This window comes from Tripterygium wilfordii, chromosome 9 (genome assembly GCF_013401445.1).
Source record: "Tripterygium wilfordii isolate XIE 37 chromosome 9, ASM1340144v1, whole genome shotgun sequence".
NCBI lineage: Eukaryota > Viridiplantae > Streptophyta > Magnoliopsida > Celastrales > Celastraceae > Tripterygium > Tripterygium wilfordii.
This window is the reverse complement of record NC_052240.1, coordinates 6,085,387-6,229,565: the sequence shown is the minus strand read 5'-3', so window position 1 is coordinate 6,229,565 and position 144,179 is coordinate 6,085,387. Positions and strand designations below refer to the sequence as shown.

At 37.0% G+C, this 144,179-nt stretch overlaps 6 protein-coding genes and 2 pseudogenes across 21 annotated transcripts; 3 read left to right on the top strand and 5 right to left on the bottom strand.

The window, feature by feature from the left end:
• The first annotated feature begins 6,344 nt into the window (after positions 1-6,344).
• Positions 6,345-6,826, top strand: LOC120005968 (non-specific lipid-transfer protein A-like). Its single transcript, XM_038855846.1, has 2 exons — positions 6,345-6,675; positions 6,792-6,826. Exons 1-2 carry the CDS (start codon positions 6,345-6,347, stop codon positions 6,824-6,826), a joined length of 366 nt encoding a protein of 121 aa, XP_038711774.1.
• A 5,018-nt stretch (positions 6,827-11,844) lies between these two features.
• On the top strand, positions 11,845-12,286 carry LOC120005967 (annotated as a pseudogene).
• Positions 12,287-41,677: 29,391 nt separating this feature from the next.
• On the bottom strand, positions 41,678-70,111 carry LOC120005833 (DNA topoisomerase 3-beta). Of its 3 annotated transcripts, XM_038855681.1 has the most exons (18): positions 70,003-70,111; positions 69,632-69,749; positions 69,103-69,193; positions 67,465-67,547; positions 67,319-67,375; positions 65,464-65,567; positions 57,636-57,729; positions 56,933-57,032; positions 54,748-54,991; positions 53,332-53,494; positions 53,132-53,251; positions 52,148-52,227; positions 49,328-49,606; positions 46,853-47,021; positions 45,375-45,503; positions 45,042-45,254; positions 44,200-44,379; positions 41,678-42,496 (listed from the first exon to the last, which is right to left on the bottom strand). In XM_038855681.1, the coding sequence occupies exons 4-18, from the start codon at positions 67,486-67,488 to the stop codon at positions 41,861-41,863; spliced, it is 2,592 nt and encodes an 863-aa protein (XP_038711609.1). In that variant the 5' UTR covers positions 67,489-67,547; positions 69,103-69,193; positions 69,632-69,749; positions 70,003-70,111; the 3' UTR covers positions 41,678-41,860. The 3 variants fall into 3 exon arrangements, with proteins under 3 accessions (XP_038711609.1, XP_038711608.1, XP_038711610.1); XM_038855680.1 differs by lacking the exon at positions 69,103-69,193; XM_038855682.1 differs by lacking the exons at positions 67,465-67,547; positions 69,103-69,193; positions 69,632-69,749; positions 70,003-70,111 and having other exon boundaries at positions 57,636-57,724; positions 67,319-67,339.
• A 6,499-nt stretch (positions 70,112-76,610) lies between these two features.
• LOC120005966 lies at positions 76,611-77,362 on the bottom strand (annotated as a pseudogene).
• Positions 77,363-83,265: 5,903 nt separating this feature from the next.
• Positions 83,266-90,040, bottom strand: LOC120005641 (pentatricopeptide repeat-containing protein At5g43790). 12 transcript variants are annotated; one of them, XR_005469863.1, is made up of 6 exons: positions 89,659-90,040; positions 88,948-89,118; positions 86,176-86,404; positions 84,210-84,347; positions 83,783-83,874; positions 83,266-83,692 (listed from the first exon to the last, which is right to left on the bottom strand). XR_005469863.1 is itself a non-coding variant. In XM_038855401.1 (2 exons), exon 2 carries the CDS (start codon positions 88,818-88,820, stop codon positions 87,039-87,041), a length of 1,782 nt encoding a protein of 593 aa, XP_038711329.1. In that variant the 5' UTR covers positions 88,821-89,118; positions 89,659-90,040; the 3' UTR covers positions 86,840-87,038. The 12 variants fall into 12 exon arrangements, 1 of the variants encoding a protein (XP_038711329.1); XR_005469868.1 differs by having other exon boundaries at positions 83,266-83,649; XR_005469867.1 differs by having other exon boundaries at positions 83,783-83,866.
• A 3,041-nt stretch (positions 90,041-93,081) lies between these two features.
• On the top strand, positions 93,082-93,627 carry LOC120005965. Its single transcript, XM_038855844.1, has 2 exons — positions 93,082-93,251; positions 93,354-93,627. The coding sequence occupies exons 1-2, from the start codon at positions 93,082-93,084 to the stop codon at positions 93,625-93,627; spliced, it is 444 nt and encodes a 147-aa protein (XP_038711772.1).
• A 12,713-nt stretch (positions 93,628-106,340) lies between these two features.
• On the bottom strand, positions 106,341-108,159 carry LOC120004983. Of its 2 annotated transcripts, XR_005469693.1 has the most exons (3): positions 107,979-108,159; positions 106,913-107,330; positions 106,342-106,846 (listed from the first exon to the last, which is right to left on the bottom strand). XR_005469693.1 is itself a non-coding variant. In XM_038854393.1 (2 exons), exons 1-2 carry the CDS (start codon positions 108,069-108,071, stop codon positions 106,490-106,492), a joined length of 450 nt encoding a protein of 149 aa, XP_038710321.1. In that variant the 5' UTR covers positions 108,072-108,159; the 3' UTR covers positions 106,341-106,489. The 2 variants fall into 2 exon arrangements, 1 of the variants encoding a protein (XP_038710321.1); XM_038854393.1 differs by lacking the exon at positions 106,913-107,330 and having other exon boundaries at positions 106,341-106,846.
• A 644-nt stretch (positions 108,160-108,803) lies between these two features.
• Positions 108,804-122,432, bottom strand: LOC120005757 (15-cis-phytoene desaturase, chloroplastic/chromoplastic-like). 2 transcript variants are annotated; one of them, XM_038855572.1, is made up of 15 exons: positions 122,294-122,432; positions 121,880-122,086; positions 121,588-121,720; positions 120,516-120,604; positions 118,559-118,616; positions 118,175-118,330; positions 115,340-115,488; positions 114,383-114,502; positions 112,907-113,120; positions 112,692-112,794; positions 111,740-111,787; positions 111,062-111,107; positions 110,157-110,344; positions 109,453-109,615; positions 108,804-109,269 (listed from the first exon to the last, which is right to left on the bottom strand). In XM_038855572.1, exons 2-15 carry the CDS (start codon positions 122,024-122,026, stop codon positions 109,210-109,212), a joined length of 1,674 nt encoding a protein of 557 aa, XP_038711500.1. In that variant the 5' UTR covers positions 122,027-122,086; positions 122,294-122,432; the 3' UTR covers positions 108,804-109,209. The 2 variants fall into 2 exon arrangements, with proteins under 2 accessions (XP_038711500.1, XP_038711499.1); XM_038855571.1 differs by having other exon boundaries at positions 121,880-122,411.
• Positions 122,433-144,179: the final 21,747 nt, after the last annotated feature.

Below are 144,179 nucleotides of genomic sequence, written 5' to 3'. Positions count from 1 at the left end.
TAATATAAATGCAATTGAATCTCGTGAATTTGTGAAACTAATGGAAAGATTTTGAACATGTTGTTTTCAAAATGTCCGGATTCCCATGTAAATCATCTACTTTTAAATCTCAATTTGCTTATGAGCGAGCAAAAGCTAAATGTGGGGGTTTTCATAGGTAGAGAATTTACATACAATTATACTCCCTTTTACATTGGTTTTTATCTCCTTGTATGAGATTCAGCTACAATACTGCCTAAGTTATTGCAATTGTTTGAATTTCAAGACTTAAGATCAAATTGCAGTGGAAGGGGGAAAGAATGTTGAATGTAAAGTCAATCAATCGATTGGCTAGTGAGCCGATCAAGCAGCCAACATCAAGGTACCTACGTTGTGTTGGCCGATCGATCACTCCTACAACCGATTGATTGGCCGACATCAGAATGTTCACTCAATTTTCAAGAACTTAGTCATTCGAGCACTACACAAAGGGAGATCAAGCAGCTTAGAAGGATGAGCATCAATCAAGACCAGGGAGCCAACCAATTGACCACCCCATGAAGGAGACCAAGCGGCTAAAAGAGCTGAGAGAGAAGTTTTCCATTAGAAGATCAATTAGCTCCTCAGCCAATCGATCGGTTTTGCCCATATCTGATTTTAACCTAACGTTGTTTCGCAAAATTGACTCCCAAATCTTGTGGGTCCAAGCCAAAATGACAATAAATATTACAGGAAATGACCTAGACTATTTGGGGGTACAAAAGGAGCTTACTAGGGTTTTAGGAAGGGTTATATTTTGATCTATTGACTTGATACAAGGGGAGGTAGCCACCAAGAGCATTGAGGAGGAAGAAGGAGATTTCCTTGGGGTTTTTGGGAGTTTTCTTCTCCTTTTCTCTGTATTTGTGAGTTTCTATTCCATTGATATCATATATTTAAATGACAAACTAATCCTCTAACTAGAATTCTAATGGAAAGAGATATCTAGAGTTGCCTCTTTACCATATACAACATAGGGTGCATGGATCATAGAAATATAGGTGAATGACCTATGAAATCGCTATATGATTATCCACTGCTCTTAATGGGTTTTTGACACTTGAACTTGAATGTTAGGAATAACAGTGATTAGTAATAATACTACTTTCGATGTAACCAGGAACGGAGCATTGAATGAAAAAGAGGAATTGATTATCAATAATTGAATAGAAATTAAGGGTTAGCAAAACAATGGAGTTCGGATAGGTGACAGCGAAATCAAGTACCCTAATGCCTTTTATCATTTGATTCATATCCGTCTTTAGTTTTTGATACTCTAAGATCTAATTTGCTTGTTTCATGTTATTTAACTTTCAAACCGCAACTTAATCGATTCTCCAAATAGCGTAGAACTTAATCATATTCGGTATTCAATTTGTTGTAATTCAATCCTCGAATACGATACTCGACTCATCATTTTATTACTTATTTGACTTGTGCACTTTCAAGTATGACACAATAGTGTCCCATTGAATGTGGAATAGATAGCTATACAATAGTAATGTGGAATAGTGTCCCATTGAATGTGGAATAGTGTCCCATTGAGCTTGGAGAAGAAGTTGGTTCACAAGGGGGTTTTCTCTCTCCTATTTTATCTTGGTTTTATGATTGATTTCTATTACTTGATGATGTATCTTGACTTTATGAGTGGCTAGATTTCTTTACTAGGGTCTTAATGTATCCAAACCTTGAAGATTCTGATGGATCGTACTTAACACAAGAGGGGGGTGAATTGTGTCCCCAAATTCCGATAGGAATCTCTTTTTAAAATTTAAAAGGAAATCAATGTCAATTAACAATTAGCACACAAATTTGGACTCTAATGATTATCTTAATCAATATTCATTTCAATGCAAGATGTGATACAATATGGTGAATGATCAATTATCAAATAATCAAGGAATTGCAAAAACAGATTTTTTTAAACAACACACTGCGCACAGATTTTACAACTCAAATTTCACCTAGCAAATCAAGTCAGAATTCAATGAAATTTGGTATGCCGTATCACAACACCCTAATGAATACTATATCAAAAATTCAGATTAAAATTCAAAGTTTAGCTATGTGAACAGTGCACGGACAGACTAGTGGTTCAGAAAATTCTGCAATCAAAACACTTAATCAATCAACAAGCAAGCAATGCAATCAAGAAAGTCCACACAGTAATTTATAGTAGTTCGGAGACTCTTCTCCTACATCTACTACCTAGGTTCACCAACCTAGGATTTTTCAACCTCCACTAAGGATGTGGTTTTCTCAAGAGCTCCACAAAACTCACAAGGGTTTTTAGGTCACCCTTAAAACTGAAGATTTCAAGATAATCTTCAAACTTTACAACCAAGGGTTTCAAGCACTCCCTTAAACTCAACCTCAACAAGGTTTTTACCCAATGAAGGGACTTTTACAAGTGTTCGGTATAAATGGTTCACTCAAGGTTTGCACTAAGCAAATGGGGTTGAGGAACACTCAAGAATCACAATATCACCTCACGGGTTGGATAGAAAATGAAGAATAATGAGGATTTTCGAATCTGAAAATAAGAAGCCAAATGAGAAGCACTCCCTCTTTGCAAAAGCAAAATAGTGAGGAAGCCTTTAGAGTGGCTTGGGTAGAAGCTTGGATTCAATGGCACAAACTAGCTTGGAAGCTTTGAGAACAAGAATTTCTTCAATGTAATTTTGGCTTCTCCAAGTTGGAATGAGGAAGAACCCCTCTTTATAATTTACCAAGCTCTTGTGATTTCCACCATTGGATCTTTTTCTATCTTCAAATCTCGACCTTCAATTACATGTGCAAATCTTGGCCATTGAATGAATAGATCATTAAATCTTGACCTTACAATATGTAGCCGTTGCACTTGCATTATTTTCCAAGTCTAGCTTTCCAAGATTTGAGTTGTCATGTGCACTTGCAGCCATCTTTGACAATTTGATCAAACTTGCACCAAATCTTGACCTTGGTATCTCCAACAATTTTGTCATCTTTGACCATTTGATCAAACTTACACCAAATCTTGGCCTTGGTATCTCCAATGATTTCCTACAAAATGTGTAGCAACTTGCAACCATCTTTGACTCCAAAAATCAAGTAAGATCTTCTTTTAAGTCAAAAATTGCAAGCAAGAATATGGTCTTATGCACAACCATTGGATTCACCTTTTAAATGGTCATCTTAACCCTTCAAGTCTTGTTGTAATCTGATCCATTCATAATTCAAAACAATTCAATCTCGGCCATAGATTAGTGTACCGTTGGAGCTTGTAGTCTTCAAGAATATCTTCATAATCTAAGTCTTGTCTAGTTGCAAAATATACTTTCTCATCTCTTACAAATTTCAACCATTGCATTTGTCCTTTAGCTTCATCAATTTTCTTCTCACAAAAATCTTATCATTGACCTCAATAAAGGAAGCATGTGCAAGATCTTGTTTGATGAAGATAAGAGATCCTTCACATGACCAAACATGTCCCTCCAATCTTATACAGCCCTAAGGCTAGTTCCAATCATCAATCAAAATGCCTTAGTGGAAGGTTGATGAACATAGGTTTTTCTTGGTTTTCTAGAGATCCAAGCTCATACTTGAAAACCGGACTTCAATTCACCTGAGCATACTGAACTCTGAGTCATATGAGACCACAATGATGATTAACCTACAAGGAAATAGGAGGTAGAACTCCTCAATTGTATGTAAGCTCAAAGAGCTTCATATGGAGCGCATAGGTTAATTACATTAGAAAAACAACCCAGAAAATTCATATTACTGCATGATAAATCATTTTATATGTATTATAATGTCCATGTAAAATTTCATAACAATCGGAAATCGTTTGGTCACTCAACCAAGCAATTTGATCACTAATAGTGAAACCGATAAATTCTAAATGTAAATTCAAAGTCATTTTGCAAACTCAGTGTAAATGACCTTTTCTCTTGAACTTTACTAAATCAAATATGTTCATAGTGATGAAACTAAGATGCACACGAAATTTCATTTAAATCGGAGTTCATTTGGTTCACTACGTTCACAAAGAACACATATGCACAAAATTAGGTAAAACCTAGTTTTGGCGGAATTTAAGCATATGACCAAATATATATGTGATGCACTTAATTTCTCATGATTATAGTCCTAGAACATATATTAAACCTTCATGTGCATGTGGTTCAAGTTTCAAGTAATTTGGACCTAAGTAAGATAAATTATGATCATTAGAAGATTAATACCCTGACTTAGTCCATGTATATTTATTTTCAAAACTTAATTTCCAGCACTATCTCAAAAAATATATAGATACCAAATTCACATAGAGATATGCATAAGCCTTCATTTGTATATGCACAATTAAGATATTAAACAATTAACCAAATAACCATTCAAGTATGCTCACACACATTTTAGTGTACAATCATACACAATCATCAAAAACACAATGTTGACTAGACACTAAGTCTTGGTCCAACAATCTCTTCATATTCCATTCGTATAAATATTCAAAAGTAAGAATCATCATAAACCAATATCTTTCTCAAGAAAACTTCAAGGATGGATACTCCTAACTCTCCACCTGTAAAAAAGTCTAGAACTGATGAAGGTTCTACTTCTAAAGAAGAAGAAGGTGGAGGTGATCCCAGAATCAACCTCTCCCCTATAAGGGAAGACGTATACGAGGACGATCCTCAGAAAACCATCGAATCTCTACAAGAAGCTTTGATGGAAACCAAAAGGAGACTTAAAAAAGCAACCGACAAAGTTCAAGACTACAAAAGGCAACTTATGGTTTCAAGGTATGCCATACAAGGTGTTCGATATATGTCATGGGGCAGACAAGCAAGTACTCATGACCCAGATAAATTGCACGAAGCAATCACTGAGATCACAGTACAACTTGGATCTGTTGCAGATGGAATAGACAGTGTTCTTTATACCCTAGAATAAAATCTTTGTCCAACAGATTCAATAAACTTGGTTTCCTTATTTCTTGATTTCTCTCTCTTATTGATTGTCTATGGGTGTGCTTAATGCTTTTGGATGCTTGATCATCATCTAGATGATTTGTTGCCTAGATTGAAATTGGAAGGAGATTTCTAAGGTTGTCCTCAAGCCATAGATGACATACAGTGTATGAACCATAGAAATATAGGGGCATGACCTATACAATCACTAAATAGTTAATCCACAAAACTTAATGGGTCTTTGTCTTTTGAATCCTATTGTTAGACATAATAGAGATTAGAGATAAAGATACTTCCGATGTGACCAGACATGGAGCATTGGAAATTGTAAAAAATCCCACGATGGCACAAACCCAAGCCTAGACTCCCCACCATCTCAGCCGTTTGGGCCGTGGCAGTTCCCAGCCCCTCCATTAGGAAAAGGCTGGACAAAGGTTTGAAGACTTGGGCAAGCTTATAAGCTAGACACCAAGCCCCTTAACAACCGTTGTGGGATATAAATCCTAACACTCCCCCGCACTCATGGACTGAGTATCAAAGCCCAAGGCCCAACGAGTGAACTTCTTATCGAGGACGAGCGCACACCTGCTCCGATACCATGTAGAAAATCCCACGATGGCACAAACCCAAGCCCAGCCTCCCCACCATCTCAGCTCTTTGGGCCGTGACAGTTCCCAGCCCCTCCATTAGGAAAAGGCTGGACAAAGGTTTGAAGACTTGGGCAAGCTTATAAGCTAGACACCAAGCCCCTCAACAACCGATGTGGGATATAAATACTAACAGAATTAGGGATTAAGGGACTAAGAGAGTTGAATTGGATAGGTGATGTGAAATTAAGTACCCTAGTACTTTCCATCTTTGATTACTTTTGTGTTTGATTTGTCTTTTGTTCTTTGTTTTAGTTTAGTTAAAAATAAAATCAACCACTCATCATTTTCATCCAATTTACATAATTGTTGCTTGTTTGACATTGATTTCTATTGTCAATACATCCTCGTGGGAACGATAATTTACTCATCATTTTATTACTTATGCGATTTATGTGCTTGTAATTAAATCAATATCACAAACGATAAGGTTAGTTTTCGCCTGTGCAACAACGACGAATGCTTGAAATAATTGCTGACTGGAGTACTTTCATCATCTACCACCTTGTCTTCTTTGATGTTCAAGACAAACAAGGTGACGCGTTAAGGCATATAGAAGAAGCCACAACACTCTAACTTCCATGACACATAACTTCAAAGGTTGTTAGTAACAGAAAAGACTATATAAACATAGAAGCCTCTCTAAAAATCACATCACAAGCAGAAGCTAAGGAAGATAGATATATTCCCACAACTAGGTTAAAGCCTTAACAGGAAAACAAAAATGAAGGGAGCTGCAGTTATCTTAGTTGTGGTAGCCATGGTTTATTCCATGGCCAAGCCAGGAGAGGCAGTGCCGAGTTGTGGGCAAGTGGAGTCATCTTTGGGTGCTTGCATGCAATACCTCATTTCAGGCAGCAATCTCACACCAGCATGTTGTGAAGGTGTCAAGAATTTGAAGGCAATCACTCCAACAACTGCGGATAGACAAACGGCCTGCAACTGCCTCAAACAAGCTGCCGCTAAATTCCCAAATATAAACCAAGATGCAGCCTCTTCTCTTCCTCAAAAATGCGGTGTTGACACAAGCGTTCCCATCTCCAAAACCACCGATTGTACCAAGTAAGTTCTTTTCTTCTTTTTCATTCTTCCTTATTTGGAACTTTTGGACTACTTTTTGTGATGAACATTGTTAATTAACTCGTGTTTTTTATTGCTTGCCATGGTGCAGGGTTAACTGAGAAGGAATTTGAGGACATGCAATGAATAAAGCGCAAGGGAATTTTGGGTTCTTGCGATAATATTTATCGTCACTTTCATAAAAGAAAGCCTTTGTTGTGATGTTATCAGAGATATTATGTAGACCAAGTGGGTGATATATACACCAAGTTGCACTATAATTTCAATTATGTTGTTATGCAAAGGTTGCAATTGTGTAGATCTCTCGCGGTCTTTCTCATTTTTTCAATAACATTTTTTTCTCATAGTTCAAAACTCCACATATGATCATATGTTCAGATACTTGGTATGATCCTTTATTAAAATATCACATGGCTTACAGAAATTTAAAGAAAGAATGTCAAACGAGAGCGTCATGACATAATCAATGGATAACTTCGGAATTATGAAGAATCTATGTGGTCCACTTCCAAATACTTGGAACTAATTGTGTTAGACCGAACTTACCCCCAATAGTACTTAATTATACAAACTTAAAGACGAGACTATTTTTGTTATGGGACGGGGACTCAAGTTGAACGATGAGATTAATGTGACCGTGTGTTTTGGATGAGTTAGTGTTGGTTATCTTCTGCTCTGGACAGGAGATCTCACAATTTTAGTTGTTGAGAACATGAGTATTGTGGCTGTAGATGATGAATTTGTAGGTGTGCCAGGACTTGCTGTTAGCCCAAAGGATTTGATAGGATTTTTACACCGAGTCTGACCTCTGTACCAAATGGACTACGTGCAGTTAGAGAACACAAGACTGTTGCTTTGAGGTAAAATTCATGTACTGTCAATTTAGAAAAAAACAAGAAACAGAAAACTATCACCGGAATGAAATGACTTCTATTGAACAGAAATGAAAAACAACACATTGTTGGAATGCATCAAGAATTTCATTGAAAATGATACATCTTGGGATGTAGGCGTGCTTTACAACCTAAAAGAAAGACAGCCACAGAAATTTTAGAAAAGAAAAGACAAATCTAAAACTAGTTGGCCGGAGCCATGCTAAGTAAAAAAAGATGAGTGGTCGGACTCATGCCAAGAAAACAATAAATGATTGAAGATGCTGGGTCTGTGTTTGATGCGGGATGTCTGTAAACTTTTCTTCTTTCTTCTTTTATAGTGTCAAGTAATGTCTCTTCTCCTTCTTCTTTGGTACTTACTCCACGAATTTTGTCACAAGGATCGTGGCAAAACTGCTTTGAGATTGCTTGCTTGAATGGCTTAGTTAATGGTCTTCAACTGCAACTCTCTCCTGAAAATAGGGATCATGATAATCTCTCTATGGTCATGCATCTTCCTCAATGAGGATGTGGACGATTCAAATCAATGTAAAATCCCAAAATTGATAAGATCTATCGATCTTACCTTACAATCTTACCCGATCTTACCCATTTTACGATCTTACCGATTTTATCGATCTTAACCTTAATGAACTTATAGAGTCATGTGCTTATGGGTTGTGGTCTACTAATCATGTACTTATGTTTCTAATCCTAGTTTTTGTTGAAAAATTGGTTCTAATCTATCAACATGATATAATCATGCACAATTATTGTGCTTGCTTTTCATAGTTTTCTGGAGGTATTAAAAAATTTAAATTTTATGAAATATTAACATGTCTATAAATAAATAATAATCACATTTTTGAATTTTTATTATCTATAAACTATAGTATATTATATCATGTTAATTATTTATTTAGAAATAAGTAATTATATTATTTTATGTTTATTTTTTAAATTTTATAAAGTCTTACGATTTTACGATTCGATTTTGCATGCCTTCCACCGATCTTATGTAAGATCGCGATTTTGACAACCTTCGTGGTAGCCTCCATCTTGTGGGTCTTCAGGCTTCATGCTTGAATATGTGGAAACATGTCTAAAAGCAGCCATTCTGTTGCTGCTTCTACACAAAATATCGTGTAAAAATGTGTTCTTTGATGTGTAGGACAAATGTGACTTGGGCTTCATGGCGTCATGTTTCAGCTAGAAACAAGTTTGAGAGAAATCAGGAACATTCAGCTAATAGATTCCTGTTTCTCATGGACTTTCTTTGAGATAATATGGTTGAAACCTCAGTCATTGCTCTACAAACCACTTTTGAAAAGAATAATCCTTTAAGACCAAAATTCCCTGATTGTAGGCTTTTGGACACTGAATCTCGAACAATCCTGATTTCTTGGAATTACCTCCTAGATTTCCAAACAACACCCAATCAAAAACCGACAAAACGAAGAACTGTTTGTGTAAAAATGATCCTGCCTCTACCATGTGTCACTAGGCGATTGGCTATCCTTTGCAAACTGTGGGGCCCATTTTGACATGTGTCAACTGTCATGTGGAGGTCAATTTTAGTGTAAACAGTTAGTCATTAAAATCAAATAAAAAATAAACTTGCTAAGCATAGAAATGTTTTGATAAGTACACCACTATACATGAATCTATAACTATATATGGTCCAAGCTTTTAAAAATATTTTACTTGATTCTTTGACAATTGTGCATGCCTTAGGCATATTTTTCCATAAAATCAGTTGAAATGTATGTCTCGCGTACGTTATGAGGGGTAATGTAACTCTTGGTTACAAAAAGAGTTGACAAGCTCCAACTCGGTCATTGGATTTGCATACGTTTTAACTTGAGAACTCAATTGAAAATTGTTTCAATATGCACATTCGAATAAATTTTCGTCTTTTTAGGCAGTTAGAATGTTTATGTGACATTAAAAAATTTTAAAAAAAAGTGTGGCATTAAAAATAAAAAAAGGAAGTATCATTTTCTCTCAAGACTCACTTTCTCTCTCTTGCTCTCTCAACCTCCCTCTTCTCCATGCTGTCTCTTCCTCTCCTTCATCATAAAGGTGTGAAGCGTTTTCTAGAGCCGTTCTACACAACAAGAAAATAGGTCTTTTGTAGTAGAATTTATTCAATTGAGAAAAAATTTGTTAAATTTCCTTCGCAATAGAGCCAAAAAATTTATAATAGTTTGTGACGAAAATTTTGCAACAACTTCCCGCCAAAATCTTTGATAGTATTTGCAACGGACTTGCTTCGAAAAGAAATCTATTGCTAAATAAGCGATGAACATGTAATTCTTGGATCAGAGACACGTCGTCTGCGCCATTCATCTTCCTCTAGCGGACGATCTGGATCGCATTCTCAATATTTTCAGCAAGAGATAGAGGAGCACATGGCATGGAAGAACTTCGAGTTATGGGATTAGTTTGCAAAATTAGAACGGCTTGTGCAGCATCAGTAGGATACAATCACTACCTTCCAGTAACAGTTGCAATAACAAGAGCAGACGATGTAGGATGTGGGCTTTGTGTGTCGGCACATGTGTACAGCTGCTGAGGGGGCATAGCATGTGGCACAGGAGGCATGTCCACTATCCCACATCAAACAATGCTTGAGGGGAAGTGTAAAATATAATAGGTCAAACTCTCAAACTAGTAACAACCGGTTTTCTTTGCAGTGGTGGCACCAAATCCCATAAAAACTTCGTAGTTAAACGTGTTTCAACGAGAGCAATATTGGGATGGGTGACCTCCTGGGAAGACAAAGGCGTAAAGGTCAGTTGGGTCCAAAGCGGACAAAGTGTTACTAGACTTGGAGGGGCGGGCTGTTACACAGTATCTCTTTGCTCGGTTGGGGGTGCAACCCTTCGCTGATAATGTCGATGATGACCGGAAGGATGCTAAGCATTCTTCTTATGAAAATTAGATTGTGGAGTTGTTTAATTTGTATGGTATTAATTTGATAAACACTTTGAACACAATTTATAAAATTTAATTTTATTGCAAATATTTTTGTAGGTATTTATAATACAATTATCTTAATTAAATTAAGTTATTGATAGTTATATTAAATATAAAAAAAATTATTAAAAAATAAATTAGTGACGAAAAATATTCCATCGCTAAATCACAAAATATATAATTTTTTAAATAACTAATTAGTTAGCACTGAAATTTCCATCACTAATTTGCATGGTAATCAATGATGGATATATGATGGATTATCTCTCATCTGTCAAATTTTTTTTAAAAAAACTTTATTAATTTTCATGTCACTATATGATGGTCCACACCAACAAGAAAATCAATTGTTATTGACTTTTTATGTCACATTGACAGTTTAATTGCTCAAAAAGTCAAAACTTTATCCTAATGTGCATATTGAAACAAATTTCAACTTTGCATTTTCAAGTTTGAATGTTTAAAAATTCGATGATGGAATTGGATTTGGTCAACTCTTTTAGTGACCAAATGTTACATTACCCCTCGTTATGAGTATTAGTATCCGAATCCAAACATTTTATTTAGAAATTGTTCAAGTTTCAATCCTTTTCAATACATATCAAATTCACAGGACTTGTGAAAATGCCTTTTGTTTTGTTAGTGGTGGCAAAATTATGACCAATCAAATTTGTCGGCCTCTAATAAACCAAGGTTGGATATCAGTTGTGAGATTCCTTACCAGTCCCTCAACATCATATAATCCTTATTATAAAAATAAAATAAATTTTAACCTATTTCATCATTAAGACAAACGAAGTTGCATATTCAAGAACAGAAAGAGTCAAAACACTCTTTTAACTTCCAATACTCACCACATCAGAAGTTGTTAATAACTAAAAACACTACAAAAAAAACGCAAGTCATTGAAGCCTATCCAAGTCTCAAAAGACACAAGCATCTGAACTGAAAGAAACTGATTGTGATGGGTCTTATGCATCTGAATTGAACTAACAGAAAAACTAATAGTGACCCAACAATAATTTTTGAATTGCAAATGATAAGGTTAGTTTTGGCAGTGCAAGAACGACGAATGCTTGACATAATTGCTGATTGAAGTACTTTCATCCACCACCTTATCTTCTTTGATGTTCGGGACAAACGAAGTGACGCATTAAGGCATATAGAAGAAGCCAAAAAACACTATATAAACATAGAAAGCCTCTCCGATCCAACAATCACATCACAAGCAGAAGCTAAGGAAGCTAGATATATTCCCACAAATAGCTTAAAAGCCTTAATAGGAAAACAAAAATGAAGGGAGCTGTAGTTATCTTAGTTGTGGTAGCCATGGTTCATTTCGTGGCCAAACCAGGAGAGGCAGTGCCGAGTTGTGGGCAAGTAGAGTCATCTTTGGGTGCTTGCATGCAATACCTCATTTCAGGCAGCAATCTCACGTACACCAGCTTGTTGTGAAGGTCTCAAGAATTTGAAGGCAATCACTCCAACAACTGCAGATAGGCAAACGGCCTGCAACTGCCTCAAACAAGCTGCCGCCAAATTCCCAAATATAAACCAAGATGCAGCCTCTTCTCTTCCTCAAAAATGCGGCGTTGACACAAGCATTCCCATCTCCAAAAACACTGACTGTACCAAGTAAGTTCATTTCTTCTTTTTCATTCTTCCTTATTTGGAACTTTTGGCTAATTAATTTGTGTTTTTTATTGCTTGCCTCGATCGGTGCAGGATTAACTGAGAAGGAATTTGAAGACATGCAATGAATAAAGCTCAAGCGATTTTTGGGTTCTTGCGATAATCTTTATCGTCCATCACTTTTCATAAAACAAAGGTTTTGTTGTGATGTCATCAGAGACATTATATGGTAATTTGGTGATATATACACCAAGTTGTACTATGATTTCAATAATATTAATTGTTATGCAAAGGTTGCAATTGTGTTGGTCTCTCTCATTTTTTCCTAAATACAACCTACAGAAGAAGTGACAATGCACCTAAAAATACAACCCACATTTTTTCCTCATAGTTCAAGACTCCGCATATGATCTTATGTTCAGATACTTGGTATGATCCTTTATTTATTTTCACTAAAATATCACATGGCCGGCTTACCGAATTTTAAAGAAAGAATGTCAAGAGAAGAAGAATGTAACAAGAACACCTATATATAGTTCCAATAAATAGCTTATGAATGAAGACACAAAGATCCCTAGAAGGTTAATGTAGTAAACAAAATCCCCCTCCATATAATGACCTCAGTTGTACATTTTGTAAAATTTATAAATTAGCTTACCCCTTTTCTCTGACACTCCAAAACCACTTCATCCTATCAGGAAATGCCATAGAGCCCTAATTTATATATTTTGCTCATTATTCATAATCATTTCATCCTTGCTAGCTGTTGGGTGAGCTCAAATACTCATCACCATAGACAGAATTAAATAGTTTCACAAAATATTTCAAACTATCCATAGCAGTGTTTTCTACAATTCTTACATACTTGTCCATGAAATCTGTAGTAACTCCAGAAGTAAATATCCTTAGCATTGCAGTTATCTATTGAAAAGAAACCACCCCAGCCTACCTACTGAATTTCTTTTTAGTTGAAAATATGGTTTATATATTTCTATTGCGGCTTGAATGGGGAGAAATAGAGCTCGATTCATGCAAAATCTTCTTTGAAACATATAATCATCACTATAGTGGATTACGGTCAATGATTGAACGTTGTTGATGAGAATCGATACATGACGTTGATCATTCTTTACGCTCGAATTGTTTTCTTTCATGTTCTAAAAATAAGAAATCTTCAAAATCATCCTCAAAGGACGAGTTTGAGAATGAATCATAATAATTTTTTTGTATAACTTGAAAAAAGAATTCATTGCGTAAATCAAAAATAATGAATAACAGTTGAGAGAGGAGGAAACAAAATTGAAGATCTCTTGGGTGTTGAAAATATAATCGTTTGTGTAAACATTTGGACTCAATTGAAAAAAATATCTATATATCTTGTGATAAATATATATTTTAATATTTTCTATCTTTATTTTATATTATAATTTTCTTAAAAATAATTTTGACAAAAATATATTTATTCATGTATAATATAATCAGTAAAATTAAACAGAAAAAATATTAAAAGTGATTGGAAAAATGAATATTTTAGTTTATAGAACACAGTTTAGACAGGCTGATTTGGAGTGATGTTGGATTGTAATTATTTAAAACCATAAAATGACACATTTTATTGTATTTTAGAGAATATGTTAACAAGAGCTGGAAGAAGTTGCTCCTACTATTTTGTTAGGTGAAGGACGAAAAATGTCACACTTTAATAGTTTGGAGACATATAGTTGAAGTTATTCAAAGTTTACTGCATAAGAATTCTCCAATATGCCACATAGGAGCATGACTTTTCTGATCACTTTCTCACTTTAAGGACGAAATAAATAATTTCCCATAAATGAGACATGAAATTAGGGAAAAAAAATTACACGCGTAAATGAAACCACGAAGATTTACATTTTGCGCTTCCATAAATGGTCTCATAAATGAAAAGGACTATGTGAAAGAGTCCTATGGTTTTGAAGACACAAAATTCTAACCATGTGTGTAAAATCCCAGATTGATAGGGGTCTGTTGGAATTAAATTTTAAATTTGTGTGTGATTGAGAATTTGAAAAAAAGGGTTCTAATGTGAAAAAGGGGGTTAAATAAACCCTAACTATTTCTCTTTTTGGATTACAAAAGAAAAAAATAAAATGACTTTATTTTTTCTCTCGCTCTCTCCCCTGCACGCGACCACTACTACCATCAAAGGATCCTCGCCTTCTGTTGATGTCAGCGGCCACCACCCACCCAAAAATGAAGCTCGGACCTTCACCAACACTACCCGACCAGAAGTCCTGCCTGCACCCTTAAATGGTAAAGACTTATCTCCTTATCAATCGATTTTTTTTATTAGTTCCTTATGAATTGATAAAGACGTAATTTTACTCCTAATAATGATATCATTTAGGGATATACCACTAGTCTCAGAGAACTGTAAAGATTGTTACTGCCTGCTTTATTTTTCTTACTCTCTTAGATAAATCAGACTTGTTTGTGCTTGACCAATTTCCATGTGTTTTTTTTTTTGTTTTATTTGTATTTGAGTAAGAAGAATCGCTACTCTACCTATATTATGTATGGTTGCTTTCCTTGAAAATTCAAAAATAGACATTGGTTTCTTGAACGGAAAACAATTTTCCTGGACAAAGACAAAGGCATTACTACCTTATTGTTATAGTGGCAGGGCTCCCCTGCCATTGCAATTGTGTTAATGTGTATGTATTATTTGTTTTTTGGAATCTCAGAGTCTTAATGCTAACTCAACAAACACTTATCAGCCAAAAGATATGTCCCTTTGGCTACTACACATCTTTATACTGAAATTGACAGGGGGTAATCGACAATAAATCTATAGGGAACACATGCACGACTGCTGTGTATGCCTAACCTGCCAATGTAAAGCTGATAATGGGCCCTTTTGGGTACGCGTTTCATGCCGTCAAAACGCAAAATTTTGCGTTGGAACCCTCCGTTTTGGTGTTTCACCTGTTTGGATACTTGTTCCGTCAAAATGGAACCAACAAATTCTCGTTCACAGTCGAAGCACCTAAGAGCTACTTCGAGGATTACTGGAGTTTTAAAAAACATTGGCGGATCGATTTTTGATGACAAATTGGTTTTAATTTTGTTTTGATTCTTATTTCTGCTTTATTTTCATTTATCTCGAAGCATCGATTTTTTATGTTATTGACAAATTGATTTATTTTTTTTGAGAAAATTGACAAATTGATTTTAATTCTTAGAATTATTGATATTATTATTATTAATTATAAAAATAATTCAACAGTTGTAAGAATTGGGAATGAAAATAATTCAACAGTTATTATTAATATCATTTATCTCGAAACATGTCAAACGTTTTTTGTTAGCAGAACTCATCTCATAGCACCATGTAAGTACCCGAGTGTGAGACAGTTGGGTTGGGGGAATACTGACGAAAGATAATTGACGATACATTGATAGGGAGAACTGAAAGCAAACTCGCTTAGTTTCAGGCTGTAGTAATAAGCTCATAAAAATTGAAACCCAAGCCCCAATGCAACTAAACCATAGAAAATATCCAAAAAATAAGGAAATTAAAAGATTTGGAAATAAAACCTTAAAAAGATAAAATGTAGCACATTTTTAGGGTTTTGCAAAAAGGAATGAAAATACAAAAAGGGTGAGTTTCTTAGGGTTTCTAAAGAGATAAGAAATAGGGTTTGGGGGGCTTTTTGATAAAAAGAGAAAAATAGGGTTTTAGTCTCATAATATAAAAGGAAGAAGAGGGAGTCTCATGGAGAAAAAAAAAGAGGAGACACAAAAAAAGAGAGGCAGCCACACGAAATACAGAGGAGAAACAAAGGGATTTTTGGATAGGAGCAAAGAAGGAAGCGGCCACACAAACAACAGAAAAGGAGAGAAAGAAAGTTGGAGAGAAAGGGCAAGGCGCTCGTTCAATAAAGAAGGTTGGTTGGTTGAGTAGGTACTACCTACACATTTGACTTGCTTTCCCTTTTAGTCTTCTGGTTATGCTTTAGTTTATTGCGTGGTTTAGGCATATCATGTTTGGACTTTTCTTAAGGATTATCTTGTGGCTTCATTTTTGATACAGTTTCCTAGGCTTTTAGATCGGTTTCATTTGAACTTTTTTATGTGTTATGGCATGGCTCTTGTTGTAGTAAGAGATGAGGTCGGTGATGGTGAAGGTGATATTTTGTGTGCTCACTCTACAATGAAGTGTTTATACACAGAAATATATACATGCTGGGTTTTATCTGTTCTTTTGACCTTTCTATAATTTTCAGTTTGTTTTATGTTTTTGTTATTCAATTACGTATGTATATTTGACCCCTATGTTGGGTAATTTATTTCATTCATATTGGCATGTATAATTTGGACATTTGTTATTCGGATTATATTTATTTGTATGAAATACGAATGTGTAAGTTTAAATTGAGTGTGGGCCATTTCAATTAACGAAATCATAAGTTGGTTTTCTTTATTGGATTTGTCATAAGTTGGCAATAATAAATTAAAGTGATAAGTGACATTTTCTCAATAGATCATTTGTACCATAAGTTGATATTTAAAATTAAACTTACCAAAAGTTGTTAGTGTATTTTCATTAAACCTACCAAAAGTTGGTAGTGTAGTTTCGTTAAGCGTACCAAAAGTTGGTAGTATATTTTTAAAAAAAAAACTATCAAAAGTTGATAGTATTATTCCAAACATTTTTTCAAAACTATCATAAGTTGATAGTATTTTTCATACAAACTTTTTATTAAAACAATTATATCTTGCAAAGAGCAAGTTTCCATGAACCAAAATTGGTGGCGACTCTAATCTTTTTTCATCCTCCATCGCCGGTCCGCGTCATGACCCTAGTTGCGACAACTGGCGACTCTGCTGGGGACACCAGGTTTTTTTTAAACCTAAGAGGGTCAATCCCATATGATTAATTGATTGGCTATGGTTACTTCTTTTTATATGGTTAATTGTTTGTTTCCTTTATATGTTAAAGATGTTGATCTATTTTGTTGTGACAATTTTTTGTCATCTCATACACTCACACTGTAATATCCTGGTCTAATTTTACACTATTCATAGTATCTTCTCGTGGTGGTTGAGGTGGAGGGAACCTCTGTGTTGGTGAACCAGTATTTGAAGGAGTAAAAATTAAATTGTGATAAAATTATAAAAATATTTTTAATAAATGGGGAATTTTAAAGGAAAATTTTTAAAGTAAGAATTACTTAAATCGGATTTAAATTTGATTTGTTATGAATTTTTGAAGTTAATTATAACAATTTAGTTAGGGGCGTTTTTGACAGATGGGTGTTTTGATAAGTCAAAGATATTATAAAAGAAAAATTAAAATGAAAAAAAACTTACGCATTTTTTTTTCCTGTTCTTCCTCTTCTCTCGCGTGTATTTGTTCTTTACTATTCATTTTCCGAGTCCGATGACGGTGAGCGACACCACCGGTATCAAAAGAAGCGTATTGACGAGACGAGTATAACCCAACTTGAATCACGTCGATCGGAGTTGTGGTTAGGGAGATATCGGAGTTTGAAGTTCCGATTTCCTCGGATTTCTTTTGGTCGATCCGGCCGATTCCGGCAACGGTTTGGTTTGTTTCAGGTACCTATGAGTTCATCTCATCGAGTTCTTTAATTTGATATAAGATTTGGCAGGTTTGGGTGGTCGGATCGCCGGCGATGGGGTTAAATGGGTTTCCGGCGAGTTGACCGAGTCAGGCCGAGTTGAGTCGGTTGACCGGCGAGTTGACTCGGTTGACCGGTGAGTTGACTCGGCTGGGTACTATTTGACCCGGCCGGGTACTATTTGACCCGGTTCGGTACTATTTGACCCGGTTACTATTTGACTATTGACTTTGACTCGGTTACTATTTATACGTTGACTTTGACCAGTACTATTTGGCCGTTGACCATAGTTGACCGACCGTATTTTTACAGTATTTACATATATCGTGTTTTTCGGTGTAGACGGTGGTCACGGTTGAGATTCGGAGCGGGTTAACTTTTGGAGTTAGGGGTTGTCTGGGACGTGTGCTTGGTTTTAGCACTCTGATTTCCAGGTAGGGGTTTCCTTACTCTTGCATGTGACTTTAGAGTTCCGGTTTACGGACTCTGGTGATATTATGGTTTTGTCGGTTTCCGAGGGTGGAAATACGACCTATTTTGCATGTTGATTTATATTCCCTGTTATATATATCACTGTTGGTATGTTTTCTGAGAGTGAGGTGATTGGAGGTGTTGGATGTGGATGTGGATATTGATGTGGATGTGGATGTGGATTGTGGGCCCATATAGGCGCCCAAATGATCAGATATGGATTTCTGATGGATGATATATATACATATACAGACCGGATATATACCGGTGGACCGTCTGAGATGGGGTGCATCACAGGGGACGCCCTCTGGTGTAGGCTATGCTATCGGAATACCCGATCCTCATCCAGTTTCGGTGTGGACCTGGATTGGGAGACACCCTACGGGGATTAGGGTGGGTCCAGGGGTGTGATGGATTGTTGGAGATTTATGTGGTGATTACAGTGTTGGATAGCCTTATCGGCTACCATTTCACTTGATTGGATTGGTGTATGGATTTCTGGAGACCAGTGTTGGTGGTTCCAGTGTTGCTTAGCCTTATCGGCTATTGTGCTATTTGGTTGACTTACTGATGGATGTATATTTCCTGTATTGCATACTATGCGTTTCATTTCTGGATTTATCATTATTATTTATGGATATTGGCGTTTCCTCTCTACGCCCTACTGAGCTTTGTGGCTCACCCCTCTTCTTTATCCCCTTTCAGGTGAGTTGGATGTAGGTGATGGCGGTCAGCAGCGGGATGCGTGAGCTGGTGTGTAGCCTTGGGCTGACTCTTAGTGGGTGTGGGAACTTTTTGTATTGTATTTGTATATACTATACGGTTTGGTATCGGGTAGATATGTTTTATTATTTCGCTGTTGTATATGTACACAGGTGGATGTACTTGGTGGATAGTATGGTGGTTCTTATTATTATTATTATTATTATTATTATTATTATTATTATTATTATGTCTGTTGGGTTTAGCAGAGATTTAGGATCTGGTTCGGGGGATGGGGTGTCCCCTGCCGGTCACGTCCCTGTGATATAGATACACCTCGGTGTATCTTAGGAGAGAGGGGCGTGACAGTTTGGTATCGGAGCTGTAGGTTTAGAAACTTACAGTGGTTAGGTTACCTAGGTTATTTTGTTGGCTACACATCATGCGTTTCCCGGCTGACCTGGTGAGTTTTTATTTTTGGTGTTTCCTGCTTTAGATTTATGTATACATGTGTTATATTTTCCAGAGATGGTTGACACACGTAGTACTCGGGTGCGAGGATATGGACGGGGTAGAGGAGAACATGAGGCGGATGAGCCTCAGGGGGTAGATGAGGTGGGTATGCCTGAGGTGGCTCCATTAGAGCGGGGGTGAGGACGGAGAGGTAGGGGTGCGAGACGCGGTAGGGGCGGAAGACGTGGGAGAGGTGGGGGCAGGCGGCGAGTGTCTATAGACTCAGTAGATGATATTAGAGAGGATCAGGAGGGATATTTAGCACCACAGGGGGTAGAGGCTGTCATTACTACTTTACGACAAGAGGTCCGGGATGTTGCTGAATTGGTACGAGCTCTTGGGCAGACTGTTACAGGACTTGTTACACAGATGACTGCTCCAGTGCCAGCTGCATTACAGGCTCCTGTTGAGGTTCCAGAGCAGGTTTCGACTTTAGGTGAGTTACAGGAGGGTGCAAGACAGATTATGGAGGCACATTTAGCTCCTTTGGCGATTGACACGTCGATCAAAGAGCTAGCCGAGTTACGGAAGACGAATCCTCCAGTATATAGGGGAGTGATAGATCCAGTGGCAGCAGAGGAGTGGGTTCGCCAGTTGCGCAGGAAGATGACTCCCTTACGGATTCCTGAGGAGAGGAGGGCTTTATTAGCTGCTGAGTTTCTGGAGGGGGAGGCTTTTACATGGTGGGAGGTGATGACAGTTAGTCGGGGCAGAGAGGGCATGCCCTGGGCAGAGTTTAAGACTGCTTTTCTGGCACAGTATGTACCACAGACAGTGCGTGTTGCTAAAGCTAAAGAGTTTCTTGAGTTGATTCAGTCTCCGGACATGACAGTGACACAGTATCAGGCTCGTTTTGAGGAGTTAGGGCGATATGGGGAGGAGTATATTTGTACAGAGGAAAAGAAGATATTGAGATTTAGGAGAGGGTTGTCACCAAAGATTTCACCTCATTTGGCGGCTCAGACTATCACCACCTATCGTGAGTGTATTGATAAGGCACTTGGAGTGGAGAGGACTTTAGTGGAGATTAAGGATTACTGGGAGATTCATAAAAGGAAGCTTGAGAGTTCTACATCTGCTACTGGCGAGAGTAGTCAGCACAGACAGAGGACTGATACTCGGGGCAGCAGTAGAGTCAGGGACAGGGTTCTCAGAGTTGGAGGCAGGGTTACCAAGGACCCAGGCAAGAACAGCAGGGTTCTAGACAGGTTCAGCAGGGGCAGAGACAGGGTCAACAGAGACGGAGATTGGATCAGCATGGTCAGGCTCCGAGACGGGATCAGCAGCTCCAGCATTGTTATGTTTGTGGTCAGGTGGGCCATATGATTCGGGATTGTCCTAATCTGTTATGTTTCCAGTGTGAATTGCCAGGACATATGAGGAGAGATTGTCCACAGGGTAGAGGATTTGCACCGCTAGTACCTGGAGGTCAGAGAGCTCTAGCTCCAGCACCAGTTCCGATACAGAGGGGTCCTGCAGGACGGGGTAGGCCACTAGTTCAGCAGCAGCAGTGGCAGGTTCAGAGAGGTGGAGTGTATGCACTTAGGCCGGATGTGGTTCCAGCAGAGCGAGATCACCTGGGAGGTAGGTTTCTCTTATTCAGTTCTTGGGCACGTGTTTTGTTTGACACTGGTGCTACTCATTCATTTATTTCTGCATCATTTGCTGAGACATTGGGTTTGGAGATTATGGGAGTGGCGAGGAGATTTATAGTTGATTCACCACTAGGATCAGGTACCGTGATTAGTGGTGTCTGTAGGGACTGTGTATTTAGTTTCTCAGACCATGAGTTTAGAGCAGATCTGTTTGTGATGCCATTTACTGATTTTGATGTTATTCTTGGATTGGATTGGTTGACTGAGTATGAGGCGGTAATAGAGTGTGCTGAGAGGAGGATTACACTGACCACACCTACGGGGAGGGTTAGATTTCGTGGAACGAGACTGCTTCCGTGTCCACATTTTCTAGATAATCCTCAGTACACCGATTGTGTTATAGTGGGTTTGATTACTTCAGCGTCTAGGAAGGATTCTTCGAACCCTATACCGGTTGTGGAGCATTATATGGATGTTTGTCCTGATGATTTACCGGGGTTGCCACCGCAGAGGGAGATTGAGTTTGTGATTGAGTTGTACCCGGGTACAGATTCGATTTCTATACCACCGTATAGGATGGCACCAGCAGAGCTGAAGGAGTTGAACACTCAGTTGACAGATTTACAGAAGTTGGGATTTATCAGACCGAGCACTTCACCTTGGGGAGCACCTGTTTTGTTTGTGAAAAAGAAGGATGGTACAATGCGTATGTGTGTGGACTACCGGCAGTTGAACAGGGTGACAGTAAAGAACAAATATCCATTGCCGAGGATTAATGATTTGTTTGATCAGTTGAGAGGTAGTCATTATTACTCCAAGATTGATCTCAGATCGGGGTACCATCAGTTGAAGATTAGAGAGGAGGATATTCCAAAGACAGCATTTCGCACACGGTTTGGCCATTATGAGTACTTGGTTATGCCATTTGGGTTAACCAATGCACCTGCAGCGTTTATGGATTTGATGCACAGGGTGTTTAGACCATATCTGGATCCGTTTGTGATTGTGTTCATTGATGATATATTGGTTTATTCAGCCACTGAGGAGGATCACATTAGACACTTGAAGATTGTGTTGCAGACGCTCAGAGAGCATAGATTGTATGCCAAGCTGAGTAAATGTGAATTTTGGGTGACTCAGGTGAGATTTTTAGGGCATGTGATTTCTCAGGAGGGTATAGCGGTGGATCCAGCGAAAGTAGAGGCAGTGGTGGCATGGAGGAGACCGAAAAATGTAGGAGAGATTCGCAGTTTCCTGGGATTAGCAGGTTACTATAGACGTTTTATTGAGGGATTCTCGCGGATTGCAGCACCGATGACACAGTTGACTCGGAAGGATACTCCATTTACGTGGACAGATGTGTGTGAGCAGGCATTCCAGGAGTTGAAGACTCGACTCACTTCACCTCCAGTGTTGGTGATACCCGACAGGGGTATTGGTTATCAGGTATATTGTGATGCTTCAGGAGTTGGTTTGGGTTGTGTGTTGATGCAGCAGGAGAGAGTGGTTGAGTATGCTTCACGTTTGTTGAAGCCGCACGAGAGGAATTATCCCGTGCATGATTTGGAGTTGGCTGCGGTAGTGTTCGCACTTAAGCAGTGGAGATATTATCTTTATGGAGAGAGGTTTGAGGTATTTTCGGATCATAGAGTCTCCGGTACTTGTTTACACAGTGAGATTTAAACCAAAGACAGCGTAGATGGATGGAGTATCTTGAGAACTTTGATTTTACTTTACAGTATCATCCGGGCAAGGCTAATGTGGTGGCTGACGCCTTGAGTAGGAGATTGATTGCAGCTCGATTGGCTATTCAGGAGTTTGGGTTAGTGGATACACTTAGTCAGTATCGACTAGATGTGGAGGAGCGTAGAGATGTACTGAGTTTACAGAGTTTGATTGCTCGTCCAACCCTGGTACAGAGGGTGTTGGATGCACAGTTGGGGGATGCATTATTTGATGACATTGAGGATATGGAGGGATGGGTTAGAGGCACTGATGGTGGAGTCAGATTCAGAGGCAGATTAGTGGTTCCAGAGGACACTGAGTTACGCGAGGAGATACTTCAGGAGGCACATTACTCCCGATTTGCGATGCATCCTGGTGCTACTAAGATGTATCGAGACTTACGGAGGCAGTATTTGTGGAGTGGCATGAAGAGAGCTGTGGCACAGACTGTGACTCGATGTCTTACCTGTCAGCAGGTAAAGGCAGAGCATCGACGACCTGCTGGATTATTGCAACCGCTTCCATTACCTGAATGGAAGTGGGAGCATATCACTATGGATTTTGTGATGGGTTTACCTATGACTCCGCGGAGACATGATGCGGTTTGGGTTGTTGTGGATCGGTTGACAAAGACAGCTCATTTTATGCCTATTTGTCAGACAGATTTGATTGAGTCGTTGGCGAGATTATATGTACGAGAGATAGTCCGATTGCATGGGGTACCGTTGAGTATTGTATCTGATCGGGATCCCAGATTTACCTCACGGTTTTGGGGTAGTTTTCAGGATACTCTGGGGACGAAACTGAACTTCGGTACAGCTTTTCATCCGCAGACTGATGGACAGAGTGAGCGGACTATTCAGATTCTAAAGGATATGCTTCGGGCTTGTGCGATAGACTTTCGAGGAGATTGGGAGACTCATATTTCTTTAGTGGAGTTTGTGTACAACAATAGCTATCAGAGTAGTATTCGGATGGCACCGGTTGAGGCGTTATATGGGAGACCTTGTAGATCACCGTTGTGTTGGTCAGAGGTTGGAGATAGACCATTATTGGGTCCAGAGATGGTGCAGCAGACTACTGAGGTAGTGACAGTGATTCGACAGCGGCTTCTGACAGCTCAGTCACGTCAGAAGAGTTACGCGGATAGGAGACGTAGACTTCTAGAGTTTCAGGTGGGGGATCATGTTTTCCTGAGGGTTAGTCCTCGTAGAGGAGTACAGAGGTTTGGGAGAGCGGGGAAGTTAGCCCCTAGATTTATAGGGCCATTTGAGATTTTGGAAAAGGTGGGGACGGTAGCTTATTGATTAGCATTACCCCCACAGTTGTCAGGAGTACATGGGGTATTTCATGTGTTTATATTACGGAGGTACCATAGGGACCCTTCTCATATATTAGATTGGTCTACCTTGGAGATTGGTGAGGACGCTACTTTCGAGACACGTCCTATTAGGATTACGGATAGACAGGAGAGGCGACTACGGTCGAAGACCATACCCTTGGTTAAGGTGATATGGCAACATTATGGAGTGGAGGAGACGACTTGGGAGTTGGAGTCGGATATGCAGACGAGATTTCCGGACTTATTTACTACCTACGTATGATTTAATTTCGGGGACGAAATTTTCTTAAGGGGGGAAGGATGTAATATCCTGGTCTAATTTTACACTATTCATAGTATCTTCTCGTGGTGATTGAGGTGGAGGGAACCTCTGTGTTGGTGAACCAGTATTTGAAGGAGTAAAAATTAAATTGTGATAAAATTATAAAAATATTTTTAATAAATGGGGAATTTTAAAGGAAAATTTTTAAAGTAAGAATTACTTAAATCGGATTTAAATTTGATTTGTTATGAATTTTTGAAGTTAATTATAACAATTTAGTTAGGGGCGTTTTTGACAGATGGGTGTTTTGGTAAGTCAAAGATATTATAAAAGAAAAATTAAAATGAAAAAAAACTTACGCAGTTTTTTTTCCTGTTCTTCCTCTTCTCTCGCGTGTATTTGTTCTTTACTATTCATTTTCCGAGTCCGATGACGGTGAGCGACACCACCGGTATCAAAAGAAGCGTATTGACGAGACGAGTATAACCCAACTTGAATCACGTCGATCGGAGTTGTGGTTAGGGAGATATCGGAGTTTGAAGTTCCGATTTCCTCGGATTTCTTTTGGTCGATCCGGCCGATTCCGGCAACGGTTTGGTTTGTTTCAGGTACCTATGAGTTCATCTCATCGAGTTCTTTAATTTGATATAAGATTTGGCAGGTTTGGGTGGTCGGATCGCCGGCGATGGGGTTAAATGGGTTTCCGGCGAGTTGACCGAGTCAGGCCGAGTTGAGTCGGTTGACCGGCGAGTTGACTCGGTTGACCGGTGAGTTGACTCGGCTGGGTACTATTTGACCCGGTCGGGTACTATTTGACCCGGTTCGGTACTATTTGACCCGGTTACTATTTGACTATTGACTTTGACTCGGTTACTATTTATACGTTGACTTTGACCAGTACTATTTGGCCGTTGACCATAGTTGACCGACCGTATTTTTACAGTATTTACATATATCGTGTTTTTCGGTGTAGATGGTGGTCACGGTTGAGATTCGGAGCGGGTTAACTTTTGGAGTTAGGGGTTGTCTGGGACGTGTGCTTGGTTTTAGCACTCTGATTTCCAGGTAGGGGTTTCCTTACTCTTGCATGTGACTTTAGAGTTCCGGTTTACGGACTCTGGTGATATTATGGTTTTGTCGGTTTCCGGGGGTGGAAATACGACCTATTTTGCATGTTGATTTATATTCCCTGTTATATATATCACTGTTGGTATGTTTTCTGAGAGTGAGGTGATTGGAGGTGTTGGATGTGGATGTGGATGTGGATATTGATGTGGATTGTGGGCCCATATAGGCGCCCAAATGATCAGATATGGATTTCTGATGGATGATATATATACATATACAGACCGGATATATACCGGTGGACCGTCTGAGATGGGGTGCATCACAGGGGACGCCCTCTGGTGTAGGCTATGCTATCGGAATACCCGATCCTCATCCAGTTTCGGTGTGGACCTGGATTGGGAGACACCCTACGGGGATTAGGGTGGGTCCAGGGGTGTGATGGATTGTTGGAGATTGATGTGGTGATTACAGTGTTGGATAGCCTTATCGGCTACCATTTCACTTGATTGGATTGGTGTATGGATTTCTGGAGACCAGTGTTGGTGGTTCCAGTGTTGCTTAGCCTTATCGGCTATTGTGCTATTTGGTTGACTTACTGATGGATGTATATTTCCTGTATTGCATACTATGCGTTTCATTTCTGGATTTATCATTATTATTTATGGATATTGGCGTTTCCTCTCTACGCCCTACTGAGCTTTGTGGCTCACCCCTCTTCTTTATCCCCTTTCAGGTGAGTTGGATGTAGGTGATGGCGGTCAGCAGCGGGATGCGTGAGCTGGTGTGTAGCCTTGGGCTGACTCTTAGTGGGTGTGGGAACTTTTTGTATTGTATTTGTATATACTATACGGTTTGGTATCGGGTAGATATGTTTTATTATTTCGCTGTTGTATATGTACACAGGTGGATGTACTTGGTGGATAGTATGGTGGTTCTTATTATTATTATTATTATTATTATTATTATTATTATTATGTCTGTTGGGTTTAGCAGAGATTTGGGATCTGGTTCGGGGGATGGGGTGTCCCCTGCCGGTCACGTCCCTGTGATATAGATACACCTCGGTGTATCTTAGGAGAGAGGGGCGTGACACACACTCACTATGGCCTACCACCCGGGCTCTACCTTTAGCATTAGAGAGGGTTGACTGCTCATCTCGTGAGATTTCGTCTCCGCATGGATAGTGGAAGACATCCTTACCGGATTGACTTCTCTTAAAAGTTAAGGGAGGAGTTTTTGTTCCAATAGCTGGGATTTAAAAGCAACCTGATTCGGGACCTCTCGACATAGTTAGATAAACTTAACCATGCACTTTACAAAACCCTAGATCCATGTTCGAAACTTTCAGAAATTTAGGATACCACGTGTGATGACATACTCTATTTTTGTGTGATTCATTTATCTCTTTTTTCCAGTACTTGATGCTAATGTTTGTTTCCCATATTTTTTATGGTAATCTCCATTCTTGATTTTTCTTCCTATGACATTCACAAAGGCATAGTCATTGCAATTTGGTTTGGTAATATTTTCATGACATCTATTAATTGAAGCAGGATTTGCACAAATAATAACCACATGCATACATATTTTTAAAAAAGAGAAATAAATGAGAACTAATGTTGTTGTTTTCATAATGTATAGAAAATCATATGCATTTTAAAAAAAAATTTAAAAAAAGAGAGAAGAAAATAAATGAGAGTTATGATAGTTTCATTTACGGAGGGATGCAGAACAAAGTAAAATTGGTTGATACTGGGGCAGATTTTGAAAGCTCGATTGATGTAACTGGGGTAATTTTTACAAATTTATGTAGTCAATTCAAAGAGTTCCAATTAATAAAGATTTTTGTTGTCGAAGAGGATCAGAACTTTGCTGCTAAACCCTGCCACGTCCTTCAGGTTTTGAGCTCAACAACTGGACCAGTTGGGAGTTGCTAGTTTCTGTCAACCGCCTTCAAGAGTAATCTCTATATACACCACCATCTGTGGTCCAGCTCACGGCCATTGATTGGGTTTTTATAATGAGCATGTCTTTACTTTACTTTGATGGATTTCCATAGTATGGCTTTTGCATGTTCAATATTTCTATGTCCTCATGTGTCTGGTGTTTATGTTATACTCATCTTCGTTCAGAATTCCCACATTTATCCACCTTTATTTGTCCCTCACTTCCAAATTCCAAATCTCACACATTCCATTTTGAAGGATCGAAATTGATGATAATGAAGAAGATGAACCTAATGAACTAGATTTTGGGCCACCCATTAACAATGTTGAATCTGACTTTAACACTGAGGATGAATTTGAGATATCGCCTGAAATGTTGAGACAAGTTAATCAAGAAGAAAAGATAATTCAACCACACAAGAAGAAATAATTTAGAATTGATGAAGCCTTTGAAGGGGAGTATAGAAAGAGATTGATAGAGTTGTTGCATGAATACCAAGAAGAAAATGCCAAGATGTTTTTGCATGGTCATATCAGGATATGCCAGAACTTGATACAAATATTGTGGTCCACAGATTGCCATTAAAGCTAGATTGTCCTCCAATGAAGCAAAAGTTGAGGAGATTGAAGCCAAAGAGCTTTTGAAGATTAGAGATGAAGTAAAAAAGCAGTTTGATGCAGGATTCCTTACTATAGCAAAATACTCCGAATGGTTTGCAAATATTGTACCAGTACCGAAAAAGGATGGTAAGGTTCGATATGCGTGGATTACAAAGATCTTAATTGAGCAAGTCCAGAAGATAATTTTCCTTTACCCCAAATTGATATATTGGTAGGCAACACTGCTAAGCATTTCTCGTTCCCCTTCATGGATGGATTTTCAAATTACAATCAGATCAAGATGGCACTAGAAGATCAAGAGAAAATTACTTTCATCACTTTATGGGGTACCTTTTGCTATAAAGTTATGTCATTTGGTCTAAAAAGTGCGCAAGTCAAAGCAAGAGGAAGATCACATGGTTAACTTGGATAAGTTGTTCAAGAGGTTAAGAATGCATCAGTTAAAGTTGAACCCCTCAAAATGCGCATTTGGGGTAACATCAGGGAAGGGTTTTATTGGTAGCAGAAGAGGTATTGAAGTGGATTCGGACAAGGTGAAGGTTGATTTTGGAGATACCCCTACTCACACTGAGAAAGAAGTCAGAGGTCTCTTGAGGAGACTCAATTATATTGCTAAGTTCATTTCACAGTTGACAACTGCATGCAAGCCAATTTTTTAAGTTACTTCAGAAGAATAGCTCATCTGAATGGAATGAAGAGTGACAGTTTGTTTTTGAGGGGATCAAACAGTATTTACAAAATCCACTAGTCTTGAATGCCTCCGGTTGCAGGGAAACCGTTTATTCTCTACTTGACCGTATCAGACAATTTGATTGCAAGGAAGATACTATGGGCAGGCTACCATTGACTCACCTTGGAAAGAGATTGTATTAACTATGCAATCAGATGCCATAAGTATCATATTTCTATTGATAAGACTCATGTTCCAGTGAACCCTCTACGTGTATTAGCAGCCCCATGGCCATTTTCGATGTGGGGTCTAGATGTTATTGACCTAATTGAGCCTAAGGCTTTCAACGGACACCGCTTCATTCTATGCAATTGATTATTTTACAAAGTGGGTGGAAGCAAATTCTTATGCCAAAATGATAAGTAGCGTAATTGTTCGATTTCTGAGAAAAGATATTGTATGTTGTTATGGGGTTCCTGAAAGGATCATTACAGACAATGGCACAAATTTCAATAGCAAGTTAGTGAATGATTTCTGTGAGCAATTCAGGATCAAGCATCATAATTCATCTCCTTACCGTTCCAAGATGAACGAGGTTGTTGAGGCAGTTAACAAAAATATTAAGAAGATCATTAAGAAGATAACAGAGAATTATAAAGATTGGCATGAAAAGCTTCCTTTTTCTTTATATGGGTACCGAACTTTTGTATGCACATCCGCTGGTGAAAGTCCTTTTTCTTTGGTATGCGGAACAGAGGCGGTCCTCCCCATTGAAGCGGAAATTCCCTCACTCAGAGTGGCGGTTGAAGCCAACTTGGAGGAGACGGAATGGGTCCGAACTCGCTATGAACATTTAAATTTTATTGATTGGGGACACTTTACAGAGGACAACTTTATCAAAGACGAATAATAAGAGCACATCACAAGAAAGCTTGACCTCACCGTTTCAGAGGAGGGGATCTAGTGTTGAAAATGATTTTGCCACCTCAAAAGGATCATTGAGGGAAGTGGACACCAAATTATGAAGGATTATATGTGGTGAAGAAGGCCTTTGACGGAGGAGCTTTAATTTTGACAAGAAAGGATGACGAAAAATTGCCTAATCCGGTGAATGCAGATGCAATCAAAAAGTGCTAATCATAGCAAAAAAAAAAGAAGCAAAAAGGAACAGCAAAAGAAAGAAGGAAAAAGAGAAAAAAAGAAAAAAAAATCCCGTTAGAGTGAAAACCTGAAAGGGCGCTCTAGGTAAAAATTAGGGACAAAAGAAATTCTCATGGAAGTGAAAACCCTCACGGGTGTTTCAATTTGGGCTGCAAGTTCAGGTTTTATATTGTCTGAAGAAGGATGGTTGGATCACGAGTCTGTTGAGTTGATGACTGGTGTCTGATTTGGCGATTAACTTATCTCACATTAACATTGGTGGGAGTGCAGAATTAATTTTGTAGTTGTTGGGTTGGAGGACAGTTAATTGGACAGGCACCCAAAACTAGGGCAGTTTTCGGTGCGCTCTTTATGCTATCATGTATTTCACCTTGCGAAGGTGTTTAGTCTGTTAAATATAAGGCGAAGTTTGTTGGCAGAAATGGAAGGCTCAGAGACAGCCTCGTACGAATCATATTTGATCATTGTTGATTGGGTGCACACCAAAACTGGGGCAGTTTTGGTGCAATCTTTGAATTATCACATATTTCATCTTGGAGAAGCACAATTTGTCCTTCCTTTCCTTGACTTCTCTACATTCTTGTACATATCTTCGCCTAGAGGTTTTTCGATTGTCAACCATCCTTTTCAATAAAAATTGTGAGGACATTCATTTCTTGGGTTTTGTTACTTGTTGTCACCTTTTCCATATTCCAATTCGATTCCCATTCCATACTAAAATAAAATTATCATTTGCTTGCAGTAATTGGCATGCATGGCCGTACTATTGAATTTATCATTGACAAAGTTTTGACAAGAAATGTAATGAGTGTATTAGGACATTACTTTTGATAGGAAGTTGACGGATTTTGGCATCATAAGCTGGAAAGAATCAGAATGAAAAGCCTGAGGTTGAAGCAAGTGTTAGCAGGAAAGAGAATATCATATTCCTAAGTCGTGTAAAAAAGAAAAAGAAGGAAAAAAAAGAAGAGAAAAGAAAAAAAGAAAAACGAATTGAATAAAGAATTTTAGATAAATTGACAGCCTTGAATTCAAAAGCGTATGTACATGCAAATTTCAGGGAAAAGGAATTGATTATGGAAATACGTAAGGAAAAGAGATAGCTCAAGAGTTGGGATCTAGAATGGGAAAAGGCCTTTACTAATCAGATTAGAGAAGATGCATTGAAAGCTCAATGAGTCAAAATGTCAATCCTTAAAGGGAAGCAAATTTGGTTTAACAATTCGTAATTGTACGCTTGCTGGAGGATGACAAAGTCTTGAGAAAACATCTATTCATTCATTCATGAGACATACATAATTGAGCAAAATAGGTCATCGCACGCATCATCGCTGCATATTGTCTATCCTTTTGTATATTATGTCAGGTTTATGCAAAAGGTATAGTTTGGACAACGTCATTCTTCTCAAACTAGATACATAACACTCGTTTGACACATTTTTCTGTTAAGGTGGGTCCACAAAGCTTCCGAATCTCATCCATAAGGTATTACAAAAACTAAATCAAAAATCATTTTTTCAGCCAAGCCGGGAATGACTATAATGATTTTGAGCACTTTTTCTCAGAAAAAAAAAATCTTTTTTCAGCCAAGCTGGGAATGGCCATAGTGATCCCATGCAATTTCTTTTCTTGCTGGCCAAGCTGGGAATGACCATAGTGTCTCATGCACTTTCCTTTTTTGCTAACCAAGCTGGGAATGACCATAGTGTTCCCATGCATTTTTTTTTTCTTACTGGCCAAGCCGGGAATGGCCATAGTGATACCGTGCATTTTACTTTTATTCTAGACCAAGCTGAGAATGACCATAGTGATCCCATGCACTTTATTTTCTTGCACAAACATTTGGTCAAGCCGGGACTGGCCATAGTGATCCCATGCATTTTACCTTTCTTGCTGGCCAAGTTGGGAATGGCCTTAGTGATACCATGCACTTTTCTTTCTTGCAGGCCAAGCCGGGAATGGCCATAGCGATCCCGTGCGTTACCTTTTACAGCTTTTTCAGTACAAAATTCGGTTGACTACATCTTTGTTTGCCTTTTATTTCATAAAAGACATACAAAGGGGGCAGCTGTAGTAACCGATTTCCGTCCGGCCAAAAAAATATAAAATACAAAAAATACAAAAATACAAAAAAAATGCAAGAGTCTGTTCTTCAGCCCACAAGTCCACAAACATGCAAAAACCCGTTTTTGGACCATAAGCCCATAAAAATTTAAACCCAAACCCTAATGCAACTAAACCCTAGAAAATATATAAAAATAAAGAAATTAAAAGATTTTGGAAATAAAACCTTAAAAAGAGAAAATGTGGCACCTTTTTAGGGTTTTGCAAAAAAGAATGAAAATACAAAAAGGGTGAGTTTCTTAGGGTTTCTAAAGAGAGAAGAAATAGGGTTTGGGGGGCTTTTTGGTAAAAAGAGAAAAATAAGGTTTTAGTCTCATAATACAAAAGGAAGAAGAGAGAGTCCCATGGAGAAAAAAAAAGAGGAGACACAAAAAACGAGAGGCAGCCACACGAAATACAGAGGAGAAACAAAGGGGTTTTTGGATTGGAGCAAAGAAGGAAGCGGCCGCACAAACAATAGAAAAGGAGAGAAAGAAAGTTGGAGAGAAAGGACAAGGCGCTCGTTCAATAAAGAAGGTTGGTTGGTTGAGTAGGTACTACCTACACATTTGACTTGCTTTCCCTTTTAGTCTTCTGGTTATGCTTTAGTTTATTGCGTGGTTTAGGTATATCATGTTTGGGCTTTTCTGTTCGTTTTAAGGATTATCTTGCGGCTTTATTTTTGATACAGTTTCCTAGGCTTTCAGATCGGTTTCATTTGAACTTTTTTATGTGTTATGGCATGGCTCTTGTTGTAGTAAGAGATGAGGTCGGTGATGGTGAAGGTGATTTTTTGTGTGCTCACTCTACAATGAAGTGTTTATACACAGAAATATATACATGTTGGGTTTTATCCGTTCTTTTGACCTTTCTATAATTTTCAGTTTGTTTTATGTTTTTGTTATTCAATTACGTATGTATATTTGACCCCTATGCTGGGTAATTTATTTCACTCATATTGGCATGTATAATTTGGACATTTGTTATTCGGATTATATTTATTTGTATGAATTACGAATGTGTAAGTTTAAATTGAGTGTGGGTCATTTCAATTAAGGAAATCATAAGTTGGTTTTCTTTATTGGATTTGTCATAAGTTGGTAATAATAAGTTAAATTGATAAGTGACATTTTCTCAATAGATCATTTATACCGTAAGTTGGTATTTAAAATTAAACCTATCAAAAGTCGGTAGTGCATTTTCATTAAACCTACCAAAAGTTGGTAGTGTAGTTTTCTTAGGCCTACCAAAAGTTGGTAGTATATTTCAAAAAAAAAAAACTATCAAAAGTTGATAGTATTATTCCAAACCTTTTTCCAAAACTATCATAAGTTGATAGTATTTTTCATATAAACCTTTTATCAAAACAATTATATCTTCCAAAGAGCAAGTTTCCATGAGATAGCCATTAAATTAATTAGGGTAACCGTTTTCAAACGGGAGTTGTGAGGTGCCTAACACCTTCCTCACACTCAATCGATCCCCGTACCCCTTTCCTCTGGTTCGCAGATCTTTACGGTGTCCAATTGCACCTTAAACCAATTGCTGGCGACTCTAAACATTTTTCATCCTCCATCGCCGGTCCTTGTCGTGACCCCGGTTGCGAGGTAAAGCCCGGGTCTCGCGGAAACTTGCTCTTTGCAAGATATAATTGTTTTGATAAAAATTTTGTATGAAAAATACTATCAACTTATGATAGTTTTGGAAAAAGGTTTGGAATAATACTATCAACTTTTGATAGTTTTTTTTTTTGAAATATACTACCAACTCTTGGTAGGCTTAACGAAACTACACTATCAACTTATGATAGTTTTGGAAAAAGGTTTGAAATTAATTTAATGGCTATCTCGTGGAAACTTGCTCTTTGCAAGATATAATTATTTTGGTAAAAAGTTTGTATGAAAAATAATATCAACTTATGATAGTTTTGGAAAAAGGTTTGGAATAATACTATCAACTTTTGATAGTTTTTTTTTTGAAACATACTACCAACTGTTGGTAGGCTTAACGAAACTACACTATCAACTTATGATAGTTTTGGAAAAAGGTTTGGAATTAATTTAATGGCTATCTCGTGGAAACTTGCTCTTTGCAAGATATAATTGTTTTGGTAAAAAGTTTGTATGAAAAATAATATCAACTTATGATAGTTTTGAAAAAAGGTTTGGAATAATACTATCAACTTTTGATAGTTTTTTTTTTTGAAATATACTACCAATTGTTGATAGGCTTAACGAAACTACACTACCAACTTTTGGTAGGTTTAATGAAAATACACTACCAACTACCAACTTTTGGTAGGTTTAATTTTAAATACCAACTTATGGTATAAATGATCTATTGAGAAATTGTTACTTATCAATTTAACTTATTATTGCCAACTTATAACAAATCCAATAAAGAAAACCAACTTATGATTTCCTTAATTGAAATGGCCCACACTCAATTTAAACTTACACATTCGTAATTCATACAAATAAATATAATCCGAATAACAAATGTTCAAATTATACATGTCAATATGAATGAAATAAATTACCCAACATAAGGGTCAAATATACATACGTAATTGAATAACAAAAACATAAAACAAACTGAAAATTATAGAAAGGTCAAAAGAACGGATAAGACCCAGCATGTATATATTTCTGTGTATAGACACTTCATTGTAGAGTGAGCACACAAAAAATCACCTTCACCATCACCGACCTCATCTCTTACTACAGCAAGAGCCATGCCATAACACATAAAAAAGTTCAAATGAAACCGATCTAAAAGCCTAGGAAATTGTATCAAAAATAAAGCCGCAAGATAATCCTTAAAACCAACAGAAAAGTCCAAACATGATATGCCTAATCCACGCAATAAACTAAAGCATAACCAAAAGACTAAAATGGAAAGCAAGTCAAATGTGTAGGTAGTACCTACTCAACCAACCAACCTTCTTTATTGAACGAGCGCCTTGTCCTTTCTCTCCAACTTTCTTTCTCTCCTTTTCTATTGTTTGTGCGGCCCTTTGTTTCTCCTCTGTATTTCGTGTAGCTGCCTCTCTTTTTTTGTGTCTCTTCTTTTTTTTTTTCTCCATGAGACTCCCTCTTCTTCCTTTTATATTATGAGACTAAAACCTTATTTTTCTCTTTTTACCAAAAAGCCCCCCAAACCCTATTTCTTATCTCTTTAGAAACCTTAAGAAACTCACCCTTTTTGTATTTTCATTCTTTTTTGCAAAACCCTAAAAAGGTGCCACCTTTTCTCTTTTTAAGATTTTATTTACAAAATCTTTTAATTTCCTTATTTTTTAGATATTTTCTAGGATTTAGTTGCATTGAGGCTTGGGTTTAAATTTTTATAGGCTTATGGTCCAAAAACGGGTTTTTGTATGTTTGTGGACTTGTAGGCTGAAGAACAGACTCTGACATTTTTTTGTGTTTTTCTATTTTTTCTATTTTATATTTTTTTGGCCGGACGGAAACTGGTTACTACACAGGCCTTGTTTAAGAAACAAGTTATTGACAACATTTGGCCTTTACTTGTTTACCCACATAAATGAGAGTCTAACTAACCCTTTAACCTAGCCAAATCTGAGTAGTTTTGAACAGCTTGGTTTGTTCACAGCCATATATATATGTTATTCTATTCCTCTTGTGTGAGAGAACTGACTTGGTAAGATTTAATTTTAGTTTTGAGCTGTCCCCCAGTTCCAGAAGTTTGTCAGTGGAAGTGTTACTACTTGCCTTCTGATGGTCAGAAGATTATTGGAATTTTTTCTTGGAAAAATTGTCAGAAATAATTTCTTCAAAAGTAGGTCCTTTGTTGCATTTCTGTTATTCGACCCAACTAATTCTTCAACTCATCCAATTGGTTTTAACAACGTTGATGATTGAACTTTTTTTTGGCACCATTCATTCAGCTCCCATTCTTAGCGGCTTATTTACATGAAGGGAGAAGGAATCATACTTGTTAAAAGATCAAAACATCTCATAATTCCTTTATTCTTCTTACGTGAAAAAAAAAAGTTCATTTTTAGTTGCATATATATGTGCTGTGCTTTGACGTGTGCATGCACTGAATACATGGAACATAATTAATATTGAAAAAACCATACTTGAATCAATGCTTACATCCAATATCCCATGTTTTCACCATATATCTTGCGATCGAGGAAGAAAAATGTTCAATGATTTGTGGCTCAACTATATATCTGAGATTGAATTAGTAATTAGATAGCGAATTATATCACTGTTTGTGTGTCCCTTTGTGCTGAACTTGAATGGTTGATGACAAAACATTGCAATTTAATTTTCATCTTTGTAAATTATGTTTGAGTGGATTCCACATTTGATATGTCACTGTTTCCTTGAAATTCACTTCTTTTCTTTATGAAATTGATTTGGCAGGAGATCTGGGCAATTTTGAACAATGAAATGCTGACTTGGCAAGAAAAAGTGAAGTTTGTAATTGGACTCCGACCAGCAATGGCCTATGTTGAGGCTCAAGATATATGGTTTGGCCGTTAAAGAGATCATGGATGAAAAAGCAGGTACATTGGATATCTTGAGCTCTCTCAATTATCCACTCATCATTCAATATTTCTAATTTTTTAATACATAAGTGTAGAGTTGTACATCATAAATACGAGGTCATTCATATTTTGTTAGCATAGATGGCTTCTTTTTTTCTTTTTTTTTTGTATGAACCTAAAATAAAATAAATAATATAGTAAGCATGAAGTAATTGAAATTGCTAAATACTAGATTAATCTAATACTAAAGAAAGTGTAATCTTAGTATCTCAAATGAACTCCAATTGTCACACACTGATTTCAATGTTTTTACATGATCTGTAGTTGGTATGTTATTATCCTTCCAAAGATATGACAACTAGTGTCGTAGAGGAAATTCTCGCTCTTGAGAAACTTGAGCATATGCATTTTTCATTGAGGTCCACATACAACAGGTAGTTTCCTATCCAATTACTAATCCCCTTGCACGAAGTGTGGGATCAACTTTCTTCCATGTAGTGTAGGTCAAAATTGGTTCCGAAGTAGTCACCATTTCAATGTCTTTTCCATCTTATCCGATTGATTTCTTCGTGACAATGATATTTTGTGGTGGTCCATCAGCTGTAAAGTGATCAATGATGTCTTGACTTTCTACTAGGAGCAAGGCTTGTTCCCTCCATGTAGGGTAATTGGATGAGTCTAGATGTGGGGTGATGAAATTACTTACATTGAGAGTGTGTAGGGTCATGTGTTTGTTTGTGTATGATTTGGTCGTGAGTTGAGGTTTGAATGAGGAGCTGATTTCAAGAAAGAAGCAATTGAAGAGAAGGAAAAATGATTGATTGTTTGTTCTCGTGTTCACAATTGCCTCAGATATCACGAATAATTTGACAATTTTAACAAGATTAATTGAAATAAGATAAACAATTATATTATTGATCTCATTGTAACAAACCAATCTATCCATCCATCCATCCAATTCTTCTTTGGTTGTGCCATCTCTTATACATGATAAAGTTGATCTTGTACTAAACTCACTATTCAAATAGATGTCACTGACCTTGTGAGGAATAACCACCTTATCTCCCCTTACATCCTTACATCATTGTTGTGAAACATTTGAATGGGATAATTGTGTTTCCTTTACACAATGGACTTTCAACTTCATCTCAAAGTTTTTCAATAGAAGATCAATACAATAAACTACACAAGGTGTCTAAAACAAATTCTTCCTACTCTACATCAACATCATTCCTTCCGCTTTATAAGTTGCATCATTAATTGTGACCACTTGTATAACATTTTTCTCCCCCCGAACTTCTCCAATATGCCATCCAACATCTCAAAAACAACTTGTTAACTGTTTTGGAGAACTTAGATGTATTAATTTATTCTAGAAAACTGTCTCTTTAGGCGTACGATGGATTAGGTTGGTTGTTTCCTAATTTGGAATATATCCGTAACATGTAACACACTGTCTAGCTATTAGAGAATTGAGAGCATTATAAAATAAAGTATAGATCCTATAAGACTCAATGAGTAATCCCTATTCAAGTATATATAGAAAGTAACTTATAACAATTGCAATGTTGAATTATCACGATGGGAAAAAGTCACAGAAGTGTAACATTTTTCCTCAAGGGATAGAAGAGCTTGAAAGGATTTATTGCTCTCGCCTATAAAACAATCTTAGTGATTTTACATCTAAAAATGCTATAAGATTTCATATTTAAATAACATATAACATCTAATTTTTTTTAAGAGGGTCCCTTATTTGAAGTTAATTTGCCCAAGACCCTCGAAGACTCAAGTATGTTGCCATCAAACATTAAATGATACCTTAGCATGACTCCTACAAATCTAAATAGTTTAATTCTTCATCATCGATGGACCGAAGATCTAGCCCCATCAAAAGCAATGATATGACATTTTTATTATTCTATTTTTATTTATTAATATATATAGATGGACTAAATAAAAATTGGAGAATTCATTGGGGTTCTCAATTTTGGAAGATACTTAATTTGGACGAGTCGAGAGAAAATGACGAACTAAACTATAACAGTTGCGCATCATGAACTTAGGTTAGTGCATATCCTTGAATAGAAAAGGGATCAAATGATCCTTTAAATCCAAATTCTGACCATATCTGCCCTCTCTCAAGTTTGTGGTTTTACGAATGTTATATCCCACATCCCTTGGCTAAGCCTCGTGATGTGGGTTTATAAAATCAAGCCCCTTCTCATATTCAAGAGGCATTTTTTCTTGGGCCGAAGTGCCGAAGTACCATTAAGTGATATGGTCTATGCAGACCCAATGTATTCATAGAAACCGATAAACCCAAAGCGGACAATATCTTGGATGTGAGTAGGGTTGGGATTTTCCAATTGTTACCAGGATTTGAACAGTCTCATTAATCTTATATTCATCTTGTTTCAATTTCAACTTTTGAAAATTATACGTAGAATACTGCGATCCTAAATAATTTGGTGCATTCTCGATCCTAAGTTGTAGCTAGGGTGATTGAAAATGGGAGTATTGAATAATAACTAATGCATGTCTTGTTGAGAGGGAGAGAGAACCAGAACTAGAACTAGAGGGGTAATAATAACCACTATAGAATTGAAAAGTTGCAGATATTATTGCTATATATATATAAGATGAAATTGTGCAAACAACGACATGTTACCCATAATTCCATTTGATAGAGCACTCGTAGTAGCATTTGATCCCCAACACCAACATTCACGTCTAGAAGGTTTATATTGTTATGACAAATTGGGAGACATACTTTGAATTCGATTGAGATAAATGCACCAATCATTGAAGGTTCCCCTTCTTTCTCGTGGATCAACCAACTCAAGTTGAAGCTGTTGCACCGTATGCACACGAACTCTCTCTCCGTCTCTGCAAACTAACATCAATACACATGCATGTGTTTAGAGCGCATGATGGCATTAATTCATATTGATTGCAACAACCATGAATAAAATAGATTTAAAAATCTCAAAACGGTAAAGATGTAAGTGGATCAAAGAAATGTTCTAGTGACAATTAAGGTGATGTATGGTATCACTTCCAAAAATTATGAAACCAAAAACTAAAAACAAAAACATAAAATATAAAACTGAAGATGAAAACATAAATCTGACTACCTGTTTGGTTGCGTATTTAAAAAAAAAATGAAAACATAGATATGATTCAATATGAGATAGTCATGCAAGATGTCGTAAAGATATGCTCTTGATTCAAAAAAAAAGTCAAAGTTCGAAGTTCGGCCCAGGCCCGACAAGACCCTGAAGCCTGCCTTGGGCCCGTAGACCACCCTGATGACCATCTCAGGCCCGTAGCCCAACCCGGTCTCAAAGATATTCCTGAGACAAACCCGACCCCGACGAATATCCCAGCCCCGCTGCCCGTCCCAAGTACGACCGGACCCCGAAGACCGTCCCGAAGTCGACTTGACCCCTATGATAGTCCAGGCACAGACCCGACCCCGGTGAGCTTCTCTGGACTAACCCGGTCCCAAAGCCCCCTCCGAGACCGACCCGGCCCCGAAGATCGTCCCAGGATCGACTAGAATCCGACAATTGTCTCAAGATCGAACTGACCTCAAAGACTGTCCTGGGACTGACCTTGCCCCAAAGACCGTCATGGGACCAACCCGACCCCAAAACCCACCTTGCGACTTATACGACCCCGAAGCCTGACTGGCCCCAAAGATCGTTCCAGGACAACCTGACGCAAACGATGGTCCCGGGAAAGACCCTACCCTAAAGACCTTCTCGAGATAGACCCGACCCTAACAATAGTCCTGGGACAAACCAATCGAAGCCCGTCCTAGGACCGACCCGGCCCCGAAGACCATCCTGAGATCGACTTGACCCCTATGGCCGTCTTGGGGTAGACCCGGCCCAAAGATCGTCCTAGGACATACCCAACCCCCACAACCGTCACGGGACGTACCCGACCCCGAAGCCTGTCCCGGGATCTACTTGGCCCCAAAGATTGTCTTGGGACAGACCCGATCTAGAAGATCGTCCCGTGACAGACACGGCCTTAAAGCCCGTCGCGAAGACCGTTACGGAAAAGACCCAACCCTAAAGACCATCCCAAGTTTGACCTAGCCTTGAAGCCCGTTTTGGGACAAACCCAGCCCAGAAGACCGCTCAGGACGGACCAAACCCCGACGATTGTCCTGGGATCGACATACCTAACCTCGACGACCTTCCTGGGAGAGACCCTGCCTCAAAGCTTGCCTTGCGACCAACACGACCCTGTAGGCCTTCCTGGGCCTGTAGCCCGATCTGAGTCCGAAGACCGTCTCGGGATAAACCAGACCCAAAAGCCTAGCCTAGGACATACCTGGCTTGAAACCCGACATGGCCTAGTAGCCCCGCCAAGCTCGAGACCGACCTTGGCCTCAAATTTGGCTTGGGACAGACCCACGTCCAAAGCCCGGGTTAAACCCCACCCAAAAATGAGAAAATGAGAGAAGGGTCGGTATACATGTCGTGTGAGATAGAAAGGAGATCGTCGCGTGCGTAGTGTTCTAAAAACTTTTGAAAACTTATTTTTTGTGTTTTTAAAAATTTTGAAAACATGTTACAGGTATTCATAGAAACAAAAATAAAAGAAGGTGGAAGAGAAGAAGAGGTCAAAGCATGCACAGTGATGGACACATGATATATACTCCATATGTATTGAAACTTGTGCATGGTTGACAATATAAACACCCACAATGACACTATCAAGCACGTGAGGTTGTGTATAAAATATCAACTACTCCATGTGAGTCTCACTTATGTGAGAAAACAAAGGGACAAAGCATGATGATACCACATGTGAATTCCGCTTACATACACTTTCCAGTTAAATGGGGTGTCTTAATTTACTAGATATTTTCAAGAGTGATTTTTGTCCCATTATAAAACTCTAGCACTACATTTTATCATTAAGTGTAGTTTCAAACACTTGATACAATGCCCATTATGAATGCTCTAACGTATGAACCAAAGTAAATTGAATTGGATTATTTAATTTAATTTTAAACTAAATACACGTGGCAGCTATGATGCACTTAAAAGCTGACTTACCTAGAGCATTTGTTTATTCCGTAATTCTACAATGTATATTATGATGAGTTCCTGCAAGACCCAGTTGTTTGTTGTTCATAAGACGTCATTGTCATCAACAACTAAACACATAAATATCTCTTCCATTTAAACAGACGGAAACCTTAATCAGTAGTTGAGATCAATTCTGTTCACATCCAATCCAACTGAAAACACAAGCAATAGATGCATTCAACAGTTCTGGCAATTTCAAACTTCCAAATGCCAAAAAGACAAGAAAAGGAAAGGAAAGCTCAGTTTAGAAATCTCGGAAAGACATTTTAGGGTCTACTTTTGCAGAACCCCGTCCTCTTCTTCTTCTAGTCATTCCCCTTCCTCTTCCTCTTCCACCCAAGCGTTTGAAAAACGACTTGCCATGCTTCACCTCCACAAGGGAATGAAGTAACTCGTCGCAAAGAATGCAACCAGCATGCAAGGTAGCTCCGTCTTCTAAAGGTGTAGTTTTCTTATTAAAGTCCACTTCTATGATTGTCGAGTCACATTCCGAGCAGCGTTCCCGTGTAGTGGAAATTCGATGAGCACCTTGAGGAAGGATAACAAGACAATTGCACATATTGCACTCAAGTCTCCACTTGGGAGCGCTTACTGGGTCCAAAACTAGTGTCCCCGAGCATTCTGGACATGCACAAACTCCTTGGGATATTAAAGAATGCCTACACGTTGGATGTGGGCAAATGAAGCATGGCATGCCTGCTCCCTTCCCCAGCTTCCCAGAGCTACCAATCTTAGTGGCACCAAAGAGTGTGTCTATGCCTTCAAACGGAGGATTATTGTAGCAATATGGACAGAGAGGAAATGATTTGCCTTCAGGACCAGACAATGAAAAGAGCAAAAGCTCAAAGTTGTCCAACGGGCAAGTAAGCTCCTTGTATAGCTGCAGAAGATTATGAAGTTGGTAAGTAGCAAGTTGTTTAAATGTGAACACATAATTAAGAAAGACATCAAGTGAGGAGATCAATCCCATTCAACATACCTCAAAAATCCCATTCAATGGACAAACTAAAGAACACTTGCACTACTATGCATTAAAAAAAAATTCTCCTCCAGCCGACAAAATACAATTAAAAGACTTAACAGTTTCACCAAAACTTATTGTACGCTTGCCACTCAGACTCTGAACTTTACATGCAATGAAAATTGTAAAATAGGCTATGAAATTCAAAGAAATAACGAAAATTATATTTAAGCTAATGCTTTATGAGCTGATAACCAGGTAGATATACACCAAAAGCACTCAAGGACACAAATATGATCAACATACAAAGCAACAATTCATTCCACATAGATCTTAACTTACTGCAAATCCACAAGAAGCAAACATCTATTCATATGGGGAGGTTAGCTTAACTAACAGGTTTTTGCAAAGCAATCATCTTTCCACAATTCCATGAGTTCACTTCACATTGATATGATTGATTGAATCTACTACTAGAATAGAGCATTCCACCCACATCTCAAATAGTCTTGGATCACCAGAACAGAACATACCCCACTAGTTCACTTGTTCAATCCTTCATTTGTCTGTATGGGAGCGAGAGAGATTAGGATATGGTGGTGCACCACCATTAGGAGTGAAACCACCCATAACCGTTTCTCATTTCAAATGAAAAACAACTTAATGGGCAGGTCAGGGTCGAGCCCATGATGGGCAAACCAAGCCCAATCCTATTGCCAACACCTGAAAATGTATAGGAAATTTGGTGAGTCATATAAACAATAAGGCTAGGGAAGTGGTGAATAAGCAAAGCACCTTTGTCGTGGTCGAACCAACGGTATCTAATGAGCAAAGCATCTCTGTCGAGGTCGAGCAAACGGTATATATGTCAAAGCGAGGTGAGGTAGGGCGGCTAAGTCGAGGCGAACAACTAAGTCGAGGCGAGAGAAGGCACTAAGGGGGCGAGGCAAGGTGAACATCTCAGCGGGGTGGACCATAACGCATATGAAGAGTGTCTAGTAAAAGGAATAACGAGTTGGGGACATTCATGTCTTTTTTTCTAGATTAGTCAAAGAGTCAACTTAACTTTAAGACAAAGGAACTTTAATGTAATTTAATTAATTTAAGTTAGTATAAAAGGATAGTCTTCTTAGGTTTTATGGTATCCAGAAAGTAATAGAAAAAAAGCAGCGCTTTGGCTAGAGTTTTATTCCATTGGAATCGGCTTATCAAGCACTCCTTGCTTTGATTGACTTGGGCTAGCTTAGATTCAGTTATATGAAATAATCAATCATATCTATCCTTATTTGGTTTGTTGGTACTTTCATTTGGATTGGATTCGGCTTGTTGTTGGATTCTTAACTAGGTCCTCAACAAAATTCAAGTTAAACAACCAAAAATATGAAGGTAACACAAAATTACACGCGTTTCTAAACAACTAAGACGAAAGCGGTACAGAAGTAGTCAGAACATTTCTATCATATCAAAAACCAGCAATTGAGCATGCATCTTACAAATACACAAGAAGAAAAATATCTACGAAGCAGCAGGAGAAAAATACATTATTTCATGTTTGAAAGTATCATGCATTTCAGTGCAAACTCAAGAACATATAATTAGTTAGTGACAACAAATCATATTACCTTGACTGTGCCCTTTTGAGGAACATAATAAACCTCCTCGCATGTATTGCAATATAGACGTGATGGCTGGGGTGAAATGTACTTCATATACCTCAGGCATTTTCCACATTTGCTAAGAAAACATCCTGAATCAGCAAGTGGTGAGAATTGAGCCTCGAACAGTACATCCATGTTTTCAATCTGCATTAAATCAGAAACTTCAACAAACATTTCATGAAGAATAATTGTTTTGAGCAGAAAAAAGAATATTGCACTAAGGAGCGACTTAGAAACTTACTAAAGGAAATCAAGCAACCACATCAAAGAAATGATTTTCATCTTGGGCAGGACTAGAATGAAATCAGGTATCTAGATTAAAAGCCACCTATGCCTGATAATCTGAAAAGAGGTTTCAACCCCCATGAACTCTTGTTTGTTCCTCTCCTTCCAAGCAATCAAGAAAATGGCTAACGGCATGTGGAGATCATATTCCTAGATATGATATATATGATGCACTCCACTTGTCTTGAACAACAGAAAAGGTACCCTTAAAATACTCAAAGTTCAAAACTAACAAAGAGACACATGGAAAAGTATATACCCTTAAAATATCAATATTTACTTAGAGGTGTACTACCCAACCGCTCCACCACTAAAGGAGCCTTGTGCATAGAAGTGGAGCCTTTATACAGAAGTTGTTTTAGCTTTTCTATGATTTAAGATATAATATAAGTGTTCCCTATTGGTGGTTGAGACTTCCACAAGCTACATCCAGATCTTATGCAAAAGAAATCAATACCATTTTACCAAATAAACTATTTGTATTTACTGGGAACAGACACAAAGTGACGACTTTCTTTAACCTGTTTAACAAAATAGATGTACTTCTGCTTGAATTGTTGTAGGACATGCTGCACAACACGAGAATGATCTGCCTGGCCTTTGGCAATGAGATTAATCTGTTGCTCAATAAAACTACGTATATCTGGTAAGCATAGATCTGGATCAATACATTGATACCCTCTTACTAGGGTGATCCCCAATGTAGTTGGAACCAATTTCCTGCCAGACTGTACCTGCAACTTGTACATGAAATACAATCCATTAAAAAAACATAAAAAATCATGTTATTTAAAAAGAAAAAATCCGATGCAAAATCCTAAAATAGATTATTTTTAAATTAACAATTTACAAACCTGCACATAGTTACGCTCGCATATGTTATTAATATGCACTGGTATTGATGCATCAGTGCCTATTCCATTTTTCTCCATTAAGGAAATCAGCTCACTCTCACTGAGATAGTTAGGAGGTTCAGTATTCCCCTGTAGATTTAGATATTAATCTATCACCAATAACATATAATATAGAAGATATCACATCATTCTACCTAGCAACATCTAGTAGTAACATTAATTTTCACAAGCCAACACCATATATGTAGAACATAGGAAATGAAAAGAATTGTGATGAAGTAAATTTGTCAACTAAACCTACTTCATCGTGCAGGTTTCCTTTTTTTTAGTGCACGTTTCCTATAAGTGCTTAAGTCAGTTTATGGTTCTACCCAAAAGACTTGGCAGTTAGAAAAAGCGTTGACAATGCACATGAAGCACCAAAAAAACATACTAAAATCCTGCTTTCATACAAAGCTTCCAAGACATCCACACAGAAAAAGATATAGATGCACTCACAAGATATGAATGCAGAATATGAGAAATACAATGCCAAATATTTAACCATTACAGGATTGGAGCAGATCCAGATCAAACTAAAGATATTAAACATGGCTTTTAGAATAGAAATATAACTTTATTTTTTTATTGAGTTATTAAAATGTGAAATTGATGAAAACCCAATATTTAAAGGTTGGTAATGTTAGAGCTGTTGGTATTTCATGGCTAAATACCTTCTCGGTATACCTTCAAATTAAAAAAGCAAATGGTAAATCTCGATGATAAACCTTTACTTTAGCATGGTCAATTTCTTTCCGCACCAGTGTCGTACATATATTTTAAAAGGAAGTCAGATCAGAACGTAAATGCTTGTTACTAACTAACATAAATCATCCAAAGCAAAGAACAAACTGAATAATATAAGTCAACTGCCCGTGTGTAATCCTGAAGTTCAAATTTTGGAATGACTTCTTTCCTTTTGAAAAATAGAAACCAAGGGGTGCCACCCAAAAACAAAGCAGAAAAACTAAAAGATACCAGATATAAAGTCTATTACATCAAATAGAAAAGATTCACCACTAAGAACAATCATTACCAATCCAAGTATGTGGATTACAAAACTATCTGTTTTTCACCAAATTGAAAATGGATATTGTTAGTTACAATTTTCCTTTTAAATGGTTAAATATTATTGGAAAAGTACCAAAAGGAGGCACAACCCAAAGGATTATAGGGACGCCAGATGTAGTGCCAGGAGAACATTGTAACAGAGTAAAGAAGCCCAGAACTAAAGACTAGTAAACCAACTATCAATGAGACATTGAAACACTTTAGAGCATAGAAGTCAAATAATTGCACCCTTTCAAATGCTTGGACTTTTGGAAAATTTTGAAATTGAGTGATGTAAGACAACATGACATATTTCCTCCCACGAAATCTTGAATCCTTCAAAGAGAATTACACTGAGGTAAAAGAAAATTATTCCTTTGAAATATTACCTCATATAGTTCCAGTTTTGTAATTTCTATTCTCTCGCCTTTCGATAGCTGAGGAAGATTTGTCTCCTTTAATGCCAACCATGGCATGATACATGTGAATCCTTGATCTGTAACATGCAATCCCATGCAATGGAAGTACTCACCACCACTGGAAAACTCTACCTTTGTCCTGTAATGGATCAAATGGTGTATACTAAAGGATGTATTTGATAGGAAAAACATTCAAATAATGATTAAAAAAAATCAATATAGAAGAGTTTAAGGAGGAAATTCAAATACTACAAGTCTACAAAGTAAAAATATACGAGTAAAGAAAGAAAATTGGCTGTCAAACACTGTACAGAAAATACAACGGAGTTGCACATTAAAATTCTTCAGAGTAGCAAATTAGGCTAAATATCAATGTATAGCATAGAGTTTTGAACATTATAACACGAGGAAAGAATAATATACCTTCCCTTCTGCTAAACATCAAGTCACAAGCCATAACATTAAACTACTGACCAAGGCCTAAGACATTATTCTGCTAAAAATAAGTAGAATTTATCCAAGAAAGATCAGAGGCCATAAACTGGCAGACAGATCAAAGGTCAATTCCAGCATTTATGAAGTATGACAGTCACCTTTCTGATAAATTTTGAAAAGAGATATGCATGGGAGTTGTTAGACTCAAATGTGGGAACTTTTAGCTGCAATCAGGCTTTGAGGTTTAACTTGCAAGTTTAACAGTGAAAAAGGTTATGATTATGTTGTTAATGGGAATCTCAAGCTATACATTTTAGATAGAATGGGTTTTGGTATGAAATGGAGAAAGGGATAGCAGCATATGCAACCACAGTCCAATTCCTAAGTCTCGTCATGATTATTCAACTGGTTGCGTTAAATGGGTGTTTTATAGTGTGTTCTGCAGTGCCCTGCATGGAAGAGAATGGACATCACCCTCGGAGCCTTAAATAATCCCAAAACTTTTGGAGTGAGGCACATTTAAGTTTTCAAGCTAGGGTCCTTTGCTATGTAGAAATGATATCATTCTAGTGTTTTTTTTTTTTTTTGGAGCTCGTACACAATTGTATTCTTTGCAGCGCGCTTTGGCTTGAGAAGAATCCTGGAATAATTTATCTTTTGCAGTAACAGAACATATTTATTCTAGCTAATTCATCAGCAGAGACATAAGTTTGGTATGTGAATCTTGTGCCTATGATCAATCGGGGGTTGCCACTAGGTGCTTCTTTCCAGAGTGCTGCAGGTTAGAGAATTCATTTCAGTGGAGTTAGCCTACGAATGGTTCTCACAGATAAAGCTATTAATAGGGTAAGTTAAATGAAAAGCACGTTCCATACTTCATTATTTACCTGCGTTTGATATAACTAGTGAAGTGCTCTCATGATGATATGACAGATGATACCACATTTCAAAGAAAAAAAATGCTTGTGATGCTGATGTAGGCTCCATCTAAAGGGAAATTTATTGTCCAAAAGAGGAAGGGGGTGAGAGAGAGAGAGAGAGAGAGTCATCACATGCTGTCTTATTGTTCTCCTAATATTTTTTATATTTCTACATTGACTGCACAATGCAACATTGTTATATATAGACTCCTCATTTTCTCATTGGCAAACCTATCTTATGCTTGAAATTCTGTCTCTGGGTGGGACCCAATATGGCAATACACACCAAAAAATACCTCTAAGTGAGAGTCTAGTATAGAAACAAACTGCAATCTGCTGAAAGTGAACGCACATATAATCCCACGTCGGTAAAATGAAAGAAAAGAAAATGGCTTATAAGAGAACAAGACAGCTTTTACTTATGCCTTTTGACATTTTCCTATTTTTGCTGTTGTTGTTGATCTTTTAATTTCATACATAAGACCAGGATAGCATGGTTTGACAGAAAGAAGCTGATTGTTTCTTTTGAAAAAAGTCCTGATAAGAATGCAACTCATCATGTTAGGATCGTGGTGTCAAGACTTCAAGAAAGGATGGAAAATGTGGGAGAGATGGAAATGTAACAGAGACACCTTGAAAAAATTTTACTTACTTAACTAGAACCAGAATCACCCCTGAGGATTTCAATTTGTATTTTTTAGTTTTACTGGCTAAGATAACAGACCAACAAATTGGTCTGGTTTTCAATTTTTCTAATTAACTACAGAGATCTGGACCACAAAGATCTACAATTGCAATAGCTTCCAATGGGCTAGACACCAAAAATGCAATCCAAACGGAAACCATATTTGTGAACAAGTAAAAGCAGGAGGAATGGAAAGGTAGTCCCCCATTGAAAACATCGTTATAAGACCAAAATATTAGAGCAAGGAGGCATCATGTTGCATTGCAAACATCATACAATTCAATATATTAAAAATGGTGTAGGCCAGGCAAAATAATCATTAACCTGGTAACATAAAATACCACCAGTTTAAGGAAGATAAGTAAACTACAAAATGCATAGACAAAACACCCTAAAGATTTTTACCTTATATACTTGCAATCAGAAGATACAGTCCCTATAAAATGTTGACAGACATACTGGTAAAGTCTCCAAGCATCTCTCCCTACAATATCCTCGGTTGCAGACCGCATTGGAGTAATTGGAGGATGATCACCCGCATCCGCTCCAGATCGTGGCTTTTGATAACCTTTAGAAAGCAAATCCCTTACACAATCACCCCATATTGAACTGTTTGCTAGTAAACCAAGTGTGCCTCTAAAGTCGAATGAAGAAGGATAGGCTGTACTCTCTGTACGGGGATAGCTGAAAAAAATAAAAGAGCATAGAATATTATCAAGCGCACTAAATTTAATGAAGTTTGAACTTGGAGAGTGAAGAAAAGAAACACTCATGAACGAACAAAGATCTTGAGAGTCGAATAACACGTTTATACCATAAACTATATTCCAGCACTGCACATATTGTCAAAAAACTCATTTTAAGGGTCTGGTGCCACTAGAAAGGTTGTCAAAGATTCAAATATCTCCTTTGTCATGAAATTTTTTAGGCGGCAAATAATATTTTCCTCAAGTATCTCTCTAGCGAGTTGCCTCCGACTAATTATTAGTCAACACCAATCACTCACTTCCCCTAAAGATAATATTCGAGATTCTAGAGGTCGGAGTTCTCATGGAAGTAGATGTCACATGAACCTTTTTTATATTCGAAATTCTTTTATCAAGGCACCAAGGGGGTCGCATGAACCTTGATGGTAGAAGAAGGATATGATAGGGACAAACAGGGTCTAAAAGGAACCCCCAAAAACCAGCTCATGCTCCTACATTTCACCTTTTTTGAACATGAAACACCCCATGCCAAGAGACGAATATTCAAAAGCTCTTCTACTATTAAACAGATCAATACTAAGTAGACTACCCTTCCTACTACATCTCTAACCAAATACACAACCCTACAAGTGCAGATTCGCCACCATCAACACTGGACAAAGTCGACACTCAGGTAATCAACTACTAATGGGTACTCTTATAGCTGGGCCACACAAGCAGAAAGAAATATGGAATGATTGAACCAAGACTTTGCTCTCTGACATAGAGCATTCATTTTGACACCCATAAGGTGCATCTTTTAGTGCTGCATATTTTAATACAACACTCACCCACAAGTATGGAATGAGAATATTTTTAATTTGGGAGGCTAGAGGCATGGAAAATATTTTTTTGGTGGTTAGAACCCAGGACATGGCACTTGGCAAAGATTCCCAAACCATGCGAAACAACATCTGATGCAAAAGGTGATCATTTGACACTTCACTATTACTCTTAACATTATATACGTTCTAGCTGGCAGAAGGGTTAATAGAGTCACGCCCATACACTCTCAGCACCCAAGGCCCAACCGACACCCACCCATATGGGCCGGCTGTACCCAAGGCCTCTCAGCCCATACTAGAAAACCTTGGGTACTAAGGGAGGCCCATACCTCCCTCTTATAAACAACACCTTAGCTCCCACATCTTTCGATGTGGGACAATCCTATCAATACCATCCCCTTCAAGACCAAAGCCCACGTTGGTCGAGCACCATGGCCGGCCACTCCGCAGGCACGGCCCCAAGTTGAATGCACAACAAGATCAGGCTTCGATACCATTAATAGAATCGCGCCCATACACGCTCAGCACCCAAGGTCCAACCGACACCCACCCATATGGGTCGGCTGTACCCAAGGCCTCCCAACCCATACTAGAAAACCTTGGGTACTAAGGGAGGCCCATACCTCCCCCTTATAAACAACACCTTAGCTCTCACATCTTTCGATGTGGGACAATCCTATCAAGGGCAAAAAGGGTACATCGATTCATAAGCTTATAATTTCAATTTCACATGTCTCACATTGATGTAGTTTTAAACCACTGATTTAGATTTCGTTTAGGATGAGCAAACCAGAAACCCTAACCCCCAAATTAATCCCAAAATCAAGAACACTAGAACAGAAATTCCAAATTCCTAGGTTTTTAAACATTAAAACTGAAACAGAGTGTTCAACAAACAAGAAAGTGGCTGAATCTTTAAATTAGATTCAGGTAAGGTAAGGTCTGATAGGCTCACCTTCCCTTTACAGCCTCTCACTGAGCTTGTAAAGGAATCACTTCTATTGCAAATTCTTGCTGTAAAATTTATTCTATTCCATTACCAAGGCAAGCAAGTCTTTTAAATAGAAGTTATAACGAAATCCTAGGAATATTAGAAAACCTAGAAGCACATAGGCTTCATGGGCTAAGGCATAAGGCCTGCCTTTATTTGACAAAACATAATTATCATCCAACTTCACAAAATTCAGAACACAAGGTTCCAATAACAGAAATATAGATAGTAGTTTGCGCCATATTATGACAGCCTAATAATAACGACCCTAATAAAAAAGTAGTCAACACTGCAAAATCTCCTTTGTCCTACCGATATTTTAGGCGAAAAATATTTTGTGGTACAACATCCTAAATGTAATGACTCCCGCAGTTTCATATTTCAAAACACATAAACCAAAATACAGATTCACAATGTAAGATTCACTTATGGAATTTCGCTTGAAACAGGAAAATATACTAACAAAATAGCCCACCAAAGAGACAACACGTCAAAATAAACATATCCACAACAAAGAGATTCCACAGGATTGATATAATAAAATTGCTAGAGTTCAGAAAGCATAAATTTTACAGAAATAACAAAATGCTACAAAATTCTACAGGAAATTAGAGATAAAACAGTCATTCAAATACCTAAAAAGGGGAGAAACTGTAAAAGCTATAAATATGGTACAAAGAGTTAAGGCGACATAAAAAAAAACCTGATGAAACCTTGAGTGTACAAGCGTTCAGCTAACTGCATTGCCATTTGAGGTCCAAAGCCTAACGCGCTTGAAGCAACCTGAGTACGTTAAGGTAACATATCCAACTTATCTAGCACATCCAAGTTATCAAGGAATACAATCTCCATGAAGCACTCATACTATCAGCAGATACACTATACTATGAGTTGATAGTATTAGGGACTTTGCGAATGTAATTGAATGACTGAGGTTCTTTTACTGAGTAAGTATACCCACGAACCCAAGAATTAAAGGATCCATGAACTCATTCTCCATCCATTCATATAGGAAGAGTTTATTCCACTGGGGGAATGTTCAAGCGTTAAGACTTAAGCATACTCAAACAAAAACCATAGAGAGTAGCTATTTCCCACAAACTTGCAGCTAGCATTAAGGAAAAAGAAAAACAAAGTTGAGCAACATCATTCGATGACTTTGTTCACAAATTCAACCTGCTTGCAACAATTCCAATACCCTCTCATCTATCATTGAATGAAGGATATAAATACTCCTGGTTAAAGGAACAATAGAAGCCATTTAACAATTAATCCTCATAGCTCCAAATTTCCCACTAAATTTTGGAACTTGCAATTAAATCTTAATTACTCTACGAAGACACGGCTTAAGTAACTAATAGCCGTTTAACTTTGTGAATTACACAAAAAAATAGTGAATTCCACATGAATACTCCTTCATAATGATTGGATCATGCATCTAATAACTCATTAGAATAGAATTCTATGGAACTTAAAGGGTGTATGTGAACAGTTTTCTTGATTACCTACATGGAAGGTAATATCAGAATGTGTAGTGGAAAGTTAAGCTATGCACATAAGCCCATCGTTGGCATGTTATATCCAAAAAGAAAAATATATCCAACAAAGTAACACTAAGAGCTCATGTTGACGTCAAGTTAAATTCACATAAGATGATAATGCTGTCAAACCCTCATGTTTTCCTCACCTTCAGAAGATTCACCGTGTTTAGACCAGATGGGCGAGCTTTTGTTTCTTGCTTTTCTGATATATCCAGTACTTCTACTATTCCATCCTGCATAACCAATTTGTGAAACATCGTGGCAACCTGGAATATTTCAAAGTGTACATTAGTAAACCGATGCAAAGACTGCTAGTGTAGGAAGTTTAAAGTAAACTACTACTCACATCAAAGTCGAACAACTTCTGGCGTTCCCATTGTAGCTGAATTTCAAAGCCATCTTGAATTACATATGGGCACAAAGCCCAAAACTTTTCTGCCTTAAAAGCAGTAATTTGCAAGTATCGCTGGACACAAAAGCCAAGAGTAGGGGTTTGGCAAGGCCCATAGCTGAAACAAGAAATGAATTAGCATAATTTAGCAATTCCTTGCAACAATTATGAAGATAAAAGTATGGGGTCTGCATAGAAATATTTCAAATTAAGATGATGAAAGAAAAAAATTACCAAAAGAGAGTTTTTCTGCAGAAAATATAGCTATTCTCACAGTTGAAATGATATTATTACTACATGATACAATTCAATAAAAGCCAAAAAGAGCAAACATAGAAAGTATACAAAGTAGCACTAAAATCAAAAAAGGGAAATAGAAAGAAACAGAAGAGGAGTACAACAAAACGAACAAGAAATGAAGAAAACCAGAAGAAAGAGAAAATACAGCCAGAGAATGATAGATATAATGTTTGCAACAACTACCTAAGATCCCCTAAAATGTTGCAACTGGGTTAAATGTCTCCGCATCAAAGCCTAAGGATTATGGCATCAGTGCATCACCAATTCTGATGAATTAGAATTCAGTTTCGGGTGAGATAGAAGGAAAAAGAAATTGAAGACATCCATCCATTTGTCTTACAAATACTTGAACTGTACTCTATGGATACCTAAAAAGTATTCACCAACTTTTGGATAGCAGCCACTTAACTTTCCATGCAGAAGCTTCTCCTTTTGTTTTTATATTTGTTTCCCTTTTTGTCATTTTTTTCTTTTTAATATTAGGAAAAGGAGCATTGACTTCTCCACTGATCAAATTGTAAATCAAAAAATTGATACAGCTTATAGAAAGAAATTAAAGTGACTGACACTTTCAATGACTCCAACAATCCAATATTCCCCACTTGTCTTCGCCTCGGCCGAAATCACATGGGGCAAATAATTTGCAAAGCCTAAGAAGCGCTAAAGTCGGCAATGTTGTCTCAAGACTAGTCAAATTTCACAAAAAAAAAACAAAAAAGAAAAAACCCATGGTCTTGTCAAACTTTCAGTATATAAGGAAAGAAAATCCGAATCGCCAGCCAGAAGCAAGTTCTACAACAACTTCTCCAGTGAAACACCATGACCCACACACGAAGGTATGCAAACAACCATAGGTACAAGACCCCTAACATCACCTCCAGCCCATTTTATAGGGGTTTGATATGTGATTAGCTCCCAGGCCAAAGATTTCAGGGATCTAATGTTCAGATGAAGAAGAGCAGAAACAAAGTGCAATAATGCCAAAGATGAACAAATTATAACACGCCCCAAATAGAAAAGCACTGCATGTAAGTGACAAAAAGAATATGGTAAAGAGGGAAGAGAACTAACGAGATAACTCTGGCGTCAAGATTCCCATATTTTCCCTGGAAATAACTAGTTTGAAATCTTGTAAACGAGACACCAACTTTTAGATCTATCTCTTGTCGCGCGTCTACAGCCAATGCCTCATTTTTGTTAGGTTCAACAAGGTTTTCCAAAGCTTTCAAAATGTCTTTCTCAGTTACAGAAGAAAACCTCGCACGATAAACCTTTCTTCGATTATCACGCATGCGAAAGGCTGTACACTCAATAACTGCAGAAACAATTGTCAACATGAAAGCCAGCAGACGCAAGATCGGAAGAAGCAACTATCTTTACACTTGAAGTAATTATGCCAATCGAACTGTACCAACTAACATATTTTAAGAAATTTACTAATGCACTTTTTTTTTCCCCCAATGAAACGTATGTTAAGTTTGATTTTTCATAGTAAGCTTTACAGTGTTTTAAGTTGCTATGAATGAATTGATAGGTACTACTCAATGTTTACGATGATAAGAAAATCTAGAGAAGCAGACTCGTGCAAAAACTGTAATGAATTGACATGGATATTGTATGGTTTTATCAGTTTAGGCCAATGATTATGAACACTCAAAAAATTTACCAACCACAAGGGTCCATAACTACTATTTACCAACTATAGTTAAGTAAACTAGACCTTCTCATTGCACCCAGTTTTTGGTAATTAATGGTAAGAATATTCAAAACCAAAAGTTCTAATAATACTAGCTAAAAATCATATAGAAAAAGTGGCTCAAATCTAAGTGGGTCATGAGTACTTACGATTAGAAATTAGTCTTGAGAGAAATATTACATAGAAACCAGCCGGGTTAATACAACTTTTGGTCACTGAAAAATATGACCCAGTTCATCTTGGTCACCCATTTTTCAAACACTCCAATTTAAGTATCAAAATTTTAAAATTATTCCAACTTACTCACACGGGTAGCTTTCTGGCTTTTCGGTCCGTCAAACAGCTGGCATGGCTGTTTGATCTGACGAGAAACTTTAAAATTGGTTAATGATTTTTAATACTGCTGATGTGGACAAACAGAGCTGACGTGGCACAAATTTAAGCGGGTTAAAAAATATGTGGCAGTAAAAATAAAGAAATACAAATTTTGCTCCGTTTCATCTTAACCAGAAAGTTTCCTCCAGTTATAAGGAGGATCGAAAGAAGAAAACCCTGAGAGGAACCTCTAGGCCGAAGCAAGGGTGAGAAAATTCTAGTGTTCTATCCACTCCTGATCCTTACAAGTCCACACACATGAAAGCCACTACAATGTCATTGGAAGAGAAGTGCGGGGATCATCAGGATATCTATAACAGTTGGCAAAATCTTCTCCAAGATAAATTTTGATGGGCGGCGGGGTAAGGAAGAAGATGAAGAGGAATTTAGATTTTTTAGGTTTTGACTTTTTTGTTGGCTTTTGGGTTTTTTGTTTCTTTTTCATTGCATCATCATTTTTTAAAAACATGTATATATATCCTAGTCACCAAATTCGTTAGGCCACATCAACAAAAACCAGTTGACCTTGACATCGTTTGTTACGTCAACTGTTTGTCTAACCGAAAAGCCAGAAAACTACCTGTGTAAGTAAGTTGGAACAAATCAAAATTTTGATGCTTAAATTGGAACGTTTAAAAAATGGATGACAGAGTTGAACTGGGTCATATTTTTCCGAGACCAAAAGTTGTATTAACTCAAAACCAGCCAGAAGTCTTTTTAAACAGTTTTTTTCCTAAGGAAAAGCAGATGCATTTATATGTATATGGGAAAAAGCGTAACTTCATAAACTACCAAAAAACGCAAATGCCATGAAAGAGTAACGTGTACTTTGCAACATATTCAATCTAGTGTGATATGAGACAGATAGTACACAAGTCAACTTAAAGGTCTTCAACTGGAATATATATCCTTCAATCTAATCATACATACCCAACACCATGGCTTATCAGGATTCAGGCCCCTCCAATCCCTACTCATCCCCCACCCCCATTCCTCACTCATCACCTCTCAAAAAGAAAAAAGAAACCCCCTTCAGTGCCTCTACTGCCATACAAATCAAGAAGTATCAACGCTACCATAAAGATTGATATCAGAGTGAAAACCTAATAATTCATCAATATTTTTCTAATAAGGTATTGCACACAAGTGAAAGAAATGGTAAGAAGTAAGAACACGGAGAGTTACCTTCGAAACATATGTTTTCTCCTTCTCGATCACAATCTAACCATAATACCAAATGTTCACAACCGCGAGCTTCTTGACTTAAATGTCTAGAAATATGAGCCTTTTTTCAAGAGAAATAGACACATGTCACTAACTTAAACAATATAACCAAATATCCAAACCATCACAATAATTGGGACGTGCATGGTTAAAGTTTCAGTCAAAACTTGGGAGCAATTGAATTTAACCAGTAACATTTGTACAAATGCCATTATTTTCCATGAAATACTTTATTCGCTGAGTAATCAGCAACAGCTTCTGCATGCATGCATATGAATGGTTTCTCAGTTACTCATGCATGAATGCGCACCAGAACCATCAAAACACAGCTCTGAATAAACAATAAAGGTAACAAATTCAACAAGGCATGGTTTCATTAAAATTACCAATATACACACCAAAACATTGTCACATTCAGCATCCAAAGAGTGCCATTGACCTATAAATGCTGCAGGAATGATGCATGAAGTCACATAGACCTGACCTCTACATAATAGTATGTCAAAATGCATCCTTTTCACCAAATCAAATCTAAAAATGTAAACCATCTGCCATCTACAGTAGTAACTGTAAATGAAACTGTTTGAATAAAATCAAATATCAAATAGCTAAATTAAGAGTACAAGGAACCACAGGTGGATAAGATCCAACAAAATGCCAATACCTTTGGGTTTGATTCTGTCTTAAGAATTGGGGCTTGAAAAAGATCCTGAGGATCAGTGACCTTCCAATCTTGATATGTTGCAGGAAAATCTACACTAGATACACCCAAAAAATGAGACAATAAGAAATCAAACCACTAAAAAGAGATTTAAGTTGAGAGCTCGCTAATGCGAAGCACTATAAATAAAAGCACTATAATGAATCCTTATCAACCATTCAAAAGCACTATAAATAAAAGGAACATCAACTTTTTGCATTTGAGATGAGGAATGGCAATTTAGAATGTTATTTAGGCCAATGCTAGTAACAGACATTAACAGCAAGCAATTTATTTAATGAGTTAGGTAATAAGTGATAAATGCATACAGAATGAAGAAGTATGTTTTGTTCGTGTTGGATTTAGTGAGTGAGAAAGACAGAGAGACATAGAGAGACAGAGATAGAGAGAAAGAGAGAGAAGCCAGACATAATCTACAGCAGAAATCCTATGCATATAAGCAGTCAAAAGGCGCAGAAGATAGATATTGAGTCCTTGAAAAGTTATCAAACAGTGAAGAGAATATATATGGATTATTTAAAGAGCTATTAAACCCCAATAAATGCATAAAGGAAATATTTGGAGTAAATATAATGCACAATAAGCCCACCATTATGGAATCTAGATAGGACAGATGTGCATCCTCACCCACAATCTGCGGAGAGATTGAAATCCATGGTTTGAACCCAATGACACCAAAGTCGCCATGATATAAAATTAGTTAAGGCTTTATGCTTACTATATGTCTCCCGAAAGATTAACAATGAGCAGTAATATCATCAACCAGATAAAAGGTGGAGCAGAGTAGGGAGAGACCACATGGCTCACAACCAGTTCCCTTAGGTATTTTCAGAGCTTGGGCTCCGTACCATTTGCAACATAGAGTGACGAAAAGTAAATAAGAAGGAAAGGAAGAAGGAAAGAGAAAGGTGTTACCAAAATGCTAGTCAGCTAGTGAAGACAACGGAATTGGAGGGAGGCAGGGAGGCTGGAGGGTTTTACGATTGACCATGTTGGAAATGTCGCAAAAGTAAACTGCATGCGGATGACCTTGTCAATATATAGGGCAGATATTGGGGGAGAAGTGGTAGGGTATAATCTTAATTTAAATAAAAGTGCATTGATTCCTACAGTGGATGGCATGAATACATTATGCATAGAGATCCTTCACACCTGGCAGTCCAAGGACCAACCTATGGACCAACTATTTAATTTTAAGCTTCCAGTTTGGTACAGAACTCAAGGTTTGAAGACCTCGTAAGGAAATTATTTCGGGAAGCTCTGAAGAGGGCAAAAGTACCACTTACTATGATCGAAGATGGTTCAACACCCAAGATAATTGGGTGGCAAAACCATTGCATCTTAGAGCCTCTTTCATTGAGCCCTACTTAGCTAGTGGCTATAGAAATACAAGGGCAAAACCTGATTTGTATAGAGTGGTCATTTGTGGCCAAATATGGAGTGGATGCTAGGAATTGAATGACAAAAGAAAAAGAAGTGGTAAAGGAAGAGGCTATCAATCGCCCTCTCGTCCTCCACTATAATGGCTGAAAAGCAATCAGGACATGGCATGTCATGCTGCATTGAGATCCCCTGTTTTTATTATACCCTGTTATTCCTTCAAATTCGCTATTTTGTCATTTGGATGTCTCTTTTTCGCCAAAAGATTCAAACTGGCTTTTCAATCCTTATCCCAAACACCAACAAATTGTGAATTGCAAGGAATAACAGGGTCTAAGAATACCAAAGGACCTCAATGTCTTCAAATTATAGGTGTAACGTAGGACAAGTGAACCTTGTTCTCAGGGATTCTGAAGGAAAAAATTTGGTGCTTTCGAGAGCGGAACATATTTAAAGATTAGGGTTTCTAATGGTTGAAGTTTAGGCAATAATTTATGGTGAAATGACATTGAATGAGTGGATGTCTAAGGGCTTGTTTTTGGCCTGTAGAACAATAGCCTTGATCTGTGAATGGTGGGGAATATTAGAGATTTAAGTTATTAGGGGAAAATCGAGGTTGTGGAATGGTTTGGGCTTTTAAAAACTAGAAATGTAACACCTGAAATAATATATTCCTTCGCCCTAACATTAACTTCAACAACCTCTTCTTTCAAGGTTTAGCGTTTATTATTATTACTCCATTCCTATTCCTATATTTCCGGGGGGCAATGCAGGAGCATTAACTTGCCTTGGAACGTAGATGACTTTTATGGGAATTATGTGTCTTGGAAAGTAGTAAAGTCTTGCTTGAGAATTGTAATAGTCTTATATTTATCGTCTTTGACTAGTCATATGTAGTCTATTTAAGTTATTGCTAGAGAGGGAAGGGAATAAAGTAGACTTTTCTAAACTAAACAAATACTTCTCTACAAGTTCTTACTTGAATTTAGAGTGTGCTCCAATCAAGTGTATGACTTGGTCACATTGAGTGACATCCGCGATTAGTAGCGTTGAGCGACATCGGCTACCTCCGGTTGAGTGGCTTCCCGGACTATCCTAAACTTGCAGGTCTTGGCCTGCATCAAATTGGTATCGGAGCAGGTTTTGTGAGTCTAGTTCCCAACAAAACAAATAAATCAGGAATCAGAATTTTGTGGTAAGAATTATTGGCATTTTACTACTAGGGTGTCGAACTTCCAGCAACCAGAATTTTTTTACAAATATAGCACGAGGGCGTGGTCGAAGAAGGAACAAAGCTCAAGAAATAAATCTAGAATCTGAAATAACAGAACTTCGTCAATCAAATCAAGAACTCTGACAAACAGTGAATGAACTCCTTCAAAGAATCTCTTCTCCAACTCATAGTAGACAGGGAAGTTCAAGAGGTGGTGACTGGAGTGAAGGTGATTCTTCAAGCTCTACTAGAAATTCAGAAGGTTATGGTGTTAATCCTTTTGCTATGGAACAACTGGTTAGAGCTCTAGAAGGAACAGATCGAAGTATCCAAGTGCATGCACCAGATTTTGAAGGAAAACTCAATCCAGATGAATATTGTGATTGGATTGCTTCTCTTGAAGCATTCTTTGAGTGGAAGAATTTGTCTTGTTAGAATATATTAGTACTGGGCCCAGCCCACTTGATGTAATACCATTAGGGTTTGTCTCTGATGCTATAAATAAACAACTCTCACGGTTGTGAGAGTACGACCTTCTATTCACAAATTCTACAAATTGTTACTGATTATACAGAACAATCCTACAAATTGTTGAGTCGCCTTAACTTGAATGAGACCGATGATCAACTTGTTGCGAGATATATAAGCGGGCTGAAATTTAGTTTGCGTAGTGAATTAACAATGCATTACATCCACTCTCTTGAAGAGGCATATCAGATGGCTCTCAAAGCAGAAGAGAAAAGTAAATGGGGCTCTTTCAAGAAAGGAGAAAGCTCTAAGGTTTCGAAAGAGAAAATGGTTTTCCCTGGGAAGAAAAATGCAACAAGCTCTAATGAGAGTTCAAACTTGCGTGCCGAAGGAGGAAACAAGCAACAAGGGAAGGTTAACTCATCAAATGTCAAGTGCTTCAGGTGCGGAGAATCAGGTCATCATTCATATGAATGCCCTTCTAAGAAAGCAGTTCATCTTGTTGACGAAGAACACGGAGAAGATGACCAAGAACCAATTTACGATGAATCACCAGAAGTAGACGTTGAAGAGGAGTATTGTGAACCTGATTTTGATGCTGAAAGCCTTGTCATTTGCCGAGTTTTAACTCTTCAAGAAGATGAAAAGTGGCTTCGGCACAACATTTTTCGAACCTATTGCTTGACAGGTAGCAAGAAATGCATTTTGATGATTGATTCTGGAAGTGTTGAGAATATGGTGTCAAAGACACTGGCTGAGAAGTTGAAGCTTTCTTGTGATAATCATCCAAAGCCTTACAAGGTTTCATGGTTCAGAAAGGGGGAGAAATTTTAGTAACTCAAAGGTTTCAAGTTAAAATATCTATTGGCAAGTATGAAGTTAAGCTTTTCTTTGATGTTCTCCCTATGGATGCATGCCATTTGCTCCTTGGGAGACCATGGCAATTTGATCGAAATGTTCATCATGATGGGAGGAAAAATACTTTTTCTCTGGTGAAAAATGGAGTGAAGTATGTGCTGGTTCCTTCAAAAGACGTTCCTACCAATGTGCCAACACAAGTCCAAGTGAACTTGCTGTCTTATAGAGCTTTTGAACAAGCTTGCAAGGAAGAGATGGTGGCTTATGCATTAGAAGCTGTTGATGATCAAAAGGGAGATGCAAAGGAGGTCCCTAAAGAAGTTTCAGACCTTCTGGACAGATTTGATGGTCTTGCTCCAGGAGAACTTCCAGCTGGTTTGCCTCCACTTCATGACATACAACATCAGATCGATTTTGTCCCAAGTGCTATCCTTCCTAACTAGCCTCACTATAGAATGCCTACTATTGAACATGCTGAGTTAAAAAGACAGGTAGAGAAATTGCTTGCTAAGGGACTTATTAGAGAATCTTTGAGCCCTTGTGCAGTCCCAGCTCTTTTAACTCCGAAGAAAGATGGGACTTGGAGAATGTGTACTGATAGTAGGACTGTGAATAAGATTACAATTAAGTATCGATTCCCAATTCCTCGTCTTCATGATATGTTTGACATGCTTTGTGGAGCTAAGGTCTTTTCTAAGATTGACCTTCGAAGTGGCTATCACCAAATTCGAGTCAAGCCGGGTGATGAGTGGAAAACGGCCTTTAAAACAAAAGATGGCTTGTATGAGTGGCTTGTTATGCCATTTGGTCTTTCTGTTGCACCAAGTACATTCATGAGACTTACGACACAAGTCTTCAAAGAGTTTATGGGCAGATTTATTGTGGTATATTTTGACGACATATTGGTGGATAGCCAAGATAAAATTCAGCATCTAGAACACTTGGCTAAAGTGTTTAAAGTGCTACATGACAACCAGCTGTTCATTAATCTCAAAAAAATGTTGTATTTTGGCTGATAATGTTGTGTTTTTAGGCTATGTTGTCACTGCAGAAGGCCTAAAAATGGATGAAGAAAAGGTGAAAGCTATTCTTGGATGGCCAACGCCTATGAACTTCACTGATATTCGAAGCTATCATGGTTTGGCTTCCTTTTATCGCAGATTTATTAGAAATTTCAGCACCATTGTTGCCCCTCTGATGGATGCTTTAAAAGGTAAGGAATTCCTCTGGACAGAAGAAGCAGAAAGGAGTTTTCAGCTCTTGAAATCAAAGCTTACTGAAGTGCTAGTGTTGGCTTTGCCAAATTTCGCAAAAATTGTCCAAGTTGAATGTGATGCTTCTAATGTGGGAATTGGAGCTGTTCTTATGCAAGAAGGCCGACCGATTGCTTATTTTAGTAAGAAGCTCAATGATGCAAGGCTGAAATAGTCAACTTATGATAAAGAATTGTACACAGTGGTTCAAGCTTTGCGACATGGGAAGATTACCTTATTGGGGTAGAATTTGTTCTTTATTCTGACCATGAAGCGCTGCAATTTCTTAAGTCACAAAAGAAATTGCATTCTCGCCATGCAAGATGGGTTGCTTATTTGAAGAAGTTCAGTTTTGTCTTGAATCATAAATCAGGAATTTCAAACAGGGTGGCTGATGCTTTAAGCAGAAGATACAGCTTGCTGACTACTCTTTCTTGTGAAATCATTGGCGTTGATCTTTTACCTGAATACTATGTTGTAGATCCTTTCTTTCCAAGGTCTTGGATGGATTGAATGATGGAAAGCATAATGATTATTTGCTCATGAATGACTTCCTTTTTAAAGGAAACCAGCTATGTCTACCAGAAGGCTCACTAAGGCAATTTTTTGTCATTGAAGAATTACACGCAGGTGGACTTGGTGGCCATTTTGGGAGAGACAAAACAGAAGCACTTGTTAAGGAAAGGTACTTTTGGCCAAGTTTGAAGCGCGATGTTGCTCGGTTCCTGCAACGATGTTTTATTTGTCAAAGAGCAAAAGGAGGAGTGCAAAATACTGGATTGTATCAGCCCCTGCACATTCCAGATGCTCCTTGGGAAGATATTTCTATGGACTTTGTTCTAGGATTACCAAGGACACAGCAAGGGAATGATTGCATTTTCGTTGTTGTTGATCACTTCTCGAAGATGTCTCACTTTATACCTTGCAAAAACTCCATTGATGCTTCTCATGTTGCTATGATATTTTTCAAAGAGGTAGTTCGCTTGCATGGGGTTCCAAAATCTATCACTTCTGATCGTGATGTAAAATTTATGAGTCACTTTTGGAAGACACTACGGAAGTTGTTGGTAACACATTTGCAGTTTTCTAGTGCCTACCATCCCCCAACCGATGGTCAAACAGAGGTGGTGAATAGACCTCTAGGGAATTTACTTCGAAGCTTAGTTGGTGAACATCCAAAGAAGAGGGAGTTCGTTATTCCGCAAGCTGAATTTGCTTATAATAGTTCCTTCAACCGTTCAACTAAGAAAACACCATTTGAAGTTATATATGGCCAGAACCCTTGTCAAGTCTTGGACCTACTGCCAGTAACAAACCAAGCTAGAGTGAGCATGGAGACAGAAGAACTTGCTGCCCACATCAAAACTATTCATGCTCAAGTACGAGAGTACCTGAAGCAATCTTCTCAGCTTTACAAATCCAGTGCTGATGCTCATAGGAGGAATAAGGAGTTTAAAGAGGGAGATTTGGTCATGGTTTATCTAAGAAAAGAGAGGTTTCCTACTGGCACCTATAACAAGCTCAAGCAAAGGAAATTTGGGCCTTGCCGGATTCTTAAGAAACTTGGAGCAAATGCCTATCGTGGAGCTACCAAGTGAACTATCAATCAGTCCAACTTTTAACGTTGGTGATTTGTATCCATATTATGGAGACAAGGATAAAGCGCTAGTGAAGCCAAATGAACTCCCAGCTGTGTCTGCAAATACGCCTCGAGAAGCTATTGATGTCTTGGATGTACGAACCATCACTACAAGGCATGGAACTTACACTCAGTATTTGGTACATTGGATGGACAAACCTGACTCAAAAGATGCATGGATTTCAGCTCTGGAACTCAAAAAGATTGATGAACTACTCTGGAAAGAATTGACTTTGAACTCTAAGCCGAGTTCTTCTCTAGAGGAGGAGAATAATGCAGGAGCATTAACTTGCCTTGGAGCCTAGATGACTTTTATGGGAATTATGTGTCTTGGAAGGTAGTAAAGTCTTGCTTGAGAATTGTAATAGTCTTATATTTATTGTCTTTGACTAGTCATATGTAGTCTATTTAAGTTATTGCTGGAGAGGGAAGAAAGCAGACTTTTCTAAACTAAACAAATACTTCTCTACAAGTTCTTACTTGAATTTAGAGTGTGCTCCAATCAAGTGTGTGACTTGGTCGCGTTGAGTGACATCCGCAATTAGCAGCGTTGAGCGAAATCCGCTACCTCCTGTTGAGTGGCTTCCCAGACTTTCCTAAACTTGCAGGTCTTGGCTTGCATCAGGGGAGGGAGAGGGGGCACTAACAACTCTTATAACTCAAACTTTGATCTCCCTAGCTTTTTCACTTACCCATTTATTCTATCTAAGCATATTATGTGGATCCTGTATCCAAATACAGTTTCAACTAATTATGTTAGTTTACAAGCGACTCTACATTTCAAGTGTCTATCCTAATCCTATGATAATCAACAAGCTTCTTTGCCTCCACCTGTTCACCTATGTGCGAGAACCCTTAAGTGTTTGAAGACTAATGTCAATCATATATCCATTTGTTGTGCCAAAGGAGGCTTAATGTAGGTTAAGCTAAATATTTGAAGGGAAAAAAAAAAAAGAATACCTGAAAACATGTCCGATGACTGATGTCACCTTATAGTGTGCGTGAATCCCAAGAAATATTCCATCAAATTCATGTACCTCTACAGAACTCCTCCTTGTGGCCATCTGAAGCATGCAACATAAATCGTAAGCCGCTAACATTGTCAAATCCATATGCAAAAGGATGTGAATCACAAAGAGAATTCATAATCATCCTCCCACCTTATACAAACAATGCAAATACGAAGTGGTGAATTCTATAGAAAGAATAAAAAGGGTCCTTTTTCATTTCAACCTGATTATAGTATGAATTTCAGATTACACAAGCATGCTCATAGAAGTCAATTCAAATAGCATCAAGACATAGAATCAGCGAGGATATTGAAGGCGTTCAAAAGAAGAAATAATTTTCATATGAATATACTTTTGGAAAGCTTAATCTATCAAAACGTTGGCCCAGAAAAACTCCTCCATATTACTCCCCATACCCGGCAAAAGAAAAAGAAGAGGAGGATAAAAACTTTAATTACTGGGACAAAGCACACAAAATCTATCACAATTCCCAACAATGCTATTCAAAGTATCAAACAATGATGACACAATGATGACTTCAAAAAATTCACATTTTACATCTCTTTAAACAATTAAATGTCTTTTGAAAGGCAAAAAAATCCTTTAAATAATAAAGAAGCAATCCTTTTTTTTTCTTCGATTTTCTCCTTCAGTCATTTGTTTGCTGCAAGTGTGTTAAGATGCATCATAGGTATCATGTTTTTTGTTCTGTGGAAAGTACTCTTGAAATAGGAAGAAGTTTGCGCCCCTCTAATACCCTGGTGTTGTTTTTTGTCTTCGGCAAGCCATGGTTCGTCCTGCCTTGGTCTAGCTCTCCTCTTGTCGAAGTAGGGTTTCGTCCTACCTCTAGGATAAAGATTACCTTATTTCCTAAGTGAAATATATCAAGAGAGAGCATAAAGAAGGGAATTATTTTGTTCCATCAAGGCAATACTTGTTATTTCTTTTCACTCGCAGTTTGTCCCTCTCATCCTTTCTTGACATGCGAAGGAAGGAATACCACAAAGAGAAAGTGTACCTAGTAATAAATGGAGATACTAACGTCCAGACTTAAAACTAGCAACCATTTACGAGCCTTTAAAGCCGGGAAAAAAAAAGGATCTTAATTAACCAAGCAGCTGTTGATTCAAGCGCAACGAATCACATTCCTCCACCGACAAATGTACCCGTGCCAATAGTCTCCATGCAATCCGAAGACGCGTTCTCCAAGTATTAAAGTAGAGTGAGGATTAGCAAGAAATGGCGGTATTCAACTCGAAGAGGTTAAATGCGTAGAGATCAGAAAGAACACCAACGGCAAAAGCACTCTGCTGGGTCGATACTGACACTGAGAGACGAAAGATGGGGGAGCAAATGGGATTAGATACCCCGGTGGTCCTAGTTGTAAACGATGGATACTAAGCATTGTGTGTATCTACCCGTGCAATGCTATAGCTAATGCCTTAAGTGTCCCGCCCGGGGAGTACGTTTGCAACATATATGTATATAAAGTTCCAACTCCAATGCAGGTTCAATGTATTCAAAGCAAGTGATGATTGAATTTAATCCCAATTTCGGGTTACACAACATGGCACAAGAAAAAAAGAATGCTAGACTTCAATTGATTGATAATTAAATCAGAAGAAGACATTTTTTCTCACTGTTTTCTCTCTCACCAATGTCAACTATCTCAGCACAGTACATCACTCTGTTTATATCCTAAACCCTCAGAGTAAACCTAAGCGCAAGAACGTCACAATGAACATGCAAGTATAGCCGCCTAATATAGGTACAAAAAGAGCGAGATATATAGAGAGAGTGTGTACTTGGCCGTGTGAGAGTACAGAAGCGATGGAAAGAGCGATGCTGGGCTTTTCTGCAACCTATTAATCGAATGAGCGTCTTAAAATAAAAATCATTTTAACCAAAAACAAAAACAAATCAAGGGGGAAAAAAAGTTAATTTCGCTTACCATGAGGACATTGGGAGGAGCCATGGTTGTCGATGGAGGATGGTCGGATTTCTTGCGGTTACAATCAAAGGCGTGCTCTTCAGCTATACATGAGCATCAATCCAAATTCTAATGATGAGCACTATTTGCACCCCAAAAATAACTAAGTACACCCCAATTTTACTATACCCCAATGAAAAACATAACATTTAGTAGTACACCCCATTTCAGTTTTTTAAGAAAATACCACCTACAGCAAGTAGAGCAACTAAATTGCATTAGAGCCCAAACAAAGCCACAACGGTATGCTTTTAGAGTATTGCTGCGAAGAAAAACCACACCATGTACAAAGGCATACTAATCATTTTGAACAGAAGACTGGTCAATCATACTTGGGAGAAAAGAACAAACAAGGTAGAAAGATAATTACTGAAAACTAGTATTAAACAAAAAACTATTCATAAGATAATTCAAAATAAAGACAGTTGCCCAGAATTAAAATTTTACCCACAAAAAAAAATTAGAAAACAATAAAGGATCCATACAAATTGCGCAGAAATTAGGATCTTCATCTTGTATTCCGTTAACTCCTTGACCCATCTTTAGTTGATTACTACATGAATTAACCTGTGATCCTTCACAACTTAATCAATTTAGCTACTGAAAGACCCATAAGAGTAGCCGCGCAAATTAACCCAAATTCGATTCTACGTTTAATTCCGTTTTGAGATGGAACCGAAAGACAAGAAGGAACAGAGATCTAGTGGCATAAACCAACAAAACTTAATCAGAATTGACCTGAACACCTGAAGATACTGGTGATAGATTGCAAATGGAGCTGAACATTTAACTGCATTTTAGATAAATCTGTTTGTTCATTATATTTTCCATTCTGTGTTAAAGAGAGGTCACTGAGAAGACACCATTCAATCTTGGACATATATATTTTAAGAACCTAGAATGGACAAAACTTGCAAAGGGTTAAAGAAAACATTATGAACTACATAAATATCATTATGCAGACAATCCAAAGAAAGGCATTCAGGGCCAATGAAATCAGCATTGAGTAAAACTAAGTGGGAATTCTGCAGAACAACCCCCAACACACACAAAAACTTACAAACTTATACAACATAAAATTCCAAACTTACAATTAATCATGGCTTCAAATTTTTAAATTGATTGACTGGCAAAATGAGTAAATGAAACTGGAGATGATAGCCGCAAAATGAGTAAAAAAGCACTTGAATCAACGTGTATGACTAAGCATATGAAACCGAAAGTATGCCCAATTGCCGACTTTGTAACATTAAAGGCATCAAAATTTCCGTTTAGCCCTTCTTCTTCGCTTAAAATATCTCTAAAGACAATGAATATTGTAAATGAAGAATATGGCGTAAAAACTTTAAGCTGACAACGCACAAAAAATTAATGAAACAATTACTTTATGTAATGCAAAGTTTGATGTCCCAACTTCAACGGTTAGATTGCTAGAAGGGGAAAAAAAGCAAAATCAAGCACGGACATGTTTGTTAATGACATCAATTTAGGGAATATGCGGCAACTTATACTGTAATCATGTACTCCCATGTTTGAAACTATATGATTTCTAAGGAGGCTAAGGCAGCAACAGTGACTTCAAAGTTCAAACTCACATACCCCACAATTCTTAATTGATGATATGTAAGAATTCCTAGTATGCACAATTCGATCTATCTTGAATTTATATAATTGACATTGGCGGCCCCAACTGGAACAAATGAAAGATCGAATAATTACATAATGAGTGAGACTAAGAAATAAACAGCAAGTAGATTATGTCCTATTTTCGGATTGAGAAAATTAGCAATATATGAGTCCATTTTGGATAAGAAGGTTTGTCAGACTCCAGAACTATAGTGCAGACATTCTGTCCTAGTTTGATGACCAAAAAGCACATTTAGGAACAAAAAAAAAATTACGGTTGGAGATAACTTTAATGTTCGGCTTCCTGAAACTAAAAGTCACAGTTTGGTCAATTGTGTTTGTTCAAACAGAAAATCCAAAAAAAAGAGGGGCGAATAATTACAATCTCTTCAATTATAAACACAGAATCAACAAAGAAATCATGGCAGCGTGCTAGATAAAGTCTAAAGAAGAAAACCACTAAGATATTAGGCATAGGTTGTAAGAAATAAGAGGTACGTACCAGAAGAAGAACATGGATGGTCCCGTTTAAAGAGTGTATTGTTCGAGCAACAAGCAATGCAATTGGAGTAAACAAATTAATCAACACCCAAGACCGAGCAACAAAACCCTTGCATCTTCTGGCAACGATAAGGCAATTCCAGCAAAGCAAGAAAAGTATCAGACGACCGATTAACGGAAATCAATTCAAGTGTAAGAAAAGGTTACTACGAAAACCCTTAACAAAAATCCTAACGTATTATATGAAATAGGTCGTCGAATCGAGGTAGCAGTGGCTAACCAAACCTAATGCTTTGTTTATCTCTTCCCTGCTTAAATATGATATTTGGTTGAGTAAGCAATAACCTAAAGTGGACAAACAATAATCCTTACCATAAATCAGATGCATGACTTTAGTAGTTGGCACCGAGAGCAGATGCACAAACCAAGTCACAAATGCAAGAACAGAGTAATATATAACTACCGCATTGTTCTTTCCCCTAATTTCCCCTTTTTTTAATTTAGTTTAATGAAATTAATGTTGCTGGCATTTCAAGTCTGGGGGAGAGAAAATGATGAACTCTATATGCATCCCATGTTTAACTAAGTATACTATATTAACCCTTTAAAAATGCACTAGGGTAGAGTGTATTTAGTTAAAAATGGGATTTTTTAACTAAGTATACCATATTAACCCTTTAAAAATGCATTAGAATGGAATGTACTTAGTTAAAAATAGGATGCATATAGTGCTTATCAGGGAAAATAGCCCTAAAAGAAAATACATTATATTAGACTATATTAATTAGACTTGATAAAAAAAAGTCTCTGGAAAAAAAAGATGTTAACACGTGTTATCATGTTAGGAAATATTTATGCTGACATGACCTCTTAGAATTTTGCTAAATTTTCTCTCAATCCCCAATAATACATTGTTGTATTATTATATTAGATTAGAAAGTCACATGTGAATGACACCCTGGAATGTGGTAATAAAATATTTATATGTAGAGCCACATAAGTCAACATGTTCCCACCTCTCTCTTATTTATCTTCATATTAGATTTACTTTTTTTTCTCTCTCCTCCATGAGAACCATGACAACACTTAAATCAATGTAAATATGATCATAATAATGTAATTAGATATTATCAATGTGTAATTTCGAATTGAAATAATGTAATTATCTCTTGTTGTCTTATAATCATCCAAACTGTTTATGAGATATAATTAAGACAGTATAATGTGTACTTATAAATTTCTCCAGTGTAATTGGACTTACAAACAATGAAATTACATATATATTGCAAAGGATATCAAAACAGAAAATAAATTGGATTCACATTTATATTTGTATGTTTTGAACTCAGTTTTTTTATGATTCAATAGATTGTTATATAAATTTGAGAAGATAATTTTAAATTATGACTTAGAGCAATATATTGTGAATTATGCGATTAAGCCACTATAATGTAATTACAAATTATCAACGTGTAATTACGCTTTGGAATAATGTAATTATTCACTATTGTTTGATAATTAAAAATTATCAATGTAATTACACATTTGAATAATGTAATTAACAAATATCAATGTGTAATTACGCATTGAAATAATGTAATTATTCACTTCGAATAGAGTTTTGAACGTCCAGAGAAAGAGAATAGCACCCCAACTAGCTTGGAGACAAAAACAACACAATCACCAAAGATAATTAAACCCAAAACATAAAAGATCCCAAACACCAAAGCCACAACATAAATACCTCAAATAAACAAACCCAAAATATGAAAGACCCCAAACACTAAAGCCACGACATGGAAGAACCCAAACAAACAAATCCACAACATGAAATACCCTAAACAGTGGGCGCAATGGTTGAAGTCGCCCTTGCAAATGAGAGCTGCGGTCAACCAGCCAAGAAAGAGCAGTAGCGACACGCAAACCTAAACAAATCAAGTTATGAAGATATGACTGTCTTATTTTATACAGGTCCTAAGTACATTGTTTTGGTTCATAATTACACAGTATATGGCCTTGATTACATTGTTTAGGTTGATAATCACATAATATCTTGCCTCCAATTTACAAAATCAAATTTTTTGGAAATTTGACACTCTCTTCCCTTGCTTTAAAAGGTCTCACCTTTATAAATATTCAATACCACCACCAACCTCCACTAGTGCTTCTCCATGCCGTCATCTTCCTCGTCACCAGATCTACGGCGTCGTCTGCAAAAGATGAAGAGAGAGAAGAGGGGTTGCAGGTGGAGAGTGGTTGAAGAGAGAGAAGGGAGAGAAGAGAGAAAATGAGAGAGATGTGAGAAGAGTGAGAGAGATGTGAGACGAGTGAGAGAGAAGTGAGAGAAGCCCACCCATTTTTATTCTTGATTTTTGTTTGGTTTGAATTTGCCACGTCAAATCCCATGTGGCATGCCACATAGGTCTATGTATACTTATGGATGTTTGTCTATGTATGACTAGTGCTACCGTGGAAAATTATTTCTCGTCATTTCCAAAATTATTAAGTGTGTTTTAGAGAAATTTGTCCCAAAACAGTTTTTTTTAGTTTTTATTTTTTGGTTTTTGAAAACCAAATATGAGTTATAATTTTTCAAAATTATTTCTTCAAAACTACTACCAAATGAATTTTCAGTATCAAAACAATTTTAAAAAATAGAAAATTGTTTTCAAAATCCTTTCCAAACAGACCCTACAACTTACCCATGGTTGTGGATGGCATAGACAAATTTAATTCTCACTGTGGCTGGCATTAGTGCTGTAGTCCTCGTCGATGTCAAGCAATCAGCTTCAATTTGTAGGCGCAACATCAAGCATATTCGCAACTGTATTGAAGAAGAGACGGCTACCTCCAAGTAAATTCACCCTCTCTCACTCTTCTTGGATGATTTTGCTGATATCAAATTTAGATAACCAGGATTTTGGAAAGTCCTCTCCTTTAGGAGTTCAATAATTGTATGCATCCAATTTTAGAACTTGTGACTAGGGATTGGGTCTTGTTGGAGAAACCATTGTTGTTAAGATCTTCTTCTATGGTTCAGAACCCAGCTCTTCTAGTTCCTCGACTGGGTCAGGTTGTTAGTCCACCTCTTGGTCTCGATCGTTGTCGCACTCTAGGTCCCGCTCTATTGATTCTGATGTTGACTGAAGAAGATCAATAACCAGTCGATCGCAGACAAAGATGAAACGAGGGTTTGGATCTGGTGAATGAAGGAAAACAGAGGCAATGTTTGAAAGGATTTGGGGCTTCATGGTAGGGACAAATGGGGTGTTTTAAGATTTTGTTTTTTTTTTGTGAGATTGTGGGGTGCGCTTTGCAAATCGTGGAGTGTAAAAAGTCCTCATCAATTCTAATTCTAAATTGTGCGGTCCAGTCCAAATTCTCCATGACGTATTTGGGGAATGTCAATCGGACCATCACTCGATAATTGGTCAGTTCGCCTTGGTCACATTTTAACCCGCCCAAGAAGGTAATTGGGCGAGTCAAACCACCTATTTTCTTTGGATAGGATCACGTTAAGTTGGCGACACAGATATACGACTGTACAGAAAATTAAGTTATAAAAGAGTCCTTGAACTTTGAGAAAAATGAAAATAAGTTTGTATATTATATTTTGGACAAAACAATTTTTTTACTTTTAATTTTGATCTAAACAAGTCCCTATCATTTGTTAAAGCATCCATAGTGGATGTTATCTCAAAAAATGAAGAAAAAACACTTTATGAATAAAATGTAGTGCTCTAACATCACAATGACACTAAAATGCCTTTCGAAAAAGTTAGAGAATTTGTGTACACTCCGATTAAGGAGTGTTGAGTGCACTCTAAAAAATCAACAGTGCACAAGTGGAATCGGCTCAACCCATAACATCATGTTATATTTAACTAGCTAATTGCACAGTGCACACGCTACCCAAGAATTGAGATATCATAGATATACAAGGGCTCCAAGGTCTGTAGCTCAAGTTTTAGGATACCTTGAAGTACTAAGTAGCATTTATATTATGTATGTGTATTAACGCATGTACCTTTACACGTGTATGTCCGCTTTGGGTTGTGGGTTAGGTTATACCAGACTCAACAAAACATATTGAGCTTGAACACACAGAAATAAAGAATCACAGACTACTTATTTGTGTCCAAGTAATATACAAACAGAACATACTAATTTAGGCAACAACATGTGAAGGAATACTTGAAATTGAATAAACTCTACACACATGTAAGGGCGCCCAACTGATAAAAGATGACAATTTAACTAACACTATCATGGTCGTTGTACAAAAAGAGGGAGATAAGAAAAAGGAAGTAGTACAAAAAGATCACGATGAGAAAGTAGTACAGAAAGATAAATGAGAAAGAAGAAGATAGCACAAAAGAAATAATAATATAATTTATCCAAAAGACAAATTCCAAATAATAAATATGACACATAAATTTACAAAATTGAAACCCATCAAAGTTTGCACAACATTTAATTGGACGATAGCCATAAGCAATTGACGCTGTATTTGGATTGCTGACTTTAAATACATTTCGCAATTTACCATTGTATTTGTTTCCATTGGTTTATTAAACTATGTTTTATCCCACTTTGTTTGTATCATCATTTATTTCACTGGCCAATTTGAACCAAATATTTTTACCAACTGTCATTACATTGTGATTTTCACATTTTATTTACAACACATGTTTATTACACTTATTGGAAACATGCAACTCGCGGAAACGTATAAGGACCTCATAGACATAAACGATAACTAGACAAGTTTCAAAAATTTCTTATCAAACACTAATCACCATAGCATAAACCATATATCAATTAATTGCATAGATTATTTACCTTGAGATCTCTTTGATTTGATCTCTAATAATCAGGAATGAAGGATGGAGTCAGCGAGTTTGATACTAAGCTCAAACTTGTGGATCTTCCACCGTATGCACCAATTCCCAAACTTGGATTGAGAGGGTGGTATCTTTTCTCCAAGAACCTAAAGAACACAAACCAAAACTAGTGGAAACAATTAGAGAGTAGAGAGGCCAACTGGTGTCTCAAAACTTGTGTCGTCAAAACACACACTATATGTGTATTTATAGGGTCGGCCACACCTCGGGTTTGTGGGCCGGCCCCTAAGCCTCTCCCTCTCCTAATTCTGGTCCATTTTGGTTTTCCAATATCTTATAGGATTGGGCTTCTGTGCTACTGTAGGGACCAACTAGGAAAAATAAAACATGGGCTTTCTATGAATTTAATTATGAGCTCAAACCCATGGACATAATTATAATTCATAAATTATAATATATTCCACTAAAATATTATAATTGCACTCCTCGTTTTATCTCACCCTCCTACTACGATGAGGCCCTGTTTGTTCATTTGGCGTATTTTGGTGTGATGATTTTGTTTGATTTGTATCAGGATCTTCATGCTGATCTGGTTGATTCCCCAGCATGTCCTAATTATCCCTCTGAATAGAATCAGTTTGGGATTCCATAATTCTCCCACTGTTATGTGTATTAGATCGTTATCTTCAACTGGATTTCCTTGAGTTGTTTGGTTTCCTTGTGTTTCCCCTTTTAATTCTTCAAGAACAATCTTACTTTTGGGTTTGTGATTCATCATATAGTCTCCTTCTAAGAATCGAACATTGGTGCTGACAATGACCTTATGATCCTTAGGACTATAAAACAAACCACCTTTGGTACCTCGAGGGTATCTAACGAAAAAACATATTTCTGTTCTTGATTCCAACTTTCCAATGTTCCCTACCAACACATGGATCTGACTACCATATATCGGTATATGGGCCAAGCTGGGCTTTTGCCTTGTCCGTAATTCAGTAGGAGTAGCTGATACTGACTTAGAAGGAACTAAGTTCAGAATGTAGGCAACTGTTTCAAGGGCATAGCCCCAGATGAAATTAGGCAACTCTGAAAAACTCATCATCGATCTTACCATTTCCATAAGAGTCCTATTCCTCCTTTCTGCCACACCATTTTGTTGTGGTGTGCCTGGCGCAATCAGCTGGGATGAAATCCCCTCTGCATTTAAGTATTCCATAAACTCTCCCGAGAGGTATTCACCACCACGATCAGATAGTAGTGATTTGATACTCTTTCCTAAACGCTTCTCCGTAACTGCCTTATAACTTTTGAATATCACAAAAGTTTCAGACTTACTGTGCATTAGAAAAATGTATCCATACCTTGAGTAGTGACGAAGTACTCATAACCTCCTCTCGCTTGGATAGTCATTGGACCACACACATCAGAATGTACCAACTCCAAACATTCTTTGGCTCTATACCCCTTGGCCGAAAATAGCCTCTTAGTCATCTTACCTTCCAAACATGATTCACAGACTGGAAGTTCCTCAACTTCTAATGAACTCAAAGGTCCATCTCGTACCAGTCTAGTAGTCCTATTTAGATTTATATGACCTAAGCGTAGATGCCAAAGATAAGTTTGATTTGGTTTCGAAGGTTCCTTTCTCTTAGATGACAAAATTGTTGAGTTATTCAATTCATTATATTTAGCAGAATTTGAACTTATAATGTAAAGATTATCTACCAAAGCACCAGAACAGATAAAAAGTTTATTGTACCTGATAACAATAGAGTTATCAAACTCAAAACAATATCCATCCAAAGCTAAAGATGGAACTGAAAGTAAATTTCATCTCATAGCTGATACGTAAAGAAAATCGTTCAAAATTAAAGTCCTATTACTACTAAAACTCAAATGAAAAATGTCTACTGCTTCTACTCTTAGTCTTGTTGCATCTCCCAAAAACACGTAACTCTCTTCTTTATTTGGTCGTCTGGTTTCCTGGAACCGATGCAACGAATTGCAAACATGATTAGTGGCTCCAGTGTCTACACACCAAGATCCAGTAGACACAACCGCTAATTGTGTTTTGACAACAAATAAAAGAAAGTTACCTTGAGTATTCTTGCTTAGCCGTGTCTGACATTGCTTTTTTCAATGTCCCTTATGGCCACAATGAAAACACTTGCCTTTCGGCTTTTTCACTCCACCTTGAATACCCTTAGAGTCGACTGATTTATTCTTCTTTTGAGTCTTTTTCTTCTTCTTACCTTTCAGTTTAGTAGAAGATCCTTTCTCATTTAGATTGACCTTAGCTTGCTTAGGTTGAAGTTTCTCTGCTCATTTAAGCTCATTGAGAAGTTTCGGCAAGGTATAAAGCCTTTTGTTCATGTTATAGTTCAGCCGAAAATTCTCATAGCTATCAGGAAAAGATTGAAGTATGATATCGGTCTGGCTTTCACCATCAATATCAGCACCAAGTACTTTGAGCTCATTCAAAAGACTCATCATCTTAATAGTGTGCTCACTTACATTGGCTCCTTCCTTCATCTGAGTGTTTAGGAGTGTTTTCATGGCAGTTTACCTTGATCACCAAACATCTCCTTTAGGCTATAAATGATGTCATAGGCACTTGTCATATTCTGGTGTTGTGTTTGCAACACGTCTGATATTGACGCTAACATGTAGCATCTAGCCATTTCATCAGCCTTCTTCCACTTCTTGTGAGCACTGATTTGCTCGTCAATGACACCCTCCTCAAACAATACAGGGCATAGTTCAGTCAACACAAATTTGTACTCTTCAGAGGTGAGCACAATATCCAAATTTCTTTTCCAGTTGACATAGTTTGTTCCATCCAACTTATGGTCTTTCAGTATAATAGATAATGGGTTGAATGAAGGCATTTTGAAAAACTGAAAAATGACATATTTAGAAATTAATTTATGGCATGCACGATTCAAATTATCTAAGATTGCACCCATAATCAATCATATAATTCGTTAACAATCAAAACACCTTAGCATGAAATTTCCTATCTCGATGGGAGAATAAATTCCATGCAATTTAGTTCACATTAAATTTCATTGTCTAGACAACACGCCGTGTCAAATGTAAATTTAATTAGTTAACTTGCTTTGGTCCTATAAATAATGGTATTGATTTCGATGGGAAATATTTCCATAATTTATAGTTAAGTGTATAACCATCACTTGATCATACTCTCACCATCTTCATAAAACTTATTCCGATGGGGAAATAATTTTATAATAAATGACTACCCATTGTGACTATCAAGAAAACTAATAATCCAAGATATCTGTAATCGAAAATTTTCGAAAGGGAGGAAAGTCTAAGCCAACACATATTTTCAATTACATCTCTATTAATTTTTCTTACCAATAAGTCAAACTTAAAAAATATTTCCATAATTTCAAAACTCCTGGAATAGAGATATCTTAAAAAATGCATTGATCAGAATTTACGTATTTTGGTATCACCGCCCAAAACTGAGATTCGTTACGGATTTTCTTTACGAAGTGAAACCGTTATCGCATCACCGTAGGTTTTCAATTTAACGATTAACAAATCTAGCAACCAGGTCTTTCCCAGGAAAGAGGGGGCTTTCCGAAAAACAGCACACAATTAAATAACCTCAATCATCGACAGAACTTTCTAGACATTGCATTGTTAATCATAAATTAGAATACTTAAATGCATGGGTCGGAATTGTACACTTTGGTTCCGAAAAGAATCTTAAGTTAAAAACGGATTTTCTCAAAATAATACCGTAGTCACATTTAATATCTCAACTTTCCAAATTTTATCATTACATATTTTTTTTGAACCAATGATGGAGACCGTAGAGTGTGTGTAACCCTTCTCCCACTTAATATTTTATTTTCGGGTGATTGGTATTTTAATTTCCATGTTTAGATAATATTCATAAATAAATAGGAATCCTAATCTAACATAGCATTTAATTACAATCATACATGCAATTAAAATAGGAGACATAGTTAAAATAGGAAACCAAATCAATCAAGAGTCCTAGCTATCATGGTCTTCAATCAAGCCCGAATCTCTACTTAATTAGGAATCCCTGTTTGGAAACTGCTCGAAACACTGTTGCCCGGACTGCCTGGACCGCCGGCTGCCGGATGCACTACAGCAGCTGCTGGCTGCAACAGTATCATCACCACAATGTAATTATAAATTTTGTATGTCTATTGCCCAGGATGTTATTAAATTATGAAGTTTGGTAGTGTATGTCGCCCTATTTGGTTAATAAATTGTCTCAGTTTGTTGCGTATTTAACTTGCATTAGTTTAAAAAGGTTGTTCCAAGATACATCATTTCATACTTACTAGATAAATATAAAATATTAATCCCTACAATTCACATGCCTTGTAGTTTCTTAAAAAAAATGTTTACTTAATTGACTAAGTATTTAATATCGCGGTGCCAACGAAACTAATATTAACAAAAACAAATCTTCCTTCTAAAGCCTCAAGTTGTTGTTCACAATTTGGATTTTCTTGTAGTGGTTCACATCCCATGAAAACCCTTCGTCATTCATAAAGTTATGAATGAATTTGCCCTCAATTTGTATAGATCTGTTTTGGTCTACTTCTTCTGATGGGGAGTTGGTGAATAGGCAACAATTACGTATATGTATATTATGCAACAATCAATCCTGGGAATACATAAAGAAAGGGCTTTAGCTCGAAATTGCCACCCTTTGTAACCAACAAAAGCCCATCTATATCCTTTTACTTGCCCAAAACCATAGCCAAACCCATACATATTTCTTCTCCATGTTATCCCTTTAAATAGCCCACTAGGCACACACTTTTTATTTGGTCAAAATCCCACAATTGTGGTCAACCCATCTTATAACATAGAAATATGTTTTTGACAAGGAAAACATAGATTCATAAAATTTGGTATCTATAAGTTCCATAATCTATATTGCATGCCAATTAAGTGTGCCACATAGATTTTTTTTGATTAAAACCCTAAAAATGAGGAGAGGTTTCCCGCCTCTCTCATGAAATTTTTTTGATGGTACTTTTCTATTTTGTACTTTTTTGATTGTACTTTTTTATTTTTTTAATTTTCTCTTTTGCACACATTTTATTTTCTGGTTATGTATGTGTAGTAATCGGTTTTCGTCCAGTGGAATTAAAAAATAATAATAATAGTAAAAAAATAGTGAAAAAGAAAATGAAAAATAATATAAAAATAATAAATGCCCAAAAACCAGTTTCTTGGCCTCATAGGCTTATAAATATGCAAAAACCCATTTTTTGACCATAAGCTCATAAAAATTCAAATCCAAGCCCAATGCAGTTAAATCCTAGAAAATATCTAAAAAATATGGAAATTAAAAGATTTTGAAAATAAAACCTTAAAAAGGAAAATGTGATACCTTTTTAGGGTTTTGCAAAAAGAATAAAAAATACAAAAAATGTTATTCTCTTAGGGTTTCGAAAGAGAAAAGAAAAAGGGTTTAAGGAGGATTTTTTGGTAAAAAGAGAAAAATGAGGTTTTAGTCTCATAATATAAAAGGAAGAAAAGGAAGTCTCATGAGCCACACAAAAAGGGGGAGCCGTCACAAGAAGAGGAAAAGAGGGGTTCTTGAGAGTGTGGAAAAACAGGGAGAAAGGCAAAAACAAGAGAAAAAGGAGAGGTTTAACGCTGCCGCACAAGTAAAGAAGGAGCAAAAAGAGAGGTTTCGAACAGAGGAGAAAGGCAAGGAGAAAAGAGGGTGTCACTCAATCTGTTTCTAGTCTCCGAAGGTAATATTCTACACTCAGGCATGTGTTTGCTGATTTGTGTTTTTGCTCTATCTGTTTATGGTGATTCGTATTCTGGTTCTATGTATTTCATCTGATTGATTCGAAACTTCAGTAGGTGATGTTGTTGCTAGTTGTATTCTGTTTTATATGATGGTTTTTGCGAGATGAAATGAAATTACAGTGAAATATTGTTGGGTAATATTCTGCATTCAATCAAATTCTACCGGTATTTGTTTTGGTTCATGATCTATTTTGGTCTTACGATTTGTTCGCACACTTGATTCAGCTTTTGTTTGGGTTTTCTAAGCGGAGAAGATAAGGTTCATTTAGGTGGCATGTACTGTTGTCTATAATCTTCAAAATATATGGCCTTCATTGTTTAAAATTGATGACTTGGACTTGTCGAATGGATTAGTTTGCAAGCTTTCAGTACCCGAATGCACCAAAAAGTTCTTGTGGCAATTCGTGAACGAGACTTGTGCTTATGATGGTCAAAACCCAAATTGAAAATTATGCTTACGTATAAATAGAAAATTGTGTTTATATGAGGGAAATTCATAACGTGAGCTTGATTTAATTCTAAACGTTAGTTTGCATTTAGACCCCAATTTTTGACCACTTTTGTGTTTGATTGTCGGGCTTGGATTGGGCTTGGCTCCAATTGGATCGGGTTGGACTCTATTTGGAACGGGATCAATGGAAGTTGGAATAATTTTAGGATTTTGTTTGAGTTATTGCAAGTTTTTATTTATTTTTTACTTTACGTATGTATATTTGGCCCCTGTGTTGGGTAATTTATTTCATTCATATTGGCATATATAATTTTGACATTTATTATTTGGATTATTTGTATGGGTATAGAGTATGAATGTGTAAGCTCGAATTTGCATATAAGTCATTTCAATTAAGAAAATCGTGAGTTGGTTTTCTTTATTTGGACATAGACCTTGTCTAATTTTGTTCATCATAAGATGACAATAAGTTTAAATTGATAAGTGACACTTTCCCAATAGTCCATTTATGTCATAAGTTGATATTTAAAATTAAATCTAGTTTATACCATAAGTTGATATTTTCATTAAATCTACCAAAAGTTAGTAGTGTATTTTCATTTAAATATATCAAAAGTTGATAGTGTATTTTCATTTAAATATATCATAAGTTGATATTGTTATTCCAAACCTTTTTCCAAAACTATCATAAGTTGATAGTATTTTTCATGAGATAGCCATTAAATTAATTAGGGTAACCATTTTCAAACGGGAGTTGTGGGGTGCCTAACATATTGCCTACACTCAATCGATCATCGTACCCATTTTCTCTGGTTCGCAGGGCTTTATGGTGTCCAATTGCACCTTAAATCAATTGGTGACGACTCTAAATGTTTTTCATCCTCCATCGCCAATCCGCGTCATGACCCTGGTTGCAACAAATAGCAATGCACCTTCCATGCAGAGAACAGGAAGGGCATTACAAGCCCTAACATTAACAAAGTCCAGCTGCCATGGAGACAACCAGCTTGATTTGGAGACAACATAAAAATATCAATAACCAATAGAATTGCCATCAACCTGTTAATACAATCACAGCGTGAAAATAACCTCTAAACAGACAACTCCATCATTTCTAGCATCAAAGGCAGGACATGTAGGGCACCAAAACTGAATAATCATCCAGTCATACTCATAAAACCAACCAATTTCCTATCTTATAATCTTGTACAGTTTTGACCAATTTCATTTAACTGCACGACACAATGTAACAAGAAACGAGGAGTCCTACATTTGAAGGTTCAACAATTACTAGAGTCGGTTTTACACTGAAACAAAAAAAAAATAAAAAATGAAATCAAACACAAAATAGTTCAGAAACTTTAAAATTCATACCTCAAAGAGACAATAAAGTCAAATATCTCACCAAAAATTTAAAGCTAAAAGATACATTGGTAATATAATCTTACTCGCTCAGGATGGCATTAGTGTTCTCTTTTGATCAACAAGAGCGACATGGGTGGACTAGCCGATCCGTCTCTTTTGGCTGTCGTCAATGGCGAGCACAATGGGCACGTACATATTCACGATCAGCCGGTCCTCGAGTTGGAGCCAATTACAATGAAGAGTTTGAAGGAACTCAGATTTTCTCATGAATCCATGGAGCAGGCTGGCCCAACCTAGGAGCTAAACTGTGCTGCTTGTTCTTAAACGAAAGTCCATATATGGACAGATAATAAACAGTTATGTTCCTTGTTTGAATTCAACAATGCAACATTAGGCTGCTTTTTATTTTTTGTATTTGAAACATTATGGTACTTGCATGGAAACTGCCCTGACTCAGTGATGAAGACTTGAAATAATGTCAAGATTGAGACAAACTATGTAGTCAATCGAAATTAAAGGTGATAAAATCAATCTATTCATTATATATATTAAGGTATCCTAACAGTGCATTTCAGAGGTTGTTCAAGAAAGGTGGGCTTTAAACATAAGAAAGGTAGCTTTAAATATAGAAAAAGAAATATAGAAGACAGCTATCATAGGAAGATCAATTAGTGTGTCAAATGTGATGTATAAATAAGTTGAATGACTAAAAATTCAATACTTTTTTTGATATTAATGTATGTATGTCCATTAATTGTATGTGGCCTATCATAAAATGCAACAACAAAAACAATCCGGTAAGCAATATATGCATGCGATTACTTTTAATTAATTTACAGAGACATTCATTTCCATTAATTGGATGTGGTCTATCTTTGAAAGGGAAGAACTAAATCTGTAACAAATACTGTGAAGACTTCTGAGACATTAATATTAACTAGCATCATCGCTGCTCAAATGCTCTCAGGACAATTCACACATGATATGACACCACGTTGTTATCAGAAATTGAGCAAGCAAACTCGTCAGTAAATTTATTTTCAATTTAACAGCACGAACAATATCTTATTTGCAAGACAAATAGATTGTTGTTCACTGTAGTCTTTTACCTTGCTGTTGCTGCTAAATGTAACCATGAATTTCATTCGTCTTCTTTTAAATTCAAACCATTTAACCCCTACTCCAGATCACACCCATTACTGTAGAGTTTGAACTATGTGTACTCTGTGTCAATATTCTCTTTACTTATCTGTACATTATTCTAGTTTTTTGTCCTACGCATGTGAACCAACTCAATCCCCTAAGCAATGATATGACTGACAGTATCGTTCTTGATCCTTTGAAAAAAATAACCCAGCTAGTAAAAAAATAGCCCAGCTAGTCAACCCAGGTTCAGTGAGAACAATGTCAGAAGCACTTCTAGCAGCATCAGCTACAGCAATTCCAATATATGCCTTCTTCAAAGCAGGAACATTATTAAGCACCAGGAATGCCACCCCAACTAAAAGAAGTCATCTATAAGACAAAACAGCAGTAAGCTGGAGAAAGTTCAGCTTGCCTACAAAATGATGACCATTAATGAACCAGAGATATTTTTTCAATCCCCAGAATGCTAAATTATATAATTTGATAAGCAAGAGAAGTATACCTTCCCATCATCAAATTGAGCACGATAAAACTGTTCGAAAGACCCCTCCCCAATGTTGTCAGCATTGAAGCTGCCAATAACCATCTGCAGATCTGCTATTGAATATGATTTTTAAAAAGCAATGTAACAACAAAAATGCAATTGACAAATGATATTACTATATATCCAAATGAAAATAATCATATATGTGTCCACATATCAAAGAATTCAATGAATATGAATCCCTGAATACCACTGCAAATAATCATATTTGATCATAATGCAAGACAGGAACACTGATTGATAAGTGCGACCACACATACCTATGACTACTTGAATAAGTCTCAATTTCTATAAAAAATAAAAAGAAAAAGAATAATTCACAATTTCATTATTAACTTCACAATACATGAAGGAAATCATAAGTGAACTGAAATATTTTAATTACCCTCATGAAGAAACCCCAAACCCCATAAGAAGAGTTCAGTCCCAGTAGTTTGGTACTTGAGATTCCTTGCTTCCATTTCAGCTATGGTACTTGAGTTTTCTTGCTTCCTTCCCAAAATTCTAATCTATCTTCGCCAATCTTAAGTCATTTTATAATGATATATAGATAACCAAACGGTCACATAAGTTCGAAATATTATAGAAAATGTGAAAACAATGTAGCAATGATTAATATTATATGTTAACCATCGATTCATACTAATACACATTAAAGCTGCAAATTCAGCAAGAAAATAGCATCAATATTGCTTAAAAGTTAAAATAAGCCGAAGCACATACACATAACAATTGCATATGCTAGAAAAATAAAAGAGAAAATAAACAAAGCACACATGATGATATGCATTCCATTTCAGAAGTGTCAATCTGCCCTAATATTTATAATAGGGCAACAAATACTCGGTTTATAATTATTAGCGCACTATCCAATTATGATGATACCCTGTGAACTCAATACAGGTTAATGAGGAGTAAATGTTAAAAATATGATAAGGTAAATAAAAGACAATAAACAACCAAATACACAAAAGCAAACCATGGTCAGAAACGCAGTCACACTTGGTTCGAAACAAATGATAGGGGCTAAACTCTAACCAATCCAATTGATTACAAATATCGACAAAACCTAGCTCATTACCATTCGCACCACCCAAACCAAGACATAAAACTGACACAACAATATGAATATGAAACTATAACTGACTGGATTTCACAAGGGAAAAAAAAACATTCCAAACAAAATCCATGACATGTTTTGACTTGTTTCGACGTCCCTGCATCGCCAACCACCAAGCAGATCAAAAATATTATACTTTATACATTTATTCATACTACACATTTAAATTTGCAAACTCAGCATCAATGTAGCTTAAAATAAGCCAAAGCACATACAAATGACAACAGCATATGCTAGAAGAACAAAAGGGACGAAACCAACACAATAACCATAAAATATTGTATATCAATGAAAACATGTTATTTTCTTAAACATCTGCTTATTTGCCGCTCTTTTTTTTCACTTTTCTTTAAAAAATCTGATATCTTCTCTCCTTTCCAGTTTTACTTCTTTGTTTTTTTTCACCTCACTCTTCAATTGCTACTTTAACCTTTATGTCTATCGGTTTTGTTTCTTTTCGTTCTTTTCATCTTCTTCCTTCCCTTCCCTCCCCTCCCCTTTTGTTTATCTGCCTTTTTCTTCTTTTTCTTTCGGGCTTTCAATTGCAGATCCATCAGTAAGTAGTACCTCAGAAGATCTCCCTACCTTCTCTGGTGGCATGGAATGAGACACTTGAACACGTACCTCTCGGGGAGGCAAATAAGGTTTCTTTAAAGTGTCAACCTCTATATAACCAACGAAGCAAATTAAGTCAATAATAAACAATTGAAATGGACAATGCAACTGACACTCTGCAGATTCTAAAGTCCTTTATGGGTTTAGATACGAAAAACCTCCTCCTGGATCAGGATAGATAAACCAATACATTCCCCTTAAATATGAAAATAATTTCGCCTATTACTTTAGCCTGTTTTCCCCCCAATTGTTGACTATACTGATGATTTGTCCAGTCTATAATCCATACTTATTGGAAAACATCATCATTACTATATAGTTGAACTTGCACTAATTGTCACTATAGTGATAATTATAGACGCAGTCCACTATAGTCCTATTTTCATTGTTCTGTTTTTCATCTGTGTACATTATTCTAGATTTTTTTTTATCTGTACAAAGAGTGAAAACAAAATTAACAGTACCAAACCCATTGCTTTAAAAAAAAACCTCAGATTCAAGACATGGTACTGACAAAAAAAGATAAATCAATCATTTTGTATTAAATTAAATTTAAAGATACAACCAAAAGTCCTCATATCAGAAAAATAAATGCTAAAAACTCAAAATTTCTCACCTGTGAATAGGATTTGACGACACACAAAACAACAACCGGTTATAGTCGGCTATCACCAAGTATTCTCCCAAAACGGCTTCTCCAGGTAAGATGGCACCGTTCTTTGCAGACAAAAAACTATGGTACGTAGAGATCGAAAGCATTGAAGAGAGACATAGAGACGTAAATACCAATTACTCGGTCAATCGAATATCCTCCCAAGAAAATGAAGGAAAAGCTTCGATGAAACCTGATTAAAAGAGGGAAAACCTAATGGGTATACACGAAATCAATGTAATGAGGAAACTGAAGGAGAAATACTATCATGAACACGCCTTTACAGGTGTCCCACAGTTGTACTTCATTGACAAATAGTTTTTGTGTAGATTTAAGCACGTGTACACCTTTACATTACAGGTGTCCCTCATTGATGAAAATTACGATTTCATTCACACACTACATGTTTATTGAAAATACCAAACAACCCCATTAAAAGCTTACACACGTGAGTAGAGTTTAGATATCAACTCGCCAGGAAAACAATTCCGAACAGGTGTCGGCAAGCCAGGCTTGCCTCACCCATAATAATATATAGTATAGATGGGCCTAGCACAATAAGGAAAGGAGAATCATAAAAATACTACTGTCTAGTAAGATCCTTCGCCTTACACAGTTGCACACAAGGGGAAAAAAAATGAAGTAAGATTTCAGTTTTCTTGCTACAATGAGTTATGATTCTTTTCTTTGGGTACACACCAAAGAGAGAAGATCAATTAATTATAACCAGCACATCAATTACAATTAAATAGTACAAAAAGATGCACATTTTCTATGAAATTGTAAATTTGTAAGGCAAGATTAGACATTCACAGCTATGCAACTGTTTACCAATAATCAAGGCAAGAACAAGAACCATCTTTAAAATGATGAAACCTATTCCGATCTCTTACAATAATCTCTCTCCCATATATCACTGAAATAATCTTAGCACTAGAATGACAATCACCACAAACTCGAAGATTTTTGATAATCCGAATGGGGGCACTAGAATCACAGACTAGAAGAGCATATGCAATTGCAAGCCTTTCACTGTGATAAGAGAGGGCATCTTCTTTTTCTTCCTCTTCAATGTCAAACAACACTTCATTGGTTCTTGGTTTATAGCCATAATTCTGCAGTTGTTTATTCATCTCTTCAAGCTTCAAGTATATCTCAAGTGAACTTGGGTGTGTCTTGTCTCCAGCATGGAATTCATGTGTGGCTCCACCAATGTCAAGTAAGCTCTTTCCGGGCATTTTGTTAACCTGTTGATCTTTCATTAACTTTCTGAGTCTCTTCACATCATCCCATCTATCAATGCTAGCATACATATTCGACAAAAGCACATAACTCCCACTAGTTTCAGGCTCTAATTCACTCAAATGTTTTAGTGCAATCTTCCCTACCTCTAAATGTCCATGAATCCTTGCTGCCCCTAGTAAAGACCTCCACAAAACTGCATTGGGTTTCATGGGCATTTTTCTGACCTTCTTCTCAGCCTCTTTAACTCGTCCTGCACGGCCCAAAAGGTCAATTAAACACCCATAATGCTCAACTTTCAGCTCAAACTTGTAAACCTCTTCAATAGACTCAAAAATCTTGCAACCTTCCTCTACTAAACCAACATGAGAACAAGCAAACATTGTGACAATAAATGTCACGTCATCTGGGGGTATCCCCTCCAACTTCATTTTCTCATAAAGGCTAAGTGCCCGATTCCCATGACCATGAATTGCTAACCCTCCAATCATAGCATTGTAACATAATGTGTCCTTCTGAGGCAATTTATCGAACAGTTGGTATGCCAATTCCAGATACCCACATTTGGAGTACATCTCGATTAAAGCAGTACCAACATAACGGTTTAACCTAAGGTAGTTCTTTAGCACATATACATGTGCCCATGCACCTTGACGAACAGCAGCCAAATTAGCACAAGCACCAATTAAAGCAACAAGAGTAACCTCATTAGGCCTAACTTCAGAATTTTGCATTTCATGAAATAAGTGAAACACCTCCAAGGACAAATTAACAATGTCATCTTCACTACTAACACAACTGGCAATGCGTGCATAAGACGCTAAAATCGAGTTCCATGCAGCCAAATCTGGTTGGGTAATTTCATCGAACAGATATCTAGCCACATCCAACTTGCCATAATTGGCATAATAATTGAGCAATGAGGCTTGAACAAAGTGGTCATAAGAGGGTTCAACGAATTTCAAGACATGGGCATGAAGGGCTCGACCATGATCAAGCCATGGGTGCAAACCACAAGCTTTGAAGAGTGATGGAAAAGTGTGACTATTGGGTTTAAAGGTTGTGTGGGTGAGAATGCGGTTATAGAGAGAGAAGGCAATGTGGATGTGTTGCTTTTTGTTACAAAATGAGGAAATGAGCGTGTTGTAGAGGAAGACTGTGGGGTTTACGGTTTGATTGAAAATGGAGAGCGCGTATGAGAAGGCGAGAGAGGAAGAAAAGAAGAGGAGCCTACTGAGAGGGTATGTGTGGAGGGCAAGACCAGTTGTGATCATTTGTGCATGGACTTGGTTTAGTGTCTGGAGGGTCTTGCATTTCTCTAGTAATTGAAGGATCGGATGAGTGAAAATTGGATGTGGAGATCGCATCGAATCAAGTCGTGAGCAATAGATTACACCATGTGACCAAAAGCATATATTCTTTAAAATCTTGCTCCATTAAAAAGCTCTCTTGATATCCATAATCATAACAAAAATTCTAAAATTGAAGACTAACCTTCATTCTATATAAAAGAAGAAGGACAAAACTGGTTAAACTCAGTTGTGTCGCCACCCCATCAGCGTCCTATCTTTTTTCCCGGGTCAGCAGAAAAATGAAAACTCTTCAAGATATCACTATTCCACTCACAGTACTTTGATAAGAGGGACGAAAAAGCAGAACGATTTCCTACAAAAAAGCAATCCCAACAATGAAATGTTATTGAAGTATCGTACAGGTAGAATCATTTAGCTACTGCCACACAATCATCATTCTATATCCAAAAGCATAATCACAGCCAATGTTTTAAAAGGCGGGTTCGGAAACCGAGGCGCTCGACTTATTTGAGGCAAGGCGTAAGCCTCGGTAAGAATGCAAAACCTACATATTGATTGCAAATTTTCAATTCAACAAACCGTCACATATCGCATTGAACAAAACCCATCAATTATATATATCTGTATGTGTGAAAAACAATATAAATGAAAAAATAATCCAATCAATATATAATATGTATATATACACATATGAGTGTATTTGAATATTTGATTGAACTAATTAGATAATGGCATAATGCAACTATGCAAGTAGTCAAGTACAGAATACAGAACACAACACAGAGAGCACAAGAGCAGAGACTCTTCAAAGGATTGAATCGAAGAACACAACAGCAGAAGCAGACAGATTACAGAACACAATGGTACAAGAATATTAGATAGAATCAAGAACCTGAGTCGACCAGCAGACTAGAACAACCGACTAACAGGAACACCTCTATAACCGATGAAAGAGAACACAGAATAGCTCCAGCAGAGAGTAGAACAAGCGACAGCAAAGAATAGAACAAATAAATAGCACAGAACCGAGTCAAATCCCAGCGCAACACCTCACGGAACATTCGTATGTGAATTTTAGGGTTCAACCATCTGCAGTCGCAAGGTGAAGTCGCGCAGCAGAGGACTAGAAGAGGGAGTTACTGGGCTGTTGTGATTGGGCCAAAAGAAAAAAATTGGGCCAAAAGAAGAAACCGGGCCAAAATAAAGAAACTGGGCCAAAAAATAAGCTGGGCTGAAATAATAAACGCCTCCTACGCCTTGAGACGTTTCTTCTCGAGGCGCAAGCCTCTCCGACCTCCGTCAGGGGCGTACGCCCGGAGGCAGCTCGATTGCGCATCGCCTTGAGGCGTACCTCAGGGCGTACGCCCCAATCGCCTTTTAAAACACTGATCACAGCACTACAATAGCAACTCCACCAGGCAAAGTTTGGGAACGTTTCAATAGAAATTATAGCACAAATAAGGCTGCATCCGTCTCTTCAATTAAATCAAATTAAAAATCATTCTGACCCTAAACCCAAAAATAAAAAGATATAGTTGAAGACTAACCTCCATTCTATAAAAGAGAAGACCGAAAAAATTGGCTAAATTCAGTAGTATCGCCACCCCTTCTCTGCCTACTTTTTTCATTCCTTGGTCCGTAGAAAAATGCAAACTCTTCAAGATATCACTATTCACTCACACTACCTTGATAGGAGGCATGAAAAAGCTGCACAATTTCCTACAAAAACAATTGCCATGATGAAATGTCATTGAAGCATCTAATCCTACAAGTACAATCATTTACCTACTGCCACACAAAATCATCTCTATATCTGAAAGCATAATCAAAGCACTATAACACGACTCCATCGAGCAGTCATGGGAATGTTCTAATAGAAATTAGATCACAAATAAAGCTGAATCCGTCTCATTAATTAATTCAAGTTAAAAATCATTTCGAGCAGCAACCCTCGTCTCATGCCATACATTGCATCAGCTCAATGATAGTATTATAACTTCAACATGGTTTGTAGATTTTTTCCCATCAAACCTCCTTTAGTCCCTTTTCTTTCATTTTTTTTTTCAAATCTTTATACTATGTGAGGTTTATGCACAAATCCCTATACCTTGAAGCATCTTTTATAGAATAACCCATTTAGGGAACCACAAACATGCATCTACCATCTACTGACTGTTTATGTCTAATTATCCTTTCTTATGATAACAAGTAATTCCAATTGAAGGTATCTACTTTTGGTACATAGCACCTAAGGATAGCTTAGTTTGTCCAATATATTTTTTACCCTTTCAACTACCATACATAAAATATAGAAATACACTCACCCACAAACACACAATCAAGCAAAGCATACAGTCATATTTTTGAATTTTGATATTCACAAAGGATTTCATTGCTGATATGTTACTTCGAGATTCGACTTTTCTGAAGTTAGAGTTCATGGTGCATTATGCAGTAATCAAATTAACAAAGCATACTCCTTGTCTTTCCTACCTCCAGTTACTTGGATATCAACTCATCAACCACTGCTACAATTATGGCTGCAGGATTTCCTAGGGTCACAAAGACAATCATTCGAACAGCACTACCAGCAGTCATCACTGCAGACAAAGAATGTGTTTGCTCTAAAATAAAAACTTCAAAAAGTAGATAATGAGAGTTCAGAGTAATAATGAGAAGAGCAGAAGAAAATAAAAACCCAAGTAACTCAAGCAACAAAGTTGACTAAGACAAATTTCCCACCATTTTCTAGGTAGAAGGCGAAACTCCCATTACCTCCCAATTAACTTTCCAACAACAATTTCAGCAAAAAATCAGAAACAAAAAGTAGCTCCCAAAGGAGAAGGAAACAACAAATCAAAAATTAACGCAAAAGCACAGTCAAAGGCCAAGCAAGGCAAGCCAATGAACCGCAACAAAAATCATTACCAAGAACCACATAACATAGGAGGTACTATACCCGTATGGCAATGAAAACAAAATCATTACCAAGAACCACCACTGAAATCAAGGTAAACACCATGAGATAACTACCTTTAGAGTGAGCGATGCGAGAGGATCGACGGGAAACACTATGTGTTGCAGTCCTCCACGCGAAACACAGGAACGATGAGACAACATAAGGGAAAAAAAGATCACGAGTCAATATTCTGTTTGGGAGGGATTTGGGTGAGAGCCGGTTCGCCGATCACCACTGAACAAGTTAATAACCCGTTAAGTTTGCGGACGTTAGATCTTGAGAATAAGATCTGACCATCCCCCACCCAAAAAAAAAATCACTTTTTAGTTTTTACTTTTTATGCACAACCTCCTCTCTTCTTTCATTTCAGAATGCATCTATTTACATACATCTATATTATTAAGTTGAGACTTATAAACATATAGTGTGAAGGAAAATATTGAAGATACGTACAGAAGGTTATTCCTCCGTACGAGTTAGGTAAGGCAGTTCTACAGATCCAACTGCTTTTGTTCAACTGCCAAGAAGGAGGCGGTTCAAACAATAGTTACTGTAAGAGGTTATCATGTTTGGAGGAAGACAACACAACTGCACCCAACCTCCATAACCGCATCAAGCCTTTTAACACTATAAATACATGTATCGTTCCAACATTTGAGAGACTCACTTCATTAATAAAAGATAAGATCTTTGTGGACTAAGCAAGTTGTCAAACCACGTATATCTTTGTGTTCATGTATTATTTTATACGTTTATTCTTTCTACATCACTTTTTCCCATGGTGTAAAAATTGCATGGACAATTGGCGTCATCTGTGGGAAACGAAGAGTTTCTCTGCAAAGCATCATGTCTCAAGTTCCAGAAGGATCTAGGAGGGAAGAATTACCTCCTGACGATGTCTAGGTCCGGAGGGATCAGCATGAAGAAGACATAGGGAGGCAAGTTCCTTACGAAGTGGAATTTGAGGAAGCTTTCATTCTGGCAGAAGAATACCTCCAACGGAGACAGGAGCACGCTAAATCCCTGAGGGAGAAGCTTCCATCCATAGGAAGGAAGGGTAAGCGCTTGGTTAGTGTAATCCAAAGTGTTGCCCAAGAACATGAGGACTTTAATCCTAAACGTGTTCGAGAGCGAGAAAGCAAGAGTACTGGAAGGTCCCGTAGGAGGAGAGGTCTAACCCTAGAAAGAAGAAGGCGCACTCCATCCCTATAGAGGGCAAGATATAGATCCTCAATGTCGTCAAGAAGGACAGGGCAACAAAGTCATTTCCAAGAAAGGCATAGAGTAGATTTGAAGAACGATGTTGGAGAAGTCCTATAGAGTGCTCAACAGGAGGCTGAGCAAACTCTCAATAAGATGACCTCTACCCCATTTGTATGGGCTCTGCGTTTGGAAGATCCTCCGAGCAAATTTTCCCCTCCAACTTTTATAATATACGATGGAAAGACGAATCCCATTGCTCATGTATTGGCTTACTCCCATAAGATGGCTTTGTGGGCAGGCCGAGATGGACTTATGTGTAAAACGTTCCCATAAAGTCTAGGCACCACAACAATGAAGTGGTTCCATTGGCTTTCAGAGAACTTAGTTTCATCTTGGAATGAGCTGGTGCGGATCTTCGTGCCTAGGTTCATTACGAACAGTAGAGATTCGACAACTTTAGATACCTTGTTTGCCTTACACTTGAGGAAGAGAGAATCTCTCAAAGCTTATGCATCCAGGTATTCAGGTACTTATCCAAATTTTAAAGATTGCGATGGGAAGATTGTAGTGACTACCTTCCGATTGGGTCTGCCACGAGATCATAAATTTCGGGAGACTTTGACTATGGCACCACCAAGGAATATGACTGCATTGCAAGATAGTATAAAGCTGTATGTCAAGCTTGAGGAAGATAAGTAGGGGGATCATCAGTTCTCCTACCCTCAGGAAGGAGTCCAGAGAAATGATAACATAAAACCTGACAAAAGCGTACGAGAGAATGAGTCATCCAAGGCTCCAAAGCTTGATTCATATGAAGCTGGCAAAAATGTCCATGGAACTTGAAATATCTCCAACTTGAGGAAATTTCTAAGTGTAATACCTACTATGGCAATATGATGCCTATGAGTTACTTATTTTCAATAAAATAATAAGTTTTTTCTTTATATGATTATGTTAGTCTTTCTTTGATTGCCAAAGAGGCTTTAATTTACTAATTAAAGATTTTAGTATAGGAAAAAGACTAAGTGAGTCTTAGTTCTTAGCCGAAGAGATTAACTTCTACTACTAGTTAAAGAGACTAATACAAAATGCCGAAGAGGCTAAATTCTATTAGTTAAAGAGACTTGTACGAAATGTCAATTCACTAACCTACTCAATGAAATAAACTCCATTAAGTTTTCATATTCACCACCTCATTCAAGTCCCACATTCCATACTCCATAATCTAACCCATTTCCTAGATATTCACATTCTACCTTAATTTTTTCAAGGTTAAACAATTAAAATTCTATCACAATATTATTTTCATCCCAAACCCAACCTTAATTAGAACAATTTGAGTCAAGAAACCTTACCTTGAAACTTGTTAGTTCCACCAAATCAAGAAAACAAAGTGTCCTCTTGAATTGGTTCAAGAACCACACTTGAACCTAGTAATATAAGAAGATTATAACCTAATTTTGAGTTATTGAACAAAGAAAACTCTCATTGAATCTAAATCCCCAAAACTCATTTAACCCACAACCCTAGGTTCAAAGATTTACCTCAATCCTTCTCTTTTCTTTAAGCAAATGAAGTGTGGGTATAGGTTTCAACTTTGGAACACCCTTGCCGGCGGAATCTCACAGGAATAGTGTTGCCGTGGTGTGATAGTTTTAGAGAGGAAAGATACTTTTTTTCCTCTTTGAAAAAGAAAAAAGAGGTGATGGTCTGTTGTGACCTTCACCTTTTTTTCTCTTTTATTTATTTATTTTTTTAAAACTAAGTCCATTTTTTTTAATCTTAATTTTTTTTTCTTTTTCTACTTTGATCCCAAAATTATTTCAAGTTTCTTTTTTAAACCCTTATGACATTTTAATTTCACTTTATAACTTTCATTCTTTTCATCCCTAAGTCTCATTTATTCATTTTATTTTTATTCTTATTATTCTATATATTTTTTCCCTTCCATTAGGATGGGGTATTACATCCTCCCCTCATAAAAATTTTGTCCTCAAAATTTACGTGTATACTCGTGCATATGAACAAATTGAGATACTTCTGTTTATCCAAGATCCGCAACAGTTGTCAAAAATACGTCCCATCTTCTTCCATATCTAAAGTGGACCAATCCAACACATATGATGGGTCCACTTCATATTTCCTTAATACTGACACATGAAACATGTTATGAACCTTGGACAATCATGGCGGAAGAGCCAATCGATATGCCACCGGTCCAATCCATTCTAAAATCTCAAATGGTCCGATATACCAAGGAGCTAGCTTCCCTTGCTTGCTAAACCTCTGAATCCCCCTACGCGGACTAACCTTCAAGAACACCTTATCACCCACCACAAACTCCAATGGTCTTCTTCTTCGGTCGACGTAGGACTTTTGCCTACTTTGAGCCATAAGTAAACATTTTCGAATCCACTCCACCTTCTCTTGTGTCTCCTTCACCAAATTCGGACCCGATAATGCCGTCTCTCCTACCTCCGCCCAACACAATGGTGATCTGCAAGGTCTTCCATACATAGCTTTGTACGACGCCATTTCAATGCTACTTTGGTAGAAGTTGTTGTATACAAACTCCACCAAAGGCATATGATCCTCCAATATCTGAATAGTCCTCTCACTGTGACCATCACTCTCTTGATGAAATGTAGTAGAGAAACACAATTTTGTCCCCAAGGCCTCCTACAAGCTCTCCCAAAACCTACTATAAACCTCGGATCTCGATTCGATGCTATAAAAAATGACACTCCATGCAACCTTATAATCTCCTGAATGTATAATCTGCTCAAGGACTCCAGCGTCTCTATTTTGCTAATAGGAAGAAAATGTGATGATTTCATCAATCTTTCTACATTCACCCATATCGCGTCATGCCCATAAGGTCGGCAATGACGTCAAAAATCCATCATGATGGCTTCCCATTTCCACTCTGCCATCGGAAGTGGCTGTAACAACCCCGCTGGTCTCTGGTGCTCCGCCTTCACCTATTGACAGGTAAAGCATTTCACAATATACATTGCCACATCGACCTTCATACCTCTCCATAAAAACTGTCTCTGGAAATCCCTATACATCTTTGTACCTCCTAGATGCATAGCAAATCTCGAATGATGCGCCTCTCTCAAAATCTCCTTATGTAACTCCTCATCCTCGGGTATTATCAATCTTCCTACAAATTGCACTCCTCCATCCGTGCCTCTAGTCTAACCACTCTCCTCCTCAAAAGTGTCAAATGTAGCATCCCCAATTTGAGCATTCATTACTCTCTACATCAATACAAGACGAGTAACAATGCTTCCCAAGTACATCCGGCTACCCTGCTCCTGTAGCTCCAACCCAAAACTGTCAACTATCTCCAACATCTCCCACTCTTGCACCGCCATCCTCGTAACTGGGTTTTTCCTACTCAAGGCATCTACAACTACAATCGCCTTCCCTGAGTGGTAATGCAATGAGAAATCATAGTCTTCAAGTACTTCATCCACCTTCGTTGCCTCTGATTCAACTCTTTTTGCGTAAAGAGATACTTGAAGCTCTTGTGATATGAGAACTCCTCAAATCTCTCTTTGTACAAATAATATCTCCATTGCTTCAATGCAAATACTATTGCTACCAACTCTAGATTGTGCACTTGGTAATTACACTTAAATGTCTTCAACAATCATGAACCATACTCTACAACTCTATCCCGCTGCATCAATACACAGCCTAGTTCAACTCGGGACGCATCATAATACACCTGATATCCCACATCTCTCTCCAAAACAACTAGGACTGGTGGAGATGTGAGTCTCCATTTCAACTCCTAAAATGCCTCCTCATACTCCTCCGACCATACAAACGAAACTCCCTTCTGCATAAGATGAGTCAAGGATGAAGCAACACGTGAGAAACCCTGAATAAATATCCTATAATAACTAGCTAGTCCCAAGAAACTCTGTATCTACGTCACATTATTAGGTCGCTCCTACTTCAATACCGCCTCCACTTTCGATGCATCAACCGCCACTCCCTCTTGAGTAATTACATGGCCTAAGAACTTCACCTCTATCACCCAGAATTCACACTTACTCAGTTTTACATAGAACCGATGCTCCCTCAAAGTCTACAATATTTTTCTTAAATGTTGCTCTTGCTCCTCTATGGTAGGCAAATAAATCAAAATGTCATCTATGAATACAATCACAAAATGATCCAGAAAATGGGTCAAGAACCCGTTGCATCAAGTTTATGAACGCTGTCGGAGCATTTGTGAGCCCAAATGGTATCACCAAGAGTTCATAGTGTCCATATCAAGTTCTAAATGCTGTTTTTGAAACATCATCCTCCCAAATCCACAATTAATGATAGCCCGATCGCAAATCAATCTTTGAAAAGTGTCGTGCTCCTCTCAACTGATCAAACAAGTCATTAATTCTCGACAACAAATACTTATTCTTCACAGTCATGTGATTCAACTACCAATAATCAATGCACATATGCAATGTGCCATCTTTCTTCTTCACAAACAACACTGGTGCTCCCCATGGTGAAACACTCAATCAGATAAATTTCTTCTTCTCCAAATCCTCCAACTATACCTTCAACTCCCTCAACTCTGCAGGAGCTATTCGATATGGAGCAATCAAAATTGACTTGTATCTGAAAGCAAATCAATGAAAAACTCTATCTCCCTCCTCGGAGGTAGACCTGGTAAAGCCTCTGGAAACACGTCCATGAACTCCTCCACTACAAGTGTCGTAGCAGTCACCTCATCACTAGGTGTAGAAGTAGTCAAACTCACCATTGAACAAATGACGTAAGAGGGGTTGTCTAAAAAGTGTGCACACGAAACACCCCTCGATCCCCTCAATTGGATCACTACCCCACCGGGTGCATTCAAGGTAATCCTCATCTCCCAAAAGTCTAAACTGCTCTATGCTCTGCCAACCAATCTACTCCCAAGATTACATCAAAATCTTGGAAGTCAATAATATACAAATTAGCAGCCAACTTGGTGTCACCAAACCGACACATACATATGTAATAGCCCTGAATACGAGTGAACTGTCCAAATGGCGAGTCTACCACTAACATTCGCCTCATCATACCCATGTCTAACCCCAAAGCCAATCCAAATGAAGGTGTGATAAGGAACTAGTGGCACCCGAATCAAATAACACTCTAGCCCAACAATTAGAAATAAGAAACGTACCCCCAAAAAAGTTCGGATGCTCTGGTGTTGTCCAGTGAGTAAGAGCAAATGTCCGTCCCTGAGTCAAAGTCTGCTGCTGATGTGACTGCTGTTGCTGCTATCTAGCTGGTGGTCGTCCCCTCCTCGATGAAGCAGCAGTGGTAATGGGTACATGGAGGGTTGGACGAGCTAGTGGTGCTGACAAATGCTGACCCTACAGCACCCCTCGCTCCAGCTAAGGACAATCTGTAATCCGGTGGCCAACCCTACGACACTGAAAACACTCCACTCTCTGAATTGCACATTGTGCTCTCATATGTCCGGGACATCCACATCGATGACAAATCCTTTGCCCCTGATGTGTACCTTTGCCACCTCATGTCCTCTGGTATTTGCCTCGGACCCCACTATGTACCCCATGTCATGCCCCGACCGTCAGAGCGTGAGGGAAAGAAGGAATAACATGATAAACATAAACACAACGATAATCAAGCAGAAAGTCGAACATCTCCCCATAAATTGGAGAATACCTCCCTGTAAATATAAAGAAATCTCAACATAACATAATATCCAAACAAAACCCAACCAAAGCCCTTAGGCCCACAACCATCTCCATGCAATCCAACACTGGAGTCCCAATCATCCGAGGCACCCTCTTGATCCTCAAATTGAAATCCAATAATACACGCTTACAACGCATAAATCATGAAATCAAACTAAACATGACACAAACATTATCCAAAATACAGTTGAGTCAATAGTCCATGCCACCACAGTCACGCCCCCTCTTGCTAATCTAAAGGACCCATATCAGAGACAAACTTACCTGAAAGGATAGAAATATAGAGGGTTTGAGCCGAATGCCCAATAGGGATATAAAGAGTATAAATAAAGGCTGAAAAAGTAACAACGTTTAATCAATGCGACAATATGCAATGAAATATAACAAATGCACCCGATCAACCCAACCGAACCTCCATATCCGCCTCCAATGACACCCAAGCCGACGAATTAGATTCCCACCCTGCGATGATAAGCTAACAAAAATCCACCCGCGCTACCTCTCTCTCTAGCATCCAACCAATGCCAAGAAACGAATACCAATCATCCATCAATATCAATCTCAAATCACTAGAGAGAAGGTCGACACTTATGACTACTGGCCCCACAGTGAAATCTCAGCCTACCATGTCTGGCCTAGCATCAGATAACTAGCCAGCGTGCAGTCATAAATTCCGCTACGGGAATCCTATGGACTAGGACCATAACAAGACTCCAATCCATCATCCACGCACGTGCCTAAATAACATCCAACGCTTAGCATAAGCCCCAAGTCCATACTTGGAACCTACCATGCATCTATTATGCAATCTTTAAAAGAAATATGCCATAAATGTAATATATATATATATACACTCATCAAGTTGCATGAAGAGCCATACCAAGCTCGATTTTTGACCAAGGTTTCAAGGTTCACTCATTTGTACAATAGAATCACAACATGAACAATAATAGAGGACAAAATAATGGTAAACTATCAAGGCTTGTTTCCCCTCGGAGTAAATCAAGGTGAAAACCAAAGTTTACCATTCTAGCAATTTGGTGACTTCAAATATTTCGAAATAAAAAGGGTAAGAAATCCCTACTACGATAGCAGTACACAAAATAATTAACTGTCTACAGCATCAAATCCAACTCCTTGATCACGTATACCAATAGACCAGTATAATACTGGTTAATAAACATCCAAAATTCTAACTAATCCAAATTATCTCTTTACCCTTTTATCAAAATTACCAAAGTACCCTTGGTCACTGGTCAACTCTGGTCAATGGTCAACTATTCTAAGTTCAGTAAACTTATTTAAATAAATAATACATTCTTTTACAATAAACTACTACGATATATTGTACTACCATGATTATATAAAATGTTCAATTAATATTATATTTGCCAATTAATTAAAACTATACTATGGTTTAGTATTATACTTGCACAAATACCGTATGTATACGCGTATTTATGAAGTAATTTTAAGGATGCTTCAACACTGTCCGTATGGATTTGAAAACGTCTTCAACGAGTTCAGAGCAGCGAAACAATTCAGAATAGAGCTTAAGGGTCACCGAAAAGTGGAATTTCAGCAGGGTCAAAGTCGGATCTCCAACATTCGGAGATTGTTTCAGCCGAAAGTTTGTTGGGCTAGGTGCTCCTTAGTCCGGTGAGGTGAATGGTGGTGACGGAAAGCTGAGCGGTGGTCGAAGTTGGCTGGATCGACCACTTTTACCTCGTGGTGGCCGCAAGTTTGCAAGCTCGATTCCGATGGCTATGGACGATAGTTTGAGACGAGGTTGGTTGGGTTATGCTTGTGGGGGGGTCAGGAGAAGATTTTTGGTAGGTTGGCCGTCCAAAATGGTGGCCGAAAGATGGAGTTCTGGTGTTGGCAGGTGAAGGAGAGATGTTGCTCGGTGTGAGAGGAGAAAGGAGGAGACAACTCTCTATTTTTGGAAAGTTTTCAAGCATTTCATTAATTTGGCAAATTGTAATATAAAGATCATATTGTCCCCACTATCACAACTATTTACAATTGTTACCAAGCCATATCTACACATTTGCCACTCAACTATGCTTTCCCAAAAATGCCCCTACCGACACTCATCTATAGCATTACCAACCATCAATTTACTAGTATGCTTCCACAGAGTGTTTCATTTACAAAATTACCAGCAACTTATTTACAGTTATACCATTTGAATTTTAATTAGTTTTTCTAATACGTTTTAGATTAAACACTTGGTCCGATTTAAATCCGATTCACACCATTCTTGAATCGACACTTCCACAATCAAATTCCTCAATTTATTTATAGAATATTTGATTTATTATTATTTTTGGGCTGGGTATTACATCCCATGCCTCTGACCATCTATCCTATGCCTTTTCTTACTTCCTCCAAAAGTAGTACCAGCTGCAGATGATGTACTGCCCCTGTGCATGTCCCAATACCTACGAGACTCCCTAAAACTCATCTTATACTACAAGGCCATCTCTACTATCTTAGTGTAGGTCTGCAACCTAAATCCCACCGGTATATAGCTATAGCAGGAAGCAATCACTGTCTGAACTGCTCTACTTTGCTTGCCTCATCCGGTGCGTACCTCTTGCCAAACTTGTAGAACTCCTCAAACCTCCTCTCGTACTGACTTACAGTCATATCTAGAATCTGCTGCCATGCCAAGAACTCACGTGCTTTGTCTGTACTACAAGACTGTGGTACGAAATGCTGCATGAATAACTCATCAAATGATAGCCATATCAAAATCTCGCTTCGCTGATTCAATGAATCCTACCAATCATAAGCTACCTCCCTCAGATAAGATGAGGCCAGCAATATTCGCCTCTCATCCGATATCCCTGAGGTCTCAAACCTGCGTGACATCTGTCTGATCCACTCGTATGCTTGTGCCACATCCGTATCACTCACGAAAGTAGGTGGATTAGTCTAGCGTAGCTGATCCAACTCTATCAACTCCCGTCTTGGTCTCTCTACACCCTGTTTATCTCCTCGCACTCCTGAAGTTTGTCCCTCACTATAGACCTCGGGTGCTCGTGCAGTCTGAGTCTACACTAGCTGAGTAACAACCCCAATCATCTTTGACATCCTCCTCATTGATTGCTCTTGCGCCACCCACAATAGAGCAAACTGTGTCGCTATTACAGGCTGAGTGGGTGTTGTGATCTCCTCCCCTATCTCCTGGACGAGTGTTGGCTCACTTTCGAGCTTCTGGCCTAAATCCTCCTTCTATACTGGAGGATTTATCGCACTCAACTCTAAAAATAAATATGTGTCCATCCCTAGTTGATTTGGTTGTTCCGATCCCCAATAATCCCCTGACTATGGTCTTCGAAAGACACTCATCCCTACTCACCCACATGTCCCCCATCACAGAAACAAATAGTTCTATGTGTGTAGATCTGTAGCATAGAAGACATAATTTTTCGTCAATACAAATACGATATGAGGATTTACGAGAATAAAGAAACATACTGAATCAGTAGAGGTCGTGACGTGGCCTGGGAACACCATATACAATCACCATACAACAAACACACTCACACATGCACACTGACCCACTCCCTAGGTCCTACACATAGCCAACCTGGCTTCGAAACCAAATTATCATGCCCCGATCCGTGGACCATGAAGAGAAGGATAATGACAAATGAGCACCTCACGTGCTACATCACAAGTCATTATGATCTCACTAAAAATTTCGGCAGCATCTCCCTATAAATTAGATAGAACATAGAACAAAGGAAACAACATCTATTGCGAAGGTCTGTTACGACCTTCACCTTTTTTTCTCTTTTATTTATTTATTTTTAAACTAAATCCATTTTTTTTAATCTTAAACTTATTTTTTCTTTTTCTACTTTGACCCCTAAATTATTTCAAGTTTCTTTTTAAGCCCTTATGACATTTTAATTTCACTCCACAACTTTCATTCTTTTCATCCCTATGTCCCATTTATTCATTTTATTTTTATTCTTATTATTCTATATGTGTTTTTCTCTTCCATTAGGACGGGGTATTACAACTGATACACCATCGAAACTGGAGTGCTACTGCGACGGCCACCATAAAGAGATAATCGATGGAGGTTGTTTATGGAGGTCGCTTTCCGAGAGACTTCTTTTCGTATGAGAAATGGAGAGAAGATATGGGATAAGTGCTAGGGAAGATGTCAGAGATTTTGTTTTAGAATCCGTTCAAAAAGCCCCCCAAATCTATTTCTCATTTTCGTTTTTTTGAAATTGTCATGTCACTATGTACATGTGGCATGCCAGCTGTGTTTATGGATACTTATGGAAGTTTACTTAGGGACAATAAGTACTACAACTAAGGTTGTGCTTGGATTGAAAATGAAGAGTAGAGTTAATGGAGGGAGAGTTAAGTGAGGGAAGTCATGGGAGGGGAACTACCTTCACCCACCCTTACTTGGATAGGAGGTAGAATTAAGGAGAGTTAATAAATATGAGTCACAAAAATACCTTTATTAAAATTGAAATGAGTGAAAAAAATTTATGGATGATTTTGGAAATATCAAAGAAAATTTTCTCTCACCTCAAAAATCCCCCAAATTGAGGGGTTACAAAATGTAGAGTTTGAGAGTTAAGTGAGGGGGAACTTCCTTCCTCCTTCACCCCCACTTAACTCTCGCTTCTACAATCTAAGGAAGGTGGAGTTACTTCTTCCTCCTTGACCCTCCTCACTAAAATCTCTAATGCTTTGATTGATATTTTAGAGAGTTTAGTGAGGAGGGTTAAGGAGGAAAGATGAACTCTCACTTGCCGCATTGTTTGCCAAGACTGAAGACAAAAATGAAGGAAATTTTGAGACAGAAAAGCCAAAAGCGGCAAAGAATGTTGGGTCAAAAGACAACAAAAGAAAGTAACACCTTCTATGATGTGACGTCTAAGGGCAAGAACAAGGCGGCCAAGTTGTTGGATGATGATTTCGAGTATGAGTTAAAAAGTAAACCTTTGTCAGCCAAAAGAGGGAGAAAGAAAAAAAAAAAGCAGGCAAATTGTGGTGATCGATGTTGAAAACTATCAAGTACTTGCAAAGGTCACAAATGCAATGAAATTAAAACCATCAACCAATAATTTCATCACTGCGGAGGATAACGAGAAAAGGTTGAAAATTCCAGAAATTGGAACCAATAAGTAAGTTTCTTGTTCCAGTTAGATTTGATAGTTCAATATAATTTCTTGTTCCTGTTAAATATATTACATTGATTAGAATCACTAGAATATATATATATTCCATTGATATAAATCAATGAAATAAAGATGTTCCAATCAAAGGAATAAAGTATCAATGGAATATTTTTATTCCATTGATTTAGATCAATGAAACAATGGAATAAATTAAATAGTATGTTTTATTGAACCAAAGATATTTATGTTAGATTGATTAAAAGGCTAATTCAACTTGTTTTGTGTTGTTAATTCAATACAATTGTATGACATGGGAAAACTAACATTAATTGCATTGGCAAACACTGATATGACATAAACACTATAAGAGCAACTCCAATGGGAATTGGTATAATCGTACTATACCAACTTGAATAGTGTCAAAATGGTTGGTATAATTCTTTCATTCCAATGGGTAGGGCTGCACAAAACCCGTATCATATCCAACCCAAACCGCCAACCCGTCCTAATCCGCTGAAATCCTACCCTAACCCGCAAAGAACAGTTCAGATATAGGTTAATTGAGCCGTTTATATAACGGATAGAATATATATTTATGTTAAACTGACCCTTTATAACCCGATCCGACCTTACTCGTCCTTAGCAGTTAGCCCTACCACATATCTCTTATGCACTTGGCCCTACCACACGTCTCTCTCTCTCTCTCTCACCTTCTCAAGAACTCACCCGCCGTCCTCCTATTCTCTCAATCTCAAACTTTGTTCTTTTTTATCTCCATCACTTTTGTCTCTTTGGGGTTCGAACTACTTGTCTCAAGTTCAAGATCTGCTCTCCCCAAGCCCCGATTTATCTAAATCTAAGGTTAGATATCTTGTTTTCAACATACTTCAAACTTCGCTTCATTTATATGCTTTTAATTGTTTCAACTTCAATGGTTCTTTATTTACGTTTTTTGCTTTCTTTCCACTGAGTTTGTATTAGATCTGTCGAAAGAGCACAAACAAGTGAACATCTGCATTGAAGAAGAATAAGCCGGTCCAATTTTTGTGAGATTCTAAGTTTTGGAGTTGTTAAATGCTCTCTGTTTTCATATTTGGGTTCGCTTTAGAGCCTTGTTGCAGAGGAGTTTGCTTTGCTTTAGAAGCATGAGACGATAATCTCAAACTGGAGTTTGCTTTCCTTTGAGAAATTGTTGACAGTTTTAATTGTTTTAATGTTCTTTTTGAGGAGTTTCTCTAGAGCTTTTATTCGGCCTGTAATTAAATTAGCCTTGCGTATTTTTTGAGTCATCTGAAAAACTTGTTATAAACCCGACCCAACTCTTATGAATCCGATCCCAATCCATATGAAACCTATCCGACCCAACCCATCATAACCTAAGGTCAGTTAAGGGTTGAAGGAGTGTAATCCGAACCTATACGGGTCGGATGAGGTGTTTGTCCAAAACCGACCCAATCCGATCTATGTGCACCCCTACCAATGGGAGTTGTTATATGTTGGTTGGTAAAACACTATTCGCTGTAAGCCCATCAAATTGAGGCTCATGTTTTAATTTTCCATATAAAATGCAATACTTCCAGGTTTGTTTTCTCCAAAACCCACAGACCTGCAATATATCACAAAGCAAAACCAGAATGCCAAAAGAAATGTGCTAATCTTCAAATACAACCATCAAAAGTTATTAACGCAAACTAAACTTAAATGAGGATTACATAGAAAAGCCCCTCTTCCGTAGAATTTCCATCTTCATATTCTCATAAGAGCACTCACATTGGAGTATGTAAAATAGATATGATAGATAACAGATTACACAGATTGTCTTGAAAAACACACTATATTGGTATCTCTTAAGAGTATTTTTGATACTTGATCAAATGAGTATCTACTTGTAGATAACCAAAAAGTAAGTATGTAAACATTTAAAATATTAAAATAATGAATATCTTTATTTTTTAATACTAAATAAAAATTGTAAATGCTTGATCTCTACCTCATATTTTTATTTATAATTAATTAATATTAACTAATATCTATCATATAAAATATTCATTATTTATTAAATCATTGCAATATGCAAACATTACGAAAGACATTAATAACATACTATTTTATTAAATTTAAAATAGATGAACCTATTTGATTGAGGGAATGATGATAGCAAATGTAATAGAGTTGAAATTGGAGAGTAAGAATGAAGGAAACAATTGTTGTAAACAACAAAATGAGGTTGCCTCTATTTATAAATATAGAAATATAGCCGTTGAGAATATTTGCTTTTAGTTTATTATAATTTAATAATTTTTGATTTATTATTAATTATATTTTTTACTAATTATTTTTATTTATAATTAATGCTAATTATTTTTCTAAAATTAATATATAATGAAACATTTTTAATTTTTACTTGAGATAAGATAATATATACAAGTACTAATAAAGTAAAAAGAAACTAATATTTTAATGTTGTATAGATTTAGAATAGAGATACTAATGCAGTTGTTACTGAATAGAGAATCTGTAAACTGTCAAAGGTGGTGTTTATCTGTTAAGAGACACCAATGTGAGTGCTCTAATATACTGCCTTTACAACACCCATAATAGTAGTGTCTTTGTTCATTACCTCCATCTCATAATATTTTTCCTGAATATCCAGCTGCTCTTGATGTTGCTTTAGTGCTCTCTCTTGTCACTCAGCTTTTGCTCGGTCTTTATCCTCCTTCTTTGCCCAAAATTCCAGTGTGAATACTGACGTGGAGTTTTGAGCAACATTTCCCCCCTTTTTTTTTCCTTGAGTAGTTTTTTTGAGGCTTTTCTACCCAAAGGCCTTCCTTGGTTAGCTGAAGCTTCACTATCATCCTCTAAGTTCACAACACTAAGGATAGCCGAGCTTGATTCAGTATTGGCCTTTTGCTTCTTACTTGACAAGGAAGCTTGGCATTTTGGATCATCTCTCAATAATTCCCAACAATGATGGCACTGAAATGGTTTTCCCATTTCCATTTTATAAAGCTCTTGAGCCTCGACAAGCTGATAATAAATAAATTAGCGAAAAGTAAAAAAAAAAGATAATTAATGAGTTGAGAATCTAATTACCCTTCCTTGCTTAGTTTGTCCACTTTGATTTAGCCTCTCAATCTTACTTAGACATCCTACAAACTTAGCGCACTTCTTATTGATGTTAGTCCAACAACTTTTTCACAGATAATTGAGTACGAGTAACTATGTTTTCTCCATTGTCCTCAATGAACTTGCATATCCTCCCCCAAAATGTATTTGATTGTTGATTGGTTCCGACGATGGCATCTTTGTTGAGATATACAGCCATGATTAGAACATCTTCATCATGAGTAAAATTTCTGGTTCTTGATCCTTTCTTCTCTATTCTAGAACCATCTACATTGGCATTTTCTATCCTAAATGTGGTGTTAAAATCCACTTCATCACTATTGATTGGAAACTCATTGCTCATCAACATTTGTTGATATGAATCATCTTATGGGGAAGGATCCATCTACATAAGCAATGCAGAAAGTTTCACAATATAGAGGCATTTTTGTCAAAAAATCAAGGAGGATGCAAAAAGAAAAGAATTTAGGAGATCAACTAGCAAATATTACGTAAGATTTAATTATTTAAAAAAAAACAAAAGGCTGGAACTGAAAGAATGGAGAAAAATTGAGATTAATTTTTTTTTTATCTACTTCATTCTTTTATTTTCTACAGTTTTCTCAAAAAGCAAAGGGACTGTAATGAGCACTCGCACATACAGATCTTTTCACTTCAAACTAAACCCAGCAGAGTGTTAACCACTCAAAAACTTCTTGCTCAAACAAAACCACAAAGAAAACAATTACATTGAGCATCAAAGGTAGAAGAGAATATGCACAAACATTCAAATTGATAACCCAATATGAGCAACGAATGTATAGTACCTCTTTGATTTCACGGTTTGGGATCAAACGCAGGATTCAAACAGAGTGAGGAAGAAAAATACTGAAGATTTGGTATGGTAGTTGCGAAAACACAAAAAACCCTAGAAATCTAACCTAAAATCGACGTGAATCGGAGAGTGAGAAAACAGATCATACAACACAAAACCCTAGAAATCTAAGCCAAAATCATAGAGAATGAGAAAACACAAAAAACCTAGAAATCTCACCTTAGATAGTCGATTTGCAGAGTGAGCAAGGAAGGAAGAAAGCTTGGGCGCAGATGACAGTTGTGATTTCCTCGTTTTATTGCCTACTCGCATTCTCTCTCTTCGTTGTTGATAAAAATAGCAACGAAAGAGCTGTGTTGCTATTTTACCCACCCGTATACCTCCTGCGTTGGAAAACACTTTTTGGTTTTAGGGGTGTATAACGACCGTCAAACCCATTTACCACGCCACATATCTACAGCGTTGGAGATGCTCTAAGTAATTAATTAATTGCAATTCTTACCTGTTATAATTATTAATAAAAATTGTCTTTTATAACAAATGTTGCTTCCATTCATCAGCTAATCGATGCATATTCAGAAATTTAGATGAGGGTGCAACAACAATGAACTGCATAAATCATTTTTGCATTGCATCATGTTCTTGATTTCAAGCTTCTCCATGTATTTATCGTGTTCAATCTCTCGATGCAAATACGAAATGAACTCATTCGACTAAAATGTAAACCATAAACCTCATCAAAAAAATGAACACAACATAAACCATAAAACATCAGCAAATCGATTGTACCTACTGAAAAAAGTTCATTGAATATATAATGCATCTCTGTTAGCCGTAGTTTGGGAGAAATGTACATATAGTCCTTGTTAGACAATTTCCTTGCGATTAGCAACAACGAGCGATTCAAACTTTGAGAGAACATACGAGATACTGTGATGTATTCGAATATGTCGCGTTTGTCTACGCTAAATCTGAGTACTAGCATAAAAATTTTGAATTTAAAAATTTTTCAGCTTGGCAAATGACATGAACATTTTACATAAGTGATACAAACTTGAGATGAGTACACACTCAACTATTTCTTATTTATTCGTTTCATTCTCACGATACAAACCCCAAACTAAACTTGGAAATAAACTCTAAATAATTTACTTAATACCGAGTTGAAATACATATACTTCTATGGATATTTGCTGCAAACTCTTCCACACTCTCTCTCTGTTTGCTTCTACTTCCATATCTAAAAAGAGAGAAGTTGGCATGCCTTTGAAGTAAGGGAGTTTATTGTGAACAAAGAATACATCACAATTTATAAAGAGTATTACAAGCTGAACTTCATACACTGCCCCTTCTTTTCTTTATTGACATGTTACCTGTATAATGTAACCAATTCATAATCAATATCTAAGGGACTCGAGGCTGCTATTGCAAAACTACCTCCCCGGTGAGATTATCGAATGCTTGCTTCTGCCAAAGTTCTTTGTCCATGAGTGGCAAGTAACTCATAATCCTGCAAATTTTAAATCTAAGTCATGTACTTGAGCAGATAAGAAAATCCATTGTATTACATTTTGAATATCCATCTTAATTATCATCAATACACTAAAAAAACCAAACTTTTACAAGTGCAATTATAATAAGGCTTAGAAAATGATAGATGGCATAAAGCACAATCGAGACTAGTATACGGTACCTGTGCAATGGCCTGTGCGCAAAGCTTTCCTGAAAGAACAGCACCCTCCATTGAAGCTAAGTACTTCTGTTTGGTAAAATCACCGGCTAAATAGAATCCATCTATGGGAGATCTCTGTAAAGGGCGGCAGGGTTCACAATTTGGGACAGTTTTATAAACAGACCTGAGACATGTTGATAAAGTATAAGAAGAAAGTAAGAGAAAGAAGTAAACTAATGTAGTTAGAACCCTATTGTAAACACAAATAAAAGGTCCATTATTTCCAGGTAGATGCAAAAACATTAAATATCGAAAGTATTTGACTGCATAACTGAAATCAATGGCTCATTGGGGTCTGAGGATTAGTTGTGGGGTCTTAACAACCCTTTTTGTTTTTTTTTTTGTGGCAGAGACAGAAAACTAAATGCAATGATGCATTATTTCCTATATGAAAGGAATATAACTTACCATCTTTTCTATCCTATGACTATGCCCACATAAAACTTCAAGTAATGTTCCCGACATATTGAGCATCTTCAATGGACAAAAATTTTGCAAATATCTATAAATAACATGTTGCTGGCTCATTATCCTACTCGATGCATTATATGTCATTGAGGGAAAGAATGCCATCTATCTATTGACCAAGGACCACACCACATATAACATTAATCACCATTCATGTTCAGTGGGAGAATTCTAGAAGGAAAAGGTTCTTTTCTAACCTTGGTGTCTTAACAACATGGTACTTCAATATTTTTGCTTTGCTCTGGTCTGCAGAAATTTCATCAGGAAAGAGTTTCGCAAGTTCGTTCATGGTAGCATCAATAATTTCTGTGTCAGTGCAAGAGATCCATTCTTCTGCAGGTGCAAAAACTAACTCTAGCATTGATTGGTTTGGGTTGTAGTATTCCTGCATTATGATGAATCATGAACTAATGATGAGTTTACAAATATAAATGCACTTTGCTTTTGCTGATGATAAAAAAAAAACACAGATGAAAGGTCCAGAAGATTTGAAGGGAGACAGATATTTCAGTAGTTTATCTGTTATTTTTGACAAATATATTCTTAAACATGGTCATTCATTCTTTGTGGTGCCATACCAGCACCATTATCCATATCTGTACAAAAGTTGAGCAAAAGCTAACTGATAGCCTTCTAGAATAAAGTCACGGACAGTACACAAAAGGCTCTGCCAATGGCTGTGGGCATGGCAAGGGCAGATGTACATAATCTTATTCCTAAAAAAAGGTCATTTTTACTTTTGTTACTAGTGATCTCAGGTTGTAAAAAAGCAAAATTACCAATGAGCATGATTCAAAAAAAATGTTTCATTTGTCCACTACTAATGGCTAGAAGTGCAAACCAGGGTTAACATCCAACAATTTGGTAAGCACTCAAAAGAAAATTGTCCAACTTGATGTGTGTGTGCAGCGCAGAACATAATTTTAAAGCTGCCAACATTTTTTCCCAAGCGATAGCTTCATGGCTGTACGAAAATGACAAAATGACTGAAAGAAACGATGTGAATGAAGTTTTGTATCAAGGTGGCTGAAAGTATGATAAAAAAAGAGAGAAAAAAACTGGAAAGAAAGAATGAGAGAAATCATCTTACTGTAGTTCATACCTTGCATGTAACTGACATGTCTGCATAGACACTCAGAAGTGGACTCCTGCACATAAAGCAATGGAAAAAAATTAAGTAAAGATAAAATATTATTTTTAAGGGTGAGAATTACACTAAACTATTATTCCTCTTTGATTTTTTTTGATTACTCAATGGAAGTCGGGGTTTGAGCCTCCACCTTTACGGCAGGGTGACGAGAAACTTGACCACTTGATCTAATGGTGCTCCTCGATATTAACTTAATATTCAACAGACTAAACATCTTGTCTCCACACCTGACTAACCCGGAAAAGGCAATAGAAGAGTTTTGACACAATTTGGTAGAGTCATTTCATCAAATACCCAAATCCTATACCTTATCAATAAGATTCGACCGGAATATAAAGATATGGTAATGCCATGTCTCGCAAGGAATGTTATCATTGCCCAAGACCACGAAAGACAATAATACTAACTCTCCCCATCTAGTTCTACATTTTGACAAGTTGGTAAAGCTTCATCCAAAGAAGGGAATCCATGCTACATTACAGATTTTATGAATTCCATTGTAAGGATTCAAAGACAGTTTATAGAACCTTTCAAAGTCATATGTCTTGATAGTGAACTTGAGTAATATATTAAAGTCAACTCATGTTCTCTAGTGTAAAAATAAATGAAGTGATGAAGTAGGAGTAAGACCTGCTAAAAAGTAGGTGATCAGATGTGTTCTTCATTTTTCTGTCAAACCTGCAACAAGATAATGATAGTGAAGGGCTGGACTGATGATATATGTGGAGAGAGATGTATTGCGTCCCAGCACAAGAAGTTAATTAATAATGGTATGTATCATGTATGGATATTCCACTATTGCATTATTCCATCACAAATTTAGACAAAGGATCGATAAAATCAAGACCTATCAACTTATTCCAATGGGTTCTAGATCATGTGATACGCGCTTAAAGATCAAATTTTTATGCATGTATCTTTCATTAATGGAGGAAGACGAAGGCAACAGGAGAAATTTCACAAATCATATGAGAACCTCAATGCCTAAACATTCCAATGTTCCATTACTCCTTAATTAGATTACAGGGATACAACAAATCCAGCCCTGTCAACCTATCACATTCTGTGTATCAGAATTTCCAAGTAAAAAAAAAGAGCAAAGAAATTAACGACTGCAAGAAAGTTTCAAACAAGGCCTAGAGATAGAGAGAGACAGAGAGAGAGAGAGATTGGGTTTTTTATTCTTTATTTTTGGAGAACACCTCCACTCAAGATCCTCCATTGGAAAGTTTGAAATGTGTCGAGTGGCATATTACAATGGATGGACCCAAGCTCATGAGCCATTGGCTTTTGTGCAAAATTGGGCCACCACATTCTATGTTATTCCCAATTTCAAAGCCAATGAACTTGGGCCAACCCCAAGGTCCAATTTCTAACATCGTATTAGAGTTGAGACCTGGGTGGGATGTATGTAGGATCAAACGAGGACGTGTCTTTGAGGAGGGGAGGCAATGACTCAGAAGGTCCTTTAGTGTAAGGTGACTTGTCATTCATCTTTCAGTCACATATCTCCCTATAAACTTGGGCTAACCCAAGGTCCAATTTCTAACATTTTTTAACTATACTATAATTCAGCACCCACCATATGTGGACATTGATAACTGGAACTCCCACCAATTTCTCCAATCTCTTGAAATATGGTATCTCCTTCCAGCTATCAGGCAAGAGAAGCTTCAGGATATCAACTGGAGCAAGAAAAATGGAAGTGAGAGAGTGAGAGGATTGGAGAAACCATTAACATATATTAGACACATAGTAAACTTTTATTATGTATAGCTGGAGAAACTTTAAGTATACCTGGAGTGGCAAAAACATAAGCATCTCCTTCAACTGTATTTCCATTATTTAGTAAGAAGCTCTTCACTGTCCCATCATCATTGAGCTCAATTTTCTTTATCCGTGAATTAAGCTGAACTTCCCCACCCAGCGACTGAATGTGATTAGCTATGGGTAAGCAGAGTCTCTCTGGAGGATTACCATCTAGGAAAGCCATCTTTGAGCCATGCTTTTCCTGTTAATGTGGATGTTATTGATTCCGAATCAGCTAGTATGATGTTATATGAACATATCACCTTGAATTTATACGAATCACAGGACAAGTACACTTTATTGTCTATACTTGATGGGGAGAGAGGGATTTATTGTCCATACTTGGATGGGGAGGAGGAGAGAGAGAGACAGAGAGAGAGGGAGGGCGGGTGGGTGGGTCTAGAATTTTAAATCCTAAAACGTGTGAATGACAAATGCGTGGTCTCTAGATTACATTGTTCTTTTTTTAATCTGCAGCAAAGTAACCCTGAAATAGGTTACTCAGATTGTAATTCTCTCATGCAGACTTAAAATAAGGACTTAAAATGCGGAATTATGTTTTCACCGTTGATTTGGAATATGTGGGACCCAAAACAGTGACCTCCCTCATCATTTTACTTATCCCCATCCTCCAAAAGTGGTCCGCATTTTAAATCTTTACTCTAAGTTTGCATAGGAGAATTCCTACATAATCATACCAGGGTCATCAAAATCTTGGGTTGAAGGACAGAGAAAACTTCACTTTGAAATGGACTTTGAATTGGATATGATCATAACTAAGGTCTTATATTGGATACAGAGAAAAGGCGGGTAAATGATGCAAGTACCATATATGTTATTCATGTAGAAGCTAATTCAAACTCCAATTATTGATTCAAGTGTGACTATTCCGCCCATTTCTTGTGAAGTGTTTCTCACTTTGGCATATTGAACCTCATGGCTTTGCTTCCAAAATACCTCGCACGATTGATGGATGAATCATGTTCCTCCACGTATAATCTGGCAAATTAATATCCTCCTCAGCAAGGGATAACAGTTGGATAGCTCCATAGATCAGAATGTCATAACTCATAAGACCTACTAGTTTTGTGAAAACTACCACAAGTCTACCCACATCTACAAATGGGGAGCAAAGCTTCAATGCCGTGTATAATCAATCAATCCATCTTTTGTGAGATGTGAGACACACCTCCCAAAAAGGAACCTCATCAATAGTCCGAAATACCTCAACTATAACCCAATAACCATTCTCTCTCCTTCCTCTTTTTCTCCACTGCCTAGTGCATGCTACTTTAGTGTCACCCAGGCAAGATTCTTGTGATAGCTCTTCCATCCAGTATATCAAAATATTTTAACAAAATGACACCAACGATCATTTCAAGAACATTATATCATATAAAATTGGTAAAGTATGAGCTTTTAGCGGATACCTGTAGAGCCATATTGAAGGAAGAAGTATTATACCTGGAGGAATCGGTTCAGAGCAATCAAAATACATTGCATTGATAGTTCATCTGGGTTAATGAAGTTTAGCGCCTTTGACATGGCAATAAACACCTCAGCAGTCACTCTTTCAGGTACACCCTACAAAAGAATGGGTCAAACCTATTAGTATATTAAAACTTACACCACTTTCGTCGGGATTGCACATCATCTGAAAATATCAACTATAAAGATGAGCATTAGAGGTAATATATTACAAGTTGATTATGCAGACAGTGATGAAACGGAAGAAAAGAAAAGGGGGGGGGGGGGAGAGAGAGAGCACGGGAGTGAACTGAAAGTTTCAGTTGTGTTATTTCCTTGTCATTTATCACTGTGCATAATACAGCCATACATAGAATACTACAGACACTATACAACTACACATCATTGTAATGGAGACACTATTGCAACTACACCACCTACTTCACCAACACTTAACATTACACAACCCATAGATTCTTCCAGAAAAAAAATCTTCAGCGTTAATTTGCATTTCCTTGGTAAAAATTCCTAAACACTTGAGACAACTCTTTTCTCAACATCAAATAATTCTGCAACCATAAAAGAACACACCTCATCTTCTATCAATTACTTTATGATCACCAACATCCCAATATCCAGAAATGTAGTGTATGCGAACATATGGCACAGAAAAATCTAGGTAAAATGCATTCCACAAATTGCAGAAGCAGATGAGTCTGAACTATTACCGGAGTCTAAAACAGCACACTTTCATAAAAGTCGAAGGATCTATGACAACATATCATATCAAGAACTCAGATTGGTGCTAAGAGAATAAGACTATTGACTTGGCCAAGTTCAAATGAAGTTTGGGCTCGGGACTCATTCTCTAGCCAACTTACACTAGCAGCTGCTAAATTTCTATCTACTGGATGCTAGCTGTTTGAAAGAGAGAGCTCAAGATATCCACTGTACCTGCTTTTTCATCCACTCTTTAACAGAGAGCCCATCTTGAGCCTCAACATAGGCCTGCCCACCAACTATTGCTGGTAGGAGTCCTATGGCAAACTTCACTTTCTCTGGCCAAGTCAGCATTTCATTGTTCTTCAAAATTGCCCATATCCCTGCCAATCAATTTCATACAGAAAAGTACTGAATTCAAGGAAGTAGTGGCATATCCGATGGGGAATCCACAGAAACATAATTTAAAAAGAACGAAACTGCAAGAGTTTGTATCAACCACTCTAATTCAACAAAAAAGGACAAATAATTATATGATTCACTAGCTAATTAATAATTCAATCTCAGATAGCTGTGCAAAAATCATTGAGCATTTTCTATCCCTTGGAAGATAGTCAAAAAAAAAAAAAAAAAAGTTGGCACTGCAAGTGAGCAGTCAAGCTTTATTTTCTTCAATATTAATTTTGTTCGCCGTATGCAGTGCACATTTCATATCACATACACAACTAAAAATGAACTTTATTCACATAAAAACCAAGGAATTATTTAAAGATGTTTAGACCATTTAACAAGTACAACACCTTCTTCCTTTATATATAAGCTAAGGATGGGACTGAGAGAGAGATGAGTGGCAACATATATGAATGGTGCCTAAAAATTCAATCTGCATTTTTAAAACCATGTGGATGAGTTCAGGACTTAAGTCGACTTGAAAAGTGCACCATTTGTCAAACTTCCAGACAGATTTCTTTAAGAAGCAGACGCAGATTGGTCTTGGATATGGTTGAATCATAAGGGAATCAATCCATATAGCTCAATCAGGTACATGGGTTCAGTGTTCGCAATGTTGAGTTGAATTGAGTAACAGTTGTCAATTTTTCAAAACTCATACATTAACAAGAAGAAGAAGATGAATGATCCTATGCCTCCAAGAGTCACAACTCCTATGTCATAAATTTGTGTCCCATCATTAGCAAAACGTACATCGTTGAACAGACGGCTTGCAAAAGTTTGAGTTGGCCAAACCCAATGTGTACAAAAATCACTACAACACATATACGATTATAATGAATATATAATCAATATGTCAATTTTGAAGTACATGATGCTCATGGTTGGTGCATTCTGCATTAAAAACAACAATCAAGTCACTAGACAATAGATTATACAAAAAGCTGAGGCAAAATAAAGTAGTTATGTAAACATGATGTAAGATTGCTCTCTCTCAGAAAACATGGATAACGCCTAAAAAAATTATTAAAAAAGTTATTCCACGTTACTGAAAAATAAAAAATGCAACAAAAAACCTACTTCAAAAGCTACTTTTGACCAAATTATTTCTGCCATGATTTTTCCAAGAAACCAATCTCAATCATCTTCTTAGTTCTTACCAAAACAAGGCAAATGGTAACACTTTAACTGACTTCTGGAAATGGAGCGCACCCAAAAATTTTAAAATTAAATATTATCCAGTCTTAGTTCTCTCGCACGAGACGAAAAGAATAACATAAATAGCTGTGAATAAACCAAGCCGCGTCCAAATCTACTCAGATTTGGCTCAGTTAAAGAGTCAGTTAGACTCATTTATCAAGGTAAACTAGCCAAGGCCAAGTGTTCTCAATAACTCGTTTCTTCAACCAGTTGGGCATGCAACTTGGCGTGGCTGGGACTGTAAACTTTATGCATCATCTATATAAAAGATTTTTATGTGTAGGATTCATTTTAATCATATAGTTTAAAACTTTTCAAGATTATGGTACAAATAAATCTAAGAACACTTCTTCTCTCTCTCACTCTCATACTCATTACCCACTCCCCCATTCCTATTATATAGTTGAGAACTCTTCCTCTACGTTACTGTCCACCCGCCCCCTTCTTCACTTGTTCATCTAAAACAAAAAAATATAATATAAACATCGTAAAAAAATTCAGATTAAGAACTCAGCTAGATAGCATGACAAGCTTCAAGGTCAAAATTATAAAAGCTTAACAAATTAGACACAAAGGGGCAGGTAATTCACTTGAATTGGTTAGCTTACAGTGCTGCTGCGTACTCTTAATTGCCATCAGAACCTCCATACCACTAACAGGTAGTACCAGATATTTTATTAGCTTTACATTGGCAAGTATGCATGGAAGTGTGTGTAAGTGTTCACTTTCTGTTATTCCGATAGATGTAATGCAGATTATCTTTTGACGGTATTACCCACCCAACCCTCTCTCACTCAGGTAATTACCACTGATAGGTAGAAAAAAATATTTTATCACTTACTTTGGCAGGAATGTGGGGCAGTAAGTGCATCTGTCTACTTTCAGTTTGCCCCATAGATGTGTTGTTTATTATCTTTGTCAGTATTTCGATGTCCTGTGAGATTTTTTCTCTCACAATTACTAAAAATAGAGAATTATGGAGTAACCAAAGGAGCCAAATTTTGGCTGATAAGTGTTCACTAAGCAAGCACTGTGCAATAAACAAATAATATATAATATATAAAGCATTAAGAAAAAAGCAGATTGCAATGGTATGAGTGCCCTGCAACTATAACAATAAGGTAGTAATGCCTTTGTCCAGAAATGTTGTTTTACATTCAAGGAAACATGACGTATATTCAAATTTTCATGGAAAGCAGCCATAACATAATATAGGTTAGGATAATGAGTTTCATTATTCAAATACAAATAAAATAGACACGTGGAAATTTGTCATGCGCTAGTCAGATTTATCTAAAGAAAAATGAAGCAGTCTGCAACAATTTTACAGGTATCTGAGACTGGGACCTATATCATTCTTATGCGTAAAATCAAATCTTTATCGATTCATAAAGAAAGCACTGATACCTAAATCCTTACCATTTAAGGGTGCAGGAAGGATTTCTGGGAAATCAAATCGACTAAATTCTCCCGGTTTGTTTGGCATTGCAAAAATCATAGAATGCTCCTTCCACTGCAACCGATCATTTATACCGAGTTCTCCAAAGAGGTTCTGCACATTTGGGTAAGCCCCAACTTTCCAGCATGAAAAGAAAACGATATAATAAGAACAACGAGAACAAAAGCACTGCTTAAAGCAAATAGACAATTTCATAAACTCTGATACTAGGAAGACTGCAATTGTAAGAAGAGAAGCGAAGCCAAGTAAAGATCAAATCAATTGCAGAAGGCTCTCATTCACAAGTTAACATGAACTAAAAGTTCAGAATCAAGCATCAACAAAAAATCTAAGTCTATACGTACAGAATATATGTAGGCCTGTCTCATACCAGTCTCCATCGTCATCTTTCCATGCAGCGACCTAAAGAGAAAGAGACAAAGTGAAAACATTAAAACAGCTCTACAACTACAGCTAGCAACCGAATCTGAATGTATAATAATTTCATAATTTATTTTCCAATATGCTTCATGCCTTCATCATGAATAGCACCAATGCACAAATATTTCATAGTAAGGTTCAAAAAGAATTAGACATGGTTGAAAACTTTAAAGCATATTCCACACAATAGATTTTCATTGTTTTAGGTGGCTATGTATAGCAGGAAACAGAGAGAGGGGAAGAGTATCTAGCATCAAGGAAGTGAAACCCAAAAGTACACAAAGAAGCTTGACCAATGGCCTCAAGAGGATTGTTAACTAGAGAGAGCACCATCGCTTAATACAACAAATAAAGGCATCCAAAGAAGAATCATGCTGTTGAAAATCCTAGTATTTTGTTAATTCCAAATTACCACGCCTACAGACATTGGAACCAAATGCAGAGTCCTTGCAGAATGAGATTACAGTGAAAAAGATTATCCTCCGAGAGCTCCAGCATAATCTGTCCTCAAGATAAGATTACACTTCTCAATATTCTGCATCTCTGCTGAAGGTAATGTTCCAAGAGAGTACAATAGAGGAAGAACTGTATAACTCAATGATAAAGACTCCTTTTTGAGAGGTAAGGCAGTACATACGAGGAAGTACTCCAGAGGCATTTTTCCAACCCAATGATCTTCCAGATATTGATTGAGCTTCGTACTCCAGCATTACGAAAGAGAATGCAAACTGACCATCCCAACCTATTCTGATGTATTTCCAAGGATTTGAACTGTAAGACTCTTGTCTCTGGTTAGGGATTCATCCATTATTTTGGTGCCATACTCAAAACTTAAAACTATAAACTTCCTCAAGAGATGGTATTTGTCAAAGCTAAATTTCTAAAGCCACTTGCCTAGAAGGCTTTATTGAATGCAGTCAGTGAAAAAATAACCAACAACTACCCTCCCTCCAACACCAAATCCCCCAACCCCCCACTGACACACAGAGAAACCTGCAGTGAATGGCTTCTATTCTTGCAGGAATAGGAAGCAAAGACGTGGCAACAAAAAATATTATCAAAGCACTTCTAATAAGTGTAAGTATCTCAGCCGCAGAGAGATTTTCCCTTTTTAAACCTAAGAGCTACTTGACTATCTTAGTCACTGCTTGTGTCCAGGTACAATCGTCTTCATGCTTGACTCTCAATGGGATTCCTAGATATTGAATTGGAAGGCTGCATCTTTAACAACTGAGAATAGAAGCAATATCCTCTAAATTTTCAGCATTGCCTAGGGGTGTGAAATTACTCTGAAGCTTCGGTCCCAAGATAGCTTCAAAGCCTGCAGTACATTAGTTTAGATGGTATGCCGCTACAACACATCAACCCAGAAGAACTATCAAATACATACAAAGTAGAAGAAAAAAAAAAGTAATATCTTGATGGATCTAACAAAAAGAAATTGCGCTAAGACCCCCATAAATTTTCTGTCATAGGTAAAATTGAAGCAGTCTTTCTTTCCCTGTTTCCTCCCTTCACCCCCTGTTTTAGCAAAGTACCCTGCAATGTGGAGAGGCTGTTTCCAAGATTTGAAAACATGATCTCTAGGTTGCGATGAACAACCTTACGACAAGGCCCAGGATTCACTCTGATAATATTACACTGTAAATTACATTATAAAACCCCTTAAATTTTCATTTCCTGCCAAACATTAATGGGGGAAGCACTACTCCTACCCCTCTCATTTCTCCTTCTAGCAACTGTCTCTTCCCTTTTCCATCCTCGCTAGGAACAAACCATAAGCTTGAAGAAAAAGAATGCAAGAAATTTCAAAAAGTAACCTAAGAAAAGTTCTGGGGGTAAACTTTATTGTAAATAGAAAGAACTATAATGCACAATAACCTTTCCACCTAGAACATCTCTTGCTTCCAATAATATGGGAACATGACCTGCATCTGCCAAATATTTTGCAGTAGATAAACCTGCCAAACCTGCAATAACGACATTGAAATCTACTGTCAGAAGGTAAAGTACAGAATAAATCATTAAACAAAAGCATTTAAGTTTACATCACTCCTTTAAATTTTAGTATCATGCGTCTCTAGAAAGACATTCATCATATCTTTCGATAAAATTACTGAAACCAACAAGCAAAAGACACATTGGAGAACATAAGATATCGACCAAGTATTCAAATCCCCACACATAGGCAAAAATGAACACAGCTTCTCACAGCTCAAAGCCTGCCAGTCAAATATTCTAAAATCCATAATCTAAAAGTTAAATACAATCAACACACATTTCTCAAATGATGTCGTAAGTTAACCTAAAGGCTACTCCCAGCACAGAAAACCCAATAATATACATCCCACAACACAAGTTTGCCATCTTATTGAAGCAGTCCAAGGCAATTCATAAAAGAAACTGTCCTTCATAACTAAAGGAATTCAAAATCAACCCACATCTCACAGAAGGAAGACTTAAATAGGCTAGAAAGGGGAAATCACCCCATCATCATCTAAGGCATAATATAATCCGAACTATTTGAGATTGGCTACATCAATCCCTAATAAAAATAATCTGGAATCCACCATATGTATATTATATTTCCATTTTTATTCCAGTCTGTAGCTACACTCCATTAATTTTATCCTGTCCATATTCTTCTTTATTACATATGAAGGAAAACATACCAATATATATATCATTAATCTTTCCCTAAGAACTACCACAATCACTTTCAAAATGCTCAAAAGTATTTTTGAAATCGAGAGCAAGTGCGCAGATCATATCTGAACCACGAGTCCTCCTTGTATTTATTCCCAACAAAACTGAATTCAACAAAATATATGCAAACTTGACACATTACAGACATGATATCTAACATGAAGAACGGACAAATGATGCTGCTAAAACAACTAATTTTTGACAATACAGCTTTAAAATTTAGAAGGAAAGGAAGATCTTGCATCACCTGCACCAGCAATTACAACCTTCAGTGGCTTAGTTGGCCTTGGAGAGGTTTGAAATGATGAAGATAAGACAGCAGCATCTATGAAATTTTGAGTACTCTCGAGGTCTGGCCTTGGATAGTCCACACAAACAACCTGCATCATACACAGATAACTTATCCCACTAGAACACTGAGTGCATTTTTCAGTTCCATAGCTGATTCAAACTGAACAACGAACAAATTTTTGTTCCATTAATGGTAAAACGGATACACAATGCAGAAATGAAATCATAAGAGCAAAAGAAAACAAAACCTTCAAAGGGCAGGCACCCCTGCTTGGCCTTATTTTAACAGAATTCGTACAAGGAAGTCTGAAACTGTTACCCACGAACTCGCTGCCTCGAAATGATAGTGCACTGTGTTTCAAGTCCAAAGCAAGAACAGCCCCACAAAAAGCCATCTCTTCAAAAAACCAGTTTCCAAATTAGTCTTCAAAAGATTTCTCCAACTCTCAACGACCCTGAAGAGAGTAGCGTCAGTATTCGCCCCAAAATCATTCATAAAAGATCAAAAGCAAACCACATAACATTTCTCAATATTTCGCCTCTCTGGTGCTTCATCAACCTCAGAATTCCAAATCAGCAATCTTCTTTTAGAATTCCAGAAGCAAGAGAATTCCCTCAAAATCCCAAATTGAAACATAAAACATAGAATTTCATGCGCTGACCTTTTTGGGCACTGGGTTGGAGCAAGAAATAGGAAAAGAGAGAAAAAAAGCATTCAACAAGCACAGAGAGCGTGAGCGAGTGGTGGTGGAAATGGACAATGTGTGAATTTGGTGGACTATGTTGTAGTTGCCTCCTTTTGGTGGAAGATGGTAATGAAATAATAATAATTAAAAAAAAACGATAAAAAGATACTTTTGATCCCTCAATTATGGGATAAGCTTCATTTTTGTCCCTAAACTTTTTTTTCTTCCATTTACGTCCCTCAACTATTGAAAAGTATTATTTTCGTCCTTTTAAGTGAGATTGAGGTTGGAAAAAACCTGATCTGACGAACAATATGATGCCACGTAGGATTTTTCAATGGCCGGATTTATTCGAGGGATAAACAAGGTCATTTCCCATAGTTGGGGGACGAAAAAGGAAAAAAAAGAAGCTAAGGGAGGAAAATGAAACCCAACCAATAGTTGAGGGATGAAAAGTACTCTTTTGCCATAAAAAACTAACAAATGTTACTTTTGCTGTAGTAGGAAATTTAGCTGTGATTTTCAATCAAACAATAAACAGCAAAATATTCTTTGTAAGAAATCAAACTGCAAAGTATACATTTGGTCCCCAAAGTATACATACGATTGCGAGTGCAAAGTATACATTTGGTCCCCAAAAGTATACATACAATTATGAGTGTTTCAATGTTTGTAGTTAGATCAATCAAATTTAGGGGTCGGCATTGGACCAGACCGGGCCAAGTCGACCCGAAAATATGAGATCCAAACCCGAATTTATCATTCAGGCTTAGGGTCAGACATGGGGTAAAAATGAAACCCTAGACCCAGGCCAAGCCCAAATGAGTCATGTCAATGGGCCGAGCTTAGTTATTATTATTTTTTTGACATATATATAGATGAGGAATTATTCTATGCGCACTTTAAATACGCATCACTTTTTAAGGGTGTGGATGAGTGAAATGACAAGTGGGGCCCACTGTTTTGGATCCACATGTTTCAAATCAATATTTAAAACATAGGTGCGTATTTAAAGTGAGCAAATTAGGTGTGCATAAGAGAATTCCTCTATATAGATACTGAACAAAAAGTAAAAAAACATACCAAGACTTTGTCTAATAATTATCAAATAATTGATAAAATTGATAAATTTCTTTTTTATCTCATTCTTCATCAAGATGAAGAAATCAATGCATCCCGATTGAACCTCAAAACCGGAGCCAAAGCAGCTTCGCCCTCTCATGCTTGGGCGCCAGCCCCCCCTTCCTGCCATGAATGAATTCACCCAGCTTGTCCGCATTCTTGGTTGAGCTGATCTTCATCGATCGTCAACTTCAAACCCTGGCTATTGAGTCAATCCATTCTAAGGCCATTTCTCTGCGTTGAAAGGCCGATTGATGGTGTTGTCCTTCAGAGCCCCTACGGCCTACACACATATACATATACATGCACTAGACATATATATATATATATATACACACACACACACATATATATACATGCAGTACACACCGTGTGTAACACACGGTACACATATATATATCTATATATATATAATGCATGATGTCATTGACTAGGTTTCGGGCTCAGGCTCGGGCGAGCCCAAAGTTGTTTGACCGTTGTTTATTTGCTCTGCGGAAGTTCGATTGTGCAATCCCTTTTCAAGAAATTCATTGTCATGAAGAATTATTTTGGGTTCAAATACATAATCTACCACTACTGGTGATGACGAATACTCTTGGATCTTTTATTGGTGGAACCATTGGGCGTATCGAAGATGTGGATACCTTGAGTGATGGTTCAGGTTGGGGGCCCATTAAACAACCTTTATTATGAGGAAATAAAATCCTAATAGGCGGTTGGGAGATTACAATTGCTTTTAAATATGAGCACCTTCCCAGAATCTATTTTCAATATGGTCGTATTGTGCATGGAATGGAGGTTTGTCTAGTGACAGTGGATTGTCGTCTCCATCGCTCGGGATAAGTAGATCAATATGGTCCATGATTATATGCGGAGACGTTCCTTCAGAATCTTATAGGGGCTATGGTTGTTGACCAATGTGGTAAGAGAGGGGTTGATATTAATGCTGGGAAGCTAGCATTGTATCATCGAAACGGTTGAAATCTCAATTTTCAAGCGATATCTATATCGATGATATCGAGGCGGTGACTGATGTTCAGCCCCACCCGACTGAGTGAGTTTACTAGTTTGAAATTGTCGGGGGCTTGTGAACCTTCTGACAATTCATGAGCTACACCAAATGGTGTTACGGAAGTTGCCCGACATATGTTTCCTCATGGAAACAAAACTAAACCATAAAATCATGGCCTTGGGGTGCCAGCACATGGTAGTAGTGGTGGTCTTTTGATACTTTGGAAATCATATGTCAACATTGATATTCAACATTATTCCCTAAATCACATCATGAAGTTGAGGAATAGCTGTATGGAGCAAGAGTGGTTTCTTACTGGCTTCTATAGTCCCCCTATTTCATCCAACGTCAGACGGCATGGGATCTCCTCTAATATTTTGTACCACCAAAGACAACATCGTGGTTGTGCGTTGGAGATTTCAATTCTATATGTGACCTCTCGAAAAAGAGTGGAAGTGCTCTGTGGATTTGAGAAATATGGACAGTGATGGTTCCTTAATGGTTTATAAAAGGTGGTTGACGATGTCAATAATAAGGTGATTTGCCAGGACATTACAAAGGATAAAGTTTGGGAGGCCTTACGACAAATTGAACTATCCAAAGCTCTTGGTATATACACCTATCCCCATCAAGCATCATTTTATAAGAGAAGTAGGCATTGATGAGTTGCTATCTTTTGAAAAGTATGTAGGGTTATCAACTTTGGTTAGACGCTCTCGCACTGGCACTTTGCGATATATTGTAGATAAAGTTCGGGTTAAAGCTTCCCAATGGACCAACAAATTTCTTTTAGGCTGGTACAATAGTCTTGATAAAATCAGTTTTGCAAGCCATTGCAACATATAATATGCAGGTGTTTAAGTTTCCAGTATCGTTGTATAATGACATAAATCAATTTATCAAGAAATTCTGGGGGGCATAAGAATCAATCAAGAAAAATAGCTTGGTTACCTTGGAATGTATTGTGTTTATCGAAATCTCAATGAGGGTTGGGATTTCGCAATTCTTTGCTTTCAACGATGCTCTCCTTACTAAATAGTTTGAAATATTCTCACAAATCCTACTTCCTTGGTTAGTCGAGTATTTAGGCGAAGTATTTTAGACATACAAATTTCTTTAGAGTTGTACGTGAGAGTTGATCGTCTTTTGTATGACAAAGTTTTCTCTCAGTTAGGGATCTTGTACAAAAAGGTCTTAGATGGAGAATATGAGACGATGCTTCGGTGAGAATATGGGCTGATCATTGGTTGCCACATCCTATCTTTTTTTGGTGAAGCTACTACTAGTGCTAGTTTGTGAGAATGGTCAAGGTTCCAATCCTTATTCGATCCCCAAACTTTGTGGTGGAATGTCCCATTATTACAATCAATTTTCAATGTTAGTGAGATGCACGATGTTCTTCAACAACCAGCTCCACGAAGTTGTTTGTCTAATTAGGTATTTTGGATTGGGACAACAACTTTGGAGTTTACTGAGCTAAGTTGTTATCACAAAGCCATGGAGATTAAGTCTAGACATAAGCATTCTTCCTCTAACTTGCTTCATGTATTAATAAAACTATATGGTCTCATTAGTGGCAGATGAAAATACAAGAGTCTACAAAAGTCTTTTAATGATGGGCTATTCATGATAGTTTATCAATCAAGACAGACCTAAAAGCAACGAGGAATTTTGGATGAATACATATGCCATGTCTGTCTTTGTGATCAAGAGAATTTAATATGTCTTATGGCAATGTCCGAAGACAGATGATATTTTCTATTCATGCCTTCCATTTTTACAAAAAATGAAATTATCATATATCCTTTTCTCTCTTTTTTGGCAAGTATGATGCATGTTCTTTCATGGAGGGATTTAGCTATTTTGGCTTTCATATTGCATGTGGTATGGCATCGAAGAACTATTCACGAAGGAGTGTTTGAAAATCTCATTCATTTGACTACCAAGGCATAACAATTGACAATGGATTTTATTGACATTGTCAATATTATTAATTCTTATGACTCTACTTTTGCACGAGAAGAAGTTGTCTATAGGAATTCTATGGTTTTGTGGTGGTCACCTCAAAGGGGTTGAATTAAATTAAATTGTGATGCATCAATCCATATTCATAATTGCATTATTGGTTATGGAGCAGTATTTCATGATAATAATGGTTGCTTTCTTGCTACGTCTATTCTCTCTCTTGTTGACCAAGATGTGGATATAGCTGATAAGGAGATGGCGTCATGGCTTTAAAATTTACAATCTCACTGGGTTATAAGAGTATTGATCAGTTGGAGGGGGACTCTAAAATTATTTTTGAAGCTTTACAAGGGAAATCAGTTGGTGGTCTTGAAAGACGGAGGAGTATTGTAGAGGATACCTTACTTGTGTTGAGGTATTTGGATGCTTGCTCAGTGTCACATGTATGCAAATCATCAAATTAATGTTAATATGCCACCTTTAATATTGCATGAGGCTTTGTTAAGTGATACTGCTTCATTACAATCTCTTTAATACTGACTCTACGGGTTTCTATGTCCTAGCAACTTGGTTTAGAGCTCAATTGTGCGTTTTGAAAGTCTTTTCCCTGAGAAGGATGTAATGTGCTCTTTGTGAACATGTTGTGTTCACAAGGCAAGTATTTGGATTAATTTTAGATTGATGAAGTATCAGGGTGATGAACCTTTCAAAAAAAAATCATCCCATTAAATGCAAACTGATGTTCATATCTTATACTTTACTCGTTTGTAAGAAATGGAGATTGTTATCGCACTACAGTCCAAGAAGAGTCTCTCCTCCCTCCCTCCCTTTGTGTTGCATTTCAAAGACCATGTTTGTCATCTAGAATCAGGGTCGGGAATCAAGACTCAACATGCCAACAAACAATTATTGTGATTTAATCTACTTGTCAAGTGGATCAATGAAGATTAGTTTATTATACCAATTTTGTAACTTCTAACCATTTCTTTAATGATGTACAAAAAATATAGAGATGATTCGTTTGTGGGTCATACAATGCATGTATCTTCTTTGTTATTCATTAATACATTTTCTTATTTTGGGATTATTCATTATATATAGTTTAGGATGCTAATTTCAGGCAATTATATGTTATTTCTTCAATTCTCATGTTCGCATAAAAAATCTTTTTGATAATTTTGTTGGAAATTAGCTATATGTGAATGGATCATTAAAACTCAGAGAGATGTGTGTGTTTCGTGTGTGGGCAAAAGTCTCAAATTGAAAACTTAGCAATGTTAATGCTAGTTTATAAGAGGGAGTGTTAGACATCATTTGGGCCCAAGAGCACCCAAGGTTTTGTGCTGTAGAGACTCTCCACACCATGTGTCATTGGGTGAAACAATCACAAGCGCATCGCCATTGCGATCGGTCGGTATGGCGTGCCAGGCTCGGATGTGGGATCAATTCAGGATAATAAAAAAATATTATTATATTTTTTGATCAAAGTTTGACTAGAGTCTTAATTCAATTAAAATTAATTGAATGAGTAAATGCTAATGAGATGGACTTTCTTATCCGATTAATTCTTATCTTTTTATAAGATAGAGTCTAATCTCTTATCTCTTGTGAGAGACGGAGTTCAATTTCCTATCAAATTTGGGCAGAAAAAAGAGTTCTAACTTGTTTCTGACTTATATATACCCGCATTGTGGATGACTTCCATACACCATGAAAATTCTCGCACTCTCAAAATTTGTTTTCATCTTCTTTTGTTCTTCAGTGCTGACGGTTCAAGTCAGTTCAATAAAGGCTTGTTTCATGTAGTGTTGCGACATTCAAGTTAAGGTATTCTATCTGACCATGACTAATATGGTGACGTACCTATCGGAGATGTGTTTGATCTTAGGGCCAGGGGAGACAGATGTCACCACTTGCGATGTGTTGCAGGCATGTAAGCATGGAGACTTCCAATGCAAAAATTGTTTGGTGAATTTGTTATACATGCTCTAAAAATTTGTTGTAGCCACATTTCTAGATTACTAGATGATTGATTATAAATCTATTATGACTCAGATGTAGGAATTGCATGTTATATAATACATGACGTCTTTGTAGAAGGAATGTCACTTAGTGAATCATTCCAAGTGGTAGCTTAATTGAAAAGTTGCCTCAAGGTTGGTTAGACTTCAAGAATGATTTGAAGCACAAGAGGAAGGAAATTACCGTGGAAGATTTAATATGCCACCTTTGTATTGGAGAAGACAATAGGAAGCAATATAATGCCACTAAGGAACCGAAAGCCAACATGGTTGAGTCTTTCAAATCCAAGGTTGATGGAAGAAGAAAGAAGCCTTTTCTAGGCAGAGGAAAGCAGAAGGGGGATGACAAAAAACTTGTCCACATGACTTTAGAGGAATCATCAACAAGGTCAATATGACAAAGTTTGGCATTCAACCAATTGGGGTCTTGTTATTGGTCAAAAGGGAACCAGATGAACTCTTTTCTTGTGGTAAAGTCTTGGTAAAATTAAGAGAAACATCTATGAAATTATGGTCAAGTGGGGTCACACCTTTGTACTATAGGCCAAAGCAATCAAGGTTAGACGCGTTGAAATTCCTCTCCGCGCAAAAGAGCTTGAAGCTTCAAGCCTATAGCCAAAGTTGTATAATTCAAAGGGCACTAGGACAACTTTCAAAGTCAGACTCAATAAAGAATTTCATGGCTTGATAAACGAGAGCCAACATCATTGGAGCAAATAAGCATACGATCGATGGAAGCCAGGAAAGAATGGCGAAAGTTAGAGAAAAGTTGTGGTTGTGCTCATAAATGATCGAAGGAACTATAACAGAGGTGAATCTCGGCTCATCAGAACACCTCAGGTACGAACATCGTGGCTAAGAGTTTACTGTTGGAAATTTTATTGCTGGGGATTCTTAGTTGCCTGACACTAATGTGTCATTCACTTTTGGCCTTTAGTTTTTATTTTTTTTAAAAAAAATATTTGTGCATTTGATTTGTTTTCTAGGCACGTAAAAAGAAGGAAAAACATATATGGTGTTGAGGTATTGGTGGGTTTGAGGAAAAACATATATTGCCTGACACTAATGTGTCATTCATTGTAATTAGCCACTGATTACAGTTTTTTTGTACACTAATAATATTTTAGTTTACATTGTCATTGTTATTCATTGTTCAATACAGGATGGCAAAGGGAAGATCAAAAAAAAAGAAGCCGAAGCCTAGTGCTTTACAATTCAAGTCTAATTCATTAGGCATAACATCCTTATTGAGGGCTTACAATTTGAAGAAGAAACATAGATTGTGTCTCCATAAGACATCATTATGGAGTATGTATAAAAAATAATCAATCGGAATAGATTTGACATTGTGCCGAAGAAACATGAGAGAATAATATGTGTTATAATGAGTACATATGATGAAAGGAATGGATCTTTCTTACTAGGAAAGAAGAAAGTTCAGCTCACGAAGAATGATATAACGTTGATTTTCGGAGTCATTTTTGGAGCTTGAAAAATAAAGATTGGAAGAATGAGTAAGCCAGTGAATTCAAATTTGATAAAATGAAGGCAACAACATTCAAGCGTGCCATACAAGAAGCAATATTAGGGGAGTCCGATGATGATGTTGAGGATACAGTGCCATTGATCATGTTGTATACATGCCTTACGTTATTTTTTTCAACAATAGCTGATCATGTCCCTTGGGCATTTATCAATTATGTTGAGCACCTTGACAATGTGAAGCAATACAATTGGTCAAAGGCCACAAGTGACAAGGTGTGTCACTATTATGTTTGCACGTGAAAACTCTATTAATTAATTCGAAAATGATATGTGTCCATAATTTTGGGATCCATAATTTTCCATAACCTAAGTGGATAGCTCAGTCAGCATGTCACCTAAGATTAATTAAAAAAAATTTAAAAAGTCACTCTCTCTTGCCTCTTACTCCCGCCTTTCTCTCACAGCCTCATAGGGTTTTATTTTTGTCATTTTCCTCTCTCTCTTTCTTCTCTTGCCCTAACCTGCTTTCACTAGTACTTTCTCTCTCCTCGAACTAGGTGTGAGAATGACTTGAGATACAGATCTACTCCAAAAAAATCTAAACTTTTGTCTAAGATTGTATAATAATTTACCTTACCTCTTGAAAGTAAATTACTGGAAGAGGATAATGCGGAGAAGGAGGATATAATTGATGATAGAATAATAATTTTTGAGATTGTCCTTGCTGATTATGTTCCACCTACAAACAAAGGTGACACGAAGTAGAAAAATGAAACCCCGGAGCCACTAATGACCTATAAAAGGAAACAAACAACTATTTCAATGGTTAGGGGGTTAAAAGTAATGAAACGTGTCCCAGAGAAGACTCTGATTTTGAGTATGAAATGAAGAAGAAGGCAAATCAAACCAAACAAATGAAGAAGAATGTCGATAGCGAAACAGTAAATGTGTTCAATCTGGATGACTACAATGTACCTAAAAAGCCTAAGACACTAAGGCAAATGCAAACAAAATCGAGCACTTACAGGTTCATGTCACCAGAAGACAGTGAAAAATTAATGGATATTGCTGGAGTTGGGGATAATGAGTTAGTCATTTATGCTTTGTATTTTAATTCTGAAATATGCAACCAGTAGCTTAAAACATTGTGAATGTAATTAAATACATTGACAATGTATTTAGAAACTAGTTGCATTGAAATATGCTATCTGCATAGTGGCTTAATATATTTATTTTTGCAGTATGGTGTTTTGGTCTGACGATAATATACTAGCATGGAGTGACATTTGTCTCTTGTAAATTGTGATATGGTTTCTAACACTGTAAGTATTTATACATTTAAATTACATATATGCTTGAATATTGAACACTTAATGGTTAACATTTTTAATGTAGTTTTAGATCATCAAAGCCCATAGTGAATATTTGACAAAGAAATAGGGTAAAATCTTGCCTGTTGATCCCTTAATGGATATCAAATACTTGTTTGCTATAACGAGTTCTTGTTTGGTATATGTGAGAATGTATAGAGTTGATCTCATAAAGAAATTTATATCAGATAAGCTTTATAGGAATGTGAGTAAATTCAGATTTATCATATTCCCTTTCCACTCCATCGATAATCATAAGGAAGCCAATCACTGGACAACCCTTGTGATCGACTGCATATTTTGTGGCAAGAGTATAGCAAAGAAGCTCAACAAAATAGAGCTTTACAAATTTAGGGCCTATTTGATTAATAATTTTCTTAATGATGGATTGCACACATGGAATATGGGTCATTACACGGCAATGCAGTTGTTTAATTAGTAGTAGTTAATGGAAAGTAATGAACATATTGGACTTATTTGACATAGAATGTAATGAACGCTTTAGACTTATTTGACATTGAATGGAATGCCATTTTGTTTCTTAACACAACTGATATATGAATGTTTGATGTCTCTTTTATGTGTGGTTACTACAAAATTGGAGTGCAAATAATTGCTATCCGTGATCCACCTTGTAAAAATTCATGGAAGTCCAAAAAATCACAACATAAAATACAATGACACCAGTAATGTAATTTTCTTCAGCAAAAAGTAACATAAATATGTCTTCAAATACATCAAACAAAAGAACAAATATCATCAAAGCTTAAAATTCATTTGTTCGAGACGATTCAGCCGACGTACTACCTCTTTCTCATTGCACTACGTGGGCATCCTTTCTCTCTTTTCACAATTGGATCATTTGAATTAGACAATCCCAGGACGAATAATGTAGATTATTTGGTGTCATATTCTTCAATGATACTTCAATCCATTGCATAACATTGGCAGAATAACCTTTATTGTCGGTCAACCTACTAAAATATCTACACATGTCATCATACCGACGTTGTTCACTTGATATTGTCAAACTATCATAATTTATCTTGACACGAGCATGACCTCTCCTAACATCTTTCCTCCATCGTATAAAGATATATTAATCTGGGAGTACACACTTATCATTAGCAATAAGCACAATTAGCGTATGTCTGCAAACGATTCCTTTAAACTTGAAATCTAAACACGAACAACTAACGTCCACACCATCATACACCAGATTGAAAAAAAATCTTCGTCTTACCACTTTCACCATAGATAGCATCTTCATATAATAGGTATTGCGATAAATATTCACTTGTATGAATGGATTTGATCCCATAATACATCATACCAATCAATTCTTTTTGAAACTCCACATACTTACGTGCCACATATAACTTTTGCATACATATAACTTTTGCATTTATTTCTCCATATCATAAATCATGGCACACGGTAGTTGTTTGTGAAATGAGTCAAAATCAGGTTGGCACCTAAGAGTATTAATATATTGTTCCACAAACTGTTTCATTGTTGCTTTCGAATTCACATATCCATCGAAAAAAGCATTCATGCTCTCGCTACAACCTATTGTAGACATTCCAGCATAAAAATATTTCTTCACAAATATAGTAACCCACAACTCCCTCTCCAAGTACAAAGAGGACAGCCAATCATTCCCATCTAGTTGGTAGAAATTGATCAACCTACTCCATGAACCTTCAAAAAAAACATTTGATAAATTTGGTTAGGAGAGTTTGAACATAAAAAGCATGTAACAAATGTCCATAATGTAAGAAACATGTAACTAGTGGCTAATTACATTACTGGTGTAACTAATTACACTAGCTATGTAATTAGCCACTGGTGTTTAAATGACAGCTTAAAGCAGAATATAATAAGGAATGTAGTAAGTAATAATGCCCAATCACCTTCAAAATCATCAAAATTCTACGAATCATATACCGCTTCTCCCAACAAACGAGTTATGCCTACATATTCCCTGTGAAAACTGAATTTCTTAGGCTCTTTCTTCACTATATGTCACAAGCACAATATATGCCTAGTGTTCGAAAATACAAGTCATATGGCATTCTTCATTGTCCTATCTTGGTCAATGATTATGCCTTGAGATGCAACACCTCCCATACAAGCTAACCAGGTTCTAAATAACCAAACAAATGTATCAGTGTCCTCGCTAGCTATTAGACCACAACTATGAAGTATAGACTGTTCATGGTGATTAACACTTACGAATGGTGCGAATGGCATGTCATATTTATTGGTGAGATACGTGGTATCAAATGTGACAACATTACCAAATTCCTTATCTGCAACCCTACAACGGGGATCTACCTAGAATACATTCTTCAACCGCCCATCATCATCCTAATCAATCAATGAAAAGAACCCATCATTGTTCAATTGCATTTTAAGAAAATAATTTTGATCCGCGACAGCATCATCTTCACCAAGCCTCATTCTTCTTACTCTCGTAATAAGGTTATGAGTATCTATCTCTAAAAAAGGCAAGTTATCATGACCACCAACTCCAATCACACACGCGTTATGACTCTTATTAGGCCTAATCCCTACAATATCATTGATCACTAGTTGCCTCTTAACATTTGGATTAATTTTCCTATTGCACCAGAAAAATCTAGAATGACTAGGACTCAAATCATGGTTGTGTACGTCATCAAACAATGTTATCTCCCACTTACTATAAGTAGAAAGACGACATGCGATACTAGCCTTGCATTCGTTCTTAGAAAAAGCACAACGACTGACGACCTTCTTTGACTTACTACTAAATTTATTAGCTCTTCTACATGTAAAAGTAAAATATTTGTGCATCCCATTGTCATCCTTTGTTATTGATCTCCGCTTAATAGAGAACCCACTCACTTGTCCATATTCCTTGTAAAAATTATACAAGTCATCAACATAATCAAATAACATCTCAACCATCGACATTATGGATGAAACATCATCTACTGAAACATCAATTTTGTTTACATTAGCTACAAGGTTCTGGTCCCCCATTTGATCGCTGTAAATCAACCAATTAAGTATACGATTAATTGCATTATCAATGTAATTAGCCACTGTATAGACTAACAATGTCAACCTACTACATGAAAAACATGAACTAAGAAAAAGAAAAAGACGAATTTGTAAACCACGATCATCAAAAACCATTGATAAACCTAACATGAACAAAAACCAATACGAAAGATAAAAAATCGAAACGAAAATACCAATTGCCAGAATTAGATAGCGAACCTTAAGTTCGTTGATGAAGAATGTCCCAAAACCATAAGAAACTCTGTCAAAGTAGAGGAAGGTCAACCAAAACAAAATAACATCCATCGAACAAGAACAAGGTATACCAAACAAATTACAAAGATCATATGATTGTTTAAACAAAGATTTTTGGTTGCTTAAACAAGGATTTACCAGTCGAGATCCTTTGTATCTCTTCCGTTACCCAGCAGAAAGCATCGTACAGCTAGAAGCTACAAGAGAGAGAAAGGGAATATAAACTCGATAACCTTAAGAGAGAAGCGGGTGAGAGGGTTTCATTTTTTTAGTTTTTTTAATTCTTCCTATGTGGCAAGTTGACATGGCAGTCCACCTAGGTTATGGACAGTTATAGACACAAAGTGTTTTCGTATCTAACCACAGATTTTCAAGGCATATTCTAATATGTCATAGTACTTAAACCTAATATTTCATGCAGATCAGACAATGTTTGATAATTATTTTGTAATTTTAATTAATAATCTATCAAACACGCACTAAAACCCATCCTAGTAAGATTAAACACTTTGATGGTCATAACATTTTGAATGCCCTCATGGAAGAATTCCTCCATCTCCAAAATCCCGTCGTTGAGACCAAATCAATAAGGTCCTGTTTGGTATCACTTCCAAAAATTATGAAAAAAAAAATAAAAAACAAAAGCAAAAAATAGAAAATAGAAAATAGAAAATGAAAACATAAATTTGACTACTTGTTTGGTTGTGTATTTAAAACAAAAAACGAAAACATAAATATAAATTTGATTCAATATAAGATCTTCATACGAGATGTCGTGAAGCTTTGCTCTTGATTTATAGAAAAAGTCAGTGCCCAAAATCCGACCCAGGACTAACCCAGTCTCGAAGCTCGGCTCAGGACAGACTTAGGCACGTAGCCTATCCCAGGATCGACATAGACTCGTAGCCCGACATGCAAACAACATACTCTAGGAAACACCAGGGCCCGGAGCCCTGCCATGGACTAAATCGAGCCAAAGCCAAGCCCAAGATAGACCCGTGGCCCTGCCTAGGACTGACCCAGGCTAGTAGCCTTGCCTGGGACCAACCCGATCCTGAAGACTGTCCGAGACAGGCCAAACACCGAAGCCTGCCCCAGTCCCAAAGCCCAAACCTGGGTCCGACCTACCCCGAAGATAGTTTCAAGATTGATTCGGCCCACCCCGGGACAAACCTGACCTGAAAAACTGTCCCGAGATTGACTCGGGGCCCGTAGCCTGTCCTTAGCAACTAGTCCCCGAAGATCGAGCCGACCCTGAAGCCCGCCCCAGGGATCGACCAAACGCCAAAGCTCGACCCGGGATTGACCCAACCCCGAAGACAATCTTGAGATCAACTCGACCTTGAAGCCTTACCCAGGATCAATCCGACCCCGAAGACCTTCCCAGGATTGATCCGACTTCGAATCCCGTCCCGGGATCGACCAGACTGCAAAGCCCGCCCCATGATTGACCCGACCCTGAAGATCGTCCCAGGATTGACCTGACCCAGAAACCCACCCCGGGATCGACCCGATCCCGAAACCGACCCTCGAGATCAACCTGACCCCCCAAGCCCGACCCAGGATCCATCCAACCCCAAAGACCTTTTGGGGATTTACCAGACTTCAAATCCCATCAAGGGATCAACTAGACCAAAGACCTTCTCTGGATTGACCAGACCCTGAAGCTCGCTTCGGGATTGACCTGACCCCAAAGACTGTCTCGAGAATAACCAAACCCCGAAGACCATCCCGAGATCGACCTGACCCAAAGAGTGACCCAAGATCGATTTGACCCTGAAGACTGTCTCAGGATCTGGATCAAACCCAACCCGAAAATGAGATAATGGTCGGTACACATGCCGTACGAGAGAGAAAAGAGGTTGTGTGTGTGGTGTTTTAAAAACTTTTGAAAACTTGTTTTTGTGTTTTCAAAAATTTTGAAAACCTGTTGTAGGTTTTCATACAAACAAAACAAAAATTACAAACAAACACTATTTTTTATTTTTTATTTTCTCTTTTTTGAAAACCAAAACAAAAAACAAAAAACAATAGTGATACCAAACATGACCTAAGTTTCTTGATTTTTTCATGCAAGAAATTCCACCTCATTTTCTTTAAATTTTTAAATGACATGGGATTATTATTATAAATGCCATATAAGCTATTAACGTTCTACTGTGGCAAAAATATGGCAGATCAATAATTTTTGGCATGAAATTAATCGAAATTGTACCGGAATGATTTATTTATCTAAATTTAGAACATTTAGTGACCTAATTGAGAATAATAACCTAATTGCAAACATCTTCATCTCTCAATGATCTATTTGGGCTTAACCCTATATTTCATCCTTGATCATTTTAGCTAGTGAGCCAAAATTAGTATTGCCCTATCATTGAAGAAGACCAAGGAAAAATGGATAGCTTCTTCAATCATTTTTTTATTTTGTAATGATTTTATAGTATTGTGACAACGTTCAAAACTAATGTTATTATATTGTGATAGTGATGCAAGGTAGCAGAAGAAGTTTCTCCGATGTTGTTCAAATCAACTGTCATGATTATGGAAGATGTAAATATTACTCCACAGAATCAAACCTGTGGAGGTTTAAGATGAGAAAAAAAATTGGATTTTTTTGTTATTCGGGCACAAGAAAACGAAAGTCTTGTCCTGTTATGAAGCAACAGTGTTAAAGTTGAAGGCCGTAGTGGGGTGATGACCCAAGAGTAAGAGTGGTAAAACTTTATCCGATTCAGATTAAATTAAGTTTTGATATAAGTTACATGTCCGAAATTTAGATCCAAATACAACATTTTTATCTGATTTAAAATTGGGTTTAGGTATGGGTCTGGGTCTGTATCCAAACACAAGAATATTGTTTGATTTTATTGTCTGAATCTTAACTCGGATTAGGTTATTGTCCAGTTTATTTGTGCGAATTTAAACTAGATCGAGTTTAGTCAATTAAATACGTTCGAAATTCGATACGAGTCAGAATTTGGACATGTAAATACAAGTTGTCACCTTACCTAGGAGAATATTCTAGTAGCAGGATTTACCCATTAACAGTAATAAAAGAGGAAGGAAGTTTAGGTGAGGGGTGATTGTGGTTTTTTCAAAGTCAAGCATACTGTACGGAGAGCTACCTCTAGCTAACCTGAATGAGTTACAGCTGTACAGGCAGGTCCCACCATCCCATTAGACTATCAATTAATTTCATAAGCAAAACAAATCAATTGCGTGAAGATTTGGAAAGTTCTTCCCAATTCTTTATATTCTCTCTCTTCTACCTATTCTTTAAATTATCACATATTCTCCCAATCTCTTCTTATTTTACTAAAAGTTTTATGGCTCTTCTCAAACCCAATTTCGTCATCTTTCAATTCATCACGAAGTCAAGGACACCAATTGCGTATTTCATGAGGCTCTTCTCGTGTGAAGAATACATTTGCTCTAATTTTCTTCGTGAATGTGCTGGAATGTACCTTTGCTCCAATTTTCTGTGCGAATGTTTCCTACTACCGATTCGGGTTTTATGTGCATGATGTTAAATAAATTGGTTTATATTAGAAGAATTATATAATACCCGTCGATGCAAGTTTTACACCAAAGAAAAAGTAATATAGAAAGAACGTATAAAATAAGAAAGACACAAGAATATACGTGGTTTGACAACTTGTCTAGTTCACGGGGATGATCTTTTATTCAAGTAGTGAGTGAGTGTCTCTTTTTCTTCTCTAAATGATACATGATGCATTTATAGTATGGAGGCTAGGTGTGGTTATGCAAATTGGGTGCAGTTATATAGATTGTCTCTCTTGATAACCTCCTGCAATAACTATTGTCCGAACCGTTACCTCCTTCGATATTGGAGCAGTTGGAATTGCCTAGGTCATCAGTTGGAACTGTCTTGTCCCTATCATCTCATACGGAGAAATAACCTCCTCAACTGTGCGTACCTATGAATACCTTAAATATTTTCCTCCACAATACCTAAAATTTTTAGAAAATGAGAAATTGTACGGGAGGAGAAGTTGCTCGCTATAAAAAGAGAAACCCTATCTCAATTGTATACTGTAATTCTCATAGTAAATAACAGTCATAAACTCCATGTACGTAGGCATTCTTGCCGAACCACATAAACATTGTGTTCTTCTTCTCTTTCTCTGTCTCGCTTGCATTTTCTATTTATCGTCCTATTTGATGGACCTAGGCGTACATAAGAGGGGGGGGTGAATTGTGTCCCCAAATTCCAAGTTAGGAATCCCCTTTAAAATTTCAATCAAATTAATGTCAATTTAACAAATAGCACACAATTTGGACTCTAATGATTATCCTAATCAAGATTCAATCCAATGCACAATGTGATGCAATATTGTGAATGATTGAATATCAAATAATCAAGAATTCCAAAAACCAGATTTTTTTTATTTTTAAACAACACCTTGCGCATAGATTTTGCAACACAGATTTCACTTATCAAACGACGTCGAAATGCAACGAAATTTTATGTGAAATATCACAACACCTTGATAAATACTATATCAAAGATTCAGATTAAAATTCAAAGTCTAGCTATGTGAACAATGTACGGACAGATTTGTGATCCAGAAAATTCTACAATCAAAACACTTAACCTAATGATTTAAAGAAACCTTAACTATTGCAATTGACAACAAATTATCACCACACAAGGACAGAAAATCAGTTTTAATGTAAGGTCTTGCAATGACCAAAAATAGTTCAGAAAGCAATTAAACACCTAATCAATCAACAAGTAAGCAAGACAATCAAGAAAGTCGACACAACAATTTATAGTAGTTCGGAGATCCTTCTCCTACGTCTACTACCTAGGTTCACCAACCCAGGATTTTCCAACTTCCACTAAAGATGTGGCTTTCACAAGCTCACCACAAAAGCTTACACAAGGGCTTCAAGGTTACCCCCAACCTAGGAATTTCAAGCTAATTCCCAAACTTCCACACTAGAGTTTTAAGAAAACCCAAAAACTTTCACACGGAAAGGATAAGTGGTTAAGCTCTAGGTTCTCTTGAGAAAGTGTTTAGAATCACACAATAAGAGAACTCTTAAGGATTTTTCAACAATGAATGCTCACAGGTAAGGATTTAGGTGAAAAATAGTGCTCTCAAACTTTTTCAGTAGATTTTCGAGTCAGAAGGCTTGAAGAATGAATGATCAAATCTGTAGCTCAATTCAGCACTTCATCTTGAGTAGAGGCTTCAAGATTTTATGATGATCACACTCGATTAAAAATGGATTTCACACCTTTTGATTGAAGAAAAAAATTTCACCTTAATGATTGCTTCTACCAACCGGAGAAGAAAAGGAATCCCTTTTTGATGCACTTTTCTCTTACTAGCTCAGCCGTTGGATTAGTCTTAATCTTCAATCTCAGCCTTCAATTTCACATGCTAAGCTGAATCATTGAAACAAATATATCATAAAATTATGACCTTCCATAAGATAGCCGTTGGGAGCATGCTTAGACTTCAAAATGATTCTTCCATTCATGTGTTGTCACAAGCTCATCCTTTAGATCATAATCATTTCTTTAATATGGACTCTCCAACTTAGCTTTAATCATAGACCGTAAGATGTAAAACTTATCAAATCTGATCCTTCAAATATATAACCGTTTGTCTCGAAATAAGCTCCAAAATATCTCCTCTTCAAGGACTTTACTGATGGTGTTGGCACATTTATATAGATGGCATTGCTGGCAGCTCTATTTTAGTCAATGTCAATGTAGGTTATACCTTTACAGCTGATGTTGGCACAATTATAGAGATGGCGTTGATGACAGCTCTTTCTCCAAGAGATTTTAGCTCCATTCTCTTTGCATTTGAATTTAAGACAAATTTGAACTTCAACCAATATTGTAAATTCCAGGTCTGAAATCTTGCCTTTATAGCTGAATGTGCAGCTCCAGAATGTCCTAGGACCAAGTCCATTCTTGGGTAGCTGGATTACATTTCTCCTTAGAACCAAGTCCTGGTCATGACTGAACTCCCAACACATTGTACCTACTAAGAGTTTGGTGTATAGACACCTCATTTGACTTGTAAGCTTGTAAAAGCTTCATGCCTTGCACTTAGGTAAATCAATAGAAATTGGATTCAACAAATTTTAATTTATGTATGACAAATCATAATAAGTACATTAGAATGTCCATGTCAAAATTTAAAGTAATATTCTTTCATATGATCATTCAATATAGAAGAGAAAGCTCAACTAACACAGTTTCGGGTTTTTTCACAGATACAGCAACTTCGAACATAAGATTGAAAAGTAAAGAGGTGAAATTTGATCATTTACTCTGCATAAGATGTCTTCATTTATGTATTAATTAAATTCTAGTTCAAGAAACACATTAATCAGAATTCATATGACTAAGTTGTGGCATTTGAAAGTTAGCTTGCGCAGACTAACTTTTCAGCAGTTTTACATGCACAATACATATCAGGTTCCAAATCACTCAAGTCACGTAAAAATATGATGAATCATGATTATAACTGTATACTATGATGTTCAAATATGATTTCATGATTATCTTGATCAAATAGTATATTCTTAAAAATTAAGCATGATTATCAATACATATCAATTCACTTGTCTGACATATTTACAAATTCATTAAATAATCAAATAGCATGAGATGGTGAATCATCAAAATTATACATGTAGTACCTATGGTCCAACACTATTGTCTGTGTGTTTGCGAGGGTTCGACGTGAGTGACGTTTGTGGTGCATTATTTCATTTGATCATCACATAGACGAAACGATCATGTTTATAATAGAACTTTCTTGTCTGATGAAAGGATATTGATTTTATATAATAATTAAGAATACATGCATGGAGGGCATACGTACAGAGTATATGTGTGTGTGTGTATATGTATATATATATCTTTACCCTTTCATATTTAACTATTTGGATTATGACGATAAAGGATTGAAAGTATTTATTTTAAAGAGTCATGGGAAATGTGTGCTTAACATTCACATCTCAAAAGAAAATTCTCTCGCTGATTAAACATTCTTATCAACAAATTAAGCTTTTCTTGACAACTTGTCAAGAAAATGACTCATCAGTCCTCATCATCACGACTTTCTAATTTTTCTTAGGACAACAACATAAAAAAAAAAAAAATTCCAACATCTTAACATTTTCTCTATTTTTTCTATTATGATCCTCATCATGACCTCTACAGGCACGTGCTTTACATATGATTTTTTCTTCTTCTTTGTTTTTGACTAGTAGATAGTCGATTCTAGTCATTTATGCATGCCACTTAGAATAAAAATGATTTATAAAAAAGGGACTTAATTTGTAGCTTTCAATATCTTCATCTGGGAAACTGAAATAATAAATACTTTATTACATGTAATTAATAATTACTTGAAGTAGTCCTGAATATATTCATATAGTTATAGTTAAGAAATATGTATAAATTCTCAGTGAAACTTCCATTGGTGGCAGTGAAACTTTAGCTTTGGACATGAAGATGCATCAGTTGAGGTCCTGCAGTACTCATCACCTTCAGGACCATCACAGCACTTGCATATCAATCCAAGTGTTGCAACCCATGTCTTCGAATTCCCTAATAACATGCATGTTGATTGCATTAATTAATTTCATCAAAGAAACATACACCCACAAAGCATCAATTGCAAACTCTCTCTCTCTCTCTCTCTCTCTCTCTCTCTCTACATATATATATATATATACACACACGCACAAACTACATATGTATGTATATTTACCTTGTTGATCGATGAGTGTTAATGGCCTGGATTCTACACCTTGAAGTTGTTGAGAGATGGCAACAATTATGAGTGCTAATGCAACAGAAGCCAAAAGCTGCCTATGCGAATTCATCTTTCGTTTTTCAATGAAGCTTGAAAGCTAATTCATGTATATGTGAGAGTGAAAATATTGTAGGATATATATAAGAAAGATTTGGTTTCTCTCACATACAAAAAAAGCCAAAAAAGTATAAAACTAAAATTAAAAATTACGTGTGTAGCCCACACGGTTTCATGGTACCTTTATTAGCCTTTGAGGAAGTTAGGGGGTCATTAATCAAGTGTAGGTATTTTTACTTTCTGTTAATGATTTTTGGGTAAAAAAGGAAAACAACTTTCGGCAACTAATTAACATATACGACTACATGTAAACTATACTGCAATGTTCTATCATGGGATTAATCTTGTGATGACTTTAATGTCTTTTTTTTGTAATACCTTTGATAAATATGTTTCACATTGAAATCCAACATTAAGCACACAATTTCATATTATTAGTGTATATATTATACATACACATATACCTAGGTCTATGGATTGGAGAAAAGGAAAATAAAATTATAGAAGAGAAAGAGATCCTAAACAAAATTTTACGTTTTTTTTTTGGCTAGAAAATTAAGATAAATGTTCAAATTAAATGTCATTATCTATACACGTTGTTATTGAATTTGAAAATGGACGTGGAGTAGGGGGTTCTTCCTTTTGACATTATTGGCTACGTAAATAGTAAAAGATCAAAGGAGGTCGAAATATTCAATTAAGAAACTCATGTGATTCAAGACAAAGACTGGAATATCTTCACCTGTAGACTTATGGAAAGACTAATTAGAAACTACATGCGTTGTTTCACATGATTTTGTCTGAAACTAAGTATTTGCATACACATTATTACTATTTACCAGTCAAGGAATACTTTTCTCTTTTACAAAAGGAAATAATATTTTATTTGCATAAACATTATTCTTTTCTTTTTTTTTGTAAATTATTCTAGAACTTAAGAGTTGACTGTTGACTACACGTATATACATAGCTTTGTTGAATTGAAAGTCGCGTTGAATTAGGTCATATATATATATATGTTCTAGGTATCAAGGATCCTAGTTCAATAAATCAAGACATAATCAAAATTACGGCTCGACCGAGGCTCTGTTAAAAGTCGTATTGAATTTGATTTTATATACTGTGGCCTGTGGAGCACAAATTTAGCCCAGTAGACATGGTGGCGCCCTAGCCATCAAGGACCCTACTTCCAATAAATCAAGACATAATTAGAATTAGAGGATGACATAGGCTCTGTTGAAAACTTGAAAGTCATATTGAATTAGGTTTTATATATTGTGGGGTGATGTTTATATATTATTTCACATTTTGTGCTTATTTTTATGTAAATTCTTGATAATTTTCGATAGAATTGAGTTGATACTATTTGAATTCTTTGTATTTTTATTGTAGGAGAGTTGGGAGAGTTGGTATGAACAGATAGAGCGAAGAAGAGTCGATTCAGCGTGAATTAGCATAACAAGACACTAGAAGTCCTCTCCAACGTTCACAGGCAATCGAATGTGCCAAAAGGAGACTATTGGACAAGAGAAGTTGTTCTGGGTTGCTCCAATGCCCAGCACCGCTCCAACGTGCAGAAAAGGGCCAACGGGAACAGAAGCTACATGTTGGGCCGCTCGAGCTTCCCCTGACGCTGAAAATTGTAGAATTATGTTAGATTTAGGTTTCGTACTTTCATACGCGGACAAGTATGCAATTATAGTTAAACAATTC

What these genes read in the sequence shown, in the direction of transcription:
- LOC120005965 (XM_038855844.1), top strand. Translation starts at nt 93,082, where the DNA reads ATGACCTCTACCCCATTTGTATGGGCTCTGCGTTTGGAAGATCCTCCG. An exon ending in GATGGACTTATGTGTAAAAC is followed by an intron (nt 93,252 to 93,353) that starts GTTCCCATAAAG and finishes CTTCGTGCCTAG; the next exon opens with GTTCATTACGAACAGTAGAG.
- LOC120004983 (XM_038854393.1), bottom strand. Translation starts at nt 108,071, where the DNA reads ATGCGAGTAGGCAATAAAACGAGGAAATCACAACTGTCATCTGCGCCC. An exon ending in CTGCAAATCGACTATCTAAG is followed by an intron (nt 106,847 to 107,978) that starts GTGAGATTTCTA and finishes ATTTATTATCAG; the next exon opens with CTTGTCGAGGCTCAAGAGCT.
- LOC120005757 (XM_038855572.1), bottom strand. Translation starts at nt 122,026, where the DNA reads ATGGCTTTTTGTGGGGCTGTTCTTGCTTTGGACTTGAAACACAGTGCA. An exon ending in GGGGTGCCTGCCCTTTGAAG is followed by an intron (nt 121,721 to 121,879) that starts GTTTTGTTTTCT and finishes TGTATGATGCAG; the next exon opens with GTTGTTTGTGTGGACTATCC. An exon ending in ACATGTCAGTTACATGCAAG is followed by an intron (nt 110,345 to 111,061) that starts GTATGAACTACA and finishes ATCATAATGCAG; the next exon opens with GAATACTACAACCCAAACCA.
- LOC120005641 (XM_038855401.1), bottom strand. Translation starts at nt 88,820, where the DNA reads ATGCGATCTCCACATCCAATTTTCACTCATCCGATCCTTCAATTACTA.
- LOC120005833 (XM_038855681.1), bottom strand. Translation starts at nt 67,488, where the DNA reads ATGGCTCCTCCCAATGTCCTCATG. An exon ending in AGAAGTTGTTCGACTTTGAT is followed by an intron (nt 53,252 to 53,331) that starts GTGAGTAGTAGT and finishes GAAATATTCCAG; the next exon opens with GTTGCCACGATGTTTCACAA. An exon ending in TCTGATTGCAAGTATATAAG is followed by an intron (nt 47,022 to 49,327) that starts GTAAAAATCTTT and finishes GATCCATTACAG; the next exon opens with GACAAAGGTAGAGTTTTCCA.
- LOC120005968 (XM_038855846.1), top strand. Translation starts at nt 6,345, where the DNA reads ATGAAGGGAGCTGCAGTTATCTTAGTTGTGGTAGCCATGGTTTATTCC. An exon ending in CATCTCCAAAACCACCGATT is followed by an intron (nt 6,676 to 6,791) that starts GTACCAAGTAAG and finishes GCCATGGTGCAG; the next exon opens with GGTTAACTGAGAAGGAATTT.